Raw genomic sequence first — 144179 nt, forward strand, 5'->3', positions numbered from 1 at the left:
AACAGCGATCGTGTGAAACCCAACTCGCTTTATTTGTTCATGAGACCCAGAAAATATTAGATACAGGCTCCCAGGTAGATGCTATTTTTCTTGACTTCCGAAAGGCGTTCGATACAGTTCCGCACTGTCGCCTGATAAACAAAGTAAGAGCCTACGGAATATCAGACCAGCTGTGTGGCTGGATTGAAGAGTTTTTAGCAAACAGAACACAGCATGTTGTTCTCAACGGAGAGACATCTACAGACGTTAAAGTAACCTCTGGCGTGCCACAGGGGAGTGTTATGGGACCATTGCTTTTCACAATATATATAAATGACCTAGTAGATAGTGTCGGAAGTTCCATGCGGCTTTTCGCGGATGATGCTGTAGTATACAGAGAAGTTACAGCATTAGAAAATTGTACCGAAATGCAGGAAGATCTGCAGCGGATAGGCACTTGGTGAAGGGAGTGGCAACTGACCCTTAACATAGACAAATGTAATGTATTGAGAATACATAGAAAGAAGGATCCTTTATTGTATGATTATATGATAGCGGAACAAACACTGGTAGCAGTTACTTCTGTAAAATATCTGGGAGTATGCGTGCGGAACGATTTGAAGTGGAATGATCACATAAAATTAATTGTTGGTAAGGCGGGTACCACGTTGAGATTCATTGGGAGAGTCCTTAGAAAACGTAGTCCATCAACAAAGGAGGTGGCTTACAAAACACTCGTTCGACCTATACTTGAGTATTGCTCATCAGTGTGGGATCCGTACCAGATCGGGTTGACGGAGGAGATAGAGAAGATCCAAAGAAGAGCGGCGCGTTTCGTCACAGGGTTATTTGGTAACCGTGATAGCGTTACGGAGATGTTTAACAAACTCAAGTGGCAGACTCTGCAAGAGAGGCGCTCTTCATCGCGGTGTAGCTTGCTCGCCAGGTTTCGAGAGGGTGCGCTTCTGGATGAGGTATCGAATATATTGCTTCCCCCTACTTATACCTCCCGAGGAGATCACGAATGTAAAATTAGAGAGATTAGAGCGCGCACAGAGGCTTTCAGACAGTCGTTCTTCCCGCGAACCATACGCGACTGGAACAGGAAAGGGAGGTAATGACAGTGGCACGTAAAGTGCCCTCCGCCACACACCCTTGGGTGGCTTGCGGAGTATAAATGTAGATGTAGATGTAGAGATCTCGGGTTCGTGTCCTGGTCGGGCCACACGTTTTCATCTGTCCCCGTTGACGTATGTCAACTCATGTAAGCAGCTAAAGGTGTTCATTTCATTTTAATTTCTGATAACTTTTTGACTGTTTTTATTTCGAGGAGTTAAGAGTGTCTTGTCGGCTAGGCTGAAGTTCAAAGTTCGATTCGTAAACGCAAACTCAGTCGATGTTGTAAGAGAGTTTAAGGAAACACTAGAGAAACATGAGCTAGTTTGAACCCAGTTAGTCGCTCACAGTAATTTTTAGCTGAGTATAGTGCCACTGTAATCATTTTGCACCAGTGTACTGTTTCAAATGCAGAAGACCTTGACATTACGCCATTTGCGGCGGATGGTGTGCATGGTCGGCGCTCAAAGTCTAAAAATTAAGCAGTTTTAACCTGCCAGGAAGTTTAGTATCAGCGCACACACTGCAAAGTGAAAAATTCATTGTGGAATTAAGTATTGTTTTTCTTAAGATGTAACAGTGTCCCTAATAATTTCCGTTGTATTTTTTCTAGTGCATGTTTCCAAATGCTAAAGCTGCCCTCGCTTTACAATGAGTACACCTGGGGGCCAACACCATACAGATGTGATAAAGTGCCGGCCGGTGTTGCCGAGCGGTTCTAGGCGCTTCAGTCTGGGACCGCATGACCGCGACAGTCGCTACTTTGAATCCTGCCTCGGGCATGGATGTGTGTGATGTCTTTAGGTTAGTTAGGTTTAAGTAGTTCTAAGTTTTAGGGGACTGATGACCTCAGACGTTAAGTCCCATAGTGCTCACAGCCATTTGAACCATTCAGGATGTGATGGTTACAGAAGGGGAATAATCAGCAGTTAAACGGCAACTGGTGTTCAAATGGTTCAAATGGCTCTGAGCACTATGGGACTTAACTGCTACGGTCATCAGTCCCCCAGAACTTACAACTACTTAAACCTAACTAACCTAACGACAGCACACTACACCCAGCCATCACGAGGCAGAGAAAATCCCTGACCCCGCCGGGAATCGAACCCGGGAACCCGGGCGTGGGAAGCGAGAACGCTACCGCACGACCACGAGATGCGGGCGGCAACTGGTGTTGCAGGTCCACCAAACCAGGAAGTTTTAGCACAGCTGAAAAGTGTGAGAGGTGGAATTTTGTGCAATATGCTAAGTGGATGGAAGGAAACACAAGTTTCATTCCATGCAGGTGTGCATGTGACTGTGGCAAGTTTTAACCTCATGGGAAAGAGGTGATTTTGGCGACCACGCTAGAATTGATATGGAGTGCGCGGTAGTGAAATGGATTAACTGGTATTGGCGATATTGAGTTTACGTGTGATGTGAGGGGACAACGTTTCCGAGAAAGTATGAAGTCATGAATCGTATAGACGATAGTTATTGCGTAACCTTTGGATTGTATTTCCTACATAAGTATCATGCAAAAATGGACCTTGGACAACATATAGTAGAACTTGATGGGGCACCATTTCATCTGCAAGAAATTGTAAGTGGCACTTTACTGGAAGGATCGTCTTTCCTGGAAGATGAACCAATTAAGCTGTGTGCAAGGTCCGCTAAGGGTCTCTTTGCGCAATAAAGCCTGCTGGCTATGTCTGAACTGCAGTGTCTCAATTATCTGAAAACATTTTGTGTGCGGTAGAAACACTGAGAGATTCATGAATTAGATAAAAATCGATCGTGAACAGATGGTGCCAATTTTGGGGCTTAAAACATGGACTTGTCTAAGAATTTGTTGTTCGCCAAATTGAAGGCTTAGAAATGATAATGCATAGTGGATGAATTAGGAACCTAAGAAAAGTCGAGCTGCTACTATATCTGTATCACGGGAGATATTGAAAGATTTAGAAGTATCTGAGAAAGAAGCGATGGGTGCGTGCTTAGGGAGTCTAAGTACCTGTTTAACCCTACTCTATGCAAGCAATCCCAGTGAAGTTACACAGAATCTCGAATGGAAATGAATCATACATACTCGTATATTGTCAGCCACATCAAGTGCTCGTCATGTACAACGGGTGTTGGGGGAGTTTGGTAACCAACATGTAGTGGTAGGCTTTGTTGAGGAAAGCACCAGTCTCTGGGGAATACCAGTGGTAATGGAGTCAAAAAAAGTACCGGCAAAACCAGAGCTCATCGTTATTGCTATGACTACAGACTTCTTAAAAGTGGTATGATTACAGACATGTAACCAGTTCTGAATAATATTGCCATACATGCTAAGACCAAGGTGTAGGTCAATGTAAAAAGGATAGTGAATTCTGAGTTTCTACTTTTTTATACGCGCAGTGTTTTCATAAACCTTTTTTTTAATTTTTCGAGTCTTGTACCATTGGAGTCTGTGACATTTATGGTGGTAGGATGACCAAGGAGTTCTTACGTATTTCTAATTGAAGTATTTTTGAGTGTTGTTTACTTTTCTTCACACTTTAGCAGCTTTTGTGAGCGTTTAGCAGAACAGGCGTTAGAGTGATTATTTCCTTTCACATAATCTGAAGGCTGTATGGTTGCAAATATTTAGAGATTGTAGATTTAGTCAGAGCACGTAGAATGGAGTAACACACAGTAGGCATGTAGTCCAGCATTGAAGAGAAATGTTTCAATGGTTTCTGTGTACAACGATATTGTCACAACACACAGTGGGCATGTAGTTCAGTATTGAAGAGACTGTGAGGTTTCAATGGTTTCGGTGCACAATGATTTCGTCACACATTCATCTCGTGGTAGGACTGAAAGAAAGCAGTACTTCATCATTAAGATGACAGCAAACAAGCTATGTGGCTGCGAGAGGGAAGAAATGAACTACCATTTGCCCATCCAGGATTATGTGAATTGTAACGGAGAGGTGTAAGAAGAAGTTACTTCTAGGAGGAACTGGATGCCCACAGGGCGTCCTCACCACGCTACCTCATACCCAGGGCCGAGGGACTCAGCAGGCATAGTCTACTATCACCAATTGCTACGAGCAAGTGCCGTCGAAGGGGACGGCACGGTTATAGCTATGAGCAACAGGTTGCTAGTAAACAGTACGAATTGCGACGTCCCAGGACAAACATCTCAATTGCAACGAAAATAGCAGTGGCGAAAGCCCTGAATCTAAAATATTCGCAACTCTAACTACCTGACAAACGTGCCGAAGTAGTACCCGTTGGAGACGTTACCTCCCTGAGCAATGTATTGGATAACGGTTTATGCAGCTCTCTGAATGAGCTGTAGCTGTATGGAAGTGGCGCATTAGCGCAGAACAAATGTGTCAATATATTTAGCAGTATAGCATCAGATACCTGCAACTAGACATCGTGACAGGCACCTCGTATCCAGATACCATCATAATAATGGTCTGTTTACGGAGGAAAATCATCTGACTCCCAAACTCCCACATGGCGTCTGAGCGTGTCACCCCTTGGACTTAACAGACCGAGTGTACTCATCTCCAAACGATGTGAGAAATACAGAAGAAACATGAATGACAGTTACAGTGAAAACTGTAAATAAGTACGAAACAATGTAACGTGTAGTATGTAGTGTGTAATCACATTAACAAGCGCCTGGGATTTCGTGGACTGAATCTTCTAAAGCTGAGTAGCGTTAAGCCAACAGACCTCCTTCGAGTAACCACGATCAGCAGTTGAACGCCGTCCTCAAAAAGTAGAGATTCTCAATGGTAACGGAGCTCTACTGATTTCTCGATCTCCGCGGAAATGATCGAATCCTCAATCGAACACTATGACTTAAAATAACACCCTCCATCTTGCAGAAGCTACATTGCAGTGGATGACCGAAACAAGCAAGTATATAAGCATTTTCACTAAAAGACATAATAATAAGAACGTGAGGAATAAATTCATGAAAGCGTACGTCTGCTGCACACCACAGTGTGGAACAGTAAGACAGGTGAAGAGGTAAATGGAAACTTTTCGAAATTGGAAATTTGTGGTACGTTCTATGGGACCAAACTGCTGAGGTCATCGGTCCCTAACCACTACTTAACCTAACTTAAACTAACTTACGCTAAAGATAACACTCACAGCAGTGCCCGATGGAGGACTCGAAACTTCGCCGAGGGTGAGGGGGAGCCGCGCGAACCACACGACAAGACGCCTGAGACCGTGCGGCTACCAGGCGCGTCTGGAAATTTTTAATCAGTGGAAGTGTTATATATGAAGCGAGTAGATGACATACAAAATGTAGAACGCCTTAACACACAAGACGAGGAATGTTTTTTATTGGAAACCACTTAAAGAAGGGATATGTCAGTGGAACATTTCTACTGCATGTAAAGGTACTTATCTTGGGACTGAGGAACAACGAGATCGTGGGCGAACTAACATATAGGATACAGGGCATAAGGCCTGACGCATTGTATTTAGATGAACTTGAAAAGACTGGCAGGGGGGGGGGGGGAGTGTGATGGGGTCCGACATTGAACCATTCGAAGTATTTAAGGTACGAATGATAAAGCAATCGAAATTCCAGCAAACACTAACTTTTCTGACAGGCTGTAGCTGTGGTTTCAGTCGGAGACTTGACAGTAAATTACTGCTTTGTCTTTTTGATTTCGACCAGATGATACAGTTGTTCTTCATATCACCATAAATTAGCCTTTTAGACGTTGTTGAGCAACATAGTGAAGAGAAGAAAGAAAACCTGAAATTACAAGATGGATATGAAACGAACAGAATATGTGCAGGTGCGTCAGTATCTGACGAGACTAATTTAATCTCAGTTAACTTCCACTTCAGAGTCTACCTTACTGGAATACTTCCGAATTTAATTTCTTTATGAGAATCCAAAATACAGGATGATTACTATTCAACTTTCGCTACTTAAGCCAGTGCAGATGAAAACGACTCTGAAGAGCGAAAGAAACTGGTACACCTACCTAACATCGTGCAGGGCCCCCGCGAGCACCGAGAAGAGCACCAACACGACGTGGCATGGACTCAAGTAATGTCTGAAGTGGTGTTGGAGGAAACTGACACCATGAATCCGGCAGGGCTGTCCATCAATCCGTAAGAGTTCGAGGGGCTGGAGATCTCTTCTGAACACCATGCCTCAAGGCATCCCAGATATGCTCAATACTGTTCATGTCTGGGGACTTCGGTGGCCAAAGTGTTTAAACTTAGAAGAGCGTTCCTGGAGTCATGGAGTCACTCTGTAGCAATTCTCAAAGTATGACGTGTCGTGTTGTCCAAGCACAATGGGCATGAATGGATGCAGGTGATCAGACAGGATGCTTACGTACGTGTCACCAGTCAGAGTCGTATCGAGACGTACCAGCGTATCGTACGCTCGTACTACAACTGCACACGCCCCACACCGTTTCAGAGCCTCCACCAGCTTTAACAGTCCCCTGCTGACATGTAAGATTGATGGATTCATGCGGTTGTCTTCATAAGCTTACATGTCCGACCACTCGATACAGTTTGAAACGAGTTTCGTGCGACCAGGCAACATGTTTGTAGTCATCAGCTGTCCAGTGTCGGTGTTGACGGGACCAGATGAGGCGTGCAGTCATCAAGGATACACGAGTGGCTCTTCGGCTCCGAAAGCTCATATCAATGCTGTTTCGTTGAATTGCTCGCACGCTGACACTTGTTGATGGTCCAGCACTGACATATGCTGCAATTTTCCGAAGGTTAGCATTTCTGTCACGTTGAATGGTTTTCTTCAGTCATCGTTGGTTTCGTTCTTGCAGGATATTTTCCCAGCCCCAGTGATGTCGGAGATTTGATGTTTTATCGGATTCCTGATATTCACGGTACACTCGTGGAGCGGTCGAACGGGAAAATCCTCATTTCTTTGCTGCCTCACAGATGCTGTGTCTCATCGCTCGTACGCCGACTGTAACACCACGTTCAGTCTCAGTTAAATATTGATAACGTGCCACTGCAGCAGCAGTAACCGATCTAACATCTGCATCAGACACTTGTTGTCTTATGTGGCGTTGCCGACCGCAGAGCCGCATTCTGCCTGTTCCCATATGTCTGTATTTGAATACGCATGCCTATATCAGTTTCGTGGCGAGTAGCTGACGGTAGCCTGCTAGTAGTTTAGTGCTTCGATAAAGTGCTTCTGTCCTACGTACGTGCTTTTAATTGGATTTCTTGGCTAGCAGACCACATCGTGGGTGAAAGTCCTACCTGAAAGGCAGGTAGTGCTGAATAGGTTCATGAAGAATTGTTGTAGGACTACTGCTGGTTTGTCTTCAGCTTTCCCACACGTCACGTCAGTCCCCAAACCAAAGTAACGGTACTCTTGAAATTTCGCTGGTTTTATACACCTCATTTTCAATTTTTCTATCTTGTTGCTACATATGTTCCTGATGTATGTTTCCTTTTTCAGATGTTTTGAACGCATAGTCTCTTGCTCACAGTCGTAGAGGCTACACGTGTTTTCGTGTGCTCGGCGATTTATTACTTTGGAACAAGAATGATCAAAGAATTTGGGTTAAATTTACCTTGAAAACTGGAATGAAGTGAAGCATAGTACTGGAAATCATGACTGTGGCTTTTGGCGAATCTACTAATACTAAGACAAGAGTTTCTGAATGGTATCATGAAAGTTTCAAAGAGGGTCGAGAAGACGATGAGGACGACGACTGCCCTAGACCTCTTAGCACTTGAATTACTGACAGAAATGTCGAAGAAATAAATGGTTCGGTAAGATCGCTGAACCATCATCGGAGTGGCTGACGAATTAAGCATACACTTTGGCTCGCTTGAACTAATTTTTTCTGATGTTTGGGGCCTGAAGTGTGAAGCATCAAATTTTTTTCCGAAATTGTTGTATTTTCACCAAAATCGACGTCGCGGGACTGAAACACGTATGTGTTCAGTGTATTAAGTACAGCGATGGCGAGGCATGACAGAATCTCTGACCAGAGAGTTATTTATCGTTGCTAGTCTGCGCTTGACCGCGCGAGAGTGCAGTTGCGTGTAGCGAGCCGGCAGGAACAGTAGTGGTACGTAGGTTGTTGCGAGTTGTACTCAGTCGGAAACAGTTGTGTGTGAGGAGTCGGCGGGCGTCGACATGGGTCTCTGGTCACGATTCAGGACGAGGTATATTGTTAAATAAGGTCATGAAGCAGCATTGCGCTCAGCTAATAATGTATTGTAATTGTAATTAATTTGTTCAAGAAATGCCCCAATAATAATTCTGTTTTCAAAGCAATCGTTATTAAAAAAAAGAAAATCATTCCAATTGAATGTCCATTTCTCAATTTTTGTGTCGAGTTTACATTGGGCCATTATTTTTCAATATTTTTGTAGCGAAGGTACAGTCGCTTTTATTTCAATTTAACGATGTTTTGTGGGAGCCCAACAACATTTGGGTCATTATTATTCAGTATTCTTGTGGGGAAATAACTTTTGGCACGTTTTCATTATCATAGGCGTTTCTTTTTATTTTTGCTGGGAAATCACACTTGGCTCTATTCATATTAACATTTGTATTGTCTTGTAAGAATTTGCTGGGAGGTTACGTTTAACACGACTCCTATAAACATTTAATTATTGTCTTTTCAAAATTATGTGGAGAGGTTACAAGACGTCTTTCAGGAACGGCTGAATGAAGTCGACAACGGTCCACATCTTCTAAAGAAGGCTATAACTGCTGACGAAACATGGGTACACAGGTATGGCGTCGAGGCCAAACAGTCGCAATGAAAACAGTCTGAAGAACCAAGATTGCAATGGCAAAGGATTACAATGGGACAGTGTACCATGAGATTCTGCGATACGTTCGTACAATCAATAAGGAGTACTACTTGGAAGTTATGCTCGTTAGCTTGAAGCAATCCGAAGAAAAGAGCAGAATTGTGGCACAACCATTGTGTAAATGGCACCATGATAGTGCTCTCACCCACACACCAACGCCTGTTCGTGAGTTTTTGGCAAAAAACAAAACGGTTATGTTTCCTCAGCCACCATATTCCCCAAATATAGCCCATGAGACGTTTTCTATTCCTGAGGCTGAAGAGAAAAATGAGAGGACATCGTTCTCCCACCACTGACGACATAAAAACACAATCGCGGAAGGAGATGAACACCAGAAAGAAAAGTGAGTTCCCGCAGTTTTACCACGACTGGAAAAAGCGCTCGTGGTACTGTATTATATCTGGGGGGGGGGGGAGGATTAATATGATGCTGAGGAATAAATATAGATTCTTTCAGAAAAACAATCTCCGTTACTTATTGATTACAACTCGTGTAACGCAAGCAGAAGACTTGGGCACCTCAACGTGTCCTTTCTACGTCGTTATAATTTGGTGACAGAATCGGGATAAGTTTCGGGAACGATGGATCAACAAAGACCACGAAGATACACAATTTGCCGATGACAGAAGGTTGCTAGCAGTCATTCAACAGGGACATCAGGTTGTATAAGTAGCAGCGAAAATGTTTTTACTTTCGCTCGTGGGATACAATGAATCTTTCAGTTTCATCTTTTCCTACTTGTTTCCCTTAATGTCGAGCTTGCATAGCACTGCAGTGCTCAGTAAGGTGTCAAGCGCCGAACCGTTAAGTCCAGTTTACGAGGGAAATCAGCCCCTATAGTATGTTATGTTTCCTACAAAAAAGATCACTACGCCAGCAAGTGCAGAGATTGCCTTCTGAGGCGTGGGAAACATTGAGTACCCAAAAATGTCGGTAATTTCGTAAGGATAAGCCAGAGAAAGGATAAGGATTTCTGCTGTAAGTTAGGAACTGTATAGTGTAAATGTATTAGGATGAGGAAGTACGACAAGAGTAATACATATATCAGTAAATATATGCATAGTGCTGTATTTAAGGTCATAGATAATTGAGGAATGTTGGGAGATGTACTCGTAATCTCCAGGCCATTAGGGAAGCAATTTTCATGATAATGGGAGATCCACCGGTAATAGCGAACCTAGCGAAGGAAGTGACATACTGGTGAAGCCGGTCATATGTTGGAAGAGATGTGGAAGTAAACACAGCTATGAGGCCATCAATGATGAAACATGCACACGCTCTCATTCAAGGTAGACCACAATCAGACACTTCGCTGCTGAACTGGTCGTATCTTTTGGCAGTGTTGGTACACTCTTCCATCAGCTGGGGTACTCAAAGTACGTGTGAACCGGGTTCTACATCCCCTAACACAAGATCGTCAACAGCAAAGAATGACATCAGTGCGGAATTGCTAGCGCCCCACGCAGCTGATCGTGACAACTGTTGGCCGAATCTCGCCGCAGACGATGACACATGCATTCATCACCTCGAACTGGAAATAAAACGGCAATCCATGGAGTGGCACCACACAACCTCTCTTCAAAGTCGCACCCTCAGCACGGTCTTCTGGAAGTCTCAAGCGGTAATTCTGGCTGATATTCTCGCTCACGGCGCAACAATGCTAATCTCAGGAAATTGAAGAAACTACTTCAGTGGGTTCATTGCCACACTCTGCGGTGTGGTGTTGTCGCTAGACTGTGTCTCCATCAGCAGATGTTAGGTGGCGAGCTGCGTGAAGTTCATCAGGTGAAGTCCATCATCTCCGTCTAGTTCACAGACTATGCGAGAGCATGTAGGACATAGGTCACTGCAATATCGCTATCATGAAATCGAGTGCTCTTACTGTAAATACCGTTGATCCCAATGATAATCTACTGTCCAGATTTGGAGAGCTGGCGTATTTAAAGGGCGATAGCGTGAGGTTATCACACAAGGTTTGGCACCTGATGATCGAATGTGTCCGTATTCTACTGCTATATTCTCTTAACAAGCTCTTAACCGCTGTACCGGTCCCTCTCAATATGCCTGATGAAAGAGATACAGTTCCTTCCAACATGTCTTACGAGCTAACGAATGGGCTTCTCTCGGTTCTGCTGGTTTTTTGTCGCTGTCTCCTTTTTACTGAATACGTATCCTTACGAGTCAGATAGTGTTGTCGACCTGACCCACATGCAACATACTGGCTTGCTACCCGCTTACACCTCGCTCCGTGGCATGGCGAATTTGCCGGTGTGAAGGTGAGTGGGGTTTAGTAAAATTTTTCTGATTTCTACCTCTTACTATGCTATGCAATAACAGCACTAAAGAGGAACATTATTACCTTTTTGTGTGAGTGCAGTATAAGTATGTAGCAGACTGAAATGTCTGCTTTCTACTACATCTACGGGGAAACAGAAATATGGCCCCGAGCGGTTCTAGGCGCTTTAGTCTGAAACCGCGCGACCGCTACGGTCGCAGGTTCGAATCCTGCCTCGGGCATGGATGTGTGTGATGTCCTTAGGTTAGTTAGGTTTAAGTAGTTCTAAGTTCTAGGGGACTGAGGACCTCAGGTGTTAAGTCCCATAGTGCTCCGAGCCATTTTTCTGAAACATGGCCCAAACACTGCAAGAATTACGGCAATGGCTACTTGTAGTAAAAACGACAACTTATCGTAACCCTGCCTGCTAGCCCATCACTCCTCCTATCAAATCCATGAATATTCTCCTCATCATCATAAACTGTGCCGGGTGAGTTTAATTGTTAATTTATGCTGATTTACGGCCATCTGCATTATACAGTAACAGCCTCCGTAACCAAGGTACTAACGCGTACCACTGTGGTGGCCCTCAACGTACATCGTTCGAATCTTAGAGATAGAAGGAATAGTTACCAAACAGGAGAAGTGCACGAATACATAGAAACGTATTCACCACAAACATCATCGTTTAAACTTCAAAACTCTTGATCGTTTCTGAAAGCATGACATCTTATGGCACATATGGCGGTGGTTCGCCCCCTACATTAGGATATCAAGGTCAGTGCTCCCCACGTATGCTGCACGGCATAATGCAGAGGATACTTAATTTATCAGTAGCATCCGACGACCCTTCTATTCACACGCGGCTGAAGAGTGCCTGTCTGTAGGTTTCCAGTTACATCTAATACATGAGTCGTATTAATTACGAGAGAAAGAATAGTTAATTTCTGTGCTCCTCTTTGTATGAATCATTAGACGCATGAAGGCTGAAATGGAACTGTATTTCGCTAAAAAGCGAATGCTAATAATGAAATTTTATGCTGTATACAGGGTGTTACAAAAAGGTGCGGCCAACCTTTCAGGAAACATTCCTCACACACAAATAAAGAAAAGATGTTATGTGGACATGTGTCCGGAAACGCTTAATTTCCATGCTAGAGCTCATTTTAGTTTCGTCAGTATGTACTGTACTTCCTCGATTCACCGCCAGTTGGCCCAATTGAAGGAAGGTAATGTTGACTTCGGTGCTTGTGTTGACATGCGACTCATTGCTCTACAGGACTAGCATCAAGCATATCAGTACGTACCATCAACAGGTTAGTGTTCATCACGAACGTGGTCTTGCAGTCAGTGCAATGTTTACAAATGCGGAGTTGGCAGATGCCCATTTGATGTATGGATTAGCACGAGGCAATAGCCGTGGCGCGGTACGTTTGTATCGAAACAGATTTCCAGAACGAAGGTGTCCCGACAGGAAGACGTTCGAAGCAACTGACCGGGAGTCTTAGGGAGCACGGAACATTCCAGCCTATGACTCGCGACTGGGGAAGACCTAGAACGACGAGGACACCTGCAATGGACGAGGCAATTCTTCGTGCAGTTGACGATAATCCTAATATCAGCGTCAGAGAAGTTGCTGCTGTACAAGGTAACGTTGACCACCTCACTGTATGGAGAGTGCTACCGGAGAACCAGTTGTTTCCGTACCATGTACAGCGGGTGCTGGCACTATCAGCAGCTGATTGGCATCCACGGGTACACTTCTGCGAATGGTTCATCCAACTATGTGTCACTCCTCTATTCAGTGCAAATGTTCTCTTTACGGATGAGGCTTCATTCGAACGTGATCAAATTGTAAATTTACACAATCAACATGTGTCGACTGACGAGAATCCGCATGCAATTGTGCAGTCACGTCATCAACACAGATTTTCTGTGAAAGTTTGGGCAGGCTTTGTTGGTGATGTCTTGATTGGGCCCCATGTTCTTCCACCCACGCTCAATGCAGCACGTTATCATGATTTCATACGGGATAGTCTACCTGTGCTGCTAGAACATGTGCCTTTACAAGTACGACACAACATGTGGTTCATGCACGATGGAGCTCCTGCACAATTCAGTCGAAGTGTTCGTCCGCTTCTCAACAACAGATTCGGTGACCGATGGATCTGTAGAGGCGGACCAATTCCATGGCTTCCACGCTATCCTGACCTCAACCATCTTGACTTTCATGTATGGGGGAAGTTGGAAGATCTTGTCTACGCAACCGCGGTACCAAATGTAGAGACTCTTCGTGCTCGTATTGTGGACGGCTGTGAAACAATACGCCATTCTCCAGGGGTGCATCGGCGCATCAGGGATTCCATGCGACGGAGGGTGGATGCATGTATCCTCGCTAACGGAGGACATTTTGAACATTTCCTGTAACAAAGTATCTGAAGTCGCGGTGTGTTTCCATTCCATGATTAATGTGATTCGAAGAGAAGTAATAAAATGAGCTCTAACATGGAAAGTAAGCGTTTCCGGACACATGTCCACATAACATATTTTCTTTCTTTGTGTGTGAGGAATGTTTCCTGAAAGTTTGGCCGTACATTTTTGTAACACCTTGTATAGAAAAGTATAGCCGGCCGCTGTGGCCGAGCGGTTCTAGGCGCTTAAGTCCGGAACCGCTATCCTACTACGGTTGCATGTTCGACTCCTGCCTAGTTCATGGATGTCTATGACGTCCTTAGGTCAATTAGGTTTGAGTAGTTCTAAGTCTAGGGGACTGATGACCTCAGATATTAAGTCCCATAGTGCTTACAGCCTAAATAGAAAAGTATACAATAGTATTGTGCTACGAAGCAGACCCTGTTAAGGAAAACAGACCATTAACTCATTTCACTGTCCTGGGAACGTATATTACATCTGCAGCTCTGCCTCGTGGCATACGCTATCCTGTAGCGATAGACTTTTGAAGACAGCACTTCGACTGAAGTATCCTGTGCTTTATGTTTTCACGAGATATAACTAATTGTGCGCCCAACTCATGTTTACCTGAATCAACAAACAGTGCATTTACTGCAGATTTACACGTCGATCTGATGAGTACTGACATGTAACCTGTAAGCACATACATGCTCAGTCTTTGGTGAGCGTGCTCTATCCGGGTTTTGACAACAGGAGATCTGTTTTCACATCGACGTCACCACGAAGAACACTAGACAGTTTTCATTTCTCTAGCCGCCTAGGCCAACTTCGCTCATCAACACATGCAGTTAAGCCAAATACAGATGCTGCGGTGAGGCTTGAGATACTTCGCTGTTACACCTTCATCTCTCACTGATGAATGGCGACATCTCTCCCTGTATTCAACAACCGTAGTAGTATGTGGCTGTCACCAAGACCATGATAATTAAACATTTGGTCTCCTGAAGTGTAGATAATGGGTGGCGGGCTACAAAAAGAGCTTGTCAAAGCGGCTTGAATATTAGCCTACATAGTTATTGTCATTAAAAATGTCGTCCATGGACGTTAGCTTGAAGAAAAGAATACATTCTAAGTTCTTACATTTTCCTTCTAATATGGTACACAGGAATCTTGGGGCATGTCCATTTTGTGTGAATGTGTAAGCCAACTGCCCCACTATTGTAACTATTCCGTCCACCATCATCAATGTCGCCTATACATCTTAACATAATTTTGGCACGTGAGGTCTGACCTCCAGTTGTCACAACGTTAATGCGACCTCCGGTCCTGCCCAAAATTTGGTGAGAGAGATAAAATAAATGAATCTGTGATTGATATAAGACTGTGACAGTGGGTTGTGTGATGATTTCGTGTTAGTATGGCACATGTTCTTGTGATCGATAGTTTCTTGCACGCTCCAAATGATATGAAACAAATACTTACCGATTCTTGTCACCGTTTCAGGAAGCGGTGGGTGGGGTACAACTGGCCAAAGATAATTAAAGTCACAATAAAACTGTTACGTTAATGTCGCGAATAACCTGATAAGCTCGAAGAAATCTTAAAAGTCCATACAACTCAGGTTTTGGTACAACTAGTGTACCACCAGTGGAAACAGTCAACTTCCGCTCTGAATCACTTTCCGCCTTTATCTGTATGGTGATATCTCATGATACAGAGAAAGCAAGAAAATGATTGAGAACGTAAGTTGACTGCTTCCATTGATATTAATGAACCAGCCAAGATATTAAATGTAAGGTGCCATTACACATTCATTCTTCCGTAGTTCACTTAAAAGTTGTTTTGTGTGTTTCACAACATTATTCCTTTCTGCTGAAAAAGTTAAGTTTCCATCACCAAGTTGCTGTCGCCTTAATTTTGCCAGCGTAAATTTTAAGTTTCAATTGACAGATAGTGCGTAATTTGTGAATTAATGCAATTAAAATCACCGAACGTTGTTGGCACTTCCGTTAGCCGACTCAGTTGTATACAAAAAGCCAAGAGCTTAAAATAGTCTGATACACAATTTCTCGCCCGACTTTATGGAAGCGTTTGCATATATCTTATCGTGAATCATTGAATGGCGTAGGCCTTTGTATGGTGCAGTAACGTAGGATTATATCAAATTTCCAACCAGCAGTCCTGAGACGTCAAATGGTACATGAACTTGCCCTGCTGAATTTTAGTCAGGGGGGCTCTTCTTTTTGAACAGATATATAAATAATTACCAATTCTACCGATTTAACGCAGAAAAATCAGTATCTTATACTACCTGATTCTTAGTCTGAGTCCACTAAAGATATTTATATATCTGAGTTTTGTCACGCTTGCTTTCATTATCAGTTGCAACGTCAGTACAGCCTCTCAGGTCCGTTTGCCTTTCCAAACGGTAAAAGGTCATCTTCTAAACGATTGGAAAATTTATTTTCGATTCTTCTGTGCATTAATCTTGAAAGCACCTCGGATGTATCAGCCGTTAAACTGATTTTTCCATAGTTTTGCATTTTTCTATACTTTTTGTGCATGGGATTCTATGGATAATATTTTTCAGGAAATGGTATGTCTCCAGTCACATAGATTCTAGAAAGGCTAGCTGAAAGGTAATGTCTCCGAATTTTTTATGTGAAAATTCTTAAAGCTTATTAAATAGGTCAAACATTTTTATCATTCTACACCTTTATTCTTTATGTCCAGGTATTTGAAATGCTCTGTCGCTAGAGTAATCCGAACTGTACTGTGTAAGATGGCGATTTGTAACGTAAATATGTCACTGCGTGAGGAACAGCGTGCCGTATTCGATTTTCAAATTGCAAGAGTTCGTCCACACATGGAGAAGGCTCTCTCTCTCTGCATGAAAACGTCAGACCACATACTAGGGCTGCGACATCTGCAACAATCCGACGCCTTGGGTCCACTGTCGTTGATCATACTCGTAACTTGTCACCATACAATTTTCAACTGTTTCCAAAACTTGAAAAATACCTTCGAGGACTTAACTTTGACAGTGATGAAACGGTGCAAGCGAAGGTAAGGATGAGGCTCCGTCAATAAAGTCAAACATTCTTCAGTGACTGTATCAACAAACAAGGCTCTCTTCTGAGGAATGTGTTCATTGCCTGGGTGTTGAGAAATAAACATGTGGACATGATGAATAAAGGCGTAGAATGTTAATAACTTTTGCTTCATTTAAAAATCTTGAGTTTTCATTGAAATTCCGAGGTATCAATTTCAGCACGCCCTCATACACACCAGCTTGAACAGCCGTTGGGTGGCTCCACCTATTCCGAAGGAATGTTACCACTCCTTTCTGTCCAATTTGATCGCAACTTTCAGAAAGCTCTGGTAAATTCTAACATCAATATTTCATTCACTAGGTCTGTGTTATCTACTGCCATTTGTTTTTCTATCACCCCATCAGCCAAGTTCACATTCTACTCTTTATATTGCAGCCCTTTCTTTTACTTTCACAGAGGGTCATAGCAACTTTTTAGCTTTTAATGAGTCCTTACCACGACCATTACTTCTTCATTTGCTTCACATTTTACTGCACCCATTTCCCCTTCGGTTTCTTCAACTTTCTATTTGACTTACATTGCTGTCTTCCTGCCTTTCACTCAACATTTCTGTGTTCCCTTCTTTCGTCGATAAATTAAATTATTCATCTCGTAAACCAAGATTTCTTCGCCCTTATCTACCTGGGACCTGTGCAATTTCTATGATTGGCTTTTTAGAGATATCGTTACCTTTTCAACTTTTAAAAGTATATCTCCTCCTTTTCTGATTTTTGAATAGTGCACTCTCTGTCACTAACAGACCGTTACAGCAGATTTCAATTTATCTCTTTCCCTGGAGTCTTTCGCGCTGGCATGAATGGATAAAATCTTCTCGGTTTTCAAGCAGCGTAAATTTCAATAAAATACTAGAGTGTTCGATGACTAGCTCCGCTATCGTCATCAGAAGTAAAACTACACTCACCAGTTTTCCCTCCGACGACGACGACAGTTTCCCATAAGTAGTTCTTAAGCTGCCTTATCTACTACTTGTTACGACTTTTACACGGTCAGGTACCATTGCACACTGAATTACTCGTCCATTTCTCTCATAGACTATCCCTAGTACTTCATATCCTACACGTGAAATCTCCGAACATGAAATATTGGTTTTCAAGTTGGTTTTCGGTCAATACCAAGGAGAAGAACTGCACCACTTAACTGCTTACAGTTACTCATTCCCTGCCTGCCTTCTTATTCATAGTTATTCCAAGTTGTGTTACACCATTTTCTGTTGCTGTTGATATTACCCTAATTCATCTCATGTGGAATCCTTATCTGCTTTCCATCTTGCTGCCCCTCACCATGTCCTGGTTTGGGCTCTGTACTTACATTTTCAGATACTATGCCTTCCATACCACATTCAAACTCCTGACGTCTAACGTTCTCTCATGGAGAATATAAATTTATAGGAATAATATTGGCTTCTGTATCTTGCTGAGAACAAATTTCTAGCATTAGTTTATTCGCCACTTTGTGTACTCTTATTTGCCAGTATCTCATTTAGGTGACACAGACCAGCTGATATTACAATAATTTGATATTTCAATTCATTGACCATTTGATATTTTTTCCATACAATATCGATATTCCTTATATAATGCACATTACTTACTGATACTTTCAACATATCAAATTTTTATATACCATAAAGAGTATTTTTTTATTTTATTTTCTTATGTCTGAAATAATGAAGTTTATTTTTAAATGTTTTTATGAATGACATTTGATTAATTTTGATAAATGTTATTTCAGTTATTGCACTGCCTTTAAATTAAAAGAGGTATAGATAATTAATTAAACTAACGTCTACATAGATATGAGGGAGATCAGACTGAGAGTAGTATCAGAAAGTCATGTGCTTTCACATCCAGTTAGTATTTTAGTTTAATATTGAGTAAAGCAAATCAATTCAAATGTCTTTCCAATTGAAATACTACTGTGAAAGGAATTAATACAAACAATGTGTTGAATACTAATAAACCTTTTGAAAATTTTCTAAGGAATCATGTTGGGGATAAAATGGGTTTATCAATAAGTTTCGTTTGTCATGCCTGGAATAAGTCTAACAGGGGAACAGTGAATTTTTACGTTAGTGGTTCTGTTGGTTGATGTGCTTGTGACTGTATTTCTAACTTCAGTTGTAGTGCTGAAATCCTTATCATTAATTTTATCTGTAAGCACCAAGCTACCAAAATGTGTTACTTTACTTTAAGGATATGTTATAAAAATTGCAATTCTAAGTCACAAACCAAGAGTTCAGTTTCAATGCACTTTAATCAGTCTTGTATTTCAGCTAAACGGATATGTATGGTTGTGTTTTGCGTAATCTGTGTGCTTTCCTACAAAAGATGGCCAACATTGTAATGGAAACTAAATGCCATTTGGCAGTGTTATTAAGGAAGGAGATTAAGGCTGTTATTAAGATATATGGAAACAGGCAACCATTTACACTGTAAGTGTATAACATTTTTTATTTGGAATGCAAACATTACCTTGATGTCAGGTAGAAAAACAAGGGAGCTTAAACATGTTTATTTTCACTGATGAGGGGTAATTTTTAGATCAAGAAAATGTTGTTGAAAGCTCTTGTCTGAGTGTGACTTGTAGATTCCAAGATATCTTTTTCAAATATGATATCGGTGACTGTCATGTATTAAAAATATAAAACAAGTGCATCAATTTAATGTTAAAATACTGTAATCACAGATATAACAATTGTTACATGGAAATCAAAATAAAAACTCTATTTAACTGAATATTTTTAGTTGTTGTACTGACGAAATCATTTTAAATGAGATAGACTCTGTTTCTGTTTCTCCAAGACCAAAAACATATTTTCATATGTCCATATTTACCCCAAAGACCAATCAATAGAAAAAGTGATCAGATTAACACCACTGTTTCTAACCACTTTCCTCTATATAGCCAATAGCAAAAACTAGTTCATAATTTTGTGTTTAGCCGGCCGCGGTGGTCTAGCGGTTCTGGCACTGCAGTCCAGAACCGCGGGACTGCTACGGTCGCAGGTTCGAATCCTGCCTCGGGCATGGGTGTGTGTGATGTCCTTAGGTTAGTTAGGTTTAAGTAGTTCTAAGTTCTAGGGGACTTATGACCTAAGATGTCGAGTCCCATAGTGCTCAGAGCCATTTGAACCGTTTTTGAATTTTGTGTTTACAAGTTTGATCCAGGACTCAGACCTAATTATATGCTTAAAATTAGGCACAGGTATAGTAAGATAAAATTTTGATTTTCATATTTCCTTTTAAAATTATCAGTTTTTGATTTAAAACTAAAATTTTTATCTCTTTGCCATATTTTAGGCAACAAATAACTATCAAGTTAAACACGGGTCTAAGCTCTCAGAATCTGAAGTTGTGTTCAAATTTAACAATGTTTATTTTAAATTCGTAGAAAATCATTTATCGTCCCACAGAAGGACAATTTTACTCATTTGCAATAGCAAACGTTACACTTACTTGCCCACATAATGTGATTTAGGCTAACAAGTGAAATATTATCAGTTCCAGTATTTTGGACAACAGTGATTTCCTTTATTCACCAATGATGTTGAAAGCTTTTGAAAACAGTTTCTATGTTATGACTAAAGTCACAACAATCAAGCTGATAAAACATAGACTTTTGGTGGTACAATGATGACATAGTCCCCTTTGTAAAGGTATTAGCACTGTGCTTTGCAGCTTAAATTGTTGACAAGTACACATAAATATTTCTGCTGAGTCACAGTACAGATACACTTTTATTTTATTTATTTTTTATTTTGATCATTGAGAGTTACTAGCAGTGTGATCACATACCTGTTGGACATTGTCGCCAGTGTCTTCAAACTTATACTACAAATGTTACACTTTGCATTATTTCTACGGATTTTTGCCAAGTATTTGCACACAACACTTTCACGATCTGCACTTCATTTAACTAGCTTAGAAGATTACACTACACTGAGCTAAGAATAAACTGAAACAGTAGTGTCAAACCCAACAAGTCACCAATATACACATTCTTCACCAGATGGACGTAATCAAACAGCCCAGCTGTAAAAACAAATACGAATAACTAGTTTCAGACATTAAGACGATATATGGAGTTTTGCACTTAATTCGTTCATAGAGGCATAGGATTTACTAACTAGAAATTTTCAAACGTTAGGAATCAAGAGAATGATTCAAAGTTTATACAGAAGTAGACAGACAAAAATGTGTTGTACGTACCTTAAGTATAGACTGCATAGAAGTTAAAACTATTGTTTACAAAAATCAAGTAATTTTCTTATAAACAAGTCAGCTATCACATACCAATGTGATACTTGAAGAATTTAATTTATCTTCATTTTGGTACACCTGTTTGACGGAAAGTATCCTGTGAAAATGTATGACTTTTTCAAGGACTACCAAATAAAAGGTATGTTGATCACAGAATAAAGGTTGTCTGACAGGATGAGGAAAGGCAACAATACTGTTCGTACATCGACACTATATTATCAATGTATTATGATCGATATTTTTCTTAATATTTCGATGCTTCTGATAAATAAATATACACTCCTGGAAATGGAAAAATGAACACATTGACACCGGTGTGTCAGACCCACCATACTTGCTCCGGACACTGTGAGAGGGCTGTACAAGCAATGATCACACGCACGGCACAGCGGACACACCAGGAACCGCGGTGTTGGCCGTCGAATGGCGCTAGCTGCGCAGCATTTGTGCACCGCCGCCGTCAGTGTCAGCCAGTTTGCCGTGGCATACGGAGCTCCATCGCAGTCTTTAACACTGGTAGCATGCCGCGACAGCGTGGACGTGAATCGTATGTGCAGTTGACGGACTTTGAGCGAGGGCGTATAGTGGGCATGCGGGAGGCCGGGTGGACGTACCGCCGAATTGCTCAACACGTGGGGCGTGAGGTCTCCACAGTACATCGATGTTGTCGCCAGTGGTTGGCGGAAGGTGCACGTGCCCGTCGACCTGTGACCGGACCGCAGCGACGCACGGATGCACGCCAAGACCGTAGGATCCTACGCAGTGACGTAGTGGACCGCACCGCCACTTCCCAGCAAATTAGGGACACTGTTGCTCCTGGGATATCGGCGAGGACCATTCGCAACCGTCTCCATGAAGCTGGGCTACGGTCCCGCACACCGTTAGGCCGTCTTCCGCTCACGCCTCAACATCGTGCAGCCCGCCTCCAGTGGTGTCGCGACAGGCGTGAATGGAGGGACGAATGGAGACGTGTCGTCTTCAGCGATGAGAGTCGCTTCTGCCTTGGTGCCAATGATGGTCGTATGCGTGTTTGGCGCCGTGCAGGTGAGTGCCACAATCAGGACTGCATACGACCGAGGCACACAGGGCCAACACCCGGCATCATGGTGTGGGGAGCGATCTCCTACACTGGCCGTACACCACTGGTGATCGTCGAGGGGACACTGAATAGTGCACGGTACATCCAAACCGTCATCGAACCCATCGTTCTACCATTCCTAGACCGGCAAGGGAACTTGCTGTTCCAACAGGACAATGCACGTCCGCATGTATCCCGTGCCACCCAACGTGCTCTAGAAGGTGTAAGTCAACTACCCTGGCCAGCAAGATCTCCGGATCTGTCCCCCATTGAGCATGTTTGGGACTGGATGAAGCGTCGTCTCACGCGGTCTGCACGTCCAGCACGAACGCTGGTCCAACTGAGGCGCCAGGTGGAAATGGCATGGCAAGCCGTTCCACAGGACTACATCCAGCATCTCTACGATCGTCTCCATGGGAGAATAGCAGCCTGCATTGCTGCGAAAGGTGGATATACACTGTACTAGTGCCGACATTGTGCATGCTCTGTTTCCTGTGTCTATGTGCCTGTGGTTCTGTCAGTGTGATCATGTGATGTATCTGACCCCAGGAATGTGTCAATAAAGTTTCCCCTTCCTGGGACAATGAATTCACGGTGTTCTTATTTCAATTTCCAGGAGTGTATTTCTTGTATCTCTACACTTGGTATTGACAAAGATTAGAGACGGTACAGTTGCACATTGGAATTGCAGATGGGATACCGTGCATCAATGTTGTTTTCATGTAAGTCTAATGATCGCTTAAGACTACCCAGGTGGAGGTTTGTAAAAAAGCGCTCTGAAGGAACATTACATTATTCAAGCTGATAAATATGTTTATATTTTTATATTTTCTCCTTTCATCAATTAAATTCAATATTTCTTCTGTTACCCAAGGATTTCTAGTAGCCCTCGTCTTTTTACCTACTTGATCCTCTGCTGCCTTCACCACGTCATCCCTCAAAGCTACCCATTCTTCTTCAACTGTATTTCTTTCCCCCATTATAATCAATTGTTCCTTTATGCTCTCCCTAATCTGTACAACCTCTGGTTTAGTCAGTTTATCCAGGTCCCATCTCCTTAAATTCCCACCTTTTTGCAGTTTCTTCACTTTTAATCTACAGTTCATAACCAATAGATTGTGGTCAGAGTCCACATCTGCCCCTGGAAATGTCTTACAATTAAAACCTGGTTCCTAAATCTCTGTCTTACCATTATATAATCTATCTGAAACCTGTAAGTATCACCATGCTTCTTCCATGTATACAATCTTGTTTTATGATTATTGAATCAAGTGTTAGCTATGAATAGGTTGTGCTCTGTGCAAAATTCTACCAGGCGGCTTCCTCTTTCGTTTCTGACCCCCCATCCATATTCACCTACTACGTTTCCTTCTCTCCCTTTTCCTACTGACGAATTCCAGTCAAACATGACTATTAAATTTTCGCCTCCCTTCATTAACTGAATAACTTCTGTAATTTCATTATACATTTCTTCAATTTCTTCGTCATCTGCTGAGCTAGTAGGCATGCAAACTTATAATAGTGTAGTATGTGTGGGCTTCGTATCTATCTTGGCCACAATAATGCGTTCACTATGCTGTTTGTAGTAGCTTACCCACATTCCTATTTTCCTATTCATTATTAAACCAACTCTTGCATTACCCCTAATTGATTTTGGGTTTATAAACCTGTAGTCACCTGACAAGAAGTCTTGTTCCTCCTGCCACCAAACTTCACTAATTGCCACTATATCTAACTTTAACCTATCCATTTCCCTTTTTAAATTTTCTAACCTACCGGCCCGGTTAAGGGATCTGACATTCCACACTCCTATCCGTAGAACGCCAGTTTTCTTTCTCCTGATAACGACATCCTCTTCAGTAGTCTCCGCCCGGAGATCCGAATGGGGGACTATTTTACCTCCGGAATGTTATACGCAAGAGCACGCCATCATCATTTAACCATACACTAAAGCTGGATGCCCTCGGGAAAAGTTACGGCCGTAGTTTCCCCTTGCTTTCAGCCATTCGCTGTACCAGCACAGCAAGGCCGTTTTGGTTAGTGTTACAAGGCCAGATCAGTCAATCATCCAGACTGTTGCCCCTGCAACTACTGAAATGGCTGCTGCCCCTCTTCAGGAACCACACGTTTGTCTGGCCTCTCAACAGATACCCCTCCGTTGTGGTTGGACCTACGGTATGGCTATCTGTATCCCTGAGGTAAGCAAACCTCCCTGTCAACAGCAAGTTCCATGGTTCATGGGGGCGTTAATTAGTATAGAATCCATCTTCTACGCTACTTGGCTTACATGTGTCGCACTGGATAACACTGTGCAAACTATTGTCTCATCTACAGTTGGACTCGATAACAGAGTTCTAAAATCTAGCTACTGAGATATTCAGGGATGCAATGCGTTATCTAAAAACGTTGCTATCATCCATGCTTCATAATTGTTGATAATGGTTTCAAATAATTTGGAATTTAATATACTTTTTCGATGTGGAGCAATTGCCAATCGTTTGCCTTAATAACGTTTAATGAAACTTCAGTAACAGTTAAACTTTCTGTTAATTCACCTAACTACAATCCAAGAATTACAAAAATTAAATTTCGTATGTATAATCTTTCTTCAAACAAAACTGCAATATCTAATTCCTAAACACATTTCTCTCACAATGATCGTTAAATCCTGTCAAAAAGATAATCCAAAAATATTCGTGATCTCTATGCTGCATTATCAAACCGCTGCCACAGATAAAACAGTCTTGTTCGTTACCTAAATCCGTTTATGGCAAAGAGTGTAGTTTCAGCAATGTAAAAATAAGTTGTTTTTCTCTGGTAATAAATCTTCCATTAATACATAGTATGATTCCAAAACTTCAAAATTGTTTGCTGGTAACTGCTATTAAACGAAAACTCAACTGTTCACACTGAACACCAAATTCATCTTCGTCTCCTCTCCTCTCCTCCCAGTCTCCACACGAATCTGGTGCACATCTTCGCAGAGCAATGATCACCTTTAATTCATATCTGTGGAGTGCAGCCTATCTGCCGCTGCTTCATGGGCACATGTCTAAGCACTTCGGACCATAGGAGTGCGGTTCCAAACATCCAAAACAGGAAGAATTTCTCCGAAAATTTTCACACACTCCTTTAACTCACACAGACCCTGTCTGGGAAGAATTCTGCAGAGATTTGTAACTAACTAAGTTAAGACTTGCCAAATTGGCTAACCAAGTGAAAACACGAAGTATATATGTAAAAATACAGAAATGATAAGTCTGACAGCATAAAAGATAACACAATTTACACTATTTACAAACCTTTTTTCTGCTTTTGTGCAGAGGCACACTAATAGTCCTTGACAGATAGTTTTAAATTATAATGATCAGGTGTACAAACAGTCTATGAGCAACTGGTGTAAATAGTTGCGAACAGGAGCACCAATAGCCCTGTAAACATCAGTGTGCTCAAAGCATCAGTAAGGAAACAGCTGTGGTACTACCACTCAGAGTAATTGGTTGACTGTTTTCTCTTCACATAACATGTGAGTTCAATGTTAAGAAATTTGTTGTGTAACAGAGATGAAGACAAATCTGTAATAAAATGTCACTTTTTTTTTAAATTATAGCCAAATTATGTTGCCATTGTAAATTTTATGTTTGAAAAACTTCGTGAACCTGATAAAACCTAGAGCATCACTAAAGGAAACTGGACTAAGTGTGTCTAGAAGAAACACGTTTTGTCAAAGACTCAGAGCATAAACATTGTATGACTTGCATCACTGTATTGGTTTATTTGTGAGGAGGCTGAGAGCAGATTCAGAGGATGCAGTATCAGTCCATAAACATTCCACTGACCACTTATAGCCAGCATCTCCTACATTATTACTGTAAAGTTCAGTAGAAAGGTGGAAACGTGAAATTAGTTCACGAATGTCTGTGGCATAATTGCACAGTTTCAGCTGGAGTGACCTAACACACTGTTGTTGTAAAAAGAAAATTCTTTTGTTAGCTAAGTGTCTCATAGTGCAGAAGAGTATGCTTAAATATCTCCATGAATGTTCTGTTGTAGCATAATACATAATAGACAAACATTATTACAAATAAGTAAATAAATAACCTGGAATAAAAACTGAAATGCTTGTGTTACCATATAGTTACACAAACACATACCTAAAGTAAGTTCCCATAAAAGGTTGAGTTTGCTCGTGGCATTCAACACCAGTCCACAATACATAGCTAATGTTGGAATACTAACGAAAATGTTGCTACTAACATATAAATGAAATTCTTTGCATTAGTGTTACACAGTATTCTGTGTAAGAAAAGTTGAATAGAACATTGTATGCATACAACATATGAATTGAGTATAAATATCGTAGCATTTGCATAAAATAGGTGTCAAAATACATTTACGAAAGTAAATACTTACTTAAGGTTGTTTTGCTTACAGTGTATAGTAATCTGTGGACATTATACTATTTCCTGCAAAAATTTCTAGCTCGAGCAACTATTTACAAGGAACATGGATGAATAAAGTTAATAAAGGTTTCTGCACAAAATTACTGTTGCAAATATCAAAATAAATTAAATACATTACAGCATCAGTTGTAACTCATTCACAAATTATAATGAAAGTGATAATGTGATCACAGATGCTTATTCTAAGCACATGATAACTAACCATTACCATTAAAAAAAAGAGGCTTACCATATCCCAAATGCAAGAAGGAGGATGTGGTACCAAGATAAATGAAAATTCCTTACAACTGTGCATAAATAAGGGATAGTGGCGCTAAATGGTTAGTAAACATATTTAAATCTGTTAAACTGAACTGAAATATAAACAATGTTAACAACATTAAGTGAAAAGGGATGATATTACGACAAGCAGTACCAAACAGTTGTCAACTCACACATGTGAACAGAATTGTCATCTTTCATAAAAACTACTAGACACACAGAAAAATGCTTATAGACCAAAACGTTATCATTCCAGGGTATCAAATGATGTAGAAAATTTACCAACACATCTGATTTCCATTCATAAGATAAAAATTACTAAACTGCAGTAGCTCAAAGTATCTGCTTCAAACAAGTCATCACGTAATACCTAACAGTGACTAAAACACACTACATATCTCCTGAATCTTAAAACAAGTCACCTCAAATGCAGAATACATAAACCCACAAAATAACCAACTGCATCAAGTCGTCCTATAATCATCATGAAGTCATAATTACTTTCATCACATACTAAATATTACACAAAATAAGTATTAAATGACATTGTTCTCATAGTTCTTACTAAGAACTATTATGTTGAGGGCTCAACGCTGTAAATAAGCAACCACTTTACATTTGCCAAATATCGTCCAACTGTTGCATAATTCAGTGCGTCAGACTGTAAGAAAAAATCTGTTACTTTATGCAGTACCCGTTGTTACCACCCAAAACTAGTTGTTTTGTGCCATTACACATTTCTACTCTACTAAAGGATCTGCTTCCTTTTTGCAATGTAGTTTTGCTAGAAACTTTGGGTGACACATACCGCTACAAATTGTTGTTATTAGTGACTTTATAATTTCCATCTGTACCAGTAAAGTAAATGCATGAAATGAAAGAAATACATTGGAATTGTCAGTCTCTTCTGTCTTATGTGAGGGAAAAATTGTGTTCTATGCATTCATAGGATGAAACAGCTCATGACTTAACTTCTACATATTTACAACAATAAACATGTTAATGAGAAATTCACATGTTTCACTACATGAATGTCCGCCCCTGGTAGCTGAGTGGTCAGCGCGACAGACTGTCAAACCTAAGAGCCCGGGTTCGATTCCCGGCTGGGTCAGAGATTTCCTCCGCTCAGGGACTGGGTGTTCTGTTGTCCTAATCATCATCATTTCATCCCCATCGACGCGCAAGTCGCGGAAGTGGCGTCAAATCGAAAAGCTTGCACTAGGCGAGCGGTCTACCCAACGGGAGGCCCTCATCACACGACTACGTGAATATGCTAAGAAATGTATATTGACTAACAGAAAAAATCCCAACAGTTATTGTAAGAAATTTTGTACATTGCAAATGTGGTGTAGATCACGGGTTTTTTTTTCGTACACAATGTTTCGACTTCAATCGCATTTGGATGAAGTATTCGGCGAATAAGGAATGGTCCATTGTAGACTCAACAGACTTTCTGAAACTGGTTTCTTGATTTTCATGATTGACTCACCCTGAATTCTTTATTGTTACATCTGCCATTCTGCAGCCATATCCACCTGTCTACTGTCTGTTTTATATTTTTAAGAGTTATTTCAATGACTTGGGAATCTTAAACAATGTGACTTTGAAAAAAGTATATTTTCTTCGATTTTGTCAGGTGGTTGTTTATTTTCAGTACCAAATGTGGAGAGAGTAAAGGGGAATCACTAGATAAAGTGTTTATGATTTCCTGAAAGATGTGAATATATCTAAACAATTCTTTGAGCTTTTTTGTCACAAAACAGTCGACATAGTTTTCGTATTTCTTTTATTTTTCTTTCAGTTGGATCTGAAGAAGTATGCTACAAAAAGACACGAAAACATTGTCTGCTCATAGGAATGAGTCCATACAGGTCCACAGCTGTTATGTGAGGTAATTTAAGAGAAATGATGGGAAACGACTGAACGAAATGTGAAATGCTGGATGTTGTAGCTTTCTTTGGTGAGAACACGTCGGAAGCATTTTCCTATGTTGGGGAAGTAAGAGGTCTGACAAAGAATGTAAAAGCATTTCCTGATTCCACAGTACATCTAAAAGGATTTTCTCGTTTCGTAGTATTGGTATCTAAGACGGATGTACAAAACTGACTTGTTGACCAAATTACGTGGAATGCAAACAGGTCACATATTGCTGTCAGGTTTCCAACTCTTAAAGAGAATGTTGTTCTTAACCAAATAATGATGTCTAACTGTCTAGCTGTTTGCGTCTTGCCACAACTACATGATATTCTTACACTTGGGATCTTCACATTACTCTTTCACAACGTACTTTAAAGCAGACGAAACATATTTTATTATAATTTAATCCATCTTTCGCAGATTCAAACGCGATTGTATTCAATACACTGGAGGTATGAATTAAAAAACGCTTTCAGTCACAACTTTTCATTTTTTATTAAATACACGATGCTTTTCGGACCCTGTGGGTCCATCATCAGGTGTAATTCGTCTTAATACGTGCTTTATATCTTCTCTTGAATGAGGTGAAATGCATATTCCACATAATCCCAGAGACACTTTTTTAAAGTTTTAGCACCAGCAAACATTCTTTTTCTGTCGTTTTCGTACATGTCACTTCATTCAAGAAGCACGTTTGCACACACATGTTTGTAAACAGTTAATAGAATATATGTGTGTAAATGTGCCTCGGGAATGAAGTGACATGTATGAAAACGACGGAGGAAAGAATGTTTGCTGGTGCTAAAACTTTAAAAAGCCGTGAAGATCGCCGTGAAGATCGTGGGCTCCATCTAAAATTTCTGCATAAATTCAAATAATAGTACTAATTTTCCAGAATTTCAGGAGGTAGGACCCATGGAATCACAAAAGATGAAATCGTTCTGCTTCATAATCACTTTCATTGTTTAACCCAATTTTATCAGTAAGGAAAGGCACAACACGTCTTAACACTAGGGCAGGATAACTTATTCCAATAGTAAGAAACGAAGAGCGTAAGGCTTCTTTTGTTCAGCAAATGCTTTACGCATTAATCTCTTGTAGTTGAACTAGTGTCTATATTTTCATAAAAAAACTTATATAAGTCCAATACATTGCCCCGATGGGCGAACTGTCCGAAGAAATGACAAATTCCGGGCTATGAGCCCAACCACTCTACACACTGGTAGTTCTTGACTCCTCTACACACGTACTTAAATGGCATTGCTCCTTTCCTTAATGGAGCTCCCTTCATCACTTAGTTTATATACTTCTGGTGGTGCTACTTGTACTAAGCAAGGAAAACAAAACGTACACACTAGGGCACACAAGATATTTACATACTAGATACATAAATTACTACATGGTCCTTTACATTTAATACATGGACATTACGTTACATCATCTTTTACATCAAATACATGAACATTACATTACATCGTCTTTTAGATCAAATACATGGATATTACCTTACATCATCTTTTTGATCAAATTTAAATTTCAGTTCTTTACGACGATTCACAGTGTCATTGTTCCTACGTACGAAAAACATCTTCAATCGCACGTTGACAGTAGCATTACATTTCACAAGTTCTTTCTATGATTCAGCAGGTACATTTTTGCTGAAAACAATGATGTTTTACAAGAATGTTGTATATTTTAGCATCGATCCAGGCTGTACGGCTGCAAGATTATCTGGAGGAGTAAGTGGGAGAAATTTTTCCTTATAGTTGCTTGTGCTTTCCACTTCCTCCCTCTTTTATACCAGGATCTATTTGATAATGTCCTTTCTGGGTTTCATAGTTGTCTCATCATGGGCAAGATAAACATGTAACAAATGAAATTCACTGATATTAGTACTTATTCTAGCTTAGCATTAACATATACACAAATATGGGTACTGTTCAATGAATATGGGTGTCGTCTTTTATATTGTGTTTTGTAACGTGCGACGTAAATCATGAGCTGCAGTGGTAAGACTTTATTTAGAAGGTCTGGTGAGCGTCCATCTGAACGTAGATTTTGGCTTCGTATTCAAATTGGCACCCAGCGTCACGCTGTCTCAATAATGTGTCAGTTACAAGCAACCGCACGCGCAACAATGAGTCCGGCGGCACGCTACGCGCCATTTCGAGTCCAGTAGTCGGGCAAACACCGCCGGATAGCGATGTCATGCGCGCCTATCATAACATTCCGTGAAGAGTTTTGTGCAGCGTTCGTAGCGTTTACGAAACTAATGCATCTGCTTCCACTCGTCGTACGTACACCTTTGCTGTGAGAAGGGACCACAAGGCACCTCCTTCGGTCACTGCACGAAGGTAAGTACTGCACTTTATTATTTAGCCTTCCAGCCACACACTGTCCTATACTTTGCACAAAAACTCATGCCGTAACCGGCTTTCTCGATTTACCATGTCTTCTTTATTTCGAAGGAGAAAGCTTGTGGTATAATAGTATTCTCACTGATGCCTATGCGTATATCTCACATGTCACTGACACTGAATAACTCACTGTCGTTGGGTAACTGTAGACCATCCCATTGATTTTCTGTCTTTCCCAAAAAAAATATAGCTTATGAGACCAATGGATGGTTTTTAGTAGTTTATGCCCACGTTCGTTATTTGCTCCTGCAATCTCTTTCAAAACTTTATCGGGGTACATATTTCTCTAAATATTTCGTTATAGAAGTTGGTAGGTGAATGTGTTCACACAACATACGTGCCTCTAGTGCTACAGTTCGCAATCGCGGTACTGTCTGGCATCTCGCAGGGCATAAGAGAACACGTTTTCGTGAACAACAGCACTTCCCTAACTTAGGATCGCAGTGTAGACGCACTTACACATTGAAATGACACTACAAAAAATGAAGAAAAGTGGTTATAGAAATTGTCTCCATATGAGGCAAATTCTGTTCATTTACTACCCGCGAGTTACTGTGGGGGGAAGAATTTCATCTTTACGTCACCCAAGTTCGTAAGAACGCATGGTACACATGAACAAGTTGAAAGAAAGAAAAAACATATAAATAAATAAATGACTATACTAAAATTCATACGTAAATAGAGTTCAGGTTGTCGTGCGTGTGGTGTATAAGATGCTAAACTTCCTTTAGCAGCCGGAAATCATATCATCATAGGAGCATAAAAAAATTTAATATTGTTTTGCTCGAGATGTTCGTAAATAAAGCCCAGAGGTGTGGACACGTCAAAAAAAAATCTTCTCTCTGCAACATGGCATGAACTTGCATGACTGTATACTTACGTAACTTAGGGAGTCCAATATTTTCTGTAACTAGCCCTGTGCCTTATAATATTGAAACACAAGTGGCAAAAAAATAACCTTAAATCTACTTTGTTCCGAGGTCTATTCTAATTGTTCGCTCCAGCATCCTTTGTACATAAACTTAAAACTAAAATACCAACTATTCAGGCAACCTTCCAAGTACATCCTATGTGAACATTGCTAGTCATCAATTGACGTGTATGTCCTAGCTTCCTGGTGTACTGAGTCCACAATCACTGACAAATGTAAACAGAAGTTGTGAAATGCTCTGATTCACATAGCTGCATAGGAAGATATACCTACTTCAACCTATTCGTATTTCTTCTTTTTACCATAGTTTACTTATTTCACTCATGTGCATAGATAGATATGAAGTATCATACTTAAACATGATGCAATTTCCTCATGTCTCAGTGTGCATAGAGTCCTTTGATTTTACCATTGCGAGGATACACAAGTAAATAACATCCCTCCTGCGGAATATGTAGAATAATATACGGACCAGTATATCTTATTTGCCACATAGCGTTTTATTTTGCTGACAGAGAAGATTTCACATGGGGTCGTAGGTAATACTTTTTCTCTAACCACAAATCTGGTAACACCATGTGGCTTTTTATCAAAATGTTTCTTACAGCTTTGAGCTTGTTCTGTAATAGAGATCAATACCTGTCTCACCTTTTCATTTAAATCTCCAGGTAGGCTAACCCATTCATTGTTTTCTTTCGTATTATATATTAATTCCGACGGTGTAAATGATGTTTCGTAAATCGGAAGATTAGTTACTACCTGTTCAAAAACGTTTAAGTATTCAATCCATTTACACTGTTTGTTGGCTACATAAGTCCTCATAAACCTGTTAAATTAACGAAAAATTTTTCTATCGTGTTGGATTGCGGGCTATATTTGGATATCAAAATTTGTTTCGCCTGCTGCTCTTTTAGAAATTGTTTCCAAGCTTGGCATGATAAATTGGTTGCATTATCTGATAAGATCTCCTGCCGTTTCCCAACAGACGGAAAGTAGTCATTTAGCGTACGTCTAATAACAGGCTTTGCTGCGGTTGTTTTTGCGGCATACAGTTTGACATATTTCGAAAATATATCATATACACCAATTATATATCTGACCCCTCCTCTTCTAAAGGATTAAGGACCCGTTGCATCTATGCATACTAGCTTTAGAAGGTTTTTTGGTAAAATATGATGGAACTCTGTTTCGTAGTTCAGATTGACAGGCTTAGCGTTTTGACAAACAATACAAGTCTCCTAAATTTGTTGTGAGCGTCGAAGCATATTAGGAAAATAGCAGTACACATTCAACTTTTTACAGCACTTGCGGGCGCCGTAGTGTCTCCAAGTGAAATGAGTATGCCAAATTAAACTTTTCACACGCACTTCGGGTACACAAACGCACCACACACCGCTGCTTAGGTTTCTCCTATAGAATAACACATCTTTATACAACTTGAAATGCTGTCGTACAGGGGCAGGTGGGTTAAGGTTTAGGCCTACTTGAAATCTGACTTTCTTCCACCGCTCATCTTCTTCCTGGAATTTCGCTATGTTCTTAGACAAATTTTTTAAATTTAGTGTCTTTTATGAACATAACCAAAAATTCTGTGTTTTGTTGTATCAGCTCTTCAAACTCGGGTAATCCTCGGGTAACCGTGACAGTGTACCGGCGATTAGGTTCTCTTTGCCCTTCACATACATAATTTCAAAATCATAAGACTGCAAAAACAAAGTCCACCGCGCAAGGCGATTATATAATAACTTACATGTGAGTAAACATCTTAAAGCCTGGTGGTCACTGTAGAGTCGTAGATGTTTGCCAAATAGATAATAATTAAATTCCTTGAATGCCCACACAACAGAAAGGGTTTCTAACTCTGTGGTGGAATATCTGCGTTCACATTCAGATAGTGTGTGGCTAACAAAACCAATAACTTTAACATTGTCTTTAGCCCCACCTTCGTCCGGCAGAAACAGACAGGCTTCTAATCCCGAAAATAAGCATCTGCCGCAATTTAAATATCTTTGCTCATGTCAGCATGTTTTATGCTATCAAAATCAGCTTAGCACTGTTGCGTCCAGTTCCACTGTTTTTCCTTCTTTAATAGGTCCAATTATGCAGGGCTATTGAGCAATTGGTTCGGAACGAATTGGCGGAGAAACGAACGCAAACCTAGGAATGCCTTTAGCTGTCGCTCTGTGCAAGGGGCTGGGAAATTTTTTATCCCTAATAGTTTCTCAGGGTCGAGCTTTATTCCAGCGGGTGAAAATAAGACCCTGAAATTTGATGTCTTTTCTACAAATTTTGATTTCTTAAGGTTTGCTGTAACACCAGCTGCTGAAAATCTCCGCAACATCCTGTCTAAAAGTTCTATATGTTCATCCCAAGTAGGTGTTGCTATTAAGATGTCGTCCACATATACTGTGAGTTTGTCTAAGAGGTCAGGCTCTAACACGGTGTCGAGTGCAGTGATGAAAACACCAGCACTCACTTTTAACCAGAAGGGCACAACGCAATACTGGTAGGACCTGCCTGCAAATTTGAATGCTTTGTATTTCCTACTTTCAGGTGATGGGGAATTTGCCAGTACGAACTACGGAGGTAGACACTAGTTAAAAATTGTACTCCGTGGAACCGCTGCTGCAATTGTTCTTCTAGGTTTTCAGGTCGGGTGGTTACTGGAAAAATAATGTTATTGATTTCCCTGGCATTGAGAACAAGTCTCACCGATTTGTCCGCTTTCTTTACAGCAAGCAATGGACTGCAATATGGCAATAAGGAGGTCTCTATAAAATTCCATGCAAGCATCCTTATCTCCTGGGGCGCTGCCTCTCTTTTTGACCACGGTACGGAATAAGTGTTTTTGCAGAACTTGCCGTGGGGCCGGTCATCCATGCGATATTGATACGTTCTAATAACTCCAGGTTTCATGTCGAACACGCGTACATAACGTAACAATACACTTGTGAGGTCGTCCTTTTGTTGCTGAGAGAAATCCTGTGCATTCTGATATTTTATCCACAAATTCGTGCAGCTCTTCTTTCTGACACCACATTTTGTTCGAGTCATGGAGTCGAGAGTTGTAGACTTTTAAATTTTGGATGTGTATAGCTTGACAAGGCTTGGCGCTGCTACTTTCGACTTTTATCAGATCTACAGTACATTTCTTCCCATTTATAAGCATATAACACTCCCCTGTTTTTAGGTCAATTTTTGCACATATTTCCCTTAAGAAATCCATGCCAAAAATACACCGTTCCGTCAGTCCTTCCACTACTAGAAAAATTGTTAGAAAAACAATATATTCAGTTTGGATTTCGACCATGGTTTGTACCTTAATTAATTTAGATTTTCCACCTATGGCTTCTAATATCCTGCAGTTCTGGACTCGATAGGTCGGTAAAGCTTCGTGGCTGTCAATCTCTTTAAACAATGCCTTCGACATAACACTAATTCTTGCGCCAGTATCCACAAGAGTGTGAATGGGGATTTGTGCTGCTACAGCCAGTATGCTATCTTGCAATTATACCATCCTCTTCATACAACTGTGGTTCTCCCTCATTGGTTAACAAATCACACAAGTCCGTTTCATCGTGATATCTTAGCAAGTTATTACCATGGTAGCATGGATCGCCCCTACGACTATTCATATCCAGCATTGGGGAGCATAATGAGGCCACGTTTAGTTTAACGCCCAGTTATTACTGTCTGAAGATGTTTCATTCGTCAGTGGCACGTAAAGTGCCCTCCGCCACACACCGTTGGGTGGCTTGCGGAGTATAAATGTAGATGTAGAATAATATTCACGCCCGAAGTGTTATTACTCCATTGCACATTGCGACCATGATTTTTCCCTGAGTTTATAGGCGTAATGTAACTTTGAGCTTCGGTCTGATAGTGTTGATCGCTAATCCGGTACTGCCACTGCAAATTTCGTGGCTTAGCCGTGTTGTTGCTAAACTGAGGCTAAACATTACTGTGAGCGTAATCCCACTTATTTCCGTTATCGTTAGTATTCCAGTTTCGCTTCCAGTTACCGGAATAGCCAGAGTAGTTTGTGTCCCCATTTTTTTCTTTTAAATCCTGGATTAAAAATTTCATTATTGTTGTTATTGAAATTGCCTCCCGAATTCGGGCCTGGCGTTTGCGCTGCTGCGGCGGAATCGACAAAACCCGGTCTTGACTCACCCGCGCACGCTACATTGTTGACTCCGTACCGTGGCTGGCGCTGCGGAGGCTGGTTGCCACCGCTGCTACAGAAATTATTTTGATAGTTGTGACTTTGTCTTGCGTCTTCTTTAATTAAGGCAACAGAGTCCAAGACAGATAGAAAATACTCCAAATCGCTTTCGGGTATTTGACTAGCTTTTCCCGCATATTTAGCGGTAGTTTAGCTTTCAGAATGTGTAGGACGTCCGTGTGTGTCACTGGTTCATCCCATAATGTTTTTATATTTAAATATATCTCGATGTACTTTCGGAGTGATACAAATTTTGGATTATATGGTTCAAGGTTGAATAAGGCTTTTCTTAATCTTTCTTGCACGCTATGTGACCAATACCTTGAAAGAAATGCGTTTTCAAACTGTTCTAATGTCCGACAAGTTCCTGACATTTCCATCGACCATAACGCTCTATCGCCTTGGATATAACCCGTAACATATTGTATATTTTGCTGTTCCGACCACGTCTTAGGCAGTACATTTTTGAATGACTTTATAAAAATTACCAGATGTACGGAATTTTTCCGGGATAAACACTTGAAGTTGACGGTGTTTTATAAGACTCTCTTCAAACAAAACTGATGAAAAAGTGGGTTCAGTTATCTGTTGTTCCCTTCTTTTGTCACGGTGTCGTTGGTTTCCGTACACTTCATAGTTTGGTGAATACACATGTACATTCAGGGTAGGATATTCACTGACCGCACTATCGCTCTTACCTGTGATTATGTTGTCAAGTTCTTCTGCTGCATGTTGGTTTCGTTCTTTCATTGTACCAAGTTTCCTGTTTAGTTGCTCGATTATTTGATTCTCCCAACCTGATAAGTCCTGTGTCAAGGTTTTCTGTATCTGGTCTATGTCAGTTTGCAGTTTAACTACAGATGTGATTTGTATAGTGTATACTTGCTCCATTGTGTTACTTATTGCTTTTTGTAGCTCTATTTCTAGAATACGATTTATGTGTGTTTCTTTATCTTCTAAAATGGCCTCGAATTGCTGTTTCTGCTGTTTTGTCAAGTGCTCAATTTGATTTACAGCTTCCTGTATTTTTGTATTCGGCTCGGTTGGCTGTACACTCATGGCATGGAAATTTTCAGTTAACTTACTTATCTGATTTGGCACATCCTTAACTGTGGCTTTCAAATTATCAATATCCCGATTCTTCACGCACCATTTCTATTACCTGCTCCGCTACCTCTCTTTTTAGTTGTGTCGTCAGGTTATTGTGCATTTCAGTAAGGGTTTTTACATCATTGTCTAGTTGGTTCATTTGGTCTGTTACATTCCCTATCTGTACTGTGACATTTTCTATCTGCGTTGTGACATTTTCGGCCTGTGCATTCATTTCGGCTGTTACATTCCCTATCTGTGCTGTGACATTTTCTATCTGTGTATTCATTTGGACTGTTACATTCCCAATCCGTGTTGTTATTATTCTTAACATCTGCATAATGCCTGGCTCTGCTGGACCTGGTACATCTGCGGAATCCGGAACAGATTCTAGAGTTGACATATTTTCGCCTGTCGCTTACGACTGAGTACCACTAGTCACTGCGACTGCGGCATCTGTATCTGGAATGTTTTCTATCTCTCTGTCAGGTATACTTTGATCAACTGATTCCTCATCTAACGAATTATCCATCGTTTTGGTTTGTAATCGTAAACCCTACAAGTAAACTAATCACAGATGACGTCGTGCTCTTTCACGTAATTCAATGTAGTAAAATATGTAACTGGTAAAACAGTACACTTATAAATGACTTTTACGCGCGGAATCAATGAAAATGATCCGCCATCTTGTGACGCATTCACGTAGATTTTAGTAACAGCAATCTACAAACCATCTAAAAAAATTTAAATTTTGAAAAAAATGTGCGCTACGCTGTTGGTGTTGGAAACATGATATTCAGTCTCACATTTACGGTCAACTAAAAGCGTAGTAGTGCTATTGCTCGTACCTTAAGTATTTTCTTTTGCCTGTCGTTTTCTTAGTAGTCAGTTAAAAATTTGATGTTCCAGATGTTTCTCCTTTTTTTCAAAATTTTTATTTTGTGGATATATGTGAATTTTATGGACTTATTTCATTACTAAATTTGGTAATCTTTTTCGCAGTCAGCGTAACATGTAACAGAAACAATTCGTTAAAGTCGCAATAATGGATGAGAAAAATTACTTAAATATTTCCACTTAAAATTTGTACTAAATTTTTCTGAAAATTAATAAGCGTCATGGCATTCGGTCGCCATTTGTAAAGCGTCCTCTTATATTACTATGTTTTGCTGTTGTTATTGTTAGAAAAATATTTATTCAGTCGGTCGTCGAAATTTTGAAATAAAAGTTATTGTGGATGTTGCGTAATAAACATTTTGCGTGAAGCGCTGTTGCGACACAGGCAAAGATCGATTGTTGAAACTAAGCCAATGAATAACAGAAACAATGTAGTTAAAGAATACGGCCAACTGACATCAAATAAGAGGGCAAGTACATTCGAGAATGAGTAGTCAAAAAAAAAAAAAGCAGCGTTAATACTATGTAGGAAATGAGTCTTAGATATAGCTCTGCTTGTACACACTCAAATGTATGCGATTATAAAGAACGGGATAGAGGCACGTGCATATTGAGTGCGTTCATCCCCCGTGGCCCGGGTAAAACGAATTACAGTTAATTGCATTTATTCGTCTTAGAACGAAAATGCGTGGACTTCGAAATTAAATGACCATTCGAAATTAAATGACCAGAAAGACTGCAAGTTCTGAATGTCGCGGCAAATATATTGAAATTGACGGTAGCGACCACGAAAGAAAAAAGATGAACACATTCACGTACCTCTACTGTTTAGCATCGTCGCCGTGAAGATCGTCGCCTCCATCTAAATTCTGTGCATAAAATTAAAATAATACTAATAATATTCCAGAATTTCACCAGCTGGGACCCATGGTATTACAAAAGACCTGATCGGTCTGCTTCAAAATCACTTTCATTATTTAATCCAATTTTATCAGTACTAAAAGGCACAACATTTCTTAACACTAGGAGAGGATAACAGCGAAAGGTAACTTATTCTAAAACTAATAAACGAAGAGCGTGAAGCTTCTTTTGTGCAGGAAATGTTTACGCATTAATCTCTGGTAGTAGAATAGTTGAACTAATGTCTTTATATTCATAAAAAAACTATATTATTCCTTTACAAATTCGATGATTTCAGAACATTTCGAATGATGAGTTCAAGACGCTGTTATCTTGTAACCAGCTTTCCTCAACAATAAGTGTGTCGTCCACATAAGTAGTGGTTCACTCCTTTAAATGCATTGGCTGAAAGGATTTAAACCTATGATGAAAGCTGCAGATTAAATGTTAAGACTGAAATTTATTTTCAAAATTGATAACAAATTACGAAACACAATAACTTGTATATATGCGATAGTTCAGGTAAAATTCGGTCTTCCAGAATCCTGATTTTAAATCATGTGAGGGAAGTGCGATGACTCCACGAACTTTTGGAACAACTCACCTAGTGCTAGCGGTCTGTCTGTTTATATAACTATGATGCCATTAATTAGTCTCGAACCTGAAACTAGTCTCAGAAAACCATCCTTTTATGGAACAAAGTGTAACGGACAGTTACAAGTGCTAGCTGCTGTTTCAGTTACACGTTGTTGGAACGTAGATTCAGTTTATTGTTTTACTTTGTAAATGGATGGAATATTGTAAACCTAGAAACAAAAGTATTGTGTTTGCCCCACTTTATATTCATAAACAAATCTGCACATAGTTCCGGGAATGTCTTCGTAAAGTAATTGTTTCCTATCCCAGTCTATCGCAGCGTCACACTTGTTAATTTTTTCAGTATTGTTCGAGAAATGTCTTAATTTGACTCTTTATTTTCATTAATAATGAGAAAAGAATGACGTGTACCAGTTCATGGTCTTTGTTGATGTGAAAAACTGTAGCCTGTTAATTACCTGTCCCTCACTGAATAACTCTTCTTAATATGCAATGTAATCTGTGTGTCAGTGTTTTGAAGCGAAATACGTGAAATTTCGAACTCCAATAATTCTATTTGTTTGTTTAAGAAATCCTTGCCAAGCACACACTGTCGCTAGAGGAGTAACGATTCAAAAGTTAGCTAAGATAGTGTGCTATTAGACAGTAAACCGTAAATCTGTTTGCGTTTTTCCAACGACAGCTTTCCCTGAAACAGCTCCTACAACTTTTTTCCCGTGCAATGCTAAGGTACGGAAGTTTCATCTGTATTATATTTATTGAATACTGCATCAATAATTACGGAAACTAGGGAGCCTGAATATAAAACTGCCATTGAAGTATGTTTTCCTTTTTGTTTACTGATGACTGGATGATAAATTTATTATAGAGGTTCCTCTTTTTCTTGTGACATGTCCCTTATGTTCTCCAAACTATTTTTTTTTCTCCAAATACTTTTCATTTCTCTGACTCCCATATCTGTGATTTTATCGAAATTTTGGCTTTTCTGTCTGTTGTCACGATAGTTGTGATTCTATTGTTGCTGCCTGTGCACATGCAAATTGCTATTCCTTAGTACGTAATGATCTCCAAAACTACTGCTATAAAGTACTGTTCATTTTGCCCCTAGAATTATGAAAGAGCTGGTTGTTATGATAAATGTCAAGATTTTTTCGCTGATCGTACTGTCCTGCTCTATTGAAAATGTCGTGTCTCTGACAGTGTTTTCGGTAGTGTTCTTTATTTACGTTTCTTCTGCTTTTGTTGTCACTGAATGATGTGAATTGTACCCTACCCCAATCGTTCTCATAAAATTTTCTGCTTTTGTACGCATAGATAGAATCCTGAATCTGAAGCAAATGAGAAACGTCACCGAATGCACTAATACGTTCTTTCTACGCCTTTCAGCAAAGAAACACATAAAGATCTTGGAAGTTTAGAAATACAAAGCTGGATTAAAGCAGATTGACTGTCTGGATCTGTGAAATGTTGGTTGTGTTATACCATGTACTCGAAGAACAGCGTTAAGGTAGCCAATTGTGAATTTCCAAAAGAATTTGACAGACTGATGAGTTTGAATTTTAACTCCACGCTGTATCGCCTCTTACCACTACGCTGCTAGAAATTCAATTTGTATCTCCTCTAAGACAAGCATTATGTTGCTACGGGTCGAATTTGCATAACTACTTCACCTTCCAAAACACTAGGCCTAAATGAATTCTAAATTGTGTATCACTGACCAAGATCGTGGTAAAAAAAAAGCTAAACTATTGGATTCATTGTGAGGGTTGTAAATCATTGATGCCATCGTGAAGAACTTTAAACTTTCTAACTGATAAAAAATGTTTGTAGTAAGATCCGTCATGCCTTGTGACGACATTAAATTTGTCGGTTGAAGTACGTTGTTTGAATGATATCGTCCACTTTCGAGGTCTCTTTCACGTCTAAGTCGGCCAGAAAGTTATTCTTGCATGAAATATTATCGCGGTCTTGATAGCTCTCGCTACAATCACGTATATATTGTTCTTGTGTGAAATGATGTTCAATGTCAGTTAGATGTATGCGCAACCTACTTGTTTCTTGTTTGTGCTGTATGTTTACGGTTATCTGTCCTTCCTTAAAAAGCTCTAAACATTTAAAACCTATGTCTCTCCGTGCGACCTCTGATTTCCGTAATTTTAGTATGACGATTGTTTCTCCCTTTGTAGGTCGGCTTCAACACAATATTTTCGCATTCGGAGAAGAAAACTGGTGATTAAAACTTCGTGAGAAGATTCTGCCGCAACGGAAAACGTCTTTGTTTTAATAATGTCCACACCAAATATTGCATCATTTCAGTGAAACCCTCTCCGCTATTTCGCGATAATGCAAAACGTGCTGCCCTTCTTTGAACCTATTCGACGTACTCCGTCAGTCCTATCAGGTATGGATCCCACACCGCGAAGCAGTATTCTTAAAGAAGACGGACCGGCCTAGTGTAGGCAGTCATTTTGGCAGATCTTACGTTTTCCAAGTGTCCTGCCAATAAAACGCTGTCTTTCCGTAGCCTTCCTCGCAACATTTTCTATGTGTTCCTTCCAATTTAAGTACTTCGTCATTGCTACTCCTAGGTATTTAGTTGAATTTACGGCCTTTAGATTTGACTGATTTATTCTGTAACTGAAGTGGAACGTATTCCTTTTAGCACTCATGTGGACGACCCCACACTTTTCGTTATTTAGGTTCATCTGCCAAGTTTTGCACCATACTGATATCTTTTCTAAACCGTTTTGCAATTTGTTTTGATCTTCTGGTGACTTCACTACTCGATAATTGACAGAACCATCTGCGAACAGTCTAAGACGGCTGCTTAGATTGTTTCCTAAATCGTTTATATAGATAAGGAACAGCTTATGACCTATGATACTACCTTTTATTGTATACTGCATTGTCCGGAAAAAATTGCGTTGTCTGTGAGGTCAATCTGTCAGACTGCGCCGAATCTAAAACTTTAAATCTCGGGTCTGACGTCTCATCATCAAAACAAGTATTCAAGTTAACAAAAATACCTTCTGAATTCTGTGTTTTGTCCATATCCGTCGTAACATCTCTGTCTGGGAGGGAAGTACCTTCCTCAAGCACCGTGTCCGTAATAATCTCTGTACCATTAATAAGTGCCTCATCAGACATTAAGGTGTTGTTGTACTTGCATTTAGCATATGGGCTGGTTGGGAATTATTGTTTGTCGACTGGGTATTCACTGCTTTGGGTGGCGTGTTAATTGGAAAAGCAAAGGAAAATATTGAAAATAAATTAAGTAATTTTTAGAAATTGGCCCAATGACCTGTAACAAAACATACACGATTTGAAAATAGCTCGACAGTAAATCAAAACTACAAGCAAATAGCGATCGAGCGGAGTGCTCGTTATCTGACTACCTAAAAAAAAAGCGAGGGAATTCCCCGACGTCCGAACCTGGAAGGAATGCCGCCAAGTGAAATTTACCTCTTTATATTTACTTTTGGTGAAGGAGGATGTGTGAGACTGATTGTTTTTAATGTTAATTGTCTGCCAGTTGTTAAGCTTATGGGTTACCTGTTTTGAATGGTGAGCATACTAGACCTTAATGCTGGTAACTTACGAACGCTAACTGTTGGTGACGAAATTAAGCTAGGAGAATTCATAGAGGAATGTAACTACGAGAATTCTGCCCCTCTCTGATTCCTGTTGTTATCACAAATTATGACGATGAACTTTGATGAAAAACTGATTACATTGAGCGTAAAGTTCGTCCGTGTGAAATTTAATCCAAGCAAGGACCTGTTTTGTACACTACTTGGCCATACCTGTGTCGCAATGAATAACACCGTACAAACTGTTCTCGTAGCTACGGAGCGTCTCTTTGACAGAGGGGTAAAATCTACGTAATTAGATACGCAAGGGTGCAATGCAATCTCTAAAAACGTAGCTATCATTCTTGGCTCATAATTGTTGATAATAGTTTTAAGTGAATTGGAAGTTAACTGACTCTTTCTGTGTGGACATTGACTCTGAGTCAAATGAGTTCAATAGCAATTTCATACCGTTTGACCTACAGTTAAACATTCTGTGAAATCAGGTAACTATAATCCAAGAATTACACTTCAATAATTAAACTTCATATGTAAAATCTTTCGTTACACAAAATTGCAGTATCTTATTCTTAAATCCATTTCTCTCACAATTATCGATAAATCATAACAACAAATGACATGCAAAAAAAATTGTGATCTGGATGTGTGACGAATTAAGAATCCTGCATTATCAAACAGCTGCCACAAATAAAGTAGATTTAACCGTTACCTGTAATTCATTCTTCAGAAAGAGTTTAATTTTAGCAAGGTAAAGTCTTTTTGTCTCCTCAGTAAGTCTTCTATTAATCTACAGTATAAATCACAAACGTCTCTGTTTTATGCTTACTGCTACTAAACCAAAATTCGACCATTCACATCTAGCACGAAAGCTCAACTGTGTCTCCTCTCCCGTCTTTACGATCAATATACCATCTGGCACACATCTTCGCAGAGCGGAGATAATCTCTAACTCTAGGATGTGCAGCGCAGATTCTCTGCCGCGGCTACGCTCTCATACCTATGCAATTCAGATCTTACGAGCGTTATTACAGTCTTAAAAAACGACAAAAATTCCCACGGAAATTTATACACGCATCTTTAAAGGGTCTTGATCAAGCTGTAACGTTAGGCAAACTAGGCGCATTTGATCAGACATCGACTGGACATAAAGATGCCATGTAACAACTTGTGCCTCAACAGACAGATAAAACCACAGTAAAGTATAGGGAATTATGTCTAAATCACCCACAAAAATCTCCATGTTGCGAAATTGCTGCGATGGACAGGTGACGTAGTTTGTAGAGTATATGCAAAGAATGAAACATAAAGTTAAGCCAGTGTAACTTTCCAGACAAATGGAAGTTCGTCCGCTGGCACTATTCCCGACCGCAACTGAAGAGCTAAACAACAGTTATTTAAAGATTAGTTCTGGCTCCCGCTCGAATAAACACAGTGTCGTTCGGACTCTACTCCTACGTCTAATGTGTCGTTGTAAAGTCTCTCCACGAGAGATTCAGTCATCCTAATTGCTTACTGACTCATGTTACGTGATGTCACATGCTGTACACCATGCGATTCTGAAAGTATCACACAAACGAGATTGTCTATGGGTGTGATACGAGTGGAATTCCTTAATGGGTAGTGATTCCAGTGTAATTTCCCCACTATATTTTGTTTCTGTCCCTAATGTAGCATAAATTTACCTCCCACTCATTAAAAGTCTATGTACAGTATTATCAAAAATGTGTCCCAGAAACTGATATCCAACTTAAGCTCATATGCTAAAATTAGGCTAAAAAAAACCTAGTTTGAACTCAACTGTAACTGATGAGAATGCAGTTAGTCGTTATATTAAATGAGTAACGGTAGTGAAGGAATTACCTGACTAACCAAAATTTCCATTTACCTTGCGTCTTGACATCATTATAGCAGATTTCTCGAAAACACAACAGAAAACAACAAGCAGATAGCCGCTAAGCTAGATTTGTATTTCTAAATGCATATTCGAAGTGTTGCATGTGCTAATGTGTAATGACAAACAGTGGGATGGGGCGAGTAAGTATTCCTATGAAACGATATGCCAAGACAACGTTTCTAGAATGAAATATACACTACTTGATCAAAAGTATCGGGGCATCTGGATGAAAGCGGTTTGCAAGTTCGTTGCACCCTCTATCGGTAACTATTCCTGTGAAACGATATGGCAGGATTAAGGTTTTTAGACTGAAATATATTTTAAAAAACACAGAGTAAAACTTGGCGTGATCTTCACACATAACATAGGTCTGAAGATTACTAAGATTAATAAAGTGACCAATGATGTTAACAGAGAATTTCTATCAAAACCAAACTGCCTGATCAACTCATTTTTAGATCTGTCGACCAAAATTTAATGTCTCAAATGTGTAAGTACCTTGTTAATCAAATGCTAATTTGTTCCGACGGACTGTATGATGTGATAAGTACTGATTTCTGCGTACCGTTTCTTCAAAGTATTTTACAGAGCTCGAGTTCGGAGTGTCTAAAGTTCCGCAACATTACGATGCTACGTTTTACTCGATTCAGTGTGGCCTGTGAGCAGTAGGCTGACACGCTTCATAGAAATCAATTACGCTGTGGCAATCTCTCACTCTTGAGCGCATTCTTGCTGTAGGTTATTTTCCATATAACCAAAGAGAACTTCTGATTTGTTTTCAAGTGGCCAATTTGGCAGTAAACAATACAGGAGCTGATCAATCCTCCCATGGGGGCGTATTTCGGTACTGTAATTACTGGAACCTTTGCGTTTACCTAGTGTCACAAAGGGTCAGTAATTGAATTTATCGTTTCTATGCAAACCAGAATGTTCTCTGTTGGACCACACTGGCGATTCATCGTGTCTCAATGTGTGATTCTGTTCTCGTGGGGATTCACCTAAACGCCATTAATATGTTTGGTTACAAAAGCTTTCTAAATATGACTGTACACGGTCAGATTAGACTTTTCCGGCCTCGTGATTAACATTTCTTTCAGTACACTCAACTTATTCATGAATAGCGTTCCGATAACGCATACGTTTTCCATCATTTTTCTCTTGGCTGTCTTTAAAATTTATTAATGACTGATATTCTGCTGTGTCTGTCAGTTCTACTGGGACTGTGTGATTTGAATTTCAATCTGCACTGGTTGACACGCTTGCCAGTTTCATTGTAAAGTCATTAACTTTGTCTTTAAATGTGCTTTGTTGTTCTTTATGTTCATTAGAATTTAGTGACAAAGCTTCCACTTGTTCATTAATTTCTTTTACCGTTGTTTTAAGATGTTCACTCTGTTACTTTATCAGTCTAACTATCGCACTCGTAACTGTAGTGTTGATTTTAGATAAGAATTCCACCTTGTCATTAGGCAAACTTTTCTAGTTTTCGTGTTCTGTTTCAAGATCACGTAATCTAGTTGCAAATTATTCGTTGAGGGTCAACTCCAATTTCTTCCCCATGTAATTTACTAACTTCTTCCAGTGACTTTACTTTTTTGTTACTCTTTTCATTCTTGGGATTTGTCGATTTCCTCTCATTTCATCTGGTGCTCCTTTAAGTATCTGACGAATTGAGTGTATAAATTTGTCGGACTCGCGCAATGTAGATATACTCTATGTGATATGAATGGAAATGTCGTGTGGCTAGGGCCTCCCGTCGGGTAGACCGTTCGCCTGGTGCAGGTCTTTCGATTTGACGCCACTTCGGCGACCTGCGCGTCGATGGGGATGAAATGATGATGATTAGGACAACACAACACCCAGCCGAGAATCGAACCCGGGCCTTAGGATTGACAGTCTGTCACGCTGACCACTCAGCTACCGGGGCGGACTTCTATGTGATGAAAAGTATCCGGACACCTGGCCGAAAATGGCTTAGAAGTTTGTAGCGCCCTCCATCGGTAATTCTCGAGTTCAGTATGGTGTTGGCCCACCCTTAGCCTCAATGACGGCTTCCACTCTAGCAGGCATACGTTCAACAAGGTCATAGAACGTTTCTTGGGAATGGCACGTCATTCTTCATGGAGCGCTGCATTGAGGAGGGGTATGAATGTCAGTCGTTGAGGCCTCGCACGAAGTCGGCGTTCCAAAACATTCTAAAGGTGTTCTATAGGATTCAGGTCAGGACTCTGTGCGGGAAAGTCCACTACAGGGATATTATTGTCATGCACCCACTCCGGCACAGGCCGTGCCTTATAAACAGGTGATCGAGCGCGATGAAAGGTGGAATCGATATCCCCGAACAGCTCATCAATAGTGGGAAGTAAGAAGGTACTTACAACATCAATGTAGGCCTGTGCTATGATAGTGACACGCAAAACAACAAGGTGTGCAAGCCCACTACATGAAAAACAAGACCACACCATAACAACACCGCCTCCGAATTTCACCGTTGGCACTACACACACTGGCAGATGACGTTCACCGGGCATTCGCCACACCCACACCCTGCTATCGGATCGCCACTTTGTTGAGCCCTGGCGCTCGTACTGGCGCGCCGGTCTCTTGGATATTCATTATCGATCCTTCGATGTTTCTTATCTTTGCATGCATTGTTGTTTTCCGCATTCGCGGGGCGAGTGGCAGTTGACGTTAGCTCGGGCGACCTGCTGAGACGCCGCGAGGTACGAGGTGGGAAGCAACCACGTATATGTGGAGTTGGTTGTACGCTGTCTGCCAGTTCAGCATGGAGGATATGTGTTGCCTGTCTGCTCTCCTGATTTTGCTCGCCATGCCTTCCGACCGCCTAGCTTGGGTTGCTGCCTGGTGTGTCCTACACGAGCCATACCGGACGTCCAGCAGAAGTTAAGCAGCCTCGTGTTTCTTTTAAAGAAGAGGAGCAAATGTATAAGACTTTTGGTAACCAATTTTGGTGGCCTCTTAAGTGTGGCCTTAGCGTTTAAATTGCCTTTGGGGAGAGCTAATTCTTTTAAATTTAAATAGTTGGGGTTCCCTGTCCTTTATAATCTTTTGGGGGTTTTATTTGAATTTTCTCTTTGGGGTTCCTTCCTTGTGCTTGGTTAAATGTTTATTTGTATAGCGGGAAGTGACTCCTGGTTAAATCTCGGAGATGGTGTTTGATGTTACTGCCGCCCCCGGCAATCGTATTTTCAATTAAGTGTTGTCATCCCCTCGAGCGACCTGGTGTCACTCCTCGTCAATTGATGTTGGTTTATGTGTACTTAATTTTGAATTGGGCATTTGAATTAATATTTTGGAGCGCAGTATATCACTATGGCAACCTAATTGTATACCACCTTGTGCCCCGGTCTAGTAGTTTAGTTTTCAGTGGCTCAAATTAGCTCCACTAAGGGTTTTACTGATGTGCTCCCTTCAAAATCTTGTCTTGTATAAGTTTGCCCCATGTGTGTCTGGGAAAACAGAGATGAGCTTTAGTGTGACTTCAGTGCTAGTCAGTTAATGGAATCTTCAATTTGGCTTGGCTTCCACTGAAGAGGTTGAGTGGAGCGTAGTGTGTTTGATTTGTTATTCATTTAATTACTGTATGTTTGTTTATTTATTGGGGAGCAAGACATTTAAAGACTGTTGGTATTAACTCCTCAAATTGCTGGGTGTTGCTAATTCGTTCCAAATGGCCTGCTACTTATTCAATGGCAAGGCTGTTGATTAGTTGGTTACTGTGAGTACAAATACACGTTATTTATTTGCTGCCGAAATTGTTGAAGTGTCTGTGTCGTGATTCAATCACTAGCTACGTGTTTGAGCTAAATTAATATAAACCTTACATTGCGTCATTAAAATCTGTTACCAGCAGAAACCCTTAACAGAACTAAGTTTTGTCACTGCTTATGTTAACCTTTACTGGGAGTAATATTTAATGTAGTTAAATTTTGTCTTAAAATGTGTATTTCTCCGCTGTAATAAACTAGTGATATAAGAAAAAAAGCAAAGGGGTATGGTCTTTCCTATTGTGTCCGGTTTGTAACACGTATCAATAGGGTACCTTTATTCGTCACTCCAAACAACGGTTTGCCACTGTCCAATTGACCAATGTTTACGCTCCTCACACCAAGCGAGGCGTCGTTTGGTATTTACCAGCGTGATGTGTGTGTCATGAGTAGATGCTCGACCATTGAATTCCCAGTATTCTCACCTCCCGCCTAACTGCCATAGTACTTGCAGTGGATCCTGATGCAGTTTAGAATTCGTGTGTGTTGGTCTGGACAGGTGTTGATTATTACACATTACGACCCCTCTTCAACTGTCGACGGTCTCTGTCAGTCAACAGAGGAGGTCGGCCTGTACGCTTTTGTTCTGCACGTGTACCTTCACGTTTCCACTTCACTATCACATCGGAAGCAGTTGACCTAGGAATGTTTAGTAATCTCGCATTAAGACGTATGACACAAGTGACACCAAATCACCTGACCACGTTCGAAGTCCATGAGTGCCACGGAGGCCCCATTCTGCTCTCCCACGATGCCTAATGTGCAGGGAGGTCGCTGATGTAGAGTACCTGACAGTAGGTGGTAGCGCAATGCACGTAATATGAAAAACGTATGTTTTCGAGGGTGTCCGGATACTTTTGATCAGCTAGTGTATATAATTGTTCACTGAAGGTGATGTTTTCTGTGTTAGTTCAAAAATCACTGATGCAAAACCTGATTCTGATGTGTCTGTTACCAGCTGCAAAGTTTTGCACGACTGTGGTTTTCGCTAGACAGTGCCGTTTTATCGCCTACCGGATCAGTTTCAGAAGTTGCATTTTCTTTTATCATCGTTTTTTCTGTTTCATCAATGTTAACTAAACTTGTTATAATCGTTGATCAGCGCAATTTCCTGCAGTCTCATGTAAACTGTTGGTATTTGCTAATTACTCAGTCTGGTTTATCTCAATCTGTACCGATCCCTTATTTTGCAGCACCCTCTGTTGTGCTACCGCGAACATTCATATTGTTTTCTGTTGTACCAAACATGGTGAAACACTATTTCTTGAAGAAACAAAATTGCTACACTGACCAAGCGAACAAACATTTACTACCTGGTACGCATGTAATCAACACTGAAAGAAATCCACACGGAACTTGTACTATTATGCTCACTGTTTACGTAATTATGTATTCGATAATCGTTACGCGACACAAAATTTCACAAATCGAACACACAACTTTAAATGAATTATCTGTAAAAGAAGTACAAGAATAGCGATGTTAGCGCAGCGACATTTCCTGCTTTCGAGAAATCAAACACGTGTCTGACTACGTGTTATCAAAGTAACGAAAGAACTATACTGGCAGAAAGGAAAAGACTTGTATCCTACTCACTATATTTTGTTTTTGTCTATGATTACGCTCAAATTTACCTCCCACTGTATAGAAGTCTACGTATTACCAAATCTGTGCAACCACAAACTGTCATCAAACTTAAAATCGTATGCTAACTTTAGGCTACACAAAAGTCTAATGAGAACTGACCTCATTTGAATGCTATTTGTCTTTATATTAAATGCGCAACAGAATTAAAACAGTTGTCAGGCACCAATAAAATATTCCACTTACCTGCGTCGTGACAACACTGCTGCAGAGTTCTCGAAAACACGACAGCAAACACCAGGGAGGCAGCGGCGAAGCTAGACTTCTGTTTCTAAATACGTTTTCGAACTGTTGCATGTGTAATGCGTAATGACGAAAAGTGGGATGGGGCGAGTAAGTATTCCTATGAAACGATATGCCAAGACAACGTTTCTAGAATGAAATATACACTACGTGATCAAAAGTATCGGGACACCTGGATGAAAGCGGTTTGCAAGTTCGTTGCACCCTCTATCGGTAACGCGGGAATTCAATTTGATGTTGGCCCACCCATAGCCTTGTTCACAGCTTCCACTCTCGCAGGTATACGTTCAATCAGATGCTGCCAGATTTCTCGGCGAATGGCAGCCCATTCTTCACGGCGAGCTGCACTGAGGAGAGGTATCGATATCGGTCGATAGGCCTGGCACGAAGTCGGCGTTCCAAAACATCCCAAAGGTGTTCTCTAGGATTCAGGTCAGGACTCTGTGCAGGCCAGTCCATTACAGGGTTGTTATTGTCTTGTAACAACTCCGGCCAGGTCGTGAATTATGAACAGGTGCTCGATAGTGTTGAAAGATGAAATCGCCATCCCCGAACTGCTGTGCAACAGTGAGAAGCAAGAAGATGCTTAAAACGTCAATGTAGGCTTGTGCTGTGATAGTGCCACTCAAAACAACAAGTGCTAACCACCCCCCACACCATATCACCACTGCATGCGAATTTTACTGTTGGCACTACACGCTAGCAGATGACCTTCACCGGCATTCCCCATACCCACTCCCTGCCATCGGATCACCGTGATTCGACACTCCACACAACGGTTTACCACTGTTCAATCGCCCAATGTTTACGCTCCTTACACCAAGCAAGGCGTCGTTTGGCATATACCGGCATGATGTGTGGCTCGTGAGCAGCCAAGTTCTCTCGTCTCTTACCTACCTGTCATACTACATACAGTGAATCGTGACGCAGGTTAGAATTCCTGTGTGGTGGTCTGGACAGATGTCCGCCTATTACTCATTACGACCCTCTTCAACTGTCGACGGTCTCTTGTCAGTCAACAGAGGAGGACAGCCTGTACGCTTTTCTGCTGTACGTTTACATTTCTCTATCACATCGGAAACAGCGAACCTAAGGATGTTTAGGAGTGTGGAAATCTCTCGTGAAGACGTGTGACACAAGTGACACCAAATCACCTGACCACGTTCGAAGTCCATGAGTTCCATGGAGCGACTATTTCTGCTCTCCCACGATGTCTATTGATAAGTGGTGTCGCTGATATGGAGGACGTGGCAGTAGGTGGCAGCACAATGCACCTAATTTGAAAGATTGTTTCTGGGGGCGGCCGGATACTTTTGATCACATGGTGTATATTTAAAAAGACAGAGTAATACTTTGCGTAATCTTCACTCTTAACACAGGTATGAACAGTACTATGTTTAATTAAGTGAACAATAATTTGAGAAGGGTACAATGTTAACAGAGGATTTCTATCAAAACACAACAGCCAAATTAATTAATATGTTAATGCATGAATCGGGAAGTGAGGTGATCGTCCTCTCAGCTCTGAGCAAACTAACTAGCCGATAGTAACGACTACAAGCTGCGCTGTACTACAGTCTAACCTCAAATTTCTTTTCTTCAAAACATAACATATTCAAAATTTATATTCTCTTCACTTTACAGTATATCCATCTTATTTATCCTTCCATCTTATTTATCCTTCCTTTCCTTTACAATATTCTTCATCTAACAGATACAATCACAGCTCAACACAGCACTACCGAATACGTTCATCACCTACCACATTGACCACATTGCAACTAAGAGTGCATCAGACTATTCAGGAGGAAAGATTGTGCCTCAACAAGACCAAAGAATTTTTTATCAGTGACATGACTTGCTCTCTCTCTCTCTCTCTCTCTCTCTCTCTCTTTCTCTCTCTCTCTCTCTCTCTCTCTCTCTCTGATGTGCACATCGGTAACCCACAAAAGCCGAAATGACATGACCACCTCACACAACAGCAATGGAACACTTGTTTCAGAAGTTAAGGTCTACATTCTTTAAATGAATCAACAGTTACACAACACGGCACGAATGCACGCATATGCACCACACTGAGCCTTCTAGCTGGGAACATTCCCTATTAAAAGGCAGAGACAGATGGCGCCCTGGTAGCTGTGCCACGAGGCTATCTCTTGGCGGACAGCGTTGAAGCCTTTATCAGTACATCTACTTTCCCCCAGGTGGCATATGTCGTCATCAGATTAAAATCAACGTCGTATTTCCAAGTTTACTAGTTTGTCTCCACCATTGTACAGTACCGTGCTTCGGGAAAGTTATCTCCATCTTTGAAGGATATGAATAATTCCATAATAGTTTTGCAGTCTGGGTGGCTGTGAGGTTCTAGGCGCTACAGTCTGGACCCGAGCTACCACTTCAGTCGCAGGTTCGAAACCTGCCTCGGGCATGGATGTGTGTGATGTCCTTAGGTTTGTTAGGTTTAATTAGTTCTAAGTTCTAGGTGACTGATGACCTCAGAGGTTAAGTCGCATAGTTCTCAGAGACATAATAGTTTTCTCAGCTCGAGACAGATTGATTAACAATGCACCAGGGATATTCGGAACTACACAATTTATCAGAACTCTGTTATTTTGGTGTTCTTCCAATTCACAGCATTGTATCGAAGTATTGTCTGCCCCTTGCCTTCACGTGTCATCGTTGTACTGCGGATTGCTCCGAAAACGGCTCTAGCATCCAGATAGCTAACATATGTCTTATGTCATGCTTTGCTGGGAGACCCAGAGCGTCAGGTTCAGTCGGTTAGTTGAAAAAGGTTTTCCTATCCCTCGTGTACCCTGGCAGATACTTTTCGCGACGTGTGAAATGGTTCAAATGGCTCTAAGCACTATGGGACTGAACATCTAAGGTCATCAGTCCCCTAGACTTAGAACTTCATCTACATTTATACTCAGCAAGCCACCCAACGGTGTGTGGTGAGGGGCACTTTGCGTGCCACTGTAATTACCTCCCTTTCCTGTTCCAGTCGCGTATGGTTCGCGGGAAGAACCACTGCCGGAAAGCCTCCGTGCGCGCTCGAATCTCTCTAATTTTACATTCGTGATCTCCTCGGGAGGTATAAGTAGGGGGAAGCAATATATTCGATACCTCATCCAGAAACGCACCCCATCGAAACCTGGACAGCAAGCTACACTTCGATGCAGAACGCCTCTCTTCCAGAGTGTGCCACATGAGTTTGCTAAACATCTCCGTAACTCTATCACGCTTTCCAAATAATCCAGTGACGAAACGTGCCTCTTATCCATGGATCTTCTCTAACTCCTCTGTAAACCCGACCTGGTACGGATTCCAACTGATGAACAATACTCAAGTATAGGTCGAACGAGTGTTTCGTAAGCCACCTCCTTTGTTGATGGACTACATTTTCTAAGTACTCTCTCAATGAATCTCAACCTGGCACCCACCTTACCAACAATTAATTTTATATGATCATTCCACTTCAAATCGTTCCGTACGCATACTCCCAGATATTTTACAGATGTAACTGCTACCAATGTTTGTCCCGCTATCATATAATCATACAATAAAGGATCCTTCTTTCTATGTATTCGCAATACATTACATTTCTCTATGTTAAGGGTCAGTTGCCACTCCCTGCACCAAGTGCCTATCCGTTGCAGATACTAACCTAGAACATCACACACATTCATGCGCAAGGCAGGATTCGAACCTGCGATCGTAGCAGCAGTGCGGATACGGACTGAAGCGCCTAGAACCACTCGGCCACATCGGCCGGCCGCGAAGTGTGAGAATCGTCTGTTAAACTTACCTGATAGGTGTAGAAGACTGTAATCGATGTGTGCATAGTGCCACGGTTGCCTCATATAGAAGAGAGAGATAGGTGAGGGTGAAACCCAGATCTAGGAGATAGCCTATTCCTCTCGGATAGTACGAAGGGGGTAGCCGAGCTTAACGTACCATGTGACAGACGGAACATCAACAGTGTCACGTGCCCTAACTTCATGAGTCACTGTGTTGAGATTTGAAATGTAACTCAATAACATCATGAAACTCTGCGGTGACATTTTAAATGTAACTCAAGTCACTGACGCAAAATCTAGTGATTGGGAACTTAATGTTACTTCTCCTCCTTTACTGGCAAAGTAAAGGGCCACCAAGGGCGTGGCATACTCGGGTGGGCTACAGTCACATCCGACGTTGCTACACTTCGATGATCTGACGGGAATCTCTGCATTCAAAATGACAGGCCGGTAGCACAGTACTAGCGCATATCAAGGGAATGTGTCGAATCCTCGTTTGTTCATACTATGAAAACGCTTGCTCTTCATAATGGTGCTAAACCGATATTGCACCAAGGTGCCAATTCATTTTCAGAGTAATCACGCACGGCCCATCAGACTAGCATTTCGTCAAACAAAAAAGTGTTGAAGAAAGCCAGAAAAATGTTTTGCATCTGGTAGGTTGCAAAAATGCTCTTGCTTCATGTATCTCGCTCTAACACCATTTCTGCCGCAGATAAAATATTTCTCTCACAGTACAGCACTCAGAAAGAAAAGATTGTCGCCGAGCAACTTTGTATCATGTCGACAGTTTCACCGGTGCTGATGGGAGATATTACTTTTGGTCTACTTCTCAAGATTCGGTCTGATGGCTGTGTACCCACGATCACGTTGAAGGACAGTCACATTAGTAAAAGTCTACTTAGCGTCTCCGAAATTTTGCCTGAATATGCTGTATTCTGCCATGTTTCTCATCTTTCCTGGGTCATTTATGTACTCAGTTTTACGTGAGGATATCAAGTACATACACACGGTGCAGTTGCATTGATCTGACCTCCGCCACCACCTACGTACGACGTCAAAGTGCAACAACCACTCACAGCGGCAAGTGGCAGCACTAGCAATAGTGGGTATATTTTGAGCGTGTGGGTGCTATTCTGTCATTCTGCGCAACGGATTAATCTGAGATGTACCCTTTACCCTGTGGCTCCTGCAAGATGCAATATCCACCCCCACATTACTACATAAGTTAGACGGACGTTCCTAACGTTCTAAAGAGAAATGCCTGAAAAACTTTCAGCAATATATATCTTCTGGATTCATCCATTGTAAGGCAATGACACAAAAATTCACAAAATTTCTTACGTAACAAGTGGGATACTTGGGTACTGGAGTAGTGCTAGTTAGTGTAAGACAATATGAAACTAACGAAAATTATTATCTTTTTGCAAAAATTCTGAGAAATCACAATGGAACTTTTAGTTATGAACTGAACAAGTTATTTCTGGGTTCTTTTTGGAATATGAAGTTACCTTTTAAGGATATGATTCTCTAATGAAATTTCTATACAAAGTTTAAGATTATTATTGACTTGGCAGAATGGCTCAGAGCCGCACCTACAGAACTTGAATAATTATCTGTTAGAATGTTGCTAGGTACGGTCGAGGCAGTCGCGTGTGAAATGCAGTGAAGTGTACTGTTGTGTAGGAAATATGGGGCTCGCAAGAGCTGTAGCGCACAATAACGTAAGCTGCGAAGACTGCTGTCTGTGCCGCTCGCTGCTGACAAATAAGATAACTCTCGTTCTATCTGGATTGACCTTCGCGAATCAAACTCACCCTATGCCTTGAATTCAAGGACTCGTATTCGCCCCTAGTATAACTATTGGCGTTGTACAGCAGTGAGATAACCAGTCCAGCGCGATGCCACTCAAAAATTCGCTCGCAGGCGTTTCACTATAACTCTGTCAGTTCATACCACACACTAAGTGTGGCGATCAACACAGTGAACAACGCTTAATCGCAAGGACTCAATATAGAGTCGCACTCCGATTCGCTCTCGACAGAGGTGCTCTCCCAGTGAAGTACTGAGGAGAGACTTGTTCCTCGCTCTTTGAGTACACATACGAGTGAACACGCTCTCGTTACGTGTTCTCGCTCCAAGAGCGACAAAGGAACGGCCCCTCTCCACGCCAGACGTGAAGGGGTATATCTTTTGGTTTCTTCCATTAGTCCTTTAGCTCAAGGCGTCAGGAATATTGACTGCCAATCAGCATTGGTCTTCTAAAATGGGGGACTGACGTTTCGTTTAAGGCGACCAATCCGGTAAAATGTAGCATCGGCGTTTGGCGTTTGCTGTCTCCCTGTGAAAACCTCTGAAACTGCGTGCTATGTTTGTAAAGAATTCGTAGGCTGTGCGCTCCCCCACAATGTAGAGGATTTTGCTTTTAAGCTGAACATGGGGTCACTCTCCCTTTCACTCGGGCAAACTCTGTCTGCTCTACAGGCGGTCACCAGCCGACGTAGATAGGTTGACTCGTCCTCTGAAGGGACCGGACTTCTGGCGGGCAGTTTGCCTCTCCCAAGCTACAAGCTTTTGTGACCGTCGTGTCTTGAATGTGTGTGTGTACTCCAGCGTCGAGCATTTCAACCTCGGTGCGCACTTGTGATTTACTGGTTATTTGCATATCGTTTACATGAATTCATGCAACATTGACTTTATCTTATCGAGTGTGGGTTCGAATGAAGCGTCTTGATGTGTGGAATATGATTGTGCGGGCGGAAAATGTAAGCAATGAAGGCCAGGAGACAACGACATCTTACAATGGCGTTGGTCTTAAGAGCCACTCACTCAAAACATGAAGCCACCTGGCTATGAGGTTGTTTGGTTCGTTTAAAAGGATGGGGGCAACGGACCAAACCGCATGGTGATCGGTCCCTGTCGATAAGGGAAGGCTATACTAGCTGTCATCGTCAACGAGAACATCCAATATTACCTTAGTATAAGTACACCTTTGTCTCCAGTGCAAACTTAGGTGCCCTAGAGAGATAGTAACGTAAGAGAAAAGGGCGCTGTTATCGATAACTTCACTAGCGACAGTCACTTCAGCACACCTTCCAACGAGTGGTAGTTCTGACATTCTAGAACATTACGCACGTTAGAGTTCCTGCGTCAACGCTTTGATTTTCGGGTGTCAGGTAGCATACGTTCAGAGCCCAACGGTTTAGTTCTATTGGATAACAGAGGGGAGTCATGGTAGACAGTCGTCGCTATATACACAGTGACAGAAACACGATTTTAGTTTCACACATTATTAAGCAAAATTGTAAACTAGTATGGAGATGGATACCGCAGCGAGTGGTCGACGACATATCCTCTATTCCTTAAACTTTGCGATCTCTCTGTTTTTCGGTACAGAACTACGGACGGTTACTGCGGATGGTTACAATCGCCTAACTGAGGAAGTTGGTGTTTATTATTGACGTTAGATTAATTTCAAACAGAGGAAATTACTGTTTGTCGGGTGAAACCGCGACTTGTGAAAATCTGTCAATGCGAACTTCTAGTCGGAGAGAACCACGAGTGTAGATGTCGTACGCGCGAGTGTTCGTTGCTGCATTCGAATGATTAGCGGCCATCACCATGCTCTGATCAAATTAGCAGCAAGTGTTATTAAATCTGGAAGTCATTTCGTCTCACTTCATAAACTTCATGTTGATTAAAGAGTTTCGTTAAAAAACGGAAATCAGGCTCTTCAGTCCAGTGTGCAGCAAGACACATTTGGCACCTGTGAAACGGGTAAAGCGAAATGAAAAGATATTTGCAACTCACGACTGAATTTTATTCTGGGATATGTACTGAAGTTGGTGGAAAATAACAAATTCAAATGGCTCTGTGCACAATGGGACTTAACATCTATGGTCATCAGTCCCCTAGAACTTAGAACTATTTAAACGTAACGACATCACACAACACCCAGTCATCAGAAGGCAGAGAAAATCCCTGACCCCGCCGGGAATCGAACCCAGGGCCCGGGCGTGGTAAGCGAGAACGCTACCGCACGACCACGAGATGCGGACAGAAATATAACAGCCATCAATAAAATAACCTCGTATTATATTGCTACTTAATCATTATAGCTGTTGTGGTGAAACAAGCGCTGTTTCATTGAAGAGATACAGAGGCAAGCGAGTGTACCGGGACTCACCCCAGTTCACTGCTAGAAGCGCCACGTCACCACAACGCGTCTGTGCGTAGCACACAAGATTCTCTCTTTCTTGGGGCCTTTGTCCCGCGTCACGCGGGGTCGGACGTTTTACTATTGATTTGACAGTGCTAGTATGTGCGTTGCACGCACGTATTGCAGCATTACTAAAGAACGAAATTAAAAGTTGAGGTCTCTTTTCCGAACTTTGTCAGCATGTGTTTCAGTATATTAATCGTTTAAACGGTAAAATCTTAGGTTTATCATATGAATATTTTCCTTAAGTACATCGTTTTAAGAAAAAAAATAGATGGCGCTAAATAATAAAGCTAGGAACCCAAAAATTGGTCATAATGTGCAGATGTATGTCGAAATTAACTGGTACAAGTCCCAGCGTGATTAAAGAAAATGGTCAGAATCCATGTTTTTAAGAAAAATTGAAGGTGCTAAGTATTAGACTCAGAAATATGCAAATTTATATCAAGCTTCAGTTTAATAAAAAAACATTAATCATGTAACCCCATTTAGCTGCCTCTAATAGTTTTCGAGTAATTTACTGTAAACAAAATGTGGAAAAAGAATCCTCTTACTTGTAGTACCTTAAGTATCTGTTATATTAATACTAGGAAGTTTAGGTTACAGCATGTGATGAAACCTACTAAATAATCGCTGTACCAAATTTCGAGATCTGGATGTAAATAATAACAAATACTAAGTATCTTAAAATTGTAATTCAGAGGTCATGTTCTACTGTCACCTCTGTTCTAAAAATTCTAGACGGCTAAGTTTAAATGCAGACGAGCTAAAACATTTCCTTTGTTTTTAACCAACTTTTTAACCTCATTCATACGAACATTTACAATGATTCTAAATTGATTATTGACATTGTTATCAAATCTTATGGGTCTGAGAAAGCGGCCATTTAGAGGCAACTACAGTGGGCATAGAGCGGATGACAGCAGGTGTTCCCTTGGCCGTCTGCTGCGCCACAATATAAATACAGCCCGAGAGGCAAGACTAGTCTTCACTTCGCACCCAGCCACCGTACGATCCACATCAGTCAAACGCCGGACTACGGTCTGCCTCGGATGACGTTAGAGACAGGCTTTTACTAAATGTATAGTTTCAGTAATAATAGTAATTGAAATAGCGAGGATTGTACACCGTACTGGATCGCTTAGATTTCGAAGAAGTAACTGTTAGTGCTCCAGTCGGCCGCTGTGACCGAGCGGTTGTAGGCACTTCAGTCTGGAACCGCGCGACCACTACGGTCGCAGGTTCGAATGCTGCCTCGGGCATGGATGTGTGTGATGTTCTTAGGTTAGTTAGGTTTAAGTAGTTGTAAGTTGTAGGGGACTGATGACCTCGGATGTTAAGTTCCATAGTGCTCAGAGCCATTAGAACCTTTTTTTTTTTTTTTTTTTTTTTTTTTTAGTGCGCCACCCATAGTGTTAACAAATCCGAATGACAAGTGGTGAAAATTATTTTCCAGTTTTCGGGCGAGCAATCATTTTGACTATCAGAATTCAGGGAGAAAGACAATTTAGTAGGAACTTACCGTAGGGGTCGCCTCTGGACTGCTCATAGAGCTGCTTAGCGTAGAGAGATTGATTATTAGTATTAACATAATGAATATTACGATGTTCTGCATGTGAAACTTTTACCAAATATATCTGTCAATTAGAACTCAAAATCTTCATTTATTATCGTACACATTATTCCGCTAAGCAAATAGTGAATAGAAACATTTCTTTCGGTGGGCCGGACAAGAACGTCGACTTCCATACAAGGCACTGCGGTCACTGTGATCTCCATCGCTTTCCGGCTGACCACAGAAAGAGTTTCCAGGCTCTCGTAAAAGACGGCGAATAATATTTCAAATATTCCAGTTTCCTACTACTTATGATTACCTATGACTGATTGTTAATACCATTAATATTAACACGCCGCACCACGCAGTTGAAGCATTTGCTCTTCCGGTAAACCAATCTTGTCGATAGTCCTATATTTTGTCTTTTCGCCATTTCTCTGTCATTATGTTTTGTTATGATTCTATAATAATTTCGGTTCTATAGAAAATTTCAAGTATTTCATTATCATCTAATAGTAACACTGCATGTAATAACATATTTTACGAACATTATGTCCAATATCCTATTGTACAGTAAAATCAGGTCAACAGTGGCGAAAAAGAATAAAAGCTATAACGACATAAAAGAATACAGAGTTAAAGCTTGGAAGCCACATCACAACAGCCTCCAGGAAGTCGACGATGTTCAAGTGTCAACAGGTCTAGTGTTTCTCGGAAGCGATGAAAATCTATGAGTTGGAGATACCGGCTGTGTGGCGGTGTTCCCAAGCAATCCATCGAAATGAGAGCCGAAATCACGCGCAACTGCTGCTATCGTGTGCAGTCGGACGTCGTCGCTTGACAGCACATCTTTCGAAAGCAATCCCGATCGTTCCCTAGAACCCCTATGTGCAATCGTTTCAGTGTAAAACAATAACTGGCAGCATTCACGGTCTTTGCGTGTGTGAGGAAAATAGCTAGCAGCACGCAGGCTTATTCCCAACAACTGCGGCCAAACGATGTTTGCGGATCCTGCTGTTTCAAACTAGTTGAGGAGGCGAATGGAAATGGTTGATGGGGGTTTCCATGAACATTGACGATTTCCTTAAATCGCGTTTCATTCGATGGAACAACGTTTTGCCCTGTGTGGGGATACGGTGCCGAGAAAGTACTATATAGTCCCCAGTCAGTCGGTTTTATTCTCTTCTAAGATTCCCCCTGGAACAAAGAAAGACACGTCTTCCGGCAGTCCACTGCGTTGGGCACGGGGTCCAGTACACAGCCAAAGGAGCTGTCGAGTTCGACTACAACCGGTCACACTTTAATGCTACGATGGAACTGAGTGAATACTTCGACACCGCAGAAGTAGTCGTCTGAGGTGGACGTCCTTGGCTCGTCATAACGAGTTGGTCCCGCACGTGTATTCCGCCTTGTCAGATTCCTAGCGTAAAAATGATACAATTTTTCGTTACATTGCAGTCTCTACGTGAACCTGCACTAGTTGGAGATGAATTCCAGTAGGGAAAGTTTTGGTTAAACGTAAACACTTTGTTACACGTTGCACCTCAATCACGGCCAGGTAGCTGTCAGCAACGGATGTCATCCCAGGGTTTTGGTAATTAGCACGTATTTAATTCCTTATATGCACGTGGATGAATATTTAAATCTTCCTCTGCACTCAGTGTCTGTTTGACCTAGCAGTCCGACTCTACAAAAGATTACAAATCACCAGAACAGTATTACGCTCCTCCGACGATCACCACAATCCGAGGGAGTAGCAAACTGAACAACCCTCCGCTACACAGCCTCTATATGTATACTCTCTCTCCCTATTATAGAACAGAGACATTACTGTCATGCTCCGGGAACCATCTATTTAGGCGATTTGAGCTAATTATAAAATTAGGACTATAGGAGCCAGTTCTCAAGTATAAATATTTCATGTCACAAGCCCTGTCACTAATTAATTCATACAAAAATAAAAACCGTTACGCGAAGTCAAAATTGACACTTACAGGGATATAGACATTAACAGATAGTTCTAATATAACATAATAAACATTCAAAAGTGATATAATTAATTAATTATACAACGGCTGACAATTAATTGCTCACAAGTTTCGTGAAATAACAGTATACATTTCTCACTGTATCAACTAACTGCACAACAGTTGTAGGACAACTTCCAGCTTACAGTTGTATGATGCGTATTCAGTAGGTTTGTTTATAAATAAATCTTCTGCTACCAGTCACGATTTTATTTATAAACAAACCTGTTGTTCTCACAGTCGCAGGCTCTCAGAAACCGTTTATAATGGATCAAATCAGATGATGCGTATTCGTCGTACTATAAATATCGGCCGGCCGATGTGGCCCAGTGGTTCTAGGCGCTTCAGTCTGGAAACGCGCGACCGTTACGGTCGCAGGTTCGATTCCTGCCTCGGGCGTGGATGTGTGTGATGTCCTTAGATTAGTTAGGTTTAAGTAGTTATGAGTTCTAGGGGACTGATGACCTCAGACTTTAAGTCCCGTAGTGCTCAGAGCCATTTGAACCATTTTTTAAATATCCTCTCGAAAAAATAAGGCGATGTAATTAATGTTTAGTTTCTTTGCAGGTATGTGTCTTCACACCAGTTGAACAAAGAAATACTGGCACCAGAGTACAGTAGCAAGTCACTATACGAGTCAAATCAAACCGGCACAACACAATGACAAAGTGGAGATAGGTTGCGTCACTTTGCTTTGACTCATATAGTGGCGTGCTACTATAGTGCGGTGCAGCGATTCCAACGGGCAGTACGTGTGCTGAGATGTACCTCCAAACAAATAAATAATAATTAGTTATATGAATGGGCAAGGACATGTCCAGAGGAACAGACACCAGCCAGAATCCGCACCTGCGATGCATATTACATACGTTCAAGACGAAGGGGGGAGAAAGGAAAGGAATGCGAAGGAACTAATGGTATCAGCGGCATTAGCATGTGGAATCAGTGGTGACAAGTGAAAATGTGTGCCAACGTAGGACTCGGACCCAGGATATAGTGCTTACGTGGCAGATGCGTTAACCACTGCATCACCCAGACACAATGTTTATCGCAAATGAGGAGACTGTATCCGCACGCTCCCCAGCTGAGTGAGAAATGGTTCAAAAGGCTCTGAGCACTATGGGACTTAACATCTGAGGTCAGTCCCTTAGAACTTAGAACTGCTTGAGCCTAACTAAACTACAGACAGCACACACATCCATGCCCGATGCCTGGATTCGAACCTGCGACCGTAGCGGTCACGCGGTTCCAGACTGAAGCGCCTAGAACCGCTCGGCCACATCGGCCGGCCAGCTGAGTGAGATTGACACCTAGCGCCACGTATCTGATTCCCACAGACCCTATGACAGCTGCCGATTCTGTGCAGTGTCTGTTCTTCTGCTCTATCACGTATCAGTACCAGCCCAATGCCGTCAAAGTTGGCTACGGAATAGCAAGTTTCCTTCAGACACTGGTAGTCGTCGTGAGGAAACCAGCAGAGACACTGGAGAACACCTGCTTAGCCACGACTCCGCAACTCTGTACCAGAAGCGCCCCCTTCTGTCGTGATATAGAATGGTCTGCGGCAGCCACGCACCCCACTCGCGCTTGGAGCCACCTCGATATCTGACGCTACGCAGACGCCGCTAACCTGCAACTCTGACACAATCGTTTGTACTTAGTTCAGAGAGTGTCATCCTTGTTACCATTGTATTAGCTGGACTCTGGTTCTTGCTGCATTATTTGTTTATGACTCTTCGTACGATGGAAGAATGAAATGAGCGTATGGCATTGTTGGCCGGGAGGCCCCATCTGGGAAGGTCGGCCGCCGTTTGCTAGTCTTATCTCAGAGGATGCCACATTATGCGACTCGCGAGCCGGTGATGAGGATGAGATGATGATGAGGACAGCACATCACCCAGTCCACGAGCGGAGAAAATCTCCAACCCGGCCGGGAATCTTATCTGGGCCCGCTGCATAGGGGGCAAGCACGTTACCAACCGTCTAAGCAGGCGGACTACTATGGGAGAAATACAAGTAAACCTATTTATACTGTATTACTTTGTTCGCTAATCATTTCTGCTCCTGTCCAGCTTCTCTATAACAACAGGTCCCACACCACTCTCTATCCCACCTGACCAATGCGTACAAGTCGTGGACAACATTTGAGACCTGTCCGAAAGACCAGACACCACGCATTCATATAGTTGATAAGCCGCGATGGCCAATGGTGAACCTTTAGAACATTTAGACGTTTAAGTTCGACCTCCGACGCGAAGCTAAAACTAGCAGTCGTGGAGGACACGGACGGTGACTGTGGACAGGTGGCGCCACACGGTAGTGTCAGTCTGCGCAGATAGTTTGCACTTACGCGATAACCACTGTGTCACGGAGGCGCAATGGTTTACGTCACTGTGTAGTAGGCAGATGATCCCGGACTTGAGTCCCGGACTAGTAAAAAATTTCGCTTATTGCCGCCGATTCTGTGTAAAGTCCCTATGCTGCTCACACCTAATGGTGTGACCCTCCTCCTCCATTTAACATAAAAAATAATAATTAGACATGTATAAATTTTTGAGTTCATAACTAAATATTGGTCACACAACCTAGTATTTGGAGTGGCTGAGGTACAGCATGCTACATAAACTAGTAGCATATGAAAGCTTTGCTTATCTCTTCTATGGAATTTATCAGAAAAGAAAAATCATTACTTGGAATTCCTTTCACACTGGACATTTATACACCAGTAACAACTCTAGGTATCTTACATAATAAGCCAACCTCAAATACGAGGGGGGACCCAAAAGAAACCGGACTCCGAGGGCGCTGCCACTCGTAGACGTAGTGCAAGGTTCTCACGCTAGATGGTGTTAGTAGAGACCTTCATGAAAATGCTGTGCAGACGGCGGCAGTGTATAGCTGAATGTGCATGTGTGGTATTGCTTTTCCCTGACTGTTGGCGGGTTACCTCTGCGAAGTCGTTATGGCAAATTTAAAAGAACAAGGAGGGTCTGTGAAATTTTGTTTCTTGCTTAAAAAAACTGCAGCGTAGACACACCATATGCTTCAGGAAGCTTTCCAGGAGGACGCTATGAGCCGCAAACAGGTTTTCGAGTGGTTTGGGCGCTTTGAACGTGGTGAGATGTGTGTTGAAGACCAAGCTCGTTCTGGACGCCCTGCAACATCGCGAAATGAGGATAAGATTGAAAAGGTCCGCCAAAAGATCAACGAGGGTCGTCGCCAAACGATCGACCAAATTTCAGCAGAGACAGGAATCAGTTGGAGCTCGTGCCAGCGGGTTTTGAGTGAGGATTAGCACATGAGACATGTTGCTGCTAAATTTGTTCCGCGCCTTCTCACACAGGGGCAAAAAACCATCCGCATCAATGTGAGGAAGTACTTGAAAACAGATATTGCACGTGATCCAAACTCCTTGAACAAAGTCATTACAGGGGGTGAGAGTTGGTGTTACGGGTATGATCCAGAACCCAAGCAAGCGTCAAGCCAGTGGAGGACTCCCAACTCTCCCAGACCAAAAAAAGCAAGGCAAGTGAGGTCAAATGTGAAGACGATGATCACTGTCTTTTTTGATGTTCATGGAATTGTCGATCGGGAATTCGTACCCCCTGGCCAGACTGTAAACCAGCACTTTTACTGGGATGTTTTAAGGCGTCTGCGAGAGGATGTGTGGTGGAAACGCCCGGAACTTTGGCGATCAGGTGACTGGTTTCTGCATCACGACAACGCTCCAGCACACACGGCCTTACGAGTGGCCCACTATTTAGCATCTCAGAGGTGGTCTGTCGTTCCCACGCTCCGTATTCGCCGGACGTAGCCCCTTGCGACTTGTTTTCCTATTTCCACGAATGAAAAAAACGCGAAAAGGGGAGCGTTAGGACGACGTGGAGGCGTTAAAATTGCTTCGCAGAGGGCACTGGACAATATCCAACTTGAGGAGTTCCAAACAGTGGGAAAAGAGTTGACTGAAGTAATTTTGTGAAAAGGTTCAACAATAAATTTTGTATGACAACAATCCGGTTTCCTTTGGTTCCCCTCTCTTAGCTACTTTTTCGATGATCAAATGCAACTGATATGTTAGTGGAAACGTAGAAACTATTTTCACTATGAGAAACATGTTTTACATTTGTGTTACGGCGTTCTGGCGCTTGTTGTTACCCCTATTACACTGGAGACGTTGCGATGTCGCCAGGAGGAGGGGCTGCCGCCCGTCTGAGCGGTGAAGCGGGTGCAGGGTTTAGCCTCCTAGGCCACGACCCTCGCGGCCGGCGTAATGGGTGCAGCGCCCCGGCGCCGTAAAGACAATCAGGGCGAGCCGCTCTGTCCCGGGGGGCCGGAAGCCTGCCGTCCTCGCCGCTGCACTTCCACGCAGATAACAAAGGGCGGCCCCATCCCGGCCGAGGGCGACTGCTCTCTGACTGCACACACAGCGCGGATCCGCGCTCAAGTTGTCACGACGATTCGCAGGTTCCCCCACTGCCAGTATTTTACATATCGCTAAGGGCGTTCTTATCAGAGCACTACTATTCAGTGGAAGAATTTTTAGACCAAATGAACTACAACAGACGTGAATAAAGAATATGCAAAATCTGTTACTGTTTCTAAGGAAATACGAAATAAAATAATTTGCTATAGTATTAGAATGTAGTTATACATAACTTGTATACAGATCTGTGAGTGTGTGTGTCTGTGTATGTGCACGCGCTCGTTAATGCACAAATGACATTCCATAATCTATGTACATTTATTGGATTAATAAACTATTTTAATTTGAATTTAATGTTGTCTAAGAACCAGGATGATGAAAATGAAATCATTAGCTGGAGCCAGTTAATTCTTCTCCTCCTCTACAGGTTTAACCAGTTTTTAACAAACATACACTAATTTCAACTGGCGAAAGAGTCATGCATTAACAATTGAAGTTGAAAAATCAAAGTTAACAGTTTTACGTTCGGGATGATTCATCAAAATATTATATCTTCTAGTATGATAAAAGAAAAAAAAACAAATAAGTTAAATATATTTCGATTCTTCCAATTTTAATCTTATGTATATTGTGTTCCATACTAGAATGTCGTGTTCCCAGTCTGGCACAGCTTTGCCACAGGAAACACGAAAGCAGTCGAAGACGTCCGTCTTCTGGTCGGCTCCTGATCGCTGTCAGAAGGAGGCGAGTTTTTGATTACGCAAAGACTTCTATTATTTGGAAAAGAACAACACGGATTTCTTTACACAGTCAGCATGAAATTTATAATCACCTAAGGGACCTTTAACAATGAACAATAAAAAAATTGCATTTGCAAATGAAATCATTAATAAATGGGGCAGCTATGAGTTGTATAGAAGACAAGGAGCGGCCTTCTGTCTCGACCAGGATGCCGCGGTATTCTCTGCTGTAGTAAAGGCTGTTTGATATTTACAAAAATAATATGACACGGAGGTACAAAAAATATAAAGGAAAAGAATAGAATAAGAAATCTGGTAAACACTAAATATATTCAAACAATTCTCACAACCAATTAGGTCTTATTTATAAACAGTATAACTTACATAAATACTTTTCTAACTGAATAGTGCGATCAGATTTCAGCCTGTCCTGTGCTAGCTCCTTGGTTCACGTTTTTGTCACAAATTACAGTCATTACTTTTCTCCTTCCATCACAACAATTCTTGCACTGTTCAACACCTTCATAACAATAACTTGCCGGTTTACAGTATCGAACATAAATTACTCGAATTTTTTTAATTAATAATGTTGTCTGCACGCTGGCAAGACCGCTCATTTTTATGGCCTAAAGACGACCTTCTTTACGCTTTCACATTACAAGCAGAAGTACGTTAAAACCTGAAGATCTACAACAGTTTTTACTGTCATATTTTATTTAGACCGAAGTGGAACATTCAGTTCAGCTTCTGTTAAAATTTTTCTTTGACTGCGCAATCGATGTATCAGCGTCCGCGCTAGATGCGCATCTTTACAGTTACGTAAATTATATAAAACGAATGTCTTGCAAAGAATAGGTCTCATCTCATACGTTGATCATTTAATATGCAGATAGGTGAACGGCTTTCATACTACGGAAATCCCAATGATATTAGAATCTCTAAGATACAGGTTTTTCAGTGATACAACATTTCCTGCGACGGAAAAACATGCATAAATTTTGTAGTATCTAACGGTCAAGATGGCAGTAACCGGAAAATGGTTTCTAAACAAGAGAAATTTGTTAGCATTCAACATAAATTTTAGCTTGCGCGGCCATCACCGTCGATAAAATTCTACACGTTATGTTACCATATCGACAATATGTAAAAGTTCTCTGGCGTTCAATCACTGTTGTAAACGGCGTTGCTCATGGTATTTTTGTTATTCCGAGGAAGGCCGTTTGCCGCAGTTGTCGGACCGTTGGACGTATTTTGACGTTCCGACAGTGCGGTTACATACCATACATTCAAGTATTAAAGTGTTTTTTTTAGTGCATTTCACGATAGTGTGGCCGTCTACGGAAGTAGAAAGTAAATGACAAACACAAGAACACAAGTGCAGCTTTCAAATGTGTTGCTACAGAGGACTGCTCCAAATTTGATAGAAAGATCGAACTAACGAATCGGTGCTGAGTGGAGTTGGAGAAAGAAGAAATTTATCGATCACCTTGTAACGTGACAATAGGTGTCATTAAATCGTTAAAAAAAGAGTGATGCAATTAATTAATCTCAGTCCCAGCAACGGCATGCCTTTAGAGGCAATACGGGTCTACACATTTCTTTTTCATTCTTATGTGCACGTCCTGTGTCCTGATTTCCATTTTTGACCCTTCCTGAAAGTGTGTGGTCAAGTGTCAATGATTTGAATGAAGTAGCAGACGAACCAGAGAAGTGGTGGGCTTCTTAATGTTCTAGCAACGTAAACGGTGTCGGTGGAAAGCAGTGAGCAGGAACAGGAGGGCTTGGCCAAAGATAAGTAAAGCAAAACGTTTTTCTAGCAGAGGTTGGTCATGGGCCTCCCCAACCACCTCGGGTGGTTCGGAGAGCTCCGTGCGACGGTTACAGGTTCAGTTGTTATGGGAACAGATGAGCAACCAGACGTTCCCTCAGGACGTCTGTGTCGAATAAGGGACAAAACGTATTTGAATATGTTAATAATAATTTATTAATCTCAGCTATTTCTTTTCATAGCTATTTTTGAATTACCGTTTAGGTTCTGGTTACAAGTTTTGTTCAGTTTGTGTCATAATAGTGTGATTTCCGTTAGGCGCGACCACGCGCTCTATAGATTCAAACCGCATTCCAAGCCTTAAAAGTTACAGCTTGCCATATTATTTTATTTGTGCAGGACATTTTAAACTATCAATAAAACTGTACCGAGCGTATATTCGGCAAGACGAATCGATTTGATTCCAAGCGCTTCACGCAAAGATATGCAGCCACCATAATCCTGCTCGATGCCAGCCACGGGGTGCATGCAATTCTTCCCACTAATAAATATTGTCAACATTTTGTTTGCCGTATGAATTAGTGCATGTGAACGTCTGTGTTACAAACTTGAGCAGTGACCACGTGCACTCCAGAATTTCACACCCTACAGGACTCAACAGATTAACGCCTATGTGGCTTGTTCTTCTCGTATGAGAAAGAAATAGAATCATAAATAAATGTACCAGGAACTTTTTGTCCATATATTAAATTAAAAAGATTACTGTTAACATGGGAAATATTAGTCAAAAATAAATATTTTAACATTTGAAGTTATTTCCGTGTTCGTTATTTAATTTTCAATATATCTGAAAATAGTAGTATTGATGATTACGCTCCTAAAATCCCAAGTGATTGGCTCAAGTTTAGCTACGGGTGCGTAGCTTCCTATGACTGTCCCATAGAATACCATAGCTTATCCGTTGCGACATTAATAAATTCAATCAGTGAAAGAATTGTTCGTAAACCTTAGATGGGCCGAAATCGGTTCCAAATAACGGGCAAAACTATTCAGAGAAGGTTACGTCGCCAAAGAAAAATAAAAGCGAATGTGGACAGGATATGCCATAATAGCAGGGTGGAACAATAGAAATAATAATAATCAAATGAGGCTCCTGCTAGTGAAAGTAAGTAACCCTGATAACCCTGAATAGGCTGCCACACAATGAATAGTAAGATGCCAGTGGTAAGTTACAAGCTTGAGTAAAAGAAGAGACCGGTTGGTAAGTCGCAAAGTGAGGTATCAGTAAATCGTCAAATTCTACGAGATGCAAGTATGGGCATTCTTTTTGGGAGGTAGTGGGCGGGGGGGGGGGGTTGTCCTTGAGGGGAAAACTCTAGAGGGAAATCTAGCCTTGTCGACATAAGCAGGTTCTAGTAGATATAGGTTGCAGCAGTCATGCAAAGATGAAGAGGCTAGCACGGGATAGACTTGCGTGAAGGGCTGTATGAAGCTAGTTTTCGGACTGAAGACGTCCGCCACTGTAGCTGAGTGGACAGCACGCTGGCTTGTCACGCCGGGGGGGGGGGGGGGGGGCGGTTCGATTCTCGGTTGGGTTGGAGATTACCTTCTCTCAGGGACTGGGTGATTGTGTCGTCTTCATCATCATCATTTCATCCTCATTGACGCTCAAATCGCCCAAGTGGCGACACCTCAAAAGACTTGCACGAGGCGATCAGGTCTACCTGCCGGGAGACCCTCGCCACACGACATTACATTACATTACTGGAATGACCTGGAAGTCGATTGTACTGGAAGCGAAACCACGTCCATAATGCTGCAAGATCATTTTCAGGTCATTAACAGTCATTCAACACCACACGTTCACAGAGACACGTTTCTGAAAATGCATATCCACAAAGACATGTAAGTTTCCGTCGCCTGACAGATGTGACTTTCGAGTGTTACTAACAGCGTCACTATTGAAAGAGCCATCAGTAAACAGTATTATGCCGGCCGTTGTGGCCGGGCGGTTATAGGCGCTTCAGTCCGTAACCGCGCTGCTGCTACGGTCACAGGTTGGAATCCTGCCTGGGGCATGGTGGTGTGTGACGTCCTTAGGTTAGTTAGGTTCAGGTAGTTCTAAGTCTAGGAGACTGATGACCTCAGATTTAAAGTCCCATAGGGTTAAAAAAAAAAAAACAGTATTATAGGAATTATTTGCGATTTGCAATTAGTTAAGGACTGACTTCTAACCTTCTACCTCCATCTCTTTTTAGAAGTTACTTAATTACTGTGATTGATACGGGTAAAGACCCTGAATACGTGATATTCGCCATATTCCTGAATGAGGAATTCCGATACTTCTAGATAGTCTGCTCGTGCTTAGTGAATGGCTGCGTTCTAGCAACTGAATGATGTCTATTATTTCATCAACGTCAAGTGCATTTGTGCGCTCAGAATAAATATTGTCGCGGGACACTGTACCTTGTAGGCATAGTTAGAATTTTTAAATAAATGCAACATGCTTAGATAATACAGTATAAGTGGCCTATAATTCGCTATCATTTACATAAAGTGAAACGCACCCTCGCAACTTGAAATTCAAAAACCAAATGAAAATCAATTAATGAACCCATAGCAACAGGAGTTTCAAAATGCGAAATGAAACATTACCTGTGTATGAAACTATCTCTGTAATCAATAATAACTGGATTCATGTCATATGAACTCTTTATCTAATTAGTGTATCCTACCATTCCTGATATATTTACTATTTTTCTTTAGACACAATGTATAAGAGTAGAAGGCAGCGAAAACGATAGTTTGTTTCGATAGACGTTTTGTAACTACAGTGTTTTATGTTAATACACTCTTCTGTAATGAAATAAAATGAATAATATTGTGTTGTATTAGCAGCCAGAGAGAGAGAGAGAGAGAGAAGAGACCTTTTTATGATGAAAGATCAAGGGTGATTTGTTTCATCTGAATAGAATACGAAAATCTTTAAAATGTTTACATATCTGACCGAAAGAAAATCCCTGAAGATTTCTTTTTAAGGAGGGAGGAATTATTTTCGTTACGGTTTTGTTACTGTGCACAATGAAATAACGATGAAAACATTCTCTTCAACAAAGCATTGTACGTGATCGATATTTTTTCCATTCTTCAGGTAAAAGAATGTCTGTTATTGAGATTACATTATTTGTTCCTAAGAAATAAATGGATTTCGTTTGGCATAACTAGTTGATTTATAGGAAAGTCAAGGGGTATTTATCGTCGAATAAATCTGAAATGTGCTGATACACGGAGGAAATCTGCTGCGGTTAGAAATATATTTACTGTATATGTGAGGAGTGACGTGGGGCCAAAATTATTTCAGTGAGTATCAGATAGTAAAATCTCGCTTATGTTGTTCCTTTACGCTTTTAGGCTACAGCGTGCGACGAAGCTTACCATCATTCTGTAAACGTAAGTAAAGAGAAACTAACGGCTACGATATATGATAGAAACGGAATGTTTTCTTGTGGCAGTGGTGCTTCAAAATTACAGGAAAGAGTGGGCCCCGCATTAAAACAATACTTATGCAGGTCTTAATTCAATCTAGTTGAGTACATAAAACGAGCCACGTCGAAGATTACGATGACAAGTAATCGAAACAAAAATAGAATGCGTGTGTCCCGTATGGAACGCCATAGAATGAATCAAACTTATGTGGTCGCAGATCCTTTCACACTGTAAGCATTAATTGCATCTTTTTCAGGGCTACAGTTCACATTCGTCTCAGCTAACATAGAAACCATTTCAGTAGCTAAAGAAGAACATCTATGTGATCTATGCAACCAAAACAGAGGTCACTTCTGTGCGTATAGCAGACAGACCGCAGCTGCGAAATGCGCAGATCAAAAATGGAGTGAACGAATCTCGCCGTCGAAAGTACTCGCAATAAATAGAGAAGCAATATCCTTGTTCATCCACATATCCACGCTATAGCGAGAGCATTTACGGAGGAAGATGATATTGAGATTCTTCATTTAAAAACCGTTCATTTACTAGCTAATCTCGGAACAGCCCGTCTAGTGGCCCCGTGTTCTTCTCTCCGTCAATAGATGGCAGTACTTTTGCCACTCTGGTTTGCCAATTTGCCTCCTCGTTCGCATCCGCTACTCCCTGTTCTGCTCTCATAGGCAGCACACCGCGCCTGGTACAAGCGGCGCTCGGGGACCACAGCACAGCCTAAGTGTCGTGATATCATTTGCATATATTCCCTACCGAGGCAGTCGTCCGTAGTACTGTCTGGTGCCACTTGCGCATTATCATAGGTTTCGTAGCAGCTAACCCGACCGCCTCTTTCGAAATGTTTTTTTTTACAAGTTTCTAAAACTCTTTGGAAAAAATTTGTTTTTTGTTTTTTAAGTGTGTTGTGGCGTGTGAAAATTATCTCCTGTCTTCTGCTATTTCCAGTACAACACCTGAGGTCGGGCTTATAACAGCCAGAAACCGGTCATGTGAAAATAAAGTAATTTACAACTGAAGTGGTATTTCCAACCTATGCTCTTTAAAAACCACTTAGGAATTAATTTACTGTTAATAAAGAAGTCAGTTTTGAAAATAAAAGTACGAAGAGACTGTGATGAATGATTTCACCCGTTATTAGAATGTACTGGGTGTGATAATGATGATGAGAATGGGCAGTAGTTTAAGAATGGGCAGAAATGAATCGTCTTACTCTAATCTATGATGCAACACTACCTGTAAAAATCAACGGTAATAGGTGGGAACCTCAGTTACAATCCTACGCCATAGTGGCAGTAGTGGCAATGTCAGTCAGCAACGTGTAAAACTGTTTGCTCCCCCAGTAACTAGCTCTGTTATACACCAATAACGTGCCTAGTATTTACTGCACTCGGACATCAAAATATACCTTTTTGTAGAAGATACGATTTTAAAAAGGCATAATGGTCGACATTTGTAGAATTGTTGGAGGTTTTAGTATCTTTAGTAGGTCCGATTATGGAATCCTATAACAACATCACTACACCTGTAAAGAGATCTTCAAGAACGTCTCTACCTCGAGGGTGCAGGACATCTTATATCCCAGGTCAGATCAACCTGATCTGATCACAAAATATTGCAATATACACTCCTGGAAACGGAAAAAAGAACACATTGACACCGGTGTGTCAGACCCACCATACTTGCTCCGGACACTGCGAGAGGGCTGTACAAGCAATGATCACACGCACGGCACTGCGGACACACCAGGAACCGCGGTGTTGGCCGTCGAATGGCGCTAGCTGCGCAGCATTTGTGCCCCGCCGCCGTCAGTGTCAGCCAGTTTGCCGTGGCATACGGAGCTCCATCGCAGTCTTTAACACTGGTAGCATGCCGCGACAGCGTGGACGTGAACCGTTTATGCAGTTGACGGACTTTGAGCGAGGGCGTATAGTGGGCATGCGGGAGGCCGGGTGGACGTACCGCCGAATTGCTCAACACGTGGGGCGTGAGGTCTCCACAGTACATCGATGTTGTCGCCAGTGGTCGGCGGAAGGTGCACGTGCCCGTCGACCTGGGACCGGACCGCAGCGACGCACGGATGCACGCCAAGACCGTAGGATCCTACGCAGTACCGTAGGGGACCGCACCGCCACCTCCCAGCAAATTAGGGACACTGTTGCTCCTGGGGTATCGGCGAGGACCATTCGCAACCGTCTCCATGAAGCTGGGCTACGGTCCCGCACACCGTTAGGCCGTCTTCCGCTCACGCCCCAACATCGTGCAGTCCGCCTCCAGTGGTGTCGCGACAGGCGTGAATGGAGGGACGAATGGAGACGTGTCGTCTTCAGCGATGAGAGTCGCTTCTGCCTTGGTGCCAATGATGGTCGTATGCGTGTTTGGCGCCGTGCAGGTGAGCGCCACAATCAGGACTGCATACGACCGAGGCACACAGGGCCAACACCCGGCATCATGGTGTGGGGAGCGATCTCCTACACTGGCCGTACACCACTGGTGATCGTCGAGGGGACACTGAATAGTGCACGGTACATCCAAAGCGTCATCGGACCCATCGTTCCACCATTGCTAGACCGGCAAGGGAACTTGCTGTTCCAACAGGAAAATGCACGTCCGCATGTATCCCGTGCCACCCAGCGTGCTCTAGAAGGTGTAAGTCAACTACCTTGGCCAGCAAGGCCTCCGGATCGGTCCCCCATTGAGCATGTTTGGGACTGGATGAAGCGTCGTCTCACGCGGTCTGCACGTCCAGCACGAACGCTGGTCCAACTGAGGCGCCAGGTGGAAATGGCATGGCAAGCCGTTCCACAGGACTACATCCAGCATCTCTACGATCGTCTCCATGGGAGAATAGCAGCCTGCATTGCTGCGAAAGGTGGATATACACTGTACTAGTGCCGACATTGTGCATGCTCTGTTGCCTGTGTCTATGTGCTTGTGGTTCTGTCAGTGTGATCATGTGTTGTATCTGACCCCAGGAATGTGTCAATAAAGTTTCCCCTTCCTGGGACAATGAATTCACGGTGTTCTTATTTCAATTTCCAGGAGTGTATTTGACAAAAAACCTTTTAGCGAAGCAACTTGGGAAGCTGGAAATAAGTATATTTGCTCTATAAAGGAGACAACGTGGGATAAGTATATTACAGCTATTGAATAGCAAGCTCAGGCGAGAGAAAGCCGTTTATCATGGAAACTTTTAAGACGTATCAGTAATGATACAGCTAAGATCACTAAACATTATAACATCACTGTCCACCAGACAAAACATCAGTTACTGGCAAATGGGAAGGCTATGCAAGTAACTGAGAGTAAAAATGGAAGAATCAGCTGGCTTCCAAGATATTCGAATACAGTAAATGAAGCGCTTTGGCCCATCGACAAGGATATGTATCCTCCAGCAGTTCAACTACTGTATGAGCGGACATAACTTTCGAAGGACATGGTGGTACAGCAGAGTAGTTCACCGGCGGAAACCTGGCAAAGAACTGGAGTATCCGAAGAACTTCAATAATGCGTAACGCCTGCAAACCGTTACAATGATTGATCCCTAATCACTGTCTTCCGATAACTGACCCCTTGCGTATAACGCAGTGAGTTGAATTTCGCCATGAAAAATTTGTTGTCTGCTCAAGGAACTATATGGTCGTCATTCCTATTTATTGCAAATGACCAGCCTGTAACCATCAGTACCTGGATTTTGTTGTATGCTCATTATTTGTATTTTGAGAGATAAAACACCCTCACTAATGCTATTCAAGGACCGTCAAGATATTACTGCACAAATCAGCTTAAACTAAATAAATCAGGGACACACATTTGAATTGTCCATTTGAGAAGCTTGGAACGCATTCCAAAAGTAAAGGCGGTCTGGTCATGAGATGAACTGAAACAATGTGATACTTCAAATTACACTACTGGCCATTAAAACTGCTACATCACGAATACCCGAAATTTAACCGGCAGGAAGAAGATGCTTTGATATGCAAATGATTAGTGTACTCAACGATGAAGATGGGTGCACGAATGGCAAAATGTCATTTTATCGCATGAATCCAGGTTCTGTTTACAGCATCATGATGGTCGCATCCGTGTTTGGTGACATCGCGGTGAATGCACATTGGAAGCGTGTATTTGTCATCGCCTTACAGGCGTATCAACCGGCGTGATGGTATGGGGTACCATTGGTTACACGTCTCGCTCACCTCTTGTTCGCATTGACGGCACTTTGAACAGTGGACGTTACATTTCAGATGAGTTACTACCCGTGTTTCTACCCTTCATTCGGTCCCTGCGAAACCCTATATTTCAACAGGATAATGGACGACCGCATGTTGCAGGTCCTGTACGGGCCTTTCTGGATACAGAAAATGTTCGATTGCTGCCCTGGCCAGTAAATTCTCCAGATCTCTCTCCAACTGAAAACGTCTTGTCAATGGTGGCCGAGCAACTGGATCGTCACAATACGCCAGTCACTGCTCTTGATGAACTGTGGTATCGTGTTAAAGCTGCATGGGCAGGTGTACCTGTACACGACATCCAAGCTCTGTTTGACTCAATGCCCAGGCGTATCAAGACCTTATTACGGCCAGAGGTGGTTGTTCTGGGTACTGATTTCTCAGGATCTATGCAAGCAAATTTGCGTGAATATGTAATCACATGTCAGTTCTATTACAATATACTAGTCCAATGAATACCCGTTTATGATCTGCATTTTTTCTTGGCCAGCTGGCTGCCGGTTATGAACTGACGGCAGCCGTTCAGTAGATACGCAAAGACGTAAAAATAACTAGACTTTCCGAGCTGTTTACATGGGCACGAAAAACGATTGTGGAACTGGAAAACGGCTTCATAAATGCAGATTTCCACAAGCGATTTTGATGTGTTTACCTGACCAACCAAAAGCGGAACTGGGACAGCGGCTTACAAAATCCGGTTTTGGAAACGCATGTAAACTGGGTGAATGTATTCCCATACATTGCACAACAGATGTCACAACAGTCCTTTAAAGGCAGTTTCTTGGCCTCTTTTCTTTCGTGATGTGTTTTTATCCCGAATCGTGGGTCTGCCTCTTTTCTTCACAGCCTCGCGGTTTGGCCGCGCAGCCTAGGGCGCCAGGCCGCTCCCGCCGGAGGTTCGAGTCCTCCCTAGGGCATATGTGTGTGTGTGAGTGTTTTGTCCTTAGCGGAAGTGAAGCTTAGGTTAATAGTGTGTAAGACTAGAGACTGATGACCTCAGCAGTTAAGTCCCATAGACTTTACATACATCTGAACATTTTTCTTCAGATTTCACGAAAAACCACACACACACACACACACACACACACACACACACACACACACGACTGTTACGGAATATGAATGCTCCTTACACAACAGTAGCCAAACAGTGGAAGTGAACAGACCACAAGCGGCAGCTTGTCAACAGCGAACAGTTTGGATGTGACGTTGATTGCTATTGGAGGAAGGCAGTTCCAACGTGTGAAATGTTAATTACCATGTAATTTTAATCAGGCTATAGTGTGTTGAACAAAGGGAGTAAATCCACTAGTTAGTGAGCGTATACAGTGGGAATTCAAATTGGAACGTTAATTTCAACTTGTTTTCATTCATCTCTAAACCAAAGACTATTGAAACTTTGAGGGGGGGAGGGGGGTCATTGGGAACATGGCACTTGCATTAAAAAGCTTTAAGTTCCCATAGGTTTCGCTCTGAAATTTAAAGTTACTGTGCTCTTGGCTGACTAGGGGTCCGCCATAGATTTTCGACTGAGGAAGGGGTCTGTCGGCTCTAAAGTTTGGGAAGCCCTGCTATAAAGTAAAGACCAATTAAAAATTAAATAAATTAATTTGTAAAAGTAGGCAGTACTTACATATGATGATGAATGTTGCGTAATTCAGCTGTACACAACGCTTGCCTAGAAAAGGTAAACAACTACTGTGCAATCCTAAAGCATTGACTACACACCGACCAGTACAGCACCGCGAAACGGCATCAAGTTAGACGCTGACACTCGTGCCAGTGGAAAGATGGGGGTAACACCACACCTCTAGGAAGACATGAGTTTATCGCCACCTGCCAACGCTGACCAGTTGCCCTGGTCGCCTCGGTTAGGTCGGAGTCTTCGAGAGCTTGAGTGCTGAGTAAGAGGAAGACGATACGTAGCCCTCGTTCTACGAGCGCTAATAGAAAGTGCAATATTTCTGTGTAGGAGGCTTAGGAAGCACAGGATTCAAGAGCATTCATGTTTATTTCCTTTAGAAAAACACAGTTTCCATTTAATCTTCTAGTGCTGTGTACAGATAATTTTAGATTCCCGCCACTGGTCGTCGCAACTTCTCTCCTTCCTTGATAGGGTCAATACCGACGGGGTATTGACTCCCGTAGTACCCGACACATCTCCAACCGCTGTTGCGCAATGTGGTAACATTAGAATGACACTGGTTGCTTCCTTCTAAGTTCCTTAGATCGACGTGTATGACCGAAATCACGTGGTAGACTACGCTTGTGAGAAACTACGAATATAAAATATGCCTATGGCTGTTGTGCATGTTAAATTTAAGCTGTTTGTGCGTTTTTCGTCAATAGTGGTGAATGAAATGTTGAATATATTGTCTCTGTCATTAATTTTGATTAAGTAATTCGGAAGATATGGCGAACCAGCGAAGGATGCTATCGACAGAAGCAGTTTTTACCGATAGCGGACTGTGAACACAGGTAGTCTCTGACTCAGTGGAAAAAAAAACGAATTTGAAACGTTTACTGCGATTATTGGTCATCATCTTTCCATGTCGTTCACCGAAGAAAACAACAATTGCTGCGACGATCAGGAAACTTTCCGTCCTGCGTTAATTCCTCTGAACTGGGAAGTGGCTGCGTGGCCCGTTGCCTCACCTCGACAGTTCAGTGTCCTGCCTCACCACCCCAGCCCCCACCCTTCCCCTGCTCACTCACCCCTTTACACGAGCAACTGCACGCCCTCTGCGACCTCATAATACGGCCGCCGGCACTGCTTTTCGCTTTTTTTATGACGTCTGGATGGAGGCCCTCCACCGTCTCTGGAGAGCCTAGCCTCCGGGGTTTTACGGTCGGCAGGCGGGCACAAAAACCTGCCGATAAACATGTCCCTTACACGCTGGAGTGTCGATGATTTACAGTGTACCTACTCTGCAGCAGTTCTTTATTTTAAAACGTCCGTGTCCCGCTGGCGTAAACACCGCACTGTTTATTAGCTTTCGCGCCCCAGATAACTCTATTACTGCGAGCGGCATAATTATTGTCACTAACGCTTCGTATCACAACTTGATTAACGATTCCGGGAAACGCCCTACCTCGAAACTAATAAAATTTGCCTAGTGGTGGAACCAGTTCCGCTTTTACGCTCTTTGTCCCTCCATATCATTATTTTTTCGCTGATTACCCTCTTCGTGGTCCTATTACCTGCTAGGGAGTTAATTGGATCTCGTATTTACTTTGTTGTGTATAAATCCAATCTCGACGTATTTGTCTTTGTACGTTGACAAACAGACAGACCACTGAAAAATCTGACGAGGCTCCTTGCCTACTGTAAGATAGTTATATAGAATGTAGAAGGAAATGTATACAACTGGTTGTATCTTGCACTACATATGTACGTACTACCACTTCTTGATGTACATTATCTTGCCATGCTCTGTACTAGTTTTCCGTTGTTCTAGATGCGCAAGACCTTCTTTATATAACAATAGTTTTCTTCGCAACAGGTCCACACTGATCTTTTATTTGGCACATTCTTTATTCTTAAATTGCTCCTGTCCTGGCATACACAGTCATCTTTTCCCATGTTTCATTCGTCGACTACACGTCTCACGCCATTAATGTCTACAGAAGACAAAACGTTCAGTGTTAACCGTATGAACTGTAGGGTCACTGTCAGAATTCCATATACTAAAAGTCATTTCAAAAGACCTGCACACTGCGCATGCTCGACCGTTACAGTGATATCATCGAGTTGAAATTTATCTCCGTTGTGAGCGAGAGAAGGCGCGGCGGTCGTTTACGTGTTTTCTGGTTCACGTGGCTCTGTTGTGAATAATTAAGTTTTACCGAGTCACATCGGATTACACGTAATGACCAGCGTTCCCATACCATAAACGAAGCCGGCCGGGGTGGCTTAGCAGTTCTAGGCGTTACAGTCTAGGACCGCGAGACCGCTACGATCGCAGGTTCGAATCTTGCCTCGGGCAGTGATGTGTGTGATGCCCTTAGGTGAGTTAGGTTTAAGTAGTCCTACGTTCTAGGGGACTGATGACCTCAGAAGTTAAGTCCCATAGTGCTCAGAGCCATTTGAACCAAAAACGAATCCCTACGAGTAAAGAACCTAACCGAAATGTACGACGCTTTGAGACAGACGTGTCGGAATAACGTACAGGATCATAGCACAGTATCACGGTGATCTACTCGTTTGCGTGAATATTGGTACGCACTGAGCACAAGCTAAGAAGTGGAAGTTCACTAATTGTAATAGACTACACCTACACACAAGAGTCTGTTAAAGAGATGATCGATAAAAAGCATCTGAGAAAATTGCATGCGAGGCCAGAATGTCTGTCACAGTTTACAGAAACATAACTGAAAAGTAAAAGATTTGAATAGTTGCTACAGGATGGGTTCCGCATAATCTGAGTGAAGAAGGGAGAGCACGTCGCAAAACAATCGCAGAAGAACTGCTTCAACATTATTGAAAAGAAAGAGAATAGTTTCTGGAAGGAACTGGTGCACTTGATGAAAACTGAATACGACATTTTGAACCAGATCTGAAGTCTCAGTCGTTATAATGGAAAAGTTCCGACGCTACATGTCCGTTCATTCCGCCCCCAACAATCGACGGTGAAACTGATTGTGTTCTGTGCGTATGACATGAACGGAGTCATAGCTGAAAACAGATTATCCCAGGGGAAGTCTGGAGTTGCTGCGTACTACAGTGCTTTTTTCTGCAAAAAATTTTGCGCCCGAAAATTTGTGAAAGAAGATTTGACACGCTTTGCGGTTTCCTCGTTTCGCACGACATTTCAAGATCGCATATTTCCCTACCAATGACAGAGACGGTCGACAAACATGGATGGGAGTTGCTTCCCCAACCACCATATAGTCCTGATATTAGCCCACGAAACTTTGATTTGTTTCCCGAATTAAGCAACTACTCCGTGGAAAATGATTTGGTACAACTGATACGGCGCTCAGTGAAGTGACCCGAATAAACAGCTTAACGATGAAGGCTCCCTATCCGCAATGCAGAACTGCCAAACACACTACGTTGGGAAGCAGTCATAATCAAGAGCAGAGATTATATTGAAGGTCTGTAAAGGTATTTTGTAAAATAAACTATTTTCTTGAATTCTGTCTTCCTGCGCAGAACTTTTGAAATGAATTTTGTATTTCATCCTTGGGTGGCACATACTCCTGCTACTTGTTCGACAATAAGATGACTACATATCTGGTTTTCGGAATTTCTTCAAAACCGTGAAGACGTTTTAGTGTCGGGCTGAAATCGCAAAGCCATAGCGCTCCTCGCTTTTCATATCGACACCGTGCTTCCGCTGGTACCACGAACGTGGTTACTGAAACTAGCAATTACTGTTATAAATAAGTGAGTTTTGAACGCGTTCACGACCGGCAAAATACAGAGCCAGAGTGTTGAACAACGAAAACGCTTCCAAGGAACCAATGATAAAGGATGTCTTGTGAAGGTGTCGTATGTATATGATCAGCCTGGAATAAATTCAGGAGCAGGTATGTGAAAACAGGGTGATTCAGGGAAATGGTGCATTGAAAAAATTTAATAGTGTCTTTTAATGGTTGAAATCGTACAATTCAAGAATACAGTAAATAAAGTTACGTTTTGAAGATAACTTATTGCAGGAGAAGGCCATCTTTGAGCGGATGTTCCTGCAGTCTCTTGGAAGTATTGTACTTGGTTCGAAATAACACGTCAAAGTTTAATTCGGCAGTTGTTACTGGGATATTAGTTCCAATTCCTTTGGTGTAGCAGGTCGGCTACGACATACTTCGATTTTAACGGGAGCCCACAATAAGATATCGCACACCGACAGATGATAGGAACTAGGAGGCAATGAGAAGTGGCATTTTCTAGAATATAATTGGCCTATAGCAGCCATGCATGGTTGTGGAGTGAACAGTGTGGATTTCCTATGACAGCATCTTCACTGGCTCCCATATTGTCAAGTGTACGAACGGTTCGCATACGTTCTGTATGTTTCATTCCGACTATTCAATGTATCCTCAAAATTTTGTGTCCACGTCTTAGTTAACTGTGCTATGGGAACGCGACGTCTAGTGATAATCGAAGTGAAGGTGAAATTCTCTATAAGCAGCCTTTTTTTTACTGTTTCTATAAAAAGCTTTGATGATAAGAGCACACCAATAAAAGCACACGACTCTAGCTATCCATGTGTTATGTGGCAATTTATTCCCAAATTGTCACTTATTTATTCTCAATCGCTCCTTTAACCTGTTTTTTTTTTCACTTGTAAGCCAAAACACTTCAAGCGCTGCCCAACGCGTCATCGGATGCCGCTTGGTGGCATTGCGGGCACGTGACGCTGTAACAAAAGTATGTAAGCGGAGCAGACATGGACGAGGGATCACTCTATCGAATACATGGGCTGAAAATGGGGAAATCCACTGGGATAATTGACTTTGACAACCGGCAGATCATTATTATGCACAGCCTGTGAACGAGTATCTCGAAAACGATGAAGCCTGTCGAATATTCAAGTGCTACAGTAGTGAACATTCCCGTAAAAAGGTACAAGGACATTGAAAAAACCAATAGGTGGTAAATGGTTGGAGATCCACGACTCTTAACAGAATTTGGAGTCCGGAGGCTTTCCTGCTCTTAAACTCATTCACATGTTTCTAACATTCTGCGTGGTGTCTGCTTGTTCTAAGTCGTGTTTCCCTACCACTTCCGCGCAACGACGCTCTGAGCGTGTTTTTTAGGGAATTGAATAATTTGAACCTGGGACCTATTGCTGGTAAGAAGACGCCAGACCACACATGACATGTAGAGTTCAGAAGAGTTCAGCGAGACTAGCGGCGATATAACCAAATACTTAATGATTTCAGCGTCAGCTCCACTGCACTCCCTGTAAAAGAATCTTAATACTAACAAAATTTAGTGGAAGGGGTTCAAGGCTTTGCTATTTTTATTTAGCTGGTAAAATAACGTCGAAAAAGCAGTTAAGTTTACCATTGGAAATTTTATTCTACTCACAAAACATTGTTTATAAATTGCACTAATGATAAAAGGAAATGTTTTAATACAGGATGATAAAAACCAACTGCGTTCAACAAAAATGTGAACGAATAATCCCTGAGTGGGTTTCCAAGTTCTACAATGGATCTAAGGGTGACCTATGACATATCACATCTATAATCTAGGTTTAAATTAAGTTTCACAAAAGAGAAAACTATCAAAATGGTCTACAGTGACCCTCAATTATCTTTAATTACTTATCTAACTTGTCGTAAATTACAGTGGCTGATGTGGCTTCTCAATAATTATATAACAGAAAAATCATCGCGTTTCAGATTTTTACTTCAAGTGGCAAATGTGAATAACATGAGCTTCAATTGACGATCGACACTAGTATTACGTAAAAAGAGGATGTAACAGATGAGACTTCTGCAGTTCTAAGTGAAGCCTTATGCGCTCAAAAATGCGGCATCGCGTGCGTTCATTACCTTGTCGGTGTTCGTCAGGGGACGGCGGGCGGCACAGCCCCACGCACCTCGCCGTCTCGGAAGCAACTCTCTCCTCCTTACTACAATTTAACGAAGTTGGTTTAAAAAAACTATCTGGCTGTGTTTTCATCTGACCAATCAGGGTCTCAATGTTAACCTTAAGCTCCGCCTACAAAAATTCTGTCTATCCAATGAGAAACGTTATACTTTTCGTGGTGGGGCAATTTTTCTAACGTTTGAAACGTAAAAGAGACGCGAAAAAGTCTCACGCTAAAACTTGCAGCTGGTGTGGCCCTTTTAGTGTTATCGTAAGATCTATACTGTTCTTCTGGAGGGCTCTATCATTTAACATGGGGTGGGGGTGGTCCTGGTGGTTGGCTGGCGACCTGGCGGTTCTGCTTTCGGCTTCTGTTCTCGTTTCTTCCCTGGGAACTGCGTCTGTTTCACGGTGGGAAGGTATGACATGCATTTAGGCGTTCTTGTGTTAGTCTGTGGTATTCCATTTGCTCACTCGTTGATCGTATTACTTTGGTTAATTTAATGTCAGGATTTATTCGGAGCTATGTGACATACTGCCGGATTTGCTTATCATGTCAGGGTTTTCCTGGAAGGTGTTGGATTTGCCAGACACCTTACATGTTGACCCAACGACATGGTCAATTACGACTGCAGGGGGCACGGGACCGTCGGGTTTCGACCGTCGATCGCTGGAAACGCGTTGGTTCTGCTTGTGAATCATATTTTTGCTACACCAGGTCAACGGTCGTCTCCATAAACGCCGTCATCGAGATCAACGGCGGCTCGAAATGTGCAGCGCGTCGTGAACGCAAGACGGTGGGAATAGTATTATGCTGTGGCAGACATTCTCCAGGGCTTGCGTGGGACCTGTGATAGTAATTGAAGACACGCTGATAGCTGCGAACCACCTGCATCCCTTTACACTTAATGTATTTCCCGTCGGCGATGGCATCTTTCATCAGTATAATCGTCTGTGTCTCGGAGCCAGAACCATACTACAGTTGTTCGAAGGGCATTATGCTGAACTCACGCCGATGTCTCAGCGACCAAATTCGCTTGATCTTATGGAATCCATCTGAATCTCTCTCTGGCCCTATCACTGTGTACGCAAACCAGCGGTCCGTTATTTACGCGAATTCTGTGACCTGTACAAATACATCTAAGGCCACAAACCTCCTCAAACCTACTAACAAACAATAGGACCCTGGTACGTAGAGTCAGCAACGTATTTCAATCCGTAGACGGACAAACAAGCTATTAAACAAGTGGTCATAATGTTTTGGCTTCTCAACTGCTGCCTAACATACACCAAGTATTATGAACGGTCTGATAGCAGCCATTGAAGACAAGAGAAAAGGGTTTCATCAATTAGAGCTGTTTATTGTCCCAAGTGGTTTAAAGGTATTTACTTAGCAGTCTGTGCCGTCATTCAACAGTTTCTCTGTTTCCAGAATGAGATTTTCATTCTGCAGCGAAGGGTGCGCTGATATGAAACTTCCTGGCAGATTAAAACTGTGTGTCCGACCGAGACTCGAACTCGGGACCTTTGCCTTTCGCGGGCCAGTGCTCTACCATCTGAGCTACCGAAGCACGACTCACGCCCGGTACTCACAGCTTTACTTCTGCCAGTACCTCGTCTCCTACCTTCAAACTCCGCTGCAGAGTGAAAATCTCATTCTGGAAACATCCCCCAGGCTGTGGCTAAGTCATGTCTCCGCAATATCCTTTCTTTCAGGAGTGCTAGTTCTGCAAGGTTCACAGGAGAGCTTCTGTAAAGTTTGGAAGGTAGGAGACGAGGTACTGGCAGAAGTAAAGCTGTGAGTACCGGGCGTGAGTCGTGTTTCGGTAGCTCAGATGGTAGAGCACTTGCCCGCGAAAGGCAAAGGTCCCGAGTTCGAGTCTCGGTCGGGCACACAGTTTTAATCTGCCAGGAAGTTTCATATCAGCGCACACTCCGCTGCAGAGTGAAAATCTCATTCTGGAAACATCCCCCAGGCTGTGGCTAAGCCATGTCTCCGCAATATCCTTTCTTTCAGGAGTGCTAGTTCTGCAAGGTTCGCAGGAGAGCTTCTGTAAAGTTTGGAAAGTAGGAGACGAGGTACTGGCAGAAGTAAAGCTGTGAGTACCGGGCGTGAGTCCGTGCTTCGGCAGCTCAGATGGTAGAGCACTTAACCCGCGAAAGGCAAAGGTCCCGAGTTCGAGTCTCGGTCGGGCACACAGTTTTAATCTGCCAGGAAGTTCCATATCAGCGCACCCCCCGCTGCAGAGTGATAATATCATTCTGGAAACATCCCCCAGGCTGTGGCTAAGCCATGTCTCCGCAATATCCTTTCTTACAGGAGTGCTAGTTCTGTAAGGTTCGCAGGAGAGCTTCTGTAAAGTTTGGAAGGTAGGAGACGAGATACTGGCAGAAGTAAAGCTGTGAGTACCGGGCGTGAGTCGTGCTTCGGTGGCTCGGATGGTAGGGCAGTTGCCCGCGAAAGGCAAAGGTCCCGAGTTCGAGTCTCGGTCGGGCACACAGTTTTAATCTGCCAGGAAGTTCCATATCAGCGCACCCCCCGCTGCAGAGTGAAAATCTCATTCTGGAAATATCCCCCAGGGTGTGGCTAAGCCATGTCTCCGCAATATCCTTTCTTTCAGGAGTGCTAGTTCTGCAAGGTTCGCAGGAGAGCTTCTGTAAAGTTTGGAAGGTAGGAGACGAGATACTGGAAGAAGTAAAGCTGTGAGTACCGGGCGTGAGTCGTTCTTCGGTAGCTCAGATGGTAGAGCACTTGCCCGCGAAAGGCAAAGGTCCCGAGTTCGAGCCTCGGTCGGGCACACAGTTTTAATCTGCTAGGAAGTTTCATATCAGCGCACACTCCGCTGCAGAGTGAAAATCTCATTCTGATTGTTAAACTTATTTAGTAAATTATCATTGGTGAGCACTCGTGAGATGTGCTGCATTTCATCTGCTAGATCCTGACGCTGGCAGAAACAGCGAAGTTTCTCAGAGAAATGTAGGAATTTACTTGTTACAGGGGCGCTGTTAAAAACAGACTTGCTTTCAGGCAGCTGTGGAAGGTAGTTGGACCACGTCGTTGGAGAGAACTGGAGAGACAGATTTCTCCAGCTTACAACACAGGGAACAAACCGAGCTTGGAATTTTCAGCCGACACTGCAGCCATCTCCTACTCTCAGACACCTTGATAATAGTAAGCATGTATCATGATTGCAGCCACCAAGAAGACACAAGCACGAAGCCAGTGAATTTCTGTTGCGGTTTCACTTCAGAGAACTAATTTCCACAGCCAGCTAGTTACATAAATCATGTGCTTGGGCTAGAGCAATCGTATTCCTTCATGCTTTTCCAAGCCTTTTCACTGATTCCCTAACATTTTTCGCCATTATAGGCTTTACATATGACGTAGCGTGAAATGTTTCGTGTATATATATCCATACACTGTGGCAAGTCTGTGGCTCGTGTTTGGCTTCTATTGTCCCCTTGTTAAATTTTTGTAATATTGGTCAAGTGGAAAATTGTTTTTTATGTGTTTTGGCCGTAAACCAGACTCGTGGAGTGACCATTAGTTCCTTGGTGTCGTTCGTTGGAATCCGCATTAATATGTCTGTGTGACTTCTGGTGCTAATACTTTCATGCTAAAATCGGCCGCCCCTAGTAATTTTTACTTAATAAGATGTTCATTATCTATTGTGCAATCTGGTTTCTTTCAACTTTGTAAGATCTTATGGGGAGCTCCCCATCCCTGTCGGTCACCGTTGATAGGGTCTGAAGTATCTCAGATATATGCTGAACAGCTCAACCGCCACCTCATATAAGAACTTCGAGAATTCTGCCCAGTACTTATTGAAGTGTCGGCAGAAGTGCCAACACTGTTTTGTGTGAGGAGACCGAAATGCACGCCATATGCTCACGCAGGCTGGCGTGAGGTCTGAAACAGGATACATAATGAATGCTATAGAGAAAAGTAAGTAGCTTCTGTAACACTTAACTCTAATCCACATTTGTAGAACATCGCTCTTGATGATACATTAAAAGAATCTGAATATTAATTGAATACGGCGCCTTGCTAGGTCGTAGCAAATGTAGCTGAAGGCCAGGCTAACTATCGTCTCGGCAAATGCGAGCGTAATTCTCAGTGAACCATGGCCAGCAACGTCGGCTGTACAACTGGGGCGAGTGCTAGTACGTCTCTCTACACCTGCCGTGTGGTGGCGCTCGGTCTGCAATTACAGACAGTGGCGACACTTGGGTCCGTCGTATACTAGCGGACCGCGGCCGATTTAAAAGCTACCACCTAGCAAGTGTGGTGTCTGGCAGTGACACCACACTTATTATCGAGGTCCTTTGAACCTATGGTTCTTCATAGTCTTTTTTATAGGTCAAAACATAAGAAACTATCACCCGCAAATTGAATCGTTCATTCGTCGATCATATAATTGATTTGGAGAAGTATATATGTAAGACGCATTAGTAACGAGCTTCAATCATTTAAATTAAACGTAAGTTTTATGCGCTGTGCTTATTTGTGGTTTTCTTTCAGCTTCAAGAAGGTAGATCATTAGAGTCAGTCATAATCTTCAGTTCCGATGTTGCGTGCATGAGGGATGTATTTTATGTTTTTGTGCTTTTGTTAGATTTTCGTTCTGGGCAGAATTTGTATAGATTCGGCAGTTGAGGGAAGTGTTTTACTTCTGACTCAGCGTGGGTATGCTAAATCTAACCGATGCTCATGCACATAGTTTAAAAGAGATGAGTGAAAATGTTGACGATGTAGCTAATCTATCTCTAAATGCTGAAAGTGAATTCTCTACGGAATTCTAGCAATAAACCTTACAGGTTAAAGTCGTAATAGTAATTTTAAAGTTTTGGTAGACACAGATGAAGAGCCAAATGACATACAGGATAACAGCGAACAGTGCCGCTGAGCCGTGTGAGGAGAATGTGAAAATGTCACCGTCAATGGAAATCTCCGTAGTCACTGGAAACCACGGGCAGATATAGAGTGTTACCTATTGTGGACCGACTGAGAATCATGAGGCCTTCTCTGTCCTGCTTTTTACATCCACATCCTATTAATAATACCCAGATCGATCTAATCTTTCTCTGGTTTAATAACAGAGTAACAGCAATGGTTGTAAACTGAGATCACCTTCTCCTCCTCTAATAGCAATATAAGCTTACAGAGAGGTTGTATTTCCTTTGTGGAGTGAAATTTTTGATGGAGCGATGAGAGCAGAGCACGGATAGTGGACCGGTAAACAACCAGCTTGCGGGTGTACTGCGGGCAGGGCACACAGCCCGAGGGTGAGCCGACATAGGTCAGAGGCCAATGACCGGCTTCAAGCCTACCTTCTTTTTTATTCTTTTTTATTTTTATCTTTATTTTTTATTTTAGTTTTGTGTGTGCAGAACTCGGCCGATGTAATTTGTTGTTCATCAAATATCATATGAAATCGTTAGCTGACGTAGGGCATTAATGTACTCTATAGTGACTAACGGTCATGCTACTCTCTCTCTGATTCAGTGCTCGCTATTGATAATAATTTGAGGGGGGGGGCGGTTCGTACAATTATTAAATCAGTTAATTACTTAAATTTTGAATTAAACAACATAGCAATGGGAGGGGGTCAGCATTCCATGGAGGTTGAAAGGTAGCTCGTTGCAAGGTGGGTCATGTTGTAATAAAATCTTTAATATTTTTCCGTATGCAAAAAATAGGTGAGAGAGTAACTTCACCTCCCTCAAGGCAGCACTTGTACTATTGTTCGACACAACCAGTAACCACAGGGATTTGTTGCAAAACAAGTTCAGTAATATTTTGACGGTAAAGCTATTTAGGATTGCGTTGTCAGGTGGGGGCCAGGTGACTGAAATTAGTACCGCGAACAAGGACGGTCATTTTCATTAGAGGTACAATTTCTTGTGGTACTTGGCAGATATCTCAATATAATGTTTCTCCTGCGCAGAGGGCGCTAAGTATCGAAATCGAAGAGATGTTATATGTTGATATGCACGAGACTGGGAGGAAAACTACGTTGATTCTGGGATTAAGATATCTCTCACACGTAATATCCATTCTTACACTGGCTAATAATGATGAACATAACATGATTACCGGCTGGGTGGTGGGAGGACGAAGTAGAATATCTTTGGCGGGTAATCAATGCCTAACTTCGTGATATAATAAAACTGGGAGAATAGAGGTCAAGCAGAGCAAAACACATGTGGTAAAATAAGCACAAATCACCAGTACATTCTAGCAAATCCTTCACATGACGACACGTTTAGTCTAATCAAATTCTACAAAATCGATCAACCTGTAGTGACCCTGTGGCTAACACCATGTGGGTGATTGGAAGTCAGTGCTACAGATATGTACTCATCATGCTGGATAGATGTTGAATTAACAGAAAAATTTCACACGCAACACATGCAAAAATCTGCTCTGAACTTACAGAACGTCGCCGTCTGCTCATTGATCCGGCAGCCATCACCATGTGGTTGACTGGATGTCAGAAAAGTACTCAGCATCTACGGTAGTTCTTGGATTAATAGCAAAACTTCACACTCATCACTCGCATATCCTATCGTTAGCTTCACTCGTTATAGTCCTGTCCCGAAGCAAAAACACGGAAATGCCTACTCTCTGATGTAACGTGTGTGCCAACACGGACGATCGATACACAATGTGTGAGGCCCATGTCACAAAGATAAAAACATGAAACATTCTGCCAACAAAATTAACTAAACTAAATAAATGCACGTGGAGGGAAAATGACATCAATAAACAATAGAAGTGTAGGAGACACTAAGGATTAATTTGACACTACTAGATTTGAAATGAGCTCAGTCTGTTTATGAACGTCCAAACCACTGAATTTACGTGGCAAATAATTACAAAAGGTCTTAGCAACTTACGCCCGACTAAAATGGTACTGAACAAGAACAGAGATCTGTACAGAGTTCGTCCTTCCTCTAGGTCACTTGTAACCCGAGTGCCAAAACATGGTGGAATGCCGGCTAAAAGACGCTCTGATCATCGCTGAGGGAGAGGGGAGGAGGCTCCTACCAACCCTGAAGATTCCAACGCCACAGGTGCATCAAGATGTTCACTCCAAGTTATAGATTGGCGCTAAGGCTTAAGTAAAACATAAATAATTGCCCTACAGCTTAGAAAACTAGTAACCCATAACGGTGCTAGTGGCGTTGGTACAGAGCAAATCAATGGCAACGATAAACTTAGCAAATACTATATTAGACGCACAACAACGGTTGCCGAAGCTGACGTTTTCGCCAAAAAGGAAACCAAGGAAGTTCACAGGGTGCGGAAGAAGCGGCAGATGAGATACTAGTGGTTCTGCCAGATGACCCAGTGGAATGCGCGATGTCGTATACGGTCGCCTGTACGGACAATTTACATTAATAGTACAATGATGAGCATATGTGATTAACAAATGGAACAGGTGTCGAGCCATGTAGTCATCATACTCGTCGGACAGGGAACCATAAATCCCATATTTAGCGAAACGTAGTAAGGGATAATAGTTGTCCAAGGAGAGGGTACTAAACATAATTACGTACATGGAAGATCATCCGCAGCATAGTAAAAAGAAATTATCCACAGATTCCGAATAAGACTGTAGTAATAGGACTGAGTAATGTCTTCGAAAAACTATAAATATGCAAGGGTGGACAAGGCGTACTTGTTACAAAAACTGGTGTTTCCTTCTTTCAGGGATACTCGGTACAGTTCACCGTGTAACAATAATAACCTATAATAATTTTTTTTCTTTATGAATTTAGATAAATTTTTCTTTCTGAATTTATGTAAAGTAATATAAGTAATGTTTTGAATTTCTTTTTCTTTTCGTGTCATGTTAAAGAAAACTGTAAACAACTTTTGAAATGAATGTTATTATTTATGTTAGATTTCAAGCAATTTGACAACCAAAGGAAAGTGTATTTAATGTTAAATATGTTGTATGATGTGAAAATTGTAATTTATACACTTGGTCCATACGTAGGTAATGCATTAGGATATGTGTAGTAGAAAACCTGTGGTGAATACCCTACCTGTAGGGGAGCGGGAAAAGGTGGATGCAGGCGAGCGCGGGAAAACGCACACTGGCGCAGTTCGGCACAACGGGCTCAGAGAGTCAGTCGGAGTTGAGTATCGGTCGGAGGAACATGTACCGTACTGAGGAGGCTATCCAGGAAAAGTGAATTCCATTAAGCCTCGGATGGACCGATTCCGACGACTACTTGGCATGGCTATATCCTTGGGCACAAAATTGGAAAAATTACGACGCTAAGAAGAAGGAAAGTGCCGATACTGTGAGAGCCTTAGCCGTGTTTGTATGTGTGCTGTGCTGCCCGCTATCTCGCTGCCCGCCACCCGCCGCACCGACGTGCACAGGTCAAACATTCATTTCATCTTTAGAAGTGTAACTGTGTGGACCAGTGTCGAAACTGTTTTAACTGTTCAATAATAACGTGACTTTTACCAGAATTGCCTTAGCCGTCACTTATCCTTATCATTGACCTAGACAGGGTCCTTACCACATATTGTGTAACCCGAGTATCCTGAATTGAAAGTTTACATTTAGTATTAAATTATCTGCTATAAAGACGTTTAAATGTAGGTATGTTAACGTAAATGTTAGTAAAGAACAACAGTTTGATTAAATTGAAAGATAAAGTTTAAATTGAGCTCGCAATGTTAGTTAATTAATTTGAGACAGAAAGAATGACAATTAATTAATTCAGAAATAAAAGAAAAGAGTAGTTATCCACAGATTGACAATTTTGAGTGTTAGATTACCTTCAGGACTTACTAGTTGCAGTATAACGACCATAACAGTTTCAGCCCCCCCCCCCTTCTCTTGCCCATTCTTGCATATATTGAAGTGTACTGATCAGATTTGAACAGCAAAGTTAAGTTCTATATTTAACCTAAGTGTATTAGTGTTTTTTCCAATTTTAATAGTGACATTGTATGTGTGTTTCCAAATTGCTAATTCTAGGGTAATCTATGCCCGATTTCAGTCTGATCAATATACAAAGTGCAGTTCGTAGTAATCATTGCTGTGTGGTGTTGTGTAATTATAGCTCGTCCAATTCAATACAAAAGGAAAGAAAACCTTAGTTCAGTAGATTCTTTCTGGTTCTAAACTTTGTCATATAACGCAACAGTACTACGTGTCATTATGCTTGTACATGCACCCACTTGTACAGGGAAAAACTCACTCAATGCCTAATTAGGCTGGCGACCGTATTATTAATCATTGGTAGTATCTACTGTGTGTACTTCTTGTCCATGCGAACGCGTAACTTGCTTGACGCATCACTGTAGTTACCGACTGAATATAGGTTCGATCTTGCTTCCATTAGGTACACGCGGTCATTTTATGTACTAAATCCTTGTTTAGAAGGTGAAGCCCGTGAACTTATTACAGTACAGGCTTTATTGAGCTAACGCACGTCCGACAGGGCGGTAGTGTTACAACCGGACGTGCATGATAGTGATCTACTACGTTATCACATCAAATTTCCCGTGATATACATTACAATTATTTCAAGGGAACCAGTGCTACAGAATTAGAAAAGGTATGATACTGAAATTTCAAACAAAGCGTCAATTCGATGATGGACAGAAAAACGTCAAATCGGACAGAAAATTTGTAGGTGCGATAAACAAACCTAGTCCATTGTTAAATGAGGAATTTGTTTTCAACTCTGAGCAACCACGATTTGAAGAGGAAACGCATATGGAAGAAAGTGTGGAAATGGGAGGTACCAAGTGAGTTGTGTCAAGATCAACTAAAATCAGTACCTTAAAGCATTTCTGTTGAATTGTGCCTTGTGCTAATCTGTGTGTTAAACTGCCTGGACTGTTACTTAGTGGGCTGCGAAAAGTTGGAGGTGTTCCGGCCCTTACGATTCTGTCTCGCGTGTATGTTCTTGCAAGAGCACTGAGGTATATTTACGTATCAGCAGGCGAGAGTGGAAAAATTGGCGTAAAAGAACTAAAACCATGGTACGAACACTGCATTAGGCCAGAAGCTGGGCGAAATAATTTGCTTTTGCTAGATTCCTGATCTACGTATAAAACTCATACCTGTTCAGAGCAATATAGCCCTTTTGTAAAGAATATGAGATTGTAATTCATACCACCTGGAACCAATGTACACATTCAGCGCCTAGATGTTTGTTTTTTCCGTGCCTAAGAAACATATTATCGTAATATCTGCAAACTATGTCTTAGAGGATAGCCAGTTTCACGATAAGCTCCACGACTATGTCGCATTCGTTTGCGTGCCATCACCTTCAATAAATTCTCATCGTCCAGTTACGCTGATATGATTCTATATGCTTTCTTTGAGAGTGGATACCTAGCTGACCGTCCTACACGGTTTCTACATCCCAAGCGGTTCGCCTTCGATCTTGATGGTGCGAACCTTTGCGATCACTTTGGCGTGCCATTTTCCAGTCGGTGTTCATAGCGCAAGTTAATGATCGTTTTTAACACTTCTTGAACGTTGACGATGCGAAGCGTTAAAGTTTCTTACATATTTTAAACTCGTATTCGTATGTGTCAAGATGATAGCTGAGAAACGAGTAAAATTTATTTTGATATCGAAATACGCAAATCTCAGAGTAGGGCAACAAATAATGGTTCAAATGGCTCTGAACACTATGGGACTTAACATCTGAGGTCATCAGTCCCCTAGACTTGTAACTACTTAAACCTAACTAACCTAAGAACATCACACACATCCATGCCGGAGGCAGGATTCGAACCTGCTACCGTAGCGGTCGCGCGGTTTCAGACCGAAGCGCCTAGAACCGCTCGGCCACACCAACCGGCAGTAGGGAAACAGAACTACGTAAAATTTAATTTTGAAATATAATACATGGGACTGAACACTACATGACGCGAACCCCAGACTACCCGGTAAATAAAGCAATTCGTCCGCGAGAAAGAAATCCGTTTTCAGTGATATTTATATATGACATTTGACTGCAAAACAAAGTGACTCGGATTAAAATGTACGCCCAGAATATTACTAATCTTTACGTTCTACCTTGCAAACTATCACTGTAACAGAACCATTATTGTAACTACTCAGGAAATGAACAAAAACATTAAGGCATCTGATTTTCTGAGGTACTGCTTCAAAATTTCCAAGATAGTTCTTTACTCTAACCTTCTATTCATATTGGACCTCTGAAATTATTTATAAGTATTTTCACAAATACACTCTGACAATCACTTTACCTTACAGTTGACATGAACTTTGATGGTTTATTTAATTTAGTGCTGTACCTGTGCATACAGAACGTTCGTCTGCTCTGCAACTTGTCAAAAAACAAATTTCATTTGACGTATTTGCAATGAATAATGCTAGACAGTGTCTTACCAGATTTCACAAATGTTCTCAGTCCACAACTCCTGATGTACAATGCATGTGTGGAAACTGATTCATGAAAGTAAAAGAAAATAGGAAACCCTTCTTAACGGTGGACAAATGAGAAGGGAGACTGCAAGTTTAACAATGCTTCATTAAACCAAGACCACAATACACCTTTTCATAAAGTGGTCACACCCAGACAAGTTAGCAAACCTATTTCTTAATAACCCTCCTCTGTACAACTGTCATTCTTGGCACTTGTTTCAACTTTAAGACATGTTCTTCATTACAAAATTTCTACAGCAGACTTCAGCTAAACGCAATAGTCTAACAATAAGAAACTACACACTTGTAATATTAAAAATGTTACCTGATATGTTGGCTTTTATCATTGTTCCATTAATAAAATCTCATTTGTCAATATCTTACTCAAAACATCTTACTAAAAATCCATTATAACAATGCTGCCTCCGCTACACAGCACGTCAGCATCTGTCCTTTTTAAACTAAATACATTGCTAGACTGTCCAACACATACTGCTACTGCTACTCTCTGACTTATTCTGACCAACATATGTGGTCTCAAGCACAACCTTAGAGAGATTATCATTATATCGATATTACAAAGGTGGAATATATCAATCAAATTCGCAACTTCACTCTTATGGCCAAACTACATGAAAATCTTCATACCAGATATTACAGTCCCATTTCTTCACCCCTCCCGTATTAAACAAGAGTTTTGTAGAGTGGTTTCTGCTGATACAGGGAATGAGACACTCAAAAATTTCTCCGAAAGGAAGTCACAAAGACATGGCAAGAAATGTGTGGTTAAAAACACATGGTGTGTGTCACAATGCATGGAAAATATCGCTGAATGGGTACAAACTGAGACAAATGTTTCACGTATGTTGAAATACTAGTAACAATACATATATGCAAACACATATTACATGCAACATGGTAAAAAACTTAAAAACGGGCTACAATCGTTTACTAAAATGTTTAAGAAAGTTTTATGAAGACAAGTGAATAGTCTTGTCAGTTACAATAAAGCAAGGAAGATACACACATTTACAGTATGGTACAAAAATGATTAGCCTACCACTGTCTGTTGAAAGTTAATGAGAAAACCTATGAAGACATCAAAATGCAGTGGGAGGAAAACAGATCGAGGCAAAATGCCACATGCATAATAGTTTTGTCACACACACACTTATCACAGCCTCACCAACATGGTAGCATGAACACATTCCTTTGGCAGACAATGGGACCATAGTAAGTTGCCTTCATTTGCTTCACTGACAATCCACAGAGCTCAAGATACGTCTGTTATCCAGGCAGACACAGGACGATGAAGTGTCTTGTCACAACCACCATTGACTAATCCGAATTAGAAGAGCTCTAATCATTATTGTAGGATGTCTATAATGAGCAGTGTTTCCATTAGTACATCATATACGGTGAGACATGTGATATTCTACTTATTGCCACCTGCATGAAGGCATCCAGCATAAACTTTCTATTAAGCTTTGTGTGTGCGTATTAACCAAGATCATCTCTCATGCACTTCAAGTATAGGCGAAAAACATATATAAAGGAATTAGGCAACTAGTTTCATACATTTCTGTGCCAAAATGAACTGTCCTGAAAAACATGATAATTTAATGTTCATGTTATATATACAGCATAAATGGTTATTTGCAACATGGGCATCATATAAACAGCATATGAGGCTTGTCGGGAAAGTTCTGGTATCATTTCGACCAATTTCCTTAAACAAGTGAACAGTTAACTATCAGTCCAGTATCAAATGCCAATCTTAATATGAGTGTCTGTTTTTAAAGTACCTCACATAAATCAGAGTACTTGGATTCAATTTCTTAATTTACTTACATTTATCTATACGTCCTGGATGGTAATTACCACATACATCATGTAGAATAACATCCAGATTAAGTATGACGATAACCTAAATAGCTGATTTTTGTACACATACTCTCAGAATAAGAAAACCTTTTTAGAGTGCAATTAATGCCAGTCATGGGTCAGTCAACACTTTTTACAACTGGAGGAAAAATCGTTGGTGAAAATTCATCTTAAAATTTGTCAAAATGACTCGTATCATCACAACTACAAAACCGTTTCACTCTTGATGATAAAAGAGTAACATGTTAATTATATTTACATTAACAAGCAGTAAATTGCTGGAATTTCAAAGATTGGGTAACAACCACAGAGCAGCTCTATTATATGTTGAGTTAATTTCTTATAAAGATATTGATGCAGAGAAAAATTGTGGAAGGAAATGTTAAGTGAAATATACGTTGGTTCTTGTTTCCACTGCTGTACAGTGTAGCTGTAAAGTTAATGTTAAACCACATACAATATCATTACCGAGACAAAAATCTCCCTTTACCCCTCATTGGCTCCTGAAATAATAATCCATGAAAACATCTACATACATCATCACTACTGAAATTACGTGTGCTCCTCATGTGCTTCCTGAAATACCTATTCTTAAAAACGTCATGTCATCTAGATACGCACCATAATTCAATACATATCATTCCTTTATTACTGCTCAAAACAAATATCATTGACGTTACTACATAACATCATCTTATTTAATTACGCAAGTACAGCTACACCATAAGTTCATTATTTATTAACTTCTGATTTCAGTACTTTTTACATAAATGTCATACCAAACGCTTCCTCCATCATTCTTTACTCTGCCTCTAGTTTTGTGCAATATAAATAATCATTTGAAACTAAAGGATCATTCCTCTATATTACGAGTAGTCAATGCCTGAGGACTGTTAGATTCATACAACTACTTTCAAACATCTCAAAATGACATCAGTACAGTAGACTTCTGGATCATCATTCACGAATTAGCAAAAGTTCATAGTAAATCATATTTATCACTAATTAGGAACATAGTTTCTTGTAGCGGCAGATCGACCAGTCAAAACTTACGTCACTATAATTACACTAGAATAGTAGGTGAGAGCTATCTACAGTTATTACCTAAATAGGACAATAGAAGAAGTGGAGTGCACCGTGAAATAAGAGAAGACATAGTTACACCCAGCTCGAGGAGGCATGAATTGCCAGTTGATGTACCCATGAAACCAGATTGATCCTCTACCTTCTGCAAGGTTGTGATTTGACGAAGATGAAAATTCCAAACATTTGACGTCTTCTTCCGCCTTTCAAATCCTATCCGCGAATTGCAAGCAGACTATCTTGATATTGACTTCAGCTTTTCCCTCAGCATTATTAAACTTTAGAGTAGCCTTGCATTCATCAAGAAATCAACACCTAATATCATTTGTGTAATAAGAGGGGGCACAATTAAGAAGTTCATAAAGAACCGACGACCTTGTCAAATGGAATCTAAAGTTTTTCCAGCGATCACACGATTTATTTTCGTTTGTTGCAATGGAAATGTTGGACAAACAGTTGGTCCTTGATATTACTGAAAGCTGCCCGACTGATAACTGATATAAGACCACCTGAGTCCAACACTGCTGATAAAGAAATTTTTCTAGCAGAAACTGACACTATAGTGTGGATTAAGATATAATGAGTGCCTACCTTCCCTTCCAACAAGGTGTATGCAATATCATAAAATGGAGGACATTTTTTTTTGTCTCTCTTCTGGATCCCTGTCACAGATTGTTTTTCCTCAGAAATTTTCATCACAATCCAGTACCAAATTATTAGTTATGTTTGTTACTGCGTGTGGATGTACATTTTTTTCATAATCGCTATATTATCTGACCAAGGCATGCAATTAGTTACCCAGTCAAATCCACAGATTTCCCTTAGGTTTAGTGCTTCGTCCTGAACAGTCTCTACATTAATAGGACTATGATCTGTTCGACCTAATATTTGTTCCTCATTTTGATTACTAATAGGCTCACACTGTTCATTTTATTCATTAACAGGTTCACAGTGTGTGATTCTTATGGTATCAATCGAGGAATTATCTGCACCGACAAACGACACGTGTTAACTATCATGAGGATTAGGTGGTCTAATCTCAACTGCATCACAACGTCGTTCACGACAAAAATTTGCATTATCCCGCCTCTCCCTTTCATCATAGTTGTTAAGATTACACGAACCATCTCGTCTTCGGTGGTAACGATAGTCAAGTGATCTGAAACCAGTGTTCTCAGTTTCTCGATGTGAATTAAAGTTTCATGTCTCAATCCAGTTACTTTTATTTCCTTCATTCTACTGATGTCTGTTGGAATCACCATTATTACCGCAATTTCTTTTGTTCGTAAAACCAAGACGTCTGTTTCTGCCTCTGAGTTCAGCGCGATTGTATGACTGACCTCTCGAATGTCAATTGTTTCGACAATTATGATCACGATTACTAGAGAATTAATTAATCTGTTCTTAATTATTGTTCCGATCCTCAGAATACCCATCCTCTCATTTGTTTCGTTGTGATTGGAAATTTGTCTGTTACCGCCTCTGCATCTATTTTTGGACTAAAGTTGCTTTGCCCCTTTCAGTTCTTGAATTAATTTAGGAAAGGATCAATGTCATCTTTATAGCGTCTTGTCAAAATAATGTGCAGTAATCTTACCGGTAGTTTAGTCAAACAAATTCTTTTAAATTCCGAGGAACTGCAGGGATTTGATAAGAAGCGATTCTTGTGTATAGTGTGCAGAAAATAGTCCGCAGGACTTGAAAATTTGGCTGTAAAAACTTTTTTAGCATAATGATACTGCTTTTGTCTCCGTCTTGTGTGGATTCAGACCAGTATGCCGACAAGAATGCGTGATAAAAATCACCTTCCTTTTGGCATTTTTGTGAGATTACTCTCATTCTTGTGGCTGGTTCAGATTCTAAATAGCCACACATGTATTATGACCAATTGGCCACGAAGACAGGAGACAGTATTGGGTTAGCTGTGGCCACTCTTTGGAATGCATGCCGTTGGATGAATTTCGAAAAACTCTTAACATTGGAACTGTAAGAAAATGTTTGTAATCAGATGAATTGTTGAGATGGCAGGGAAAATTATTTATCGCGCTATGTGAGTCATCCGTACTACCTTGATTGCACAACGCACTATGTAGCATGACAGTACAGCTACATGGCGCAGATCAGGAAGTTCGTCTGGAATATTAAACCATAAAGTATCGTGCCCGTGACTGATTATCCGTTCAATGTGCGATAATCAATCATCCAATTTCCTTACATCAGATTTCTGCTATTTGTTAATGGTCATCGGTCCGTGCTGAAAACGTTGAAGAGAAAGACTCCGCAAAAGGAACAGGCTTTGTAAGATCAGAACCTCTGTCTGTGTTGCTAGTCGGTTGGGTCACGGCTACAGACAGTTTGTTAACTGTATTTAATTGTCCTTGAGTAGCCACTTCTGTCTCTTTAGCTTTAAGCGATAAACACTGCTCTTTGACGCTTTGTATCTGGGTTTCAAATAGAGTATACTGCTGTTTTAACTGCGAAATTTCAGCCGTTTCAATGTTATCAGATCTTGGCTTTAGATTATTTATTACGGGATTGAACGGCTCGCGTACATCTTGATCAACATGTTTAGTTTTCTCCTTTAAATCGAGGAAAGTTATATCTAATTTCTTTATTATTGTGTTATGGATTGCTGGCAATATCCCCTAACTTCGTATTCAGTCTTATGTCACGTTCTTTAAATATTCTGTCCTGATCTTCCCCGTGGTGTGATAATACCTGCAGAATACATTGGAAAAATCATTCTTCCCATCTTCGTCATTACTGCAGCAAGGTACAGGAACTAGCTCAGTTTTGTTAACACTTGTGGATGAGAAACGTGAATCTTTAACTACTGAACCCGACTGTTATGACAAACTACATCCTGTCAGACTCACTTTCCTAAGTAGAATCACCAAATGCACTTTGTGTTCCATGGTTTATACAGAAAAAAGACGCTAATCATTCCTGTGAGGCAGTGTCTTGTTTATCACTGTCACATCAGCTCTTTCAAAGGATCCCTGTTCACTTGTCCCTTCTCTATCCACAGTATCATTGTAAGTTCCATCAACCACAACTCTAACGTTTCACCTAACTGTGGTAGCTCTTGAGACTCCTGCAAATTACAGTAATACAGCAAACAAAAAGGAAATATCTCACATACAGAAGATCTACACTACACAGATAACTACTAAAATCACCTATTATAAATGTGAACGAAAACAGAAAAATATTGAAATTAAAATTGACAGAATTCACTGAATAAATGCAATACAATTTCCTGATAATATAACTGTGCAATGAAATACCTACACCAGACGCTAAGTCTATAAAAATTTACTGTTTCTCTAGCCATATAACACTTCAAGATTCAACAAACAAGAAAAGTTTTTAACTGGGAGTGTATCGTTACCAATAACATAGATCAATAGCAAAATCTCTTACTCTAGCCACAACGTACCACTACAAACAAATAAAAGAAAGAAGCTCACTTGCACTACACTCTGTTGTATCCCAAATGTGCCCAATTGAAAATAAACACTTTTTACAAATCGGCATTCAAAGATCCAGAGGATAAACAACGGTTCTCTTCCTGTACAAGCAAACTGTAACGGGTTCTCCGTAAAAATTATCTACACCGTTACCTGATACTAAACATGCTAAACACATTGTGTTGCTGTAATGGGATACAGCGTATAATTACTTTAATTGTTGGATCACAAATCTTAAAGCAACTGCTAAGTCAAAGCCCACAATTGAAATTGTAATGATTATATGGTTGCAAAAAAACTCCATTTTACTACAAAAATCAGATGAATGCCATATAATTACGCAACCTGGCAGGGTCCTAAGGCGAAAATTTCTTTTATATTTTAAACTCGTGTTCATATGTGTAAAGGTGGTTTCTGAGTAATGCGTAAAAACTATTTTGGTATCTAAATACCTAAATGTCAGTGCAAGGCCGCAGAACAATGTCAAAATTTAATTTTGAAGTGGAATATGTGGAAATCAAGCTGTTGTTGTTGTGGTCTTTAGTCCAGAGACTGGTTTGAAGCACTTCTCCATGCTACTCCTGTGCAAGCTTCTACATATCTGAACACTATACGAAATCTAGACTAGCCAATACATCAGACAGTTCGTCTTCCAGAAGCATTCAGTTTTCGATGAAATTGCCATGTTTCATCTGCCTGCAACACAAAATGACTCGGATCAAAATTTCAGCCACGAATATTGCTAATATGAATATTTAGTCGTGCAAACAATCACGGCACCAGAACTTTTGTTGTACCTGCACAGCAAATGAACATAAAAATTAATGCATCTGGCTTCCTGTCGAAACTGCTTGAAAAATTGCCAACGTAGCACTTTTCTGAAATCTTCTACTGGTATTAAGTCTCTGAACTGATATTATTTTCTAAACATACACTGTATCATTGTGCCTTACAATGTACATGAATTTCGACGGTAATTAAATTTCTTGGCGTACCTGTGCACACAGATTGCTCGTCTCTTTCCAGTTTTGTTGCTGTTAGAAATAATGATGTGACTGCCAAAAATCCAGTTTCATTTGACGTACTTGCGATGCGCAATGCAAGAGGGTATATTACAAATTTTAATATCTGCTTCTCAGACCACAACTAACGATGTGCAATGCATGTGTGCAAACAGAGTCGTGGAAGAAAATTAAAAAGGGGAACTAATGTTAAGATTGATAAACGAGGACAAAGACTCCACTTGTAACTATGCTTCATTACGTCATGACAACAATACACGTCTCTGTAAAGGTCTCACATCTAGACAATCCAGAAATAAAATATTTCTTAATAACTCTCCTGTCTACAATTTCCTTCCTTGACAATTGTCTCCACTATAAGACAAGGCCATGTGTTTCATTACATAATTTCTACAGCAAACTAAAACCGTACACAAGAGTCTAACAACAAATGAAAAAAACCGGATTACATTAAAAGTTGGCTTTTAATATTCCTCCATCAATATAATCCCATTTGCTCAATATACTTCATCAAAACATGTTATTACAAAGTTGTTTTTAAATAATACTTTCTCCTCTATACAGCAGAACAGCTTCCACCCTTTCTAGACAAAGTACATTGCTAGACTGTCCTACACACACTACTGCTGCTGCTGCTGCCTTACCTCTGACCAACTTCTGCTTTCTCAAATACAGTCTTACGAAGAATATGATTATATCGATATTACAGCGGTTGAGTACACTTATCAAATTCGCAGCGTCATTCACATTGATAGCCAAAGCTATGTGAAAACCTTGACGGCAAGTAGGATAGTCCTCTTTCAACTGTAATACATACATCCCACAGAAGGTTGATCTTAGTACCTCCTGAACATTCATTTTTGTCACCTTCCTGATGCACTTGGTGAGTCATTAGCAGTTAATATTTTTCCTGCCGTAATTGTTAGTAGAAAACATTCAAATGAGCGTTTCTAAAATTTTAACTCACTAACTCGCAGTCAAGGGTTCCACGTAAGAGACAGACGGCACGATGCTGACGTCATACGCAGGACGGTCTTGGACTTAGAGAAAGAAGGCGATATATACAATTAGACCAGCAACAGTTTTAATTCTGATGAATTCCACCTATACGTCTGCAATTATGGTTCAATAATACATCAGCTTTGGTGGATTAGTTCGAAATAAATGTGCGTTGTTGCTAAATTCAACTAAATTTGCGCCGGCTCAACATGACTGCTTTCACAGGCATAGTACATGTGTAGCTCTTCTTCATTTTCTCTCTCATGTACTCAGTGTATTGAAGCAGCTTCAGAACGTTGAACGCATCTTTTAGGAAGTCGTTTATGACGTCGCATATGCCCCGTATCAGATAGCCTTCTCATACCACTAATTTTCTTTCTCTTGCAATCGATTTAATGTAGCATTTAAATGTTCTAGAATGGGTAATGAAATGCTGTGACGTCTTCCTAGTAATATGACCACAGACTATAACTTGTAATGAAACAGGGGTACATCTAAGCCATTCATTTAATTTCTTGTTTAGTAGGTCCCTCTCATGAGGATAATCGAAACAAAATGGTTAAAATTGCACTAAGAACTATGGGACTTAACATCTGAGGTCATCAGTCCCCTAGAACTTAGAACTACTTAAACCTAACTAACCTAAGGACACCACACCCATTGATGCCCGAGACAGGATTCGAACCTGCGACCGTAGCTGTGGCGCGGTTCCAGACTGTAGCGCCTAGAGGCGTCGGTCACCCCGGCCGGTTAAATGGAAACAGAAAATATGGAAATTTTGGTACTTCGAATTCAGTGCTAAGGGAATTTTATTACCAAATTATGTAAAATTAATTTTCGTTGTGCAACTTCATTACACATTTGGAATTCAAGGAGGAAACTGCCTCTCTCTATGTCCAATTAGAACACACACATGACATTTCGCATACAATGGCCGACCCTGCACAGGATAGGATTCATTCATAGGATTTTCTGTGATACATCAACAAATTTTGCCACGTTATGCTGAACATTAGATGAGTAGATCACATGACTAATGAGGAGGTATTGAATAGAATTGGAGAGAAGAGAAATGTGTGGCACAACTTGACTAGAAGAAGGGATCGGTTGGTAGGCGATATTCTGAGGCATCAAGGGATCACCAGTGTCGTACTGGAGGGCAGCGTGGAGGGTAAAAATCGTAGAGGGAGACCAAGAGATGAATACACTAAACAGATTCAGAAGGATGTAGGTTGCAGTAGGTACTGGGAGATGAAGAAGCTTGCACAGTATAAAGTAGTATGGAGAGCTGCATAAAACCAGTCTCTGGACTGAAGACCACAACAACAAGAACAATGGTTTATTGACAGGATATTCGGTGATACAGTCACGCAACCAAGACTTTCATGTAGACTAGATGGCGTTTCTTTGCAAGCACAAGCTCAGAATAAGTTGTTGGCTCAAATACGTATCTCATGTTTTCTCCTCCAGTTTTCTCTGTTTTGTGCAGTCTTCTCCACTCCAGATTCATTTACCTACGTTCATACCTGTATCGATAGTTTTGGAGGGCTCTTTTTATATCTGCGAGAGTGGGGAATGTCATAGAGTGTATGTTACCGGGAATGATTTGGCATAAAATTTCGACTTGGCCCTCTTTAAATTGTTTTTTAAAACTTTCATTCAACTTCTGACAAGAATGGTAGGCTGTAGAAGCGTATTTCATCCAATAGTTGTGGAAAGAGTTCGGTGTTTAACGTCCCGTCGACAACGAGGTCATTAGAGACGAAGCAAAAGGTCCGATTAAGGAAGGATAGAGAAGGAAAGCGGCTGTGCCCTTTCGAAGGAATCATTGCGGAATTTCCCTTAAGTGATATAGGGAAATGGCAGAAAACCTAAATTTGGGTGGCCATTCGCAGGCTGTATTGTCGTCCTCGCGAAAGAGAATCCACTGTGACAATTACTGAGCTACCTCGCTCAGTCCAATAGTTGTAGTTTTCGCTGTAGTGGCAATATTCGTTTAGGGCAGCTGGGTGCCTATTCCATTTCGTAAGATTTTTCATTGCGTATAGATGGATGGTTGAGACGAAGAAGTTGTTCATTACGTCTCCTTCATTTCAAATCCCGACATGTGCCAAACGGCTGAGGAAAATCTCTCGGTCGAAAAATATTCCATCTGGGAATGGTTGCCTGTTGTTTGGCTTCTTTATCTTCATGTTGTCACTGAATTCTTGATAATGTTACGTTGTAATCTCGGAACATTGTTTCGACGCGGAAAATTTCTGTCTAATTCTATACAAGATGAGAAACTTGAAAATATTGTCGATTTTCTTGTATAATTGTTCGCTGAAGTAATTTTGTTCAGTAAGTTATTCTTTCTGTATCAGGCTGCTACATCATCCCAAATCTTCAAAGGTGTTCTTAGTTCTTTGCCCACTGCATTGATATCTTCCTTTTCCAGAGGATTCTGTTGGAATGAATTCGATACTATTTCGAGAATAACGTGGGGAGGAAATGCCTACTTTAATTTCGGAAAACTGAACTTTCTAGAGTCGTACTGCAAGTGATACTGCAACTCCGTTGTTTCTGTTGAGGCCGAACCTAGCGATTTATTTTTTATTTTTTTTTATTCTGTCACGCATGCTCTTCGTTTTAAGTGTTTCGAGACAGGAGTGAGCTGGGAAATCATAGTGTAAATCTCCAACTATTCGGAGCATCCTCTGGTCAGCAGGTAGATTTTTTTCCGTTTTGTTAAATAACATAATTCATGCTTGAGATCCATTTTCAAGAATGGGTAGGACAAATATGTAAGAAGGGAAAGTGGTTGCTCCAGTCCTCGTGTTCGATATTCATGAGACATACTAAATTAAGTAGGCTTTTAGCTTGTTTAATCTTTTCGGCCGTGTTTTTCTGCCAATTTAAGAGTTCATTTACATACATTCCGAGATATTTGATTTTTAATTGTGGAGTATTTTCTTGTCCTTAAAGTCTAATGTTTAGTTTGGGGGGATTCTGTTGGTGGCAGTTAGTAAGATTTCTATCTCTGAATAGGGTAGGTTGACTTTTGGCTGTAGCAGATTGGATTCTCAATTTACTGATCCATGTTTCAAGTTTGCCGAAGTACCTGTTGGCTTGTTCATTGATAGTACTGCAGGCGTGTGCATGGCACCAGTAAGTAGTGTCATCCGCTTCGTTCCAGCATTGGATCTCCGGATGCGAACTATACACATCCCAATGCATCAACGGGCCCATAGAAGCACCCGAAGAGATTCCTGAATGACGTTACCTATTGCTTGAACTGTCTCAGATGGAAAATTGTACTCCAGCGGTTAGAAATGGAGTCAATTATTTATACAGATTTCCCATTAAAACGGACCGCAAAACTTAAAAAATGCTATGCTGTGGTGCAAAAATGTGCCTTCTTTCTGGCTGTCGATTTTAAAGGCTGCAACTGGAAATTTATGCAATTAGACATATTGCTTCTGCCATAGACATTGCTTTTCCCGATACATAGTTTTAACCAACAATTTTGTAAATAATAGTTTGCCGTTTTGTTACCTTCCTCACAGACGATTTTAATAGAAAATCTGTATGTTAGGAGAGATGGCTTATCAGCTTCTGATTTCAGTACTACTCTAGTATCTGTATCGTCCGAAGCTCTGCAATGCTACCCACTCACAAAGCGTCCAGACCAATTTCAATGAAGCTGCTACTCTCAAAGAGCCGGCAGCTGGAATGGTCTGTCCCATGCCCACTATATCATTGATATCATATTTACTCTTAATGGTGATGCCAGTTGTTAAACTGTGTCACCAGTGGGGCTGGTTTGCATTCTGTGGGATAGGACGTGAAGTCAATAACCACCCGCCAACATGTCACCTTTTACGAATTGAAGTTTAAGTGTCTTAGTTAACAGCGACTGCGGGAACGAAAATGAAACTACTCTGCTACAGAGCATAGCAAAGCATTTTCTATCTCAGTGGCGATTTTAGCAATAAATCTGTGTATCGTTGTATAAATATACAACCTGTGTACGTCCGTAAGATTACTTGAGTACAGGGAAAACATTTGTAGTAAATCCACCAAGGACATTTCCAGATCCTTACTAATAACGTTTGTCTTTTTACATAATTTAATGTGTGATTTCTGGTGTATCTTGCCTTTTGCAAAATTAATTATTGTAGTTAACTGTATGAATAAAATATTTGTACGGATGTTGAAGCTTATTAATTTATTCTATGAATATTGTATTAGATATTGAAAATAAGTCTGATTTACTGTAAAATAACTCTATGGCAGGTGGCGGCAAAGGTGCCAAAGAAACGGGAGATAGGCTCTGTATGTGTTCGTCAATCCAGCACAGACACATTCACAGAAAAGCTACTATTGAACAATGTACTTTCGGAGTGAAACTAACCTTATTTGGGAAACCCATAAAATGCCTCTAACAAATGATATAATTCTGTCTATCGTGTAAGAAGAAGACACTGTGGGCTTGATTGCAAGTAAGAAATTGTAGCACTGGTACGACGGTTGGAAAACCGTTGCCAGAGAGATGCTATGTGTGAGCCACATACGCAAAGAAGATTCTATAGACTGTGCAAACATCGGCATTTAACACAGTACATCATCACATCATCTAAAATCAAAGTAAAAATCAGTAAGCCAAGTGCATGAATCATTATTTGTATCGAAAATACGAATACATAACCGTTATTTCGAACACCTGTAGGCTTCAATGAATATCACGGACAGAGGTGTTATAAATTACAGGCAGGTTACTGTTAATAGTAGTATAGCTAATGCAAGCTCATGTCCGAATTTCACAGGTGACAGTTAACTAAATTGCCTTCACTCACGTTTGTGAACTTTTGTCGCATGTTTCACACACTCTGCATATGCCTTCTAGATTCTTAATTATACTGAACATTTAAAAGACTGTTGTAACAAAGTGACAATTGAGGAAATCGTGCTGGTAAATTAGGTAAGAGTTCATGATAATTTTTTTTTGTTATGGTTTTAGCGCCCGAATCATGATAATTTATCGCTATTTGCGTAACACTTTCATGGTCAAAGTTGTTTTGATGTTAATGAGACTGGGAGGTTCATTTTTCAGCAACTCAAAACTGTTTACTTTAATATTGTATTCCCTCGCTACCTGGCTAATTTGAAAAATACTTCCGAATTTGCACAAGTACATTCTACCTCTCTCAGAGTCCACGTAGTTCTCAGTCATACGTGTGTAGCATATGGGGCCATTTAAATATTTATCGTCTCATATAATGACTCTTGCTTTCATTGAAAATGTGCTGTCATCCTGCCCTTTCGGCTGCAAACTGTTTTCCCCGTGTTCGTTTCCTGCGAAGCCTCATTTCTGATTACATCGGTCCACTTAACTTTTAGTATCCGTCGTTAACACGAGTGCTGTGCATGAATAACAACAGACGTCCATTCCTAGCGTGAACGGACTCCGCAAGCATCGTAAGCAAAGTTGCCCACTTTCACATCCACTTACAGTCCTAACCTATAGTTTAGAGGCCCATAAACGTGTCATCTTGTAACAGTAAACTAAATTTTAACAACAAATTAGTTTGTACATACCAAGTTTTAGGGCGTAGAGAAGTACGATGCGAAGGAATCTGAATGGATTCACTAAACGCCTATATTTGAGTGGTCTACAAGTGCAGGCTTTCAAATACGCCCTCCACAATCGCAAACTGAGTCAAATATCATGATCTAAGCTTATACCACTAACTTATTGACTCGAACAAATAGTACCAAATATGTGACTGTCGTTTACTTAGGGCTGTCATTTCACCACATTGAAATTCTGTATTCGTCTTTTCTTTTCCGACTTCTAACAATGGACACTCACCTTCTGTATTTACATTAATCTGCATCAATCCAATTGACGCCACTTGAAAATGATCTCTGACTAAAGAATTATCTAGTAACTGCAATTTTCTCTGCGTTGAACGCTGTTGCTGTTAACATAATTATTTCAATTGAACTCTGGCATAAAGTGGAAATCAATCCATCTGTATTTGTGATCACTTTCCCTGTTATAACGTACCACTCCCACCGGCAACTACGAAACCTGCAACTATAAAGGCAAATTTTTCCAATTGCCATTACAGATGTTTTACTACAGCACAATGGAAGGTTACGTTCTCGAAGGTACTAATTGTTCGAGGTCCAAAGATTTATAACAATAGATTAATAATGGGTACCTTTTACCGACACCTTGACACAGATGATAAAGTTTCAGGACAGATCTAAGAAACTTTTAGTCTCATTACAGATTGGTACCTCTCTCATTCAATTATAGTTGATGGTGAATTCCATTTATCTTCGATCAGGTGGCGGAAATACATATTCAAAGTCGGTGGTAGGTATAAAACTTCGTAAGATTTTTACGAAATGCTTTCTCCGAAAATTATTTTGAGCAGTTAGTTCGAAAGCGCACTATTGCAATTGGTTGCCAAACACTTAACCTTTCAGTAGCAAATAATCCTGAGCAAATAGGAAAAATCATGACAGGTACAGTGATTAGTAACCACAAAATCATTACAGTGAGACTAACTACCGAAGATACCCAAATCCACCAAAAGCAAACGTAAAATGTATCTATTGAAAAAGTCAGATACAAATTCACTTGACGTCTTCCTACCGCCTCCACTTCTTCTCAGCTAACTAAGTGTAAAAGACATATGGCTTGATGTAAAAGAAATAGATATCTAAGGCAATTGAGAGATTTATACCAAAAAATTAATAAAAGCTGGTACTGGTCCCTTATTGTATACAAAGAAGGTGCGAACACTGTCACAGAAGCAAAGAAAAAACCGTGAAATTTGAAAGAGTGTAAAACCCCAAGATTTCCAAAGTTTTATAGAAGCTCGAAATTTAGCACGGACTTCATGCCAGATACTGGTAATGGCTTCCACAACTAAACACTGTCGTGAAATATGGCAGAAAAAACAAAGAGACTCTGATCGTATGTAAGGTACAACAGAGACAATACACAATCGATACCTTCACTGCACTGTACGGTACCAATGGTAATATTACCGATGACAGCACTACTAAAGCTGAAATATGTTTTCTTATAGGACAACTATCCAAGGAGTTCCACCCAATAATATCCAAACAGCAGACTCTGTACACAATTTATTAAATGGGCAATACTAAACTCTTAAATAACAACAAATTCATATAACTTACAAAACTTAACAAATAGTTAAAGAGTGAGCTTTAAAAACAATAACGGCGGCTTGCCACCATAAAATCAAGAACCTTTTACAATAGTGCTTTTAGAGTTTATCCGAAAGGCAAAATCCAATAGTAAGTTAAATTGGCATTACAATTTAAAATGATTTATATAAAAATCTTTGAGAAACATATTGGCGCTTGACACCATAAAATGAAAGAAGCGCAACACACAACCAATAAACATAATAACAAAATAATAATTTGATACAACCAAAGGGCGAGGGCAACTCCCAACGCACTCACAGACAAGCGAGCTCTCAACACTTGGGAGCCTTCCCGCTAGAAACGGTCCCAGAAATAAACAGCTGAGAGCTCCCCGACATGCCTACCACAACTGCCCATCACTTACGCACCTTGGTTAAGTTCTGTAACACACGACAGATAATATCAACAAAAGATAAAATTCAAAAATACAGTATAACATCCCGACAGCAAATGATAACCACAGCGCCGTTATCTCGGGCGCTCTTAATAAGTGCCGGAAGCCAACACACACATATATCAAACCATTCTTGCTTCCTAAGACGAAACAATAAAAGCGAGCCCATATGAATATTCAAACCACAGTCTCAGAAGAGCCTTAACGACACCAATCGCGACTATTCGACCAAGCTAATAATAACCCAGTAAAAAAAAAATACAGAACATACCACTAAATGCTGTTACACAACCAAATTGACTAGATCGTGTTGTTCAGGTCCCAGAAGACCACATATACCAAGCAGCAGTAATCCACTATGTATATACTGTACAAAACCGTCCTTCTTAGGCAGACTTCACCTAACACATCGACTGCCAAATGGACCATACATGAACGCAACTCCGGGCAGGACTCCAGTTGAGCAAATAAATTAGTACCATCAAACATCGTAACGTGCCACACACACAGCAAAAAGTTCCAACAGCACCGTCCCACGTCAGAAAGTTCAGAAACTGCCACTGGAGCTTCCAGGGGAAAATCTGAAGAGCCAACCGAGCCCACACCCAAACCTGGCAGACGACTCCAAAATTCCGCAACTAGTTGTCTCCGGGCCAGAGTACCACAGGACCGTACCGGACCTCCACATCAGACAGGTAGGAAGAACATGTACAGCGACTCCAATTAATCACCACCGCATGGGCAGCACAGCGGCGAGTCGCCTCCGTCTCAGACCACTCTGTTCATATTGCGAGGCACAACAACCTTAGCGCTAGTGACCAGCAGGTCCGGCGGAGCGAATTTCACTTTTCGTGCAGTACCCGGAAAGCCAACTACCCTCTCGCTTTCCGCCGGCCACCGCAAACACACGCCAGCGACGTCATAGCAAATCGCCACCGGAGCGCCACCCGCACCAGGGCAGCGAACTATAATCGATTACAGTGCGCGCTCTGAACAAGATCACAGGTTAGCGGCGTGCACCATATGAAAAGCGGAGTTATTAACCACAGTTTTCAGAAATGGCTGCACCGAAGAAGACGAAGTAAATATTCCAGAAATCGTGTCCGGTCTGTGCAGCGTACCAATAAGGTCCCTCTCAGAATATGCTGATGTAAGAGCGCCATACTTAGCAATCATATACAACCGATCGCCCGACCAAAGATTCGTTCCAACAGACTGCAAAGTTGAACAGGGCACACCAGTACTCAAGAAAGGACACAGTAGTAATCAGTTTAATTACAGACCCATATCACTAACGTAGTTTGCAGTATAGGATTTTGGAACATTTACGATCTTAGAATATCATGAATTATCTCGAAGGTAACGGTCGATTGGCACACAGTCTGCAAGCATTCAGAAAATATCGTTTTTCTGAAACGTAATCAGCTCTTTACAAAGTAGTGAATCCTGTCGACAGAGGATGTCAAATTGGTTGTGTATTTCTAGATTTCCAGAAGACTTTTAACACCGTTCCTCACAAGAGACTTCTAAGCTAGTTTCGCGCCTGTGTAGTATTGCTTCAGTTATACGACTCGATCCTTGACTTCCTCTCAGAAACAGTAATCGAGGGAGAATCATCGAGAAAAACTAATGTTTAGGCCCTCCATAGCTCCTAACCTACATATACGATTTAGGAGATATGAGCAGCCTACTTTGGTTGTTTTCAGGTGATACTGTCATTTTCCGTACAGCAAAGTTATCAGAACATCGGAACCACTGGAAAATCACTTAGCCATGATATCTGTATGGAGCGAAAACTGGCCATTTACCCTCAATCTGGAAAAGTATGAGGCCAGCCACGTGAGTACAATAAGAGATCCGTTAAATTTCCATTACACGATAAATCACAGAAACCTAAAGGCTATCAATTCAACTAAATACCTAGATATTACAGATAGTGTTGTGGGGAAGGCAAACCAAAAGCGACAGTATAATGGCAGAACACATACACCCTAACTTCCAGATGTCAGGAACTCAAATCTGTACCAAGCGTTGTATGTTGATAGAGTATCAACCATCGTACAAGATGCTGTTGTCCAGCAGAATGGGCGTAAACGTTAGTTAAAAGTAACATCAGAACTGTGGAGCACTGAAAAAGTATAAGCCTTAGAGACCACTAGACATTGTTTCTGTTGGGCAAGATAGTAGTGCATTAGATCGTCATTGCAAGGTTCATTGGTTCAAACCCCAACGATAACGTTCCTTTTTCTTTACTCTATTAAGAATTGAAGTGTTACATGGGACAACATGTTTATGACATGTAAAATGGCTGTTTGGAGCTTACAGCAGTGTTCTCTTGGCAGTCTGCTTTAGCTGCGTTTCTTTGAAAGTAGTAACCTATAGCACACATTTGTAGTTTCACAGAACATACAATCAGAACGGAAAAATAAAGAAACAACAGCATTACACGTGCAGAAATAATGGTAAGAATGACAATAATAATAATAATTATAATACACATAAAGAAACTAATAACAGCAGTGATAAAACAAAATAATAAGTTCATTATTAAGTACATAACTATAAAAAACAATGCAAACACGACCACACCAACCCATCCACACACACACACACACACACACACACACACACAAACGAAGTATCACAGTAATGGCTGCATACGAGTAAGTGTGCTAAGAAAATTTAATGTAACAGTGTCACGTGTAAACAGTTCGAAGAAAACTGTGATGAGAGCGGTCTGAATGTGGAGCTTTTAGTAGTACGACTTCGTGCTCCACCAACACCCCACACGATACGAATACAATTACGCACAGGTACACTTTTCCTGTGCTTCCTAATTCTGGTGTTACTTTTAATTACCGTTTACGAATGTTCTACTGGACGACATCCAGCACATAGCACGAACTAAATCGGTGTTAAGTTGTTATTCTACCGACATATAACGTTTGGCATTGATCTGAGTGTTTGACATCTCGAGGTCTGGGTATCGAAAGGTGCAAACAGTTCTACTAAAGAGACTGCCTGCATTATGCTTGTTCATCCTCTGCCAGAGCATTAATGGGATCCTTGCCAGATAGGATTGACGGAGGACATCGAAAGAGTAAGAGGGGCACCTCGTTTCGTATTATCGCGAAATAAGGGAAGGTGTGTCACGGATATGATAAGGACTTGGGATGGTCATCATTAAAACAAAGGTTTTTTTCGTTGCAGCGAGATCTTTGCACTAAATTTCAATCACCCACATTTTTCTCTGTACGTGAATGTATTTTATTGTCGCCAACCTAAATAGAGATAAATTATCACCATGAAAAATAAGAGAGATCAGAGGTCGTACAGAAGGATCTATGTGTTCATTTTTCCCATGCGCTGTTAGAGAGTGAAACGGTAGAGAGATAGTCTGAAGGTGGCTTGAGGAACCCTCTGCCGGTCTCTTAAATGTGAATTGCAGAGTAGCCATGTAGATGTAAATGTAGATGTTCGGCTCGTATTTTCTGAAAGTTGTTATTGCGAAAGTAAATTTACTCCCATTTCTACTTACAATATGAGTAAGGTAGACAGCCGCGTTGCACACAAGAATCAAAAGAAAATATATATTTCCACAGGTCTACGCAGAGGTCAATAAATTAAAGTCGATATAATGAAATACTGCACTACAGGGCTTTGATTTGCTTACCCTACGGCTGCGCTAATTGGTTAGACGCTGACGACAAACTTCACTCAATAAACAGTGCTGACCTGGTATCTAACACAGGTAAGAGCCCTAATTAAATAAGTTTGCCCCGCCCAAGATAAGAGCAAACACAACTCCTACACCACCAAGCTGTTTCCGCTTATGAGCCACTATGTCGCGTCACTTCCCAATCCTTCGCCGGGTGTAACAGGCCTCAGGTGATATAAACCACTATCGTCAGCGTCATCAGTTCTACTTTGTTAAATTTGGTTTGGTATTGTTAAATTGTTAAATGAACCACCCTACTTATGACCTATGTGTATAACTCTACGATCCAACGTGTGAAGGGAATATTTATATTTAAGCTTTGTTTTACTTTTATTCAGAAATATTTATTGGAGAAAGTTGAATTACCTTAGGTTGAGGACTTTCGCTAGTCTGACTGCTGTTCAGAAATGGAAAGGCACAAGCGATGGTTCATGGTGCTTATACTCGTTTGAGAAACTAATGAATGACATAAATTGGAATTGTCCCATGGGCACGTGAAATAGGACTAAATGGGAAGCCCTAGGAGAAGGAAGACAAAGTATCTTTTGGGCAGAAAAATAGCTATTATCAGCACGTTTTGGTGCAAGCGTTCCAGGGAATGCACTGATGTCATTTTGAGTCGTTATTCTGTGGGCTGTCGTCATCAGCACATTAAACTGTCAGCTTTCCCGGTATTGGGGTTGTTGTGCTTGTTATACTGATGTCCTCTCTCCTCCCCCGTTTTGCTCTCGGTCAGTTGGGAAAATTAGTGAGAAACTAAATGTCAACATGCTCCCAGCCAGTCTTTTCACGGACCAACAGTTTCTGGGCAATATGCTCTCCATTCTAGGTCTGTGCTCTGTTCTAAGGTACGGATGTGGGTGTGTTTATGGGTATTTATTGAAGAAAATTTCGTTTTATTGTTATTGCAATAACGTGTGTTCCATCATTCGAGGCCTGCATGCTGTGATGAGAAGAGAGTTACCAGGAGAGTTAAAATTGGCTGCTAATTTTACCATAATTCACAAGGTACAAAACATTGACATTATAAGTTTATGACGTCACGGCAATTTTCGGAAGTGGCGGTAAATATTAAGGTAAGGTACTTTGCCCTATTAACGTCATGGCATATCCTGCGAAATCGTAATGGATATTAATGTATGATATTTCATTATAAATTAATGACATCACTGCATATTTCGGGAAAGGGCAGGAAATATTAACTTAAGATATTTTGACATCACAGCGGGTGTATAAATTAATGATGTCATAGTCAATTAGACAACGTGGAATGTGTATGTGTGACAGACTATAATCTAACCAAAAATTGCTAGCCAGTACTGTCATACTTAATGGCTGCCTTCAGGTTGCATGTGTTTATTAACACAATTAGCAGCGAACTATTGGCCAATTTCTGTAATTTGCTGTAAGTGCACTGGGTTTATTTCACCAATATCTGCTCTAAGAACGAGAATGAAAGTATTCCTACGAGGAAACACGTCTGACGCTGCGTTCACAGTGCATTTAAATGGAACAAGCAACTGAATTCGCATTTTTACTTGCCTCATCATGACAATAAAATATTCCGGGCTATTACTCTGTGGTCGAAGGAATTTCACTTTAAAACCCGACGTTTCTTCCCCATCTGCGGAAAACATTTTCAAGGGGGATCGTAGCTTTGTTGAATGTCCGATTCACATCCTGGCTCGCTACTGATACAGCAAAATTCCGCTTCCGAGTTTCCGGGCAGTTGCGTCCCGTCACGATTTGAATACTCGAACGCAACTGGCCGTTGTCGACTGCGGTCGTCCGCTGTTACTGTCGTCCCATGGTGGAAGACTGGTGCACATCTTCCTCATAACCAGAACCCAAATATCATTCAGTTTCTCGCCTTGCTTCTTCCCTTATGTTTGAGGATCTAATAAATCGTTAATCTTCCTATAATAGTCGTCCACATTCAAAACAAACGCCGCATTTCCCCTGTCAGCTGGGAAAATAATAACACTATCGTCCTCATTCAGACGTTTTAAACCATTCCTTTCACACACACTTTCTGCGCGAGACAATACTCTTACAACTTCTACACTCTTATAACTTCCACTTTTTCCAGCCGTAACCTTGTCCATAGTACGAATGCCTGCTTCTAAAGTAGCTACTACTTCTTCCGTGGGCACAACCCACGAGCTAATGGCAAAATTTCCACCCTTCACAAGTACAGCTATCTTGGTGTCAGATAACGAACATCCGGATAAATTGATAACGGTGCGGGAAGCGTCTAAATAGTGGATCCTATTCATAGGTAGCAAGTTATTAATTCTTTTTCTGTCTATTAGACGTTGTCAACATACGCTTCGTAGCAGAACCGTGCAAAAGACATCTATCTCAGTTGTCACTCCACCATTTATTGCTGATAGTAATACGGAGAGACATTAATTGACAGTCTGTGCCTGATAGGGCCCGGCAGGTCTGTTGAATCCGCTCTCATAGTAGAGCCGCTTCCGTCCGTTTGAGAAAACGTTGGTGGATGGAGCTAGGAAAAATCTTTGAACCAGTTCTGCTTGACACAGAATTAAAACACTCACCACAGCACTGTTCAGGAATGGCTGTTCGTCCACTGAGGTGAAAAGAGCCCTAAGACCACCGCGTAGAAACAATGGTGATGCTCAAGCGCCATTGAAATCGAAATGTTTCCTGCCGTTTGTTAAGGACGTGACTGACCACATAGGAAGTATCTTAAGAAAGCGGAACATCGCTGTAATTTACACACCGACACGGAAATACAAGATCACCTGAAGTCGGCCAAGGACGCTCGCCAGTCGCTGAAAAAAACTGGAATTTATAGCATTCCGTGTAGTTGTGGGGAGGTGCACGTGGGTACTACAAAAGGAACTGTCAAAGGATGATTCCAAGAGAACAAGGGTAGTTGCAGATGAGGGGAGGTTTACAGATCAGCTGTTGCGGAACATGTTTTACAGCCAGGAGACCGCCACATTCACTCTGATCAGACTCAAGTACTGGCAGCCACAAACTAAAGGCTATACAGAGAATCCGTAGAGATTGTGAAATACCGCAGTAATTTTAATAGGAAGGAGGAGGTCGGGAAACTGAATGAAATTTGGGTACCGGTTTCGATTAAGATGTGTACCATTCTTCCGACATGGGATGATAGTAACAGTGGACGACGGCTGTCGACAACGGCCAGTTACGCTCGCGTATTCGAGAAACGCGACGTCACCTCACTGCGCGGAAGCTTGCGGAAGCGGAATTTTGCTGTATCAATAGCGAGCCACGATGTGAATCTGACATTCAACAAGGCTACGATACCCCTACAAACTGTCCTTCGTAGATGGCGACGAATCCTCGGGTTTTAAAATGAAACCCCTTGGACCACGGCGTAATAGACCGTATATTTTATTAATTGTGACTATTTCGGCCGTGAGAGTTTACAATTTTCAATAGGACGCCTCTATGGGGAGGAGATGTCAAGAAATGGGCGACGCATGGAAGGTCTCCGGAAGAAGAGGATGCAGCTTTTGTGTTCCCTCACATTTCTGCCTCGTTGCGGAGCGGTCGGTGTTTCCGAAGTTTTTGAGGATTAAGCGACCATGCAGCTCGGCCAAGGCGCAGCTGATTTTCAAACGGACGGAAGAGGCTTTACTACGAGAGCGGATTCAACACATCCCCCGCGACTTGTCAAGCACAGACCGTAAGTTAATATCTCTCCATATTACTATCAGCAAAAAATCGTGCAGTGATGACCGGGATAGATTTGACAGCCTTTTCCACGATTCTATTAGGAAGCTTATGTTGTAAACGTCTAATAGAAAAAGAAATCTGATCACTTGCAACCTAATAATAGGACCCACCATTTAGACGCTTCCCGCACCGTCATTAATTTATCCAGACGTTCGTTATCTGACGACGAGAGATCTGTGCTTGCCATGAGTGGAAATTTTGCGATTTTTAGAAGCCTTGAGGATTATCTCGGGCAAACCGTCCAAATAGTAATATAACTTTGAGTGACAGGAATGCCTTAAAACGCCTGACCGAGAACGATAGTGTTATTATTCTCACAGTTGACAAGGGAAATGCAACGGTTGTTTTGAATGTGACCGACAATTACAGTAATATTAAATATTTATTAGATCCTCAAACATACAGATAACTATGTAAAGATCCCACTGACAAAGTTCTTAGAAATGTTACGCGGTTCATAAAGAAGTCATCTGTCGAACAGAGCGTTCAGAAAAGTCTGTTCAATATAGTTGCGCTAGCACCAAGAATTTGTGGATTACCGAAGGTAATGTTCCTTTAAGACCAACAATGAGTGCTACTGATTCGCTCACCTATTCGATCGCCAAGTTCTTGACAACATTATTAAGACGTATGTGGTCCGATAGGATTTGTACATCAAGAATTCGGCACATTTTGTCAGGAAATTAAATGGCATAGCGGTACAGCAGGAGGACGTACTAGTTAGTCTCGATGCGGTGACGCTATTCACTATAGTTTCACTAAATGAAGTGTTGCAACAGCTGAATCGGATATTTCCACTCGATGTTGTAGAACTGTTTCAGTATTGGCTCCTAGCCACGTATTTCAAATGGAATGAAGAGTTCTATGAACCGGCGGATGTTGTCGCTATGGGGGCCCCATAAGCCGGGTATAGTGGACTTCTGTATGGAAAAATTCGAGGAGCGGGAATTGTAAACTGCGAACAAGAAACAGAATATTCGGTTGCGTTACGTGGAAGATACGTTTGTTTTGAGGCGGCATGGCAGGGAGGAAATGGATCGTTTTCACAAACATCTGAAAGAGATCAATCCGAAGATTCAGTTTACGAAGGAGATGGAGGCCGGCGGATGATTAAATTTTATTGATGTGCCTGTTTTCAAGAAAGATGGTAGCTTGGGCCACACATTTTACTGAAAACGCACCTACACAAACTGTTACCTATTTCGGGAGTCGATCTACCACCCACAACGAAGACGAGGCGTCATAAAAACGTTTGCGGATAGGGCAATGAAAATCTGTAACCCAGAGCTTCTTGAAACAGAACTAAAACATCTCACCACTGCATAGCTCAAGAATGGTTATTCGATCGCTGAGGTGAAAAGAGCCTTAAGACCACCGCGTAGAAATCACAGTGATGCTCAAGCGCCGTTGAAATCAAAGGCTTTCCTGCAATTCGTTAAGGACGTGACTGACTGCATAGAACATATCTTGAGAAAGCGGAACATCAAGGTAATCTACACACCCGTATGGAAGAACGAATATCACCTAAAATTGGCCAAGGATGCTCGCCAGTCGCTGGAAAAAGCTGGAATTTGTAGGATTCCGTGCAGTTGTGGGGAGGTGTACGTGGGTAGTACAAAAGGACCTGTCGAAAAACGACTCGAAGAGCACAAGGGCAATTGCAGATGAGGGGAGACTGACAGATCAGCAGTCGCGGAACATGTTTTACAGCCAGGAGACAACCACATTCATTCTCACCGGATTCAAGCACTGGCAGCCATAACGGAAACCTCTAAAAGCTATACAATAAGGCCATAGATTGTGAAACACTCCAGGAATTTTAATAGCAAGGAGGAGGGGGAGAAACTGAATGAAATTTGGGTTCCGGATTTGAAGAAGATTTCTACCAGTCTTCTACCATGGGATGGTAGTAATAGCGGACGACGGCAGTCGACAGCGGCCAGTTACGCTCGCGTATTCAAAACATGCGACGTCACGCCACTACGCGTATGCATATTCATTTCTACTAACCTAGTAGTTGCTAAAGTATTGACTCCTGAATGAGTAATGTTTACAAGCCGCAACTGGTTATGATTTGTCGATATGGAATCGCAGATGTACATTTCGCCTACTGTGAATACCGAGTATGACAATACCATTGTGTTAGCACACTGCATATACCCAGGTGGTCAGCTAGCGCTATCAGGTAGAAGAAATTAAGGGAAAGAAGACCTGTAAGTACAGTTAACACACCACGACATGATATTTTAACATGTAAAATCTTTCTGCGCACCAAATGTACACCATCCCTTCACTATTATGGTGTTTGTGTATGTGTGAGTGAGTGATGGATCACATAGTACGCAAAAATGACAGTAAATTGTATAATAAAGGGGAAGACTCCTACATATTAATTAGAAAGCAAGACCATGCCTCCAAACTGATTACTTACAAGTTATTATGTGCAAAATAGCAAAAACGTTAGTCCATCCACTCCTCTCGGCGAATTATGTGTGACTAGCATCTATACAAGAGTGGTAGTCAATATTACCAAAACTTTGTGTTAAAAATGGCCGCCTCAAGATTCATATCTTCATTAATACTCTCCCTGGTCTTCAAGATGTTATACAGTTTATGAAAGTCGCGTGTATTGTGAAAACTTTGGCAACAGACATACCCTCCCTGTTACTTATGTGGCTTTTGGCAAACACCTTCTGCTTGCCGCAAATATTACATACAACTGAATCTTACACTTCTCTCATATTTCCGCACTCCGTTCACAGGCTAATCCATTTGCAAAATATCCCAATTCGATGTACTGGTTCAAATGGCTCAGAGCACTATGGGACTTAACATCAGAGGTCATCAGTCCCCAAGAACTTACAACTACTTAACCTAACTAACCTAAGGGCATCACACATATCCATTCCCAAGGCAGGATTCGATCCTGCGACCGTAGCAGTTGCGCGGTTCCGGACTGAAGCACCTAGAACCGCTCGGCCCCCGCGGCCGGCAGTTCGACGTATTATAAAATTTACAGACAGGAACTGAGTTATGCCCATGAATCACGTGCTAATGCAATAAAATATAGTATATTGAACTCTGAGTTGGCAGAGGATACAGGAATGGTGCTGGGGCTGGCAGTTGAGCCTCAGTGTAGATAGATTATTGAAGCTTGTTACGGATATAAGCGAGAAGAAGTCTACCACTGTAAAATTACACTATGGTTTTCTTATTCTCATGGCATGATGCCCATTTAAACTGGGCAGTGAGTTGGAATGTAAAGATCTAAATGTACCATGTGGCTGTAGCTAAAGTACAGCTAGTTACGGAGGTATTTTTGGGTTGTAATTATGGCATATTTGCGAAATGTGGTAGATACATAAATGCGTTAATGTGGAATCTATCTCTGCTGGAAGAAACTTAGTTCCAATTTTGGCAACCAGGATCTGGCATAGCAGATCGTTTATATGGCAGTGTGACATCCACACTCAGTTTACAAGCCATAACCTAAGTAACAGTATAGCTATGTAGGTGAGAGACTGTGCACTGTTAGTGAAACGATTTTATGTGAATGTTAGCAATTACAGTGCCGCACTGAGAGAGTATCGCCGACTGAAAAGTCTGAGAAGAGGCTCGATATTATTTAATGGTTTAAAGAAAAATTCAGAACCACACGTGGGCTTCGCGTGGAAGAGGAAGTCATCCTATCCCTGTGGATGTTACTGAAAAGGTTGTTGTTACAGTAACTGATTATGCAGAACGTGTCCCCGGTAGTGCCAGTGTTCATGCATTGTCACGAGAATTGTCCATCCGATGGTCAAGAGAATAGAGAGTTTTGTGGTCTATACTATATCGGTACCCGTACAAAATCCACACGGTGCAGCAGCTGAAATCTTATGATCAGCAACAACGTATTGAATTTGCTCTTCTGTTTCTAACGTCGGGCAAATAGAGTAACAAAGCACCTGTTACACTATATGGTGCAGTGAATATACAGAACTGCCCAATCTGGGGTACTGTTAAACTACGTACTGTACACGAAGAGCCATTACACTCGCAGTACAGTGACGGGAATGCAGCATAATGGCAGGTTTCGTACGGATGTGATGATGATGATGTTTGGTTTGTGGGGCGCTCAACTGCGTGGTTATCAGCGCCCGTACAATTTCCCAACCTTTTGCTCAGTCCAATTTCGCCACTTTCCTGGATGATGATGAAATGATGAGGACAACACAAACACCCAGTCATCTTGAGGCAGGTGAAAATCCCTGACCCCGCCGGGAATCGAACCCGGGACCCCGGGCTCGGGAAGCGAGAACGCTACCGCGAGACCACGAGCGGCGGACTTTCGTACGGAAATAATAGTACGATGTCTGAAACATATATGTATCGAGTGTGTCAGAAAGCAACATATAAACAATAACGACGGAAATACATAGTTCCTTCCATGACACGTGTGACAAAAGAAGGATTTTGTATTACCTACATGGAAATTAGTATAAAGGCATTCACTGTCCTGTTGCATTATTGCACTGTTAGTACTTAGTCCAACCTTCGTTCTTACTAATTACCTCAAAAATTCTCTTCGGCATTAATTTTCTTAGGGTTTGTAGTTTTTGCAGTGAAATTATCGCCCACTCTTCTCGTGTCCCTTTTTTCAGCACACATACAGTCTCAAATATTCTTCCTTTTCGATAAACACGCGTTCCAAATATTCCCCAAAGATATTGTTCTGGACAAATGCAGGGTATGTGCAGGCCAGAACAAGACATCTACAGTATGTCTTTATCGTTAAACAACTTTTTGATTGTAGCAGAAACATCCAAAGAACCATTATCTTGTTGAAACATTAAGCTTTCGTCCCCTAGGCCCTCATTCATTTAATCAACTGTCTCTAGCTTCTCAGTGTACATGTTAGAGTTAATTTGTAGTATTCATCCAGGCAATGCGAGATTTAACTTTATCGCAGAAGGCTGCCCAAATAATAACACTTCCACCATCAAAATTTCTGCCCATTCTTACTAGCTTCTCTGTTGTCAGGTCATGCCAATTATATTGAGATCCATCCGGCCCTTCTAAGTTAAACTTGTACCTATCACTGAAGATCACTTTATCCCATTCTGAGGTCCACGATTATGGTTTAAGTGGTCGTCACACGCTGTGACTAATTGTGTCTGTTGCCCATCTGCAGTAAAAGCACGTATGCACACAGACGATTGCCTTTATACCAAGTTCCACCCAGTACCACCTGAATCAATGATGTCCCGATACGTGCTGTACTACTGACTCAGAATGTGATACCACTGGAATGTGATTTGTCGGTATACAGGATCTCACATAATCGCATATATACTGTGCACAACTATTATGATCGACAATACTAATATTCCTACAAATGTCCACTCCGTTGTACTGAATTCCATTACTGTATGTGACTGTGTGGTGTGTACTCCTCTATTCTCGGTCCGTCTTTTTTTGAAGCGAATATACCCAGAGGACCTGTCAATTGTACCGTGACGTCTGCACATTATCGAGATCTCCTTCAGCAGCATGACAATCGTGCTTTGGAAGAGTGTAGCTGGGTGGAAACCACTGTTTTCATGCAAGATGGGGCAAAATCTCACATAGCTAGTCCAATGAAAGGTATGCTTGGTGCGAGTTTCCACTATCGTGTTGTCTACAGAGGTTTTTCACATGACTATCCTGCATAATCACCTGATCTCAAAACATTTGAATTTTAGCTCTGGGGATAGCTAGATGGAAGAGTTTACCAGCTACACGTTCAATGTCTATCTGATCTGAAGGGCTGTATACAGAAGCAGCAGGTTGCTCACATTCTACAGGAAGTGCTGGAAGAGACTGTCGATCCCGTCGTTTCAAGGATGTGGCATCTCTTCAACATCTCTGATTCTCATATTGAACAAAATGGGTAGCGGTGGTTAATGAATAAAATCAATATTATGCCTTTTTCACTTGTTTAACTATTTCTACCACGTCCCGTTCCTAGTTAATTACATAGGATACCATGTCTGTACGCCTTCCTTGCATTCACAGTGCCAGATTGGAACCTGCAAGCAAAAAGTGGAACTTTTTACCAGAGGAAATCGGTTCTGCATTAACTCATTAGCATGTCTACCAAGTTTCATCGACAATTAGGGTCCGCACTTGACCTCAGTGGATAGCTGCACTTGAATTATAACCAACCGGCATTAAAAAGGTAATTAAGGAAAGAAGCTTAATGTTTTTTGCCTCGGCCATATGTGGACAATTACTGAGGAAAGTTAACAGAAGATTGCTTATTAGTGTATACCACTTGCTTCAGATACAGAATTCTCAATGAAAGATTAAGCCTCCTCGGATTCCCAACGTGGGAACTCATTGTAGTACTACAATAATGAACCAGAAAATATTCTGAACTGCACATAGCTCATTACTTACACAGACAACTTGTCCTATCAACAGCCTCTTCACGATGACGTTATCACTAGACAATGACTATTTCTGCACGTTTTTAGAACTACATCACTTTCCTTTCAACATTATTCGACGAGCTAAGACATAATATATGTTTTCATCCACCGACTGGATAATGTTTCTCACGCTATTACGTGCCCTGAATCGATATCGCAGTATCAAGCGAAAGAATAATTTTAAAAATTAATTTTGAACGTAACAGGCGAATTGACATATTGACTATGTATGACAACATATGGCGTTCAGTCTGTGTAGCACTAAATGTTTCTGCACATACCGTCTGAAATTTGAGTTAACCGAAGCGTTTCTGAAAATTAATTTATACATCTACCACCAACTAAAGGAGAGTGGATATGTACCTGGGTTTATAAGTTAATGTTTTTCAGGGCTTGTTTACTACAGGTCGATTTCACCGGTTTCACACTGGCGACATTTAATTTTACTATTCTGCAGCAAAACGTGTTTCTTGGATTCGGAATCTGTGTCACTTAGTGTATCAAGAATCTTAACACAATAATCGTATGTGTTTTTCTTGTTATACGGAAAACAGCCACTTGTCCGCTTAACTAACTATCAAATCGATCAGATCGAATGTTTACCTCAGGGTGAATGTTTCAGGCCGTTCCCTGGCTCTACCCTTCAGATTTATCAATAATGTACACACAAACATTATGTCATCCTACTATATGACACAGAAACTACTTCGCCTGTGTACACACTCGTAACTATGTTGGCTGAAGAGATCCACTGGATTGTAATTGGCTGCGTGGTTGTGTACAGTAGACTACAACACTCTTCCGTAGCTAGAAGCGTAAAAAGAAGCCTTCAGTACTTTTGTAAATATGAGGAAGCCCATATCGATTTTGGGTGTAATTTAATATGAATTATTAATGTTTACGGAAACTCTTATAGACTGCGTCGAAACAAAAGTCTTGACCTCCATTACCAAAAGAGCTGGAGAAAATTATATAGAGGAAATTTCTATAAACATTAGTTCGCCCTCTACAATTGCTTTTTAAAATCAGTTACGGTGGTTTACGCGGTGTTTCGTTTGAAAGGACATAGCCGAATTCTTTTCTAATCACTAGCCTCCCTCTGCCTGTTCTCCGTGTCTAATGACACTGTCTTCGCTAATGACAGGGAGGTGAAAATTTTATCATGGTTCCATCAAATATTTAATTGAGTAAAGCTATTTTTGTGCAATGCGACCACCAGTCCGAATAACAAAAACATTTATATTATACTTACTCCCACAAAGCCTGTTGTCCCATCGAAAATGTATTATTTTACACGATCTTCACAAAAGTAACGCATTAGATTACATCACACTCAAACAGTTGTTTCACATTTTTGGAATATCCATTTACTATTCAGAAATTGCTTTGATCGACAAATATATGCAGGAAAAAATGTTGGAGAAAATCTTCCTCTTCGCTATTCAGCACTGCCCACAAATTATCCCGGCATGTCGTTAAATAACATTTTATAATTTCTTTTTGCGCTTTAGCGTAAACTTCACTGTGATGCATACAGAGTGAATCACCTAAAACTTGCAACGCTAGTATTGCCGAAATGGAACGTGCTTCTGAGATGCGTTTTTCACAGGATTGATTGGTAGTTGGGGGTTCGTATTTTAGTCAATAAAGAGATTACAATAACTCTTATGAAGTGCATTTTTTGTGGAAACATACACTTTTCTAAATGGAACAGTGCCTATTGACTTTAACAAACTAAAGGTAGGGTAAATTAGAATATAGGTATTGTTTGTTGCAGGATTCGAATGCGAGTCGTTTACGAGGTATCGTATTTGGAAAAGGTCCCACGACACTTGTTCAGTACTCTGGTAATGCGCACTAAACAGCAACACAAAGGCATGCAATAGTTATGTGGATTATGAATAGTAGCGAGACAGTTGACCCTCACATGTAGTGTTCAAAATGACCACCGGCAGCGTCAATACGTGTTTCCAGTCTGGTATGGAACGACTGGTGCAGACGTGCTATCATTTCGACCGAGATGGACTAGCAGGCTGCAGTAATTCGTCGTTGCAAATAATTGGGTGTCATCGTGGAAAGCGTCTTTCAGCTTTTACCACGGAGAAAAGTCTATAGGCGTCAAATCTGGATAACGGGCAGGCCAAGATACAGATACTCTCCGCATAATCCAACAATCTGTAAGAAATTCGTGAAGACACGCTACAGCATTTCACGCAGTATGGGCTGGACAGCCGTCATGTTGTTATCACAGATTATTCAGCAGACGAAGCTCTTCTAGCAACCGTGGAAGATGGTATGTTAGACGGCTGAGACATTTGCGAGCGTCCAGTGTTCTGTCTATGAAAAAAGGACCTACGAATTTATGGTTCACTATCCCACACCACAAGTTTGCACTCCATAGACGCTGGCGTTTTACCTGACGAAGCAAACGGGGATTGTCAACAGACCAATACTGCATGTTTCGGCTGTTTACTTTGCCATGATTGGTAAATGTGGCTTCATCGCTAAACAAGAAACACGATACACCATTTTGATTATAGTTTCCATGCAGCTCTTGATGGAGAGAGATGTGATAGGGATGCATCCTGTGTCGATGGAGAATGTGTAGGATAGTCGCCTGGCTCATGCGAGTTTCTCATGGGACTGCGCGGCAGCAAAAGTAACTGCAACAGCAGCAAGAACATTCATTTTCCCCTCCGGCGTCGTCACTTGCTTCCTTCCGTTACGTTGTGTAAGTGTTACACTAACAGTTCCACGTAACTGGTTTAAGAGGTTGATAAGTAACTGCCAGGATGGTTGAAGTTTATCGGGATACTTTGCCTCATACACCGAACAAGAACGAACTGCATTGTACCTACACGCTCCATTCACCATGAGCAGGTCAACTCTTCCTGCCTGTTAAATCCCACCGTCCATACATGACCTACTACTTGGACTGTCACACACTAACTGACTAGCCAGCCGCATTGCACTTCGGGAACTTACAGGTACAATGTAAGCCAACATAACATCATCGTATCTAGCAAGTACGCAGGTTCAATGGCATGTGCCCCTGATTATCAATTCATTCTGTGAAAATCGGATATCAATAGCACTTTTCATCTTCGCAATATTTGCAGTGCCAGTTTTAGGTGATTAAACCTGTACAAACTGACTGATCAGTGTTGCATTACCGGGAACCTATTGTCATCTGCACACAAACTACGATTACGTCATTACATAAGAGACGCAACGTTAATGCAGTAGATAATGGTCTTTGATTCAGCCGTTCATGAGTGCGGAGTGTAATGTAAGAGATCGATTCCCAACTTCACTTCTGTAATGGACGATAGATACTTGCCGAAGGTGGACTGATATACCCCACGTATGCTTATTTGCAAATATAAAAGTGTTTTATAGCATTAATAATACTGTTTGAACCGTAGTTTTAGTGTTAAGAGCCGGCCGAAATGGGCGAGCGGTTCTAGGCGCTACAGTCTGGAACCGCGCGACCGCTACGGTCGCAATCCTACCTGGGGCATGGATGTGTGTGATGTCCTTAGGTTAGTTAGGTTTAAGTAGTTCTAAGTTCTAGAGGACTCACGACCTGAGAAGTTAAGTCCCATAGTGCTCAGAGCCATTTAAACCATTTTTTTTAGTGTTAAGAGCATAATATTGTAGTTCACCCGAACACTCACGCCACGCAATCTATATTACTGATGCAAGGGCTGTCAGAAAGGTATGGAAGATACGGAAATTTAACAACATGGCTCGCGCTATTAATCAAAGGCAAAAGCATTCAGAAAATAAAGCAGAAATCCCAACATATTTTTCGATTTATCATTGTACCCTCACCAATACCCAAAATTATTACGGTTGAATATTTGTCAAATAAAACTGTATTTCACTAAAAGATGATGTTTCTATTTATTAGAATATTAAATTCCTGAGTGCATTTTCAATATATTCATCCACACTCCAGTCAAATTCACGCTTGGGTTTAACTATATTCTGTTTACTTATCCATTGCCAGCACTTTAAAGTTCTTAAGCATGTGGAAAAAATATTCTTTCAGTCGCAGTTGTCGGGATCTGCACATTTCTTTCAGATAACCCCATAGTCAGAAGTTACAAGGATTAAGATCTGGTGAACTGGCAGTCACTCTGTAGGGAAATGAGGACTGATTATTAAAGCATTTCTGAAATGCCTCTGCAGCAGCCGCTTCACTGGGTGTGGCATATGAGGAGAAGCGTCATTTATCATGAAAATGATGCCACACACACATCCAAGCTGCTGAGGGGCTGGAACGAGTTGATGCGCAAAAGACTCTCATAGTGTTTAGCAGTGACGGTACAGGTAACGTTACCCACATTCTGCAGTTCTGAGTATTGAGATGTCCTTCGAGATGGAAATGTTCCACTGCCATTCATTTTACACCTCCATGAGAGCAAAAATTCCAGAGCGAAGGTGTTTCTTGGTGGCAGGTAAGAAGGAAGCAACACCTGAACATGGGTGATCTTGCATGGATAGCAATGTAGGATTTAATGCCCCATGCTCGCTGGCATGTCCAATGTTCAGGCAAATCCCCATGCACTGCATGTTTGCACACCACCACTCGATCTGTCCTTCAACGCTACGGTCACGTTTCTACAAACGTCGGATCAACTGATTTCCACCTTCTGCCACTGTGCGCTTTTAAAGCACCTGCCTTTTGGAACTATGTAATTTTTTTGTCCAGACTCTTAGCAGAAATTGAACCAATGCCTTTTTCCATACCATAGAGTGTCAGGAATTTCTGCAGGGCTACTGGCGCAAGTCACTGTTGTTGTGAAAGAGCTTTACCATCAGCGCGCTGTCCCTCATGCAGACAGTCATGTTGGGCTTCTCAGACGCAAACTGAGAAAAAGCCTTGTGCCGAGCGTCTGTTGGTTGGTTGATTTGGATGACGGGACCAAACAGCGAGGTCATCGGTTAATTCTGTTTAGGGAAGGATGCGGAAGGATGTCGGCCGTGGCCTTTCAAAGGAGCCATCCCGGCATTTTCCTGAAGCGATTTTGGGCAATCATGGAAAACTTAAATCATGACGGCCGGTCGCGGACTTGAACCGCCGTCCTCCAAAATGCGAGTCCAGTGTGCTAACCACTGCGCCACCTCGTACGGTGCACGTCTGTTGATGTGCATATACTGACTCTTACAGCGCCATCTATTGCTCAAACTATCGTTAGTAATTTTTTGTTTCATGACGTCTCCCCCTGCGCCAATAACATGTGTTTAGAATTTGTCGTCATTCTCAGCACTGGTTCTCTTTCAAAACGTTTCGAAATTGTAAATTCAACTGTGAACACTCTGTATTTTACCATTGTCAATAGTCAACAGTGTCGGTGTTAAAAGTCGGCAAATGACGCCGTTCACATTTCTACAAGAACATGCACATTAAAACGATTGTTTCACTTTATTATTATTTATTCTTATAACTACTAGGAATACTGTTTCTGTGGTGACATTACCTGCCATGAGACATCCCATACCTTTTGGAACTTCGAGTGATAGAAAATTTTAGACAACCAGACAGGAAACCATCGACATCACATAAATCTGGCGATAGGCATGCCAATCAGTTACAGCATCCGAGTCTATTCGTGCCCCGTCCCCCCACCCCCATTCATTTGGTCGAAATGTTCAAATAAAAATGTGTGTCTCTTTCATCTATCATACTGTAGATGGATAAATCACGTAATTTGTTTTCGCTCACTTTTCTGCCGTTTAACAGGACTTCATGTCCTACTCGCAAAGAAATAATGCTGTTGTCATAATTTGCATATTCCCATTCTGTACTGCGGGCCAAGATACGTGATCGGTGTTGATCTGTGTGTCCAGCTATACAGAAGTGTTTCAGACGAATTACGGTAATCACAACCATGGAAGAACAAAAATTTTCACGAAGGATCTGCAACACGGCGCTCACGAAATCATATAACAGATTTATGGACTCCGTAAATATAAAAGCGTAATTTTTTTTCAGATATTGAATAGACACAAGAACCAATAACTCACTGATACAATATTTTTTGAAAAAAGATCGAATTCTTCAAGCTGTATTCCTTAGTGTGAGAGAAGAGGAAATTATGTGAATGTAAAAAAAAAGTGTTCTATAGCCTGTACCACCAAATTATAATAATGAAACATTGAGGTTTAGCACAAAGACTGATTCTATGCAGCTATCCATGCAAATCGGTCATGTGCAAAACATCTTCCTCTGTTAATAGATGCTGCAACCTATGTCCATATAATCCTGCTTACTGGAACGATCTGTTGGTTACCCTACACATATATTTTTAGCCACATCACTTTCCTCCATTATCACTTTGATTCTTATTGGATGCCTTAGTATGTCTTATGAACTGATCCCATCCTTTACATTGGTTATTCCTTGCTTTGACTGTACCTCTTTTAGAAGCATCCACGCATAATGTAAGCCACTCAGTTGGAGGGTGTAGTATTAATTATTGGGAATAATACTCAGTGGATACGAACGTAAAGGTAAAGTACGTTGCGTAAGCTCGTTACCACACTGACTAGTGGTAGAATGCAGCCTTTCTGATCACTGAAGCCCTAGGAGGGAAACGATGTAACACAGATGATACGCCCGCCAAATCACGCAAGGCTAACAGGTAATTAGGGTTGTGGAAAGGGCCAAGGGAGTTGCGGTCGGATTTACTTCACAATTGTAATTTATTATCTTTTAGTTCACAAATACACTTTTGAATGAATTAAATTTGCTTCGCGGCTGAAGGCCTTCCAACAGATGCTTTAGAATAAGTTCAATTTTGAAAAGATGTAACGCACAGTTAAATTTACGAATAAGATAAATCGTATACATGTATGAGATCAGCATGCGGAGCGGCTGAAGGCTGCCGGATTAAATCTTCAAAATTCCGAATATACTATGATGATTACTGAAGGCAGAAGGCCACAATGTTTTAAGATGCTAAAAGGGCTGATGGCCCGCAAGGTGCACAGAAAGAGATAAACAAACGCAATAAAATGGCTGAAGGCCGCAAGTTAAATTCTGACAATTAAGGAAATACATATACCGTAACAATAGGTAAAACAATACATTAAGTTTACAAATTTCCTTTACAGCACCAACGGCGGAAGGCCCACAATAACTTGTAAAATCTGTCAAAGGAAATTACAATAATCTTTTAAGAGCTGGCGTCTGTCACGGTCAAACTAAGCAGCAACTCAGTGACAGTAGTAATTTAAATTAACGTTGTGAGGTGGAAGTACGTTAAAAACAGGGCGTAAAACACATGACGGCGGGAACACGAGACGGATATTTTCTTTGACGCAAGAGAACGCCATAAATTTTAAGGTTTGAGCAAACGTGTTAGGTTAGTTGTATATATATTGTACATACTTGACTCTTTTTTAAGGTTATGTTCAAATGTAAATGAAACTTAAAATATTCTGTAAATATGTAGCTATATTCTATGTACTTTGATTGAATGTAAAGCCAGTTTCGTCCGTTAGGAACAGTTTCATCTGTCTTACGTTCTTTCTAACGAGAAAGTGACAAGTGAAAGGAGTCGCTGTATGCTGAGACTCAGTCGTGTTATGACACTCTGGTGAGAACGTATCATTCCGGGAAAGAAACGAGTGTTAATTACGAGGAAAAGGAAACTGTAAGTTCTCGTTCCGATGCCAGTCAGATGATGTGAAGTGGAGAAGAGAATTACAGTACTGAGAATGAGGACAGAGTTTGAACATGTAGAGATGAGCTGAAAGCAGATGTTGCTAGGAAACTATTGTATAAGTATTGTTGCAATAAGACATTAAATTGTGAGAAAAAAATATAGTTTTCATATTTCAGTGAAGTTGCGGAGTCGCGAGAGGGAACAAGTAACAAGAAACCAACAACCAAGGTTTCCGAAAACGTAAATTCAACAAGAGCCCTACCCAGAAGAACAGAAAAAGCCAGTCATTATTACAAAATGGGTATGAACGGCAAATTCGAGGACACTGTGTACTAAACAGTTATAAATTTCAGTTTGGTTCAGGAGACACAGAAAAATACAGTAGTACTTCGTATCTTAACCCCTTCACACACCAGTCCCACAGCCTTTCGTGAAGTAGTTGTAAACGTTTTTGTGAGTGGCAGTTCTATGACGTGATAGCACATCAGAGTGTCAGCGGGAATTGTTTGCTATTTTGTTAAATTAACTTTTTACTCACAAGATAGAATCCTTCATTTTCTCCTTTTCCTGCGAATCGTCGAACATCTGCCATGTGACGATTCTAGCGAATGTCACCTACAGCAGCGATATCCCAGTGAGGGAATGAAGCATTGCAGTTATTCATCTTTGGTGCTGAACATTGTTTCACATCTCAATTAACATTGAGTTTCCGTCCGACTTTCTGTATGAACATCTACTAAAGACAAACGAATACACGGAAGGCGAACACCGGAGTCAGTTACTATGAAGAACAAAAGTTACGTTGAATATGGTTTGCCTTCGCTCAGAAGTCTGTCGTTGTTAAATCTTGTCACAGGATTAAGTTGACTGCGGGAGAATACATGCTTTACCCTAAAATACTACATTGAGCTATTTCTGCAGTAGGTATTATGGTACATATATCCTGAATTAGTTTGAAAAATACATCGCAGTACTATAGTTCTGTTTAACAAAAACAGGGTTGACTGTTGGATCTGTAATCATAGGTGAGATTATGTGTTTTGATAGCAGTTCCAATTGCAAATTTAATTTAAATTGTCAGACGAAGTACAGATGTCTCAAAACACGAGTAAAATTCATTTTTACAGAGCGCTTCACGATGTTTGACGATTTCGAATCACAGCGAGCGCTAGGAAGCAAGATGCAGCGACGGAGGCGCTGTCTATTACTAGTGCGGAGCGTGAAGTTTCATTCCATATACAGGCCAGAAATCATATCGTACTGGTCGAAGCAATATCGCACGTTGGCGGTGGAGTTGCTATTTCCGCTACGGCGAATCTGTCGTGTGCGTGCAGTGTGGCTTTCGTAAAGATTTCAACATTCAGCCGCGATATGTAATTGCTGCTCGTGGAACAATATTGAATTGGGTAAGAAACTTTCTTGCAACTGCCAGTGCATCGAATCGAAAGGCCACCGGAACACGAAAAACAGTCGAAACTCCGTGCCAGTCTTTTACCTGATGTGTTATTTGAAGGTGGGAGTGTACTCTAACCGGCGGAGATGCTTGCAAGAGATGAAATTTCCAGAATTTCTCCTGCAGTTACGAAAGATGTGTTCAAAAACTTGGTGAAACGGATCGATTATTGTGTACCTACGAATGGTCGTCATTTTTCCGATGTAGTATGTCATAAGTAAACCTAAAAAAATCTTGTACCTTGTGAAAATGTTCAACTTTGTTTCGCTATAATATTTGTGTTATTATAATTTTAAATCTTAAAAATACTGTGAAACACCCTGTATTAATACGCAATTACTTCCACACAGTAAATGGCATGACAAATACATTGCTACACAAATATTCTGTGGAGTTCGGAGAAATATTTACGTTTCAAAATACACTCCTGGAAATGGAAATAAGAACACATTGACACTGGTGTGTCAGACCCAACATACTTGCTCCGGACACTCCGAGAGGGCTGTACAAGCAATGATCACATGCACGGCACAGCGGACACACCAGGAACCACGGTGTTGGCCGTCGAATGGCGCTAGCTGCGCAGCATTTGTGCACCGCCGCCGTCAGTGTCAGCCAGTTTGCCGTGGCATACGGAGCTCCATCGCAGTCTTTAACACTGGTAGCATGCCGCGACAGCGTGGACGTGAACCGTATGTGCAGTTGACGGACTTTGAGCGAGGGCGTATAGTGGGCATGCGGGAGGCCCGGTGGACGTACCGCCGAATTGCTCAACACGTGGGGCGTGAGGTCTCCACAGTACATCGATGTTGTCGCCAGTGGTCGGCGGAAGGTGCACGTGCCCGTCGACCTGGGACCGGACCGCAGCGACGCACGGATGCACGCCAAGACCGTAGGATCCTACGCAGTGCCGTAGGGGACCGCACAGCCACTTCCCAGCAAATTAGGGACACTGTTGCTCCTGGGGTATCGGCGAGGACCATTCGCAACCATCTCCATGAAGCTGGGCTACGGTCCCGCACACCGTTAGGCCGTCTTCCGCTCACGCCCCAACATCGTGCAGCCCGCCTCCAGTGGTGTCGCGACAGGCGTGAATGGAGGGACGAATGGAGACGTGTCGTCTTCAGCGATGAGAGTCGCTTCTGCCTTGGTGCCAATGATGGTCGTAAGCGTGTTTGGCGCCGTGCAGGTGAGCGCCACAATCAGGACTGCATACGACCGAGGCACACAGGGCCAACACCCGGCATCATGGTGTGGGGAGCGATCTCCTACACTGGCCGTACACCACTGGTGATCGTCGAGGGGACACTGAATAGTGCACGGTACATCCAAACCGTCATCGAACCCATCGTTCTACCATTCCTAGACCGGCAAGGAAACTTGCTGTTCCAACAGGACAATGCACGTCCGCATGTATCCCGTGCCACCCAACGCGCTCTAGAAGGTGTAAGTCAACTACCCTGGCCAGCAAGATCTCCGGATCTGTCCCCCAATGAGCATGTTTGGGACTGGATGAAGCGTCGTCTCACGCGGACTGCACGTCCAGCACGAACGCTGGTCCAACTGAGGCGCCAGGTGGAAATGGCATGGCAAGCCGTTCCACAGGACTACATCCAGCATCTCTACGATCGTCTCCATGGGAGAATAGCAGCCTGCATTGCTGCGAAAGGTGGATATACACTGTACTAGTGCCGACATTGTGCATGCTATGTTGCCTGTGTCTATGTGCCTGTGGTTCTGTCAGTGTGATCATGTGATGTATCTGACCCCAGGAATGTGTCAATAAAGTTTCCCCTCCTGGGACAATAAATTCACGGTGTTCTTATTTCAATTTCCTGGAGTGTAGTTATACAGGGTATCCCATTTATATTGACCACCCTAAATAACTGTTTGTCCAGATGCAAATTACGGAATGTTCAGAGCAAATTTTCTTTAGCCGTCAGGAGGACATCAACCAGCATGTTTGTAGTTTTGTTTTTTCCAAATATATGAACAGTGGTACGACTTTTTTTTAAAGGGCACTCTGTATTTCTTATTCGGTAATTCATTTCCTCTCCTAAAGACCTATTCAGAAATGTATCACAATGTACCATTCACTGACCCACAACGTTATTAGTCACATACCACAATGCTGTCTTCGACGCTCCCAGCGCTTAGTGCAGGTACATTTTTTTGTCATCAGTCTACTGACCAGTTTGATGCGGCCGGCCACGAATTCCTTTCCTGTGCTAACCTCTTCATCTCAGAGTAGCACTTGCAACCTACGTCCTCAATTATTTGCTTGACGTATTCCAATCTCTGTCTTCCTCTACAGTTTTTGCCCTCTACAGCTCCCTCTAGTACCATGGAAGTCATTCCCTCATGTCTTAGCAGATGTCCTGTTATCCTGTCCCTTTTCCTTATCATTGTTTTCCTCATATTCCTTTTCTCTCCGATTCTGCGTAGAACCTCCTCATTCCTTACCTTATCAGTCCACCTAATTTTCAGCATTCGTCTATAGCACCACATCTCAAATGCTTCGATTCTCTTCTGTTCCGGTTTTCCCACAGTCCATGTTTCACTACCATACAATACTGTACTCCAAACGTACATCCTCAGAAATTACTTCCTCAAATTAAGGCCGGTATTTGATATTAGTAGACTTCTCTTGGCCAGAAATGCCTTTTTTGCCATAGCGAGTCTGCTTTTGATGTCCTCCTTGCTCCGTCCGTCATTGGTTATTTTACTGCCTATTCCTTAACTTCATTGTCTTCGTGACCATCAATTTTGATGTTAAGTTTCTCGTTGTTCTCAATTCTACTACTTCTCATTACCTTCGTCTTTCTCCGATTTACTCTCAAACCATACTGTGTACTCATTAGACTGTTCATTCCGTTCAGCAGATCATTTAATTCTTCTTCGCTTTCACTCAGGATAGCAATGTCATCGTCGAATCGTGTCATTGATATTCATTCACTTTGTATTTTAATTCCATTCCTGAACCTTTCTTTTATTTCCATCATTGCTTCCTCGATGTACAGATTGAAGAGTAGGTGCGAAAGGCTACAGCCTTGTCTTACACTCTTCTTAATACGAGCACTTCGTTCTTGATCGTCCACTCTTATTATTCCCTCTTGGATGTTGTACATATTGTATATGACCCGTCTCTCCCTATAGCTTACCCCTACTTTTTTTAGAATCCCGAACAGCTTGCACCATTTTATATTGTCTAACGCTTTTTCCTATGAAAGTGTCTTGATTTTTCTTTAAACTTGCTTCCATTATTAGCCGTAACGTCAGAATTGCCTCTCTCGTCCCTTTACATTTCCTAAAGCCAAACTGAACGTCACCTAGCGTATTCTCAATTTTCTTTTCCATTCTTCTGTACATTATTCTTGTAAGCAGCTTCGATGCATGAGCTGTTAAGCTGATTGTGCGATAATTCTCGCACTTGTCAGTTCTTACCGTCTTCGGAATTGTGCGGATGATGCTTTTCCGAGAGTCAGATGGTATATCACCAGACTCATATATTCTACACACCAACGTGAATAGTCGTTTTGTTGCCACTTCCCCAATGATTTTAGAAATTCTGATGGAATGTTATCTATTCCTTCTGCCTTATTTGACCGTAAGTCCTCCAAAGCTCTTTTAAATTCCGATTCTAATACTGGATCCCCTATCTCTTCTAAATCGACTCCTGTTTCTTCTTCTATCACATCAGACAAATCTTCACCCTCATAGGGGCTTTCAATGTATTCATTCCACCTATCTGCTCTCTCTTCTGCATTTAACAGTGAAATTCCCGTTGCACTCCTAATGTTACCACCGTTGCTTTTTTTAATGTCACCAAAGGTTGTTTTGACCTTCCTGTATGCTGAGTCTGTCCTTCCGACAATCATATTTTTTTCGATGTCTTCATATTTTTCCTGCAGCCATTTCGTCTTAGCTTCCCTGCACTTCCTATTTATTTCATTCCTCAGCGACTTGTATTTCTGTATTCCTGATTTTCCCGGAACATGTTTGTACTACCTCCTTTCTTCAATCAACTGAAGTATTTCTTCTGTTACCCATGGTTTCTTCCAGCTACCTTCTTTGTACCTATGTTTTCCTTCCCAACTTCTGTGATGGCCCATTTTAGAGATGTCCATTCTTCTTCAACTGTACTACCTACTGCGCTATTCCTTATTGCTGTATCTATAGCGTTAGAGAACTTCCAATGTATCTCGTCATTCCTTAGTACTTCCGTATCCCACTTCTTTGCGTATTGATTCTTCGTGACTAATGTCTTGAACTTCAGCCTACTCTTCATCACTACTATATTGTGATCTGAGTCTATATCAGCTCCTGGGTACGCCTTACAATCCAGTATCTGATTTCGTAATCTGTGTCTGACCGTGATGTAATCTAATTGAAATCGTCCCGTATCTCCCGGCCTTTTCCAAGTATACCTCCTCCTCTTGTGATTCTTGAACAGGGTATTTGCTATTACTAGCTGAAACTTGTTACAGAACTCAATTAGTCTTTCTCCTCTTTCATTCCTTGTCCCAAGCCCATATTCTCCTGTAACCTTTTCTTCTACTCTTTCCCCTACAACTGCATTCCAGTCGCCCATGACTATTAGATTTTCGTCCCCCTTTCCATACTGCATTACTCTTTCAATATCCTCCGCCGGCCGCGGTGGTCTAGCGGTTCTAGGCGCTCAGTCCGGAACCGCGGGACTGCTACGGTCGCTGGTTCGAATCCTGCCACGGGCATGGATGTGTGTGATGTCCTTAGGTTAGTTAGGTTTAAGTAGTTCTAAGTTCTAGGGGACTGATGACCACAGATGTTAGGTCCCATAGTGCTCAGAGCCATTTGAACCATTTTTGTCAATATCCTCATACACTTTCTCTATCTGTTCACCTTCAGCCTGCGACGTCGGCATATATACCTGAACTACCGTTGTCGGTGTTGGTCTGTTGTCGATTCTGATTAGAACATCCCGGTCACTGAACTGTTCACAGTAACACACCATCAGCCCTACGTTCCTATTCATAACGAATCTTACACCTGTTATACCATTTTCTGCTGCTGTTGATATTACCCGATACTCATCTGACCAGAAATCCTTGCCTTCCTTCCACTTCACTGCACTGACCCCTACTATATCTAGATTGAGCCTTTGCATTTCCCTTTTCAGAATTTCTAGTTTCCCTACCACGTTCAAGCTTCTGACATTCTATGCCCCGACTCGTAGAACGTTATCCTTTCGTTGATTATTCAATCTTTTTCTCATGGTAACCTCCCCATTGGCAGTCCCCTCCCGGAGATCCGAATGGGGGACTATTCCGGAATCTTTTGCCAGTGGAGAGATCATAATGACACTTCTCAAATACAGGCCACATGTCCTGTGGATACACGTGTCTTTAATGCAGTGGTTTCCATTGCCTTCTGCATCGTCAAGTCGTTGATCATTGCTGATTCTTCCGGCTTTAGGGCCCATTTCCCACCCCTAGGACAAGAGAGTGCCCTGAACCTCTATCCGCTCCTCCGCCCTCTTTGACAAGACCGTTGGCAGAATGAGGCTGACTTCTTATGCCGGAAGTCTTCGGCCGCCAATGCTGATTATTTATCAAAATTTAGGCAGTGACGGGTATCGAACCCGGGACCGAAGACGTTTTTGATTATGAATCAAAGACGCTACCCCTAGACCACGGTTCCTACTAGGGATAATGAAACACATCCAAGTGCTGACGTTTGTAAAATGCACACCCTCCCTTCCGTCAACCATCGTAGTTGCGTGTGTAGAATGTACACCAACGAAGAGAAGATAGAAATTCTACTCATATATGGGGAATGTAAGTTAGCAGAACTGTACCTCCAATACTGTTTTCTAGTGTACTGGTACATTTAGTAAAGTAGTTTAGTCCTTTTAAATACTGTTGTGTAGAGTAGGCATACAGTAAAGGCTGTCCTTGCAACAGACAGCATCGATATAACGTTACTTTCGTTGTTGTTGTTGTTGAAGGTAGGCGAAATGCTACGCAGGCAGCGTAACTGCAGAGACAGCGATATCCTGACAAAAACCCACCTTCCCGATGGATGCCTTCTCGTCTTGTTGCGACATTTCAGGAAACGGGAAGTTTCAACCCACGACAACTCAATCGTCATAGCACTCGCACAGACGAAGCTGCCGAAGTTACTGTTCTCGCCTCCGTTGCTATGAATCCGCGACAGCTTGAACACGAGACTGGCATTCCTAAAACCACTGTACACCGTATTCTTACACGTCACCGGTTCCATCCTTACCGTGTACACCTTCATCAAGAATACGAGTCCAGTCAGACGACCATTACGCCACTAAATTCGGCATACAGTTTCAAGCAAAAATATCACATTATTAGAAATATTGTCATCTTCATATTATTTAATGTGGAACCGTTTTAATGTCTGGTGAGTCCGTGGCTCGGGCCGCCTTTTTACCCCCTGGGAAACATCCGCAGTGGTCCATTTGACAGCAGGCTACCTGTGAGTACACCTGGGGCCGTGTTGCTGAGATAGGAGAAAGATTGGATCGCCAGGGACGGAGTTTAATGATCTACCCTCGATGCCAACACGACACCCAAATATACGAAAATTTCTTGTAGTTATACCTTGTATTCCTTGTAATAAGCAGGAAAAAATATAGTCTCACGAAACAAAGTAAATTAACATCACCATCAATTCCTTTGGCCCGCATCTCGTGGTCGTGCGGTAGCGTTCTCGCTTCCCACGCCCGGGTTCCCGGGTTCGATTCCCGGCGGGGTCAGGGATTTTCTCTGCCTCGTGATGGCTGGGTGTTGTGTGCTGTCCTTAGGTTAGTTAGGTTTAAGTAGTTCTAAGTTCTAGGGGACTTATGACCGCAGCAGTTGAGTCTCATAGTGCTCAGAGCCATTTGAACCATTTTCAATTCCTTTCCTGTTCCAGTAGGCTCTGATATATTGTAATGTGATAACTTCTGCTGACGTTTCACAAGAAGTAAGTGAAAATGTGAAGACAATTTATCTCCGATTACTATTTTGACTGGTATCTGTTTCTCAGCTACATCTCAATGGAATAGATGGCGCCCTCTGAAAATTAAAACTTCCTCTAATTTATTTCATAGCAAAAGAAGTTATTTACTTAATGATTCAGCTATATTGCAGAGCGTATTTTTACTATGTACTCTGCATTGTCCGTCAGACATGTATGCATATGATGAAGAACATTACAGAGTACTTCGTTAAAACACTAGCACTGCTATATTGTTTTTCATGCCAAGACAATGCCGTGACAATAATCGTAAGTCTCTCCCTGTGCCGAAATGTAAGCAATTGTGCGAGAACAAGACGTAGACGAAGCATGGCTCTGGGCACTATGGGACTTAGCTGCTGAGGTCATCAGTCCCCTAGAACTACTTAAACCTAACTAACCTAAGGACATCACACACATCCATGCCCGTGGCAGGATTCGAACCTGCGACCGTAGCGGTCGCTCGGTTCCAGACAGTAGCGCCTAGAACCGCTCGGCCGAGGCTCGCGTAAAGAGGGAAATGCAGTTCAGAGTCAAGATCCGATATTAATTTTCATTGTCATCAATATATCGTGCAGTTGGAGTCTGGTCATATTCGGAGCTGCTGGTAAAATTCATTTACTGGTTATGAAACATAGTCTATTGTATGAAATCAACACAGTCGTGTTCAGTTATGGACATACATATTTTAGATACATTCGTGATGTTTTTTGGAAGAGATACTTCTCACTGTATCACGTAAAGTGCCCCACAACAGAAGCGAAGCGCTCTGAAGACATTATCAGATGTCGATGTAACTTCGTACACGTATACACCGTCGGCAAGTATGTAAATGATTAGTGTTGCAGTCTCTGTTACACATAGAGCGACCACTAGAGTGCATTAGTGTTGCTAGCCTATATAGTTGTCACCAGGCCTGGTAGGATATATAATCGGTGTGAGTAGCGTCAGATGTTGAATGATCACTGTGTAGGGCACGGGGATGCATCGTGTTCGTGAGAGTTAGTGTAAGCACCACCTGACATGAGTTTGATAGGGACCTCAATGTGGGTTTCTTATTTGGCCGAAGGGTCAAACTGTGCAGTATATTTGGATTTGTGGGACATTATGCTGCGGCTGTGGCCCGATGCTGGACTGCATTCCAGTGTGCGTCAGGTTATCCTCAAGGCTTCAACAGACCACGTTTGACCACCACAAGGTATTATAGTGGTATCGTGCATCGAGAACATCGTAGTCCCTTCACGTGTGCGCCTACTATCCGAGACCAAGTGATAGACTCCGTGCAACCTCGTGAGTGATCCCGCACCGTTGGTCTGGCTCCAGACGGTCTAGGGAAGTACCGTTCCATTATAAGGCTGCCATTAACAACACAACGCAAACTGCTGATTTTGGAGTCATGCCATGACCGGGAAGCATAGACTGCTGATGAATCGTGGTTCTATAGTAGCCACGATGCCAACTGGCGGCGAGTATGTTGGGACCTGGGGCGAGATTCGATTCTTCAAGAGTTTTGGAGAGGTACAGCGTTCTTAATCAAAATTGTTCAAATGGCTCTGAGCACTATGGGACTTAACTGTTGTGGTAATCAGTCCCGTAGAACTTAGAACTGCTTAAACCTAACATCACACCCATGCATGCCCGAGGCAAGATTCGAACCTGCGACCGTAGCGGTCGCACGGTTCCCGACTGTAGCACCTAGAACCGCTCGGCCATTCCGGGCGGCGTTCTTAATCCTGGTATGATATCGTGGTGAACCATCTGAAATGGCGGGTCATGGCCGGTTGTGAGGAAGTTATGATTACACTACGGTATATTGTGTATTGGGTGTGTGTATTGAACCGGGGACATACAAACGAAGGAGAGGCTTCGTCCCGCCGAAGCCCTCAGTGGTTCACAACCCCACGATAGGCCACAGC

Source organism: Schistocerca cancellata, chromosome 8, assembly GCF_023864275.1.
Source record: "Schistocerca cancellata isolate TAMUIC-IGC-003103 chromosome 8, iqSchCanc2.1, whole genome shotgun sequence".
Classification (NCBI taxonomy): Eukaryota; Metazoa; Arthropoda; class Insecta; order Orthoptera; family Acrididae; genus Schistocerca; species Schistocerca cancellata.